Source organism: Gymnoscopelus braueri (genome assembly GCF_963280865.1).
Source record: "Gymnoscopelus braueri genome assembly, chromosome: 8".
In the NCBI taxonomy this organism is placed as follows: Eukaryota; Metazoa; Chordata; class Actinopteri; order Myctophiformes; family Myctophidae; genus Gymnoscopelus; species Gymnoscopelus braueri.
Window position 1 is genome coordinate 50,687,258 of NC_137609.1, and position 144,179 is coordinate 50,831,436.

At 41.6% G+C, this 144,179-nt stretch overlaps 2 protein-coding genes, 1 long non-coding RNA gene and 1 pseudogene across 4 annotated transcripts; 2 read left to right on the forward strand and 2 right to left on the reverse strand.

Annotated features, from left to right (window-relative positions):
* Positions 1–9,780: 9,780 nt before the first annotated feature.
* On the reverse strand, positions 9,781–85,047 carry LOC308091031 (cytoplasmic polyadenylation element-binding protein 4-like; annotated as a pseudogene). The gene is made up of 16 exons (XR_013935098.1): positions 84,612–85,047; positions 81,505–81,770; positions 79,119–79,301; positions 76,827–77,010; positions 75,464–75,567; positions 72,257–72,820; positions 71,038–71,241; positions 44,524–44,614; positions 26,425–26,475; positions 23,729–23,752; positions 19,316–19,480; positions 16,780–16,869; positions 15,480–15,598; positions 13,974–14,088; positions 11,762–11,943; positions 9,781–10,825 (listed from the first exon to the last, which is right to left on the reverse strand). The product of XR_013935098.1 is annotated as a cytoplasmic polyadenylation element-binding protein 4-like (transcript).
* A 26,338-nt stretch (positions 85,048–111,385) lies between these two features.
* Positions 111,386–112,354, forward strand: LOC308090919 (aquaporin-3-like; the record flags this gene model as incomplete). The annotated part of the gene is made up of 1 exon (XM_080436193.1): positions 111,386–112,354. One exon carries the CDS (start codon positions 111,386–111,388, stop codon positions 112,352–112,354), a length of 969 nt encoding a protein of 322 aa, XP_080292319.1.
* Positions 112,355–113,334: 980 nt separating this feature from the next.
* On the forward strand, positions 113,335–114,300 carry LOC308090920 (aquaporin-3-like; the record flags this gene model as incomplete). The annotated part of the gene is made up of 1 exon (XM_080436194.1): positions 113,335–114,300. One exon carries the CDS (start codon positions 113,335–113,337, stop codon positions 114,298–114,300), a length of 966 nt encoding a protein of 321 aa, XP_080292320.1.
* A 10,676-nt stretch (positions 114,301–124,976) lies between these two features.
* Positions 124,977–125,922, reverse strand: LOC308090428. The gene is made up of 3 exons (XR_013933621.1): positions 125,684–125,922; positions 125,405–125,496; positions 124,977–125,283 (listed from the first exon to the last, which is right to left on the reverse strand). It is a non-coding gene; the product is annotated as an uncharacterized lncRNA (long non-coding RNA).
* Between the last annotated feature and the right edge of the window lie 18,257 nt (positions 125,923–144,179).

Genomic DNA, 144,179 nt, shown 5'->3' on the forward strand with positions numbered 1-144,179 from the left:
TCTCTCTCTCTCTCTCAGATGGACAGATGGTGTGATCAAACCCCATCAAACATTTACAACCTCACAGCCCCCGCAAAGCACACGCACGCACACGCACACACACACACACACACACACACACACACACACACACACACACACACACAGTTTAACAATTTATTTATGTCCACACACAGGGAAAGCATACAGGGACACACATATTTTAGGTGCAGTAAAGGTTACATTCACAAACTCATAGATATATGTCCTCATGATACAACACGCATGTCACTCAGCACTCAAGTACCGGCGGCTCCGCCACATATGGGAGCAGAGACAGCACAATACTTTGCCAGCCTTTCTGCCTCGTCTTTGAGCATCCCAAGTTGTCGAAACCCTCCAACAAACAGTCCGTGGGTATAATGTCCTAGGCTGGATCACCAGAGGAAACAAAGTTCTTAGTCTTGCTACTGCTGCTTGGTGTTAAAGGTATCATGACATTCATTTTCACTTTTTTTATTTTCAATGTTTTATTTGGGGTTTTATGACTTCAATTACACCCAAAAAACCTGAACTTAGAACATTCAGTGGATTTTCTGTGGTCTGGGGTTTTGTGAATAATTAGGCTGAAAAGTAATCTGAGCTTGGCCCTTCGACAGTGAGGTCACAGTCAATTAATCCCGCCCACTCTCCTCCTCGCCCCTCCCCTCCCCTATCCTTTCCTTTGGGGGGGGCGGAGCAGAGGCGATGATTGACAGGCAAAATCCCTCACCAGCGACACCCGCAGGCAAAGATTTCTTTTTTCATTGCAGTTGAAAAGGCTTTAGAAATGTGAGAGAAAAACACCTGCCATGGATCACTGGAATGGAATTTTCACTTAAAAATGTTTGTACACTTTTGAAGGACCAGGACAAAGACTTTGAATGTGGTGTAAAAGTGAATGTCATTAAACCTTTAAAGCTCTCTCTAGTTGTTCTCATGGGCCTGGAAGTTCACCCGTTGCTATTCCGACAGCGGACAGACCCACCGTGGGAAGGCCGCCGGGTCTATTGCCTCTCTTCCCGGTAGCTGTTCACAGGAAGGAGGGGCCGTCAGGTAGCGTCGGCTGTTGGTAGATTCCACCGGTGAGAAGAGCTTTCTTGTATGCAAGCTACTTAGTCCACAGAAATTGCAAATGCATCCTCTGCACCTACTACATTGACCATGGTAGTTACAACGGGGCAGTTTAACGTCATGCCCAGGACACGCACGCACGCACGCACACACACGCACGCACACACACACACACACACACACACACACACACACACACACACACACACACACACACACACACACACACACACACACACACACACACACACACACACACACACACACACACACACGCACACACACACACACACACACACACACACACACACACACACACACACACACACACACACACACACACAGAGTGTGTTCAGTGATATGCATTAGACCACAGACCACAATGTATCTGAATCTGATAAATAGATACTGGAATATTACTGGAAGCAGCAATTAACGAGGTCCAAGCATAGAAGATGACTGTGATTTGCGTCCAAATTTACATCACTTTGGGGGGTCCTTGGCACGAAAAAGTTTGGGAAATACTGATTTAAAATGCAATCGTAGAATCGGCCTCAGGTCTTAATGGGTTAAGTGATTTTGAACATGGCCTGAGCTTATTGATAAAAGACATGGATGGATCCGTTCTCTCATGACGCCACATACATTCTGACCCTATACCATCCTAACGTTGCAGCAGACATCGAGACTCACCAGGTCTCTGATTGGCCTACTGAACGCCCCCTTCTGTGACGCACGCGGAAATTTCCAGCTGCCACTTCAGAGCCAGAGGAGGCGTCTACCTTTCTATGTCTATGGGTCACTGCACATACTCCTGCGGGCTGGGGCGGCACCCGTCAGCGGGGAGTGTTGGGCGGGAGGAGTAGGACGAAGGCTCTACGTGCTCCTGGTGGGGGCTCCTCACTGGCAGGTGAGTCAGTAGGAGGATACACAGAAATGTGTGTGGCGAGGAATCAATTGGCCTAATGACTAAAATGGGGAGAAAAAGGGGTAAAAAAATCATTGACTATACTCTAAACTAAATTATAAGATAACAAAGATGCTTCGGGCTCCCAAACTGTGGAAAGAACTCCTCATTGCAGTTAGAACTGCAGACTCACTCCCAATGTTCCGCCGCAGTCTGAAGACTCACCTCTTCAGACTCCACCTTATTCAGCCCGTAGCACTTGACCTTCAGTATAGCCTTGACGACCACGCAGTCTCATGCAAAGGTTAAAATGCCATTTAGATAACAGTTTATTTAGACAGACGCCAGGTTCATTTGTTGACCTGCCATCCTATAGTTTGTATAGTTTCCATGTACAAATAGAATGATTTACTTTTTTAATATTATAATTGTTTGGGTTCGACCGTTGATTCTACCGGAAATTCAAATAAGGGACACTTTGTTATAATAAGGCTTCCCTTCTTTCTAAGATGACTAAGGAGTGCCCCGAAAAACACAATACAATCTCATTGTATATATTATGTAGTTTTTGTTTATCGTTGCTGTCGGGCAGAATACCCTTATCTCTATATTTTAACTTGCCACCTGACAGAGACGATATTATATTAACCACTTGAAGCCCAGCATCCATATAAATGCAATTCATTATACTGGGGAGAACATTAGCCAAACATTGCATAATCTAGAACTCACCACGTAACAAGTGCAAACAGCTCATATACATTGGTTCTCAAACTTTTTCATGTCATGGACCCCCAAAATGATATGTATTTGACCCCCCTCCCCCCTTTTCAAGATATTTTGATCCAGTTACACATGTTCGCTTAAAAAATAAATAAAAAACATATTCAAAGATTTGCACAAACTTTCAAGATTTTTCAAAAATAGCAGATCTACAAGCTCATAGTGCGGCACTCGGTGTCATACCGGTGTATGAGCTTGTATATCTGTTATTTTTGAATAGCTAAAGTATAAAAGGTTGAAGTGGTTAACATTATTGTGATGCTATATTAACACATTTTGCTGGGGACCCCCTCAAGGACCCCACTTTGAGAAAAAATAACATACAGTATACTATTATACAGGTTGCTAAGCACTCAAAACCCTCTAGACTTAGTAAACTGGACCCGAGTTGTCTCTGTACTTGGACCGCTTTTTTTCCGTCAACACAGCTCTGCCTGCAAAAGATAAATAAATACGACGAAAAAGATACCCTGATGAAGGTCTAACAGACCGAAACGTTGTTTTTCCCATTAAAACTTTTCATTTGCTTTTGAAGACGGTGCGCGGGAGTTTTTTTCTTTTTCAGAGCGTTGGGCCCTCGTTTGGTCTTCTCCTACGCACCTGTCGCCTTTGTAGGTGTGCAAGAGACTCGCTTTTTTATTAAGGGTAGGGCAAGTGATTTTCTTTGGCTAAAATAAGTTTTAAATAGCTCTATATTATGATATACTCATTGCTAGAGTGTTTGTTCAGTAACAGGACTCTCCATGTCTCTCTCTTTATTAAACAGAAAATGCATTTTAAGGTCGGGATAACAATTTTATCAGGATAGAGAACTCAAGTCAGGATACAGATTAAACAAGTGAAAGTGATGACACTAAGAAATGAGCAGACAAAATTGGAACTGGATCACTATCAACATGAAGCTGATAAATGGGAACTCTCTCCTGATTGGCTGAAATGTTGTCACCTACCTGAACATGTATTTTCTGTTTATTAAAGAGCTGGAGAGACGGGGAGACTCCTGTTACTTAACATACACTCTATAGCAATGATTCCTATATGAGAATATAGAGCTTTAACCTTTTAACATAAAGCTTTTTGTTTTAACCAAACAATATCACTTATATCTTTAACACATCTTTGCCAAAAAAAAAAATGCCGATCTACAAGCTCACAACACAACACATTGCTGCAAATTGTGAGCTTATCAACTAAAATATTTTCCCTTTAGACATTTTTTTGAATATTTTAACGCAAATATTTTATGGGAATCTCTGCCACAAAATGTTTTCACATAGGGGTACACGACCAAATACATATTAATTTGGGGGTCCTTGATATGAAAACATTTGAGAACCACTGTATTAAAAGGACTGTTGGCTTCAAGTTGACATTCAGTTTACTTATCCAGGGACAATGAGTAACAATTGATGTAAAATAAAGTGCAGTGCACATATTTCATCACAGTTAAGTTTTATTTCATTCAACATTTCACATTACAAATATTTAAAAATTATGCATACTTGTTATAAATAGTTGGCTGCAAACAATTAAATAACATTAGATTTTTCGTTTTCGTTTCACTAGCACTTCTACAGACCAACTCCTAGAAATATGGACATATCTGTATTACATAACTTAATAATTAGAAAGGAAAATACAAAAATAGGAACTTATAAAGTGAAATGACAATAAAAATTAAGGTGATATCTTAAGTAAAAAAATGCTATTAATAAATACAACAACCTTCCCATACACTGTTAAAAACTATTGAAATTTTTGCCATTAAGTAACATTAACAGACAAATATTTAAATATTTATTTTCCTTCAGAAAATGTGAACCATATATTGTGGAGCACAATATAGCAATTAGTAAAAACTAGACACTTTAACATATTAAAAGCTTCACCTCAAAAATATAACAAAAATCTGATCAAAATTATAAAAATCAATTATACATTCCAATTAAAAATATACCAATAAACAGCTAAATACATTGTTGACCTAATAATTACAATGCAATCAATCACAGTAGCTCCAAAATAAACAAAATAAGCAAATGAGCACAAAAAAACTTTTTTTTAATGTTTTAAAAATAACTTCAATTATTTATATTAGTACAAATAGTTTTGATTTCGTTTCTTTTCTTTTTTTTTTACAAACACCAGCATGAAAAGGAGTACAATAACAGTAGAAAATGACTGTGAAAAACATATTAACATCTTTTTTAATTAAATGTCTGCAATTAAAAATGGCATTAAAGAATTACATTGCAAAGATTCTTTTTTTTTTGTCTCTCGTCTGGAAAACAGGTTTCAAAAGAAGTATTGCACATAACAACTTGAAGTTAACTTGCAACATTTACAACATTCAAGTCTTTTTTTTAAGCTCCCCCCTTTCCTCCAGATAGGTCAAAGGTCACCTCGACACGTTCTTGAGGTCACCTCCTCGACGCGACGCCCCGCGGGGCACCGGTTCTCAAGTCTATTCAACAGTGTCGTGAAAAAAAGAAAGATGCTCAAAGTCCTGCGTTTGCTAGAATAAAAAGTTCCTGCCTTGTTTTGTTTTTTTCTTTCCCGTCTTATGTATATATATTTTTTTACTTCGAACTGCTCTATGCATTCTGCAGAGGTCTGAGAATGGGGAAGCCAGGAGATTAAGACACACGGGGACTAGAGACTTATTTACGTTTCGCACGCCAACAATAGGCCCCAATATGCACAGCAGCCGTATTATCACTTCCTTCACAGGTGTTACCGATGATACTAATGAAGGCTCTGTTCCATTTAGTGTAGCACAGTGGTTCTCACATATTTCAATTTCCACGATCCCCACAACTCTGAGAGTGTACAAATGGATGTTCCATTTGTACACTCTCAAGAGTTACACACCCGTAAGGGGCCATTTGGAAACGCCTTAAGGAACCATGAGGGTCCCTGGACACAAATTCGAGACCCACTGGTGTAGCAGAGTGTTTCCAGTGAGTCAACATGCACGATATGCCTTCATTAGTGTCATTGGTAAAACCTGTGGATGTCTTCACAATAGTCGCAATGTACGAGTCACATCGCGACTCATTCTGAGCGTGTACAGCGGCTATTTTTTTTTGTATTATATAAAATACAATTGTTTGGCGAGTGCCAATCGCATGACAGCGAATACATTTAAGCATTAGGGTTGAGTTTGGTGGGGAGAGAGGTGAGAGGGTGTCCTTATAACAATGTAATATTTGAGAAACATTTGGTGCACACCACAACAATTAATTTGTAATAGCTAATTCATGTAACTTGTCATTTTCTTTTTTTTTCTTCTTCTTTTTGTCATGCATGCTAAGGATTACGATATAGGAGCTAGTTGGCAAGTTCAAGAATATATATGTATATATACTTTTTTTTTTCTTCAAATATTAAAATATCTAAACACCAAACATCCATTCGTGTGATACAAGATTCCGCATTTTAAGCATGAATCTAATTTTTGCATTCTCCTTATAATAATAGTAAGTTATATTTCCAACTATGGAGAGGAAACCCAAGACGAAGTTACTATTTCCCCCCAAACCCGACTAGGATAGCCATTTTTATAGAGACATTAACATCAGTTTCAAATTACATATTCAGTTTGTCGCCATGCCGTTTATCAATCATATTTGAAAACGTCTAGTGAACGATTACGAAAGCTAGGACCCAATAGAGAGGTTCGCTTTGGTTGTGTCCTCTGCAGATTTCTTTTTTTAAAGTCGCGTCAACACAAGTGTGCACTCAAGTTTGTAAGATTTTCCTCAGCACTGAAATGTATAAAAAGCATAATTGAAAATAATATATATTGAAATCACTCTTACTTTTTTTCTCTTCAAATGAAAACATTTCCATATAATGCAGATCTCTCAGTAACAAAAGTACAAAAGCTACCTTTTACAATGTGAAAAAATTGAGGTATTGCAAAAAGGAGTCTTCCCATTTTGTGAAAAATGTGCCTAAAATGACTGTTGGGAAAAAAAAGAGGAAAAAGAAAATATTTAGAAAAAGTAGTGCATAATAAATGTTATGTGCATGACAAAATAATTTAGCTAGAAAACACTGTACCAAAAAATCAGCAGGCCATGTATAAAATAATCTTTTTTTTTTTCTTTTTCATCTCATTTTTAACAGCAAATTCTTCACAAAGTGTTTCATTTAGCTTCTAAAGTGTATCACACCCGCACAACTGAAGTCCAGGGTGCAAAGACTGGTGCAACAGCGCCCCTCCCCCAACGCGAGGATAGCTCTCTCACTAGTGTGTTAGAAGAATCAAGTTTATTATTATTATTATTACGTTTTTGCACTACACTCCCTGACACGCTCAAGCGCTAGGCTAAGAGATTCAGGCGCCGCTGAGCGACTTAGAAAACTTCAACCAAAACGGGAGGATTCGTTTTGTGTGTGTGTGTGTGTGTGTGTGTGTGGGTGTGTGTGTTTGTGAGAATTTTCCCCAAACGCGACCAGGTTTATGGACCGATTAGATGTAAGACAAGCGATTGAATCGACCAGCGTCTTGGAAAAAGCGGGGTGTTTTTTCGTTTGTTAGTTATTTCACGGCTAAGGAAGGCCTTCCCTCGTCTGAGACGGGTTGCACCGGCGTTCTCCGGGGGTTTACATCGCTGCGATGGTTCTCAAAGTAAGTCTAACTTTGAGAACCATCGCATTTTACAGCACTGTCACGGATTCAAGGCCCAAATCTTTGGTTTGCTAAGAGTCCGCCTGGTCTTGATAAGTGTGTGAAATCGGGTGGAAATTAAGAATTTTTTTTTACGTAAAATAAAAATGCAATGAAAGAAAAACTAAAAGAATAAATAAAACTCCTTGCAATCAATACAAATAAAAAAGATCAACCTAAAAAAAAAAAAAATCGGAAATGAGCTACGAGTGTGACCCACTAATGCGCGGCCATCTTTGGTTCCCTAAATCCACGGGGGTGCGACCCGTTCTCAACGGCAGCGTCTCAACTGAAGGACAAACTGCATGTGGGGTCATCATCACACTAGAACACGAGGAGCGCTAGAGCACACCGCAGAGAGCAAACTATCTTCATTTATGCTTAGAAAACATGGGTTGCTGAGTGGGGGAGGGGGAAGGGACTAGCTTGGCATGGAGAAGGGATCAGGGTTTATTTTTTTATTTTTTTTGTATAACACCGAGAGGGCAAACTCCTCTGTGACTTTAAAAACGAGGTTTGAAGAGGACTCCAAAAAAAAACAAGACAAAAAGATCTCGACTTTTTAGTGATTGCCTCTGGAGATCTACAGAGGGGTCGACGACTCGGCTGCAACGACAACGTTCATGGACGTCAAAAAGACTCGGGAAGAATTGCACAAACACGTCCGAAGAGTAGTAATACAAAAACTAAAAACGATCAGTACCTACGAGCTTGTAGATCTGCTATTTTTGAAAATTCGTGAAAATTCGTGAACATTTTTAACTCAAATCTTTGCTTCTGGGGGGTCCCTGGAACAAGATATTTTGATGGGGGTCCGCGGCCAAATACATATCATTTTGGGGGTCCTTGACATGAAAAAGTTTGAGAACCACTGATATAGAAACATACGTTTTTCAGAAAACTGTTGAGATTTAGGAGACATGTAGAATCGGCTTCAGGTCTCAATGGGTTAAAAAGAAACAAAGGGAACCCAAGGAATCCAAACTACGGTCCCCCAGGAACTACGAGGAAACTACTTTCTACTAGCGATTTAGCTTAGCTGTGTGTGTGTGGGTCTGCAAACAAACAGACTCCCGACGGGAATTGTTGGGATTGTGGGCGTGTGTCGCGGCTATAGCTATAACGGCGCTAATCTGCAGCTATAGCAGGCGATCACCCCTGCACTGCACCCCCCCCTCCCAATGTTGTGTGTACTGCGTGGTGCTGGGCTGTGTCCCTCGCACGACCTTCGATTACAAAAATAAGGAAGAGACAAAAGCAGTGAGTACAAAAAAAAAAAAACTGTGCCGGTTGATGTCACGTGCCGCCTGCTTGCGTCACTTCCCTTTGATTGTGGGAAGGAGATCAAGAGCGGTGCGCGGAGAGTTTCTCTTTTTCTTTTTCCTTTTTCCCGTCTTCTCTTTCGTTTCTTAACCCATTAAGACCTGAGGCGGCTTCTAAACATTTTCAAAATCCTAAAAAAAAAAAATCGGAAAAAAATATTTTAAAACTAATTTTCACGATTTTTCAAAAATAGCAGATCTACAAGCTCGTAGCGCGGCACTCGGTGCCGCGCTATGAGCTTGTATATCTGCTATTTTTGAATAGCCAAAGACATCTAAAGTGACACAGATGCGTTCCAGGTATCAATGGGTTAAAATTAGGATCGGCACATTTTTTTTTAGCAGCTGAGGCTTGAGGTATTAGTTTTTGCATGTCAAGATGGGAGATCAAAAACCCAAAACACGTTGTTGCTGAAAATCGATCTTGTCAAGTAACATCATAAAGATTAGCGTGGTCTCAGGGGAAAAAACAAAGATACTAAAACAACACAAAACCAAAGATGTTGAAACATTTTCGTCGCATGTTTTTTTTTTTTTCTGGGAGGAAAGAAGCACCCCTTTGCCTCTTTTGCTGTTTTGCCCTCTATTCTTCAAATCAAAATCAAAATAAGCTTTGGTTAACTACAAATGCCTCATTTATACTTCCGTTATGTGCCGGTCTTGCGCTTGAACATAGCCGTTCTGCAAGCTCACAATGCGTCGTGCTGCGACACATCGAGATCTTGTAGGTCGGCTACTTTCGGTGGACAACGTCGGCGCACGAGTTAAGTATAAATCACCCTTAACCCTTTAAGACCTGAGGCGATTCTTTAAAATGTTTTCTAAATCCTAACAGTTTTTTGAAAAAAATCTAAAAAAAAATATTTTCGAGATTTTTCAAAAATAGCAGATCTACAAGCTCGTAGCGCGGCACTCGGTGCCGCGCTATGAGCTTGTATATCTGCTATTTTTGAATAGCCTAAAGAAATCTAAAAGTGACACAGATGCGTTCCAGGTATTAATGGGTTAAGGGTGTCACCCACTTGTTCTGCACTGTGTAGATCATAAATAAGTGCACTCTTCTTCTTTAGCAACAACTTTTTCAAATTCATATATATTTTTACGGAGCTTCTTTTCTCAGAAGGAAAAATCAAATCATACCTCTTTGAAAAAAATAAGATAAACGTCAAATCACTCATTTAAATAGGACTCTCTCTGGAGCATCGTAACGAAAGGAAGAAAAAAAAAAACACAATTTCAGATACAAATATAAATTGTCAATCATTATGCCAACTGAATATTTCTCATTCTGGGTCCTCTGGTATCAAAAATCATAAACTGCTTTTAATTCAACGGCCAATCAAGCTCCAATTGAACAGCAGGGTTAGCATTTCACAGCCCAGTCTTTTCCTATAGAATCTTTTTTTCTTCTGCACCAATAAAAAAATATAAGAACAAATCAAATGCATAAATTAAAATTATATTACACGTTTTTCTTCTATTTCTTGCTGGACATTTTTTCGGGGGATATAATTCCAGTTTCTTCTCTTCTATTTTCAAAATATAGATATATCTATATAGATTTATATTAACTTAAAAAAGAAAAAAAAAAACAGAGAAAGAGAGAGGAAAAAAATAAAACATAATGGATTCTGATGAAATTAGAGGTAAAAAAAAAAAAAAAAAAAAAAAAGGAACCAGCAACAGAAAAGTGCATTTATTTGTACAATGATTTGCGACTCCTAACGCTACCTCCCCCTCCGTTTCAACCTCCTCTCCTATAAACGCGCCGTCTTTCTCACGTTCTCTCCCCCTCTCTCTCTCTCCGTCCGCGGGCGCTCAGTTCCAGCGGAAGGAGATGTGGCGCGGGCGGTCGCCGCCCTCCTTCACCAGGGGCTTGTGGAACTCGCGGCCGGCGCGGGAGTGGATGGCGGCCCAGCAGTACTCGCAGTAGTACTGCAGGCACGTGACGTTGGCGCAGAAGAAGGGCGCGAACTTGCCGCCGCAGCGCGTCCCCTGGCACTCGTCACACAGCTGGTCGTCCAGGACGTATGGCTTTACTTCCACCTGAGAGAGGGGACGAGAGAGGACAGGAAGGGGGGACGAGAGAGGACAGGAAGGGGGGCGAGAGGACAGGAAGAGGAAGTGAGCAATGGTGGAAGTAGTACTTTTTTTGGGTGAACTATCCCTTTAACCCATTAACACATTGGGTGCCAAAACCTAGCCTGGTATCCAGCCTGCTTCGCTACGTTCGGCTGACTTTTTTTTCTCTCTTCGCTTCTCAGTCTGGAAAGCCTCCCATTGGAAGGTTTTGCAGAACTACACTGGAACTACATATGTTACGTTGGGCAACGTCGTATGTTACGTTGGGCAACGTCGTTGCTGATTGGATGTTGTTCAAACGAATGACGAATCACAACGATCACACTGTTTTTTTGGTCCCGCCCCGCACCACAGACCAATCAGAAGCCACGTTAGGTTTCGAAGCTTTGCAGTTTATTTTTTGCGTTTTTATTTCTTTATTGCACAGCTGGTCCCCTTGTAAGCTTGTATTATTTTTGTATTGTTCTTATTGAACTGTTAATGTAATAATAATAATAATAATAATACATTTGTATTTGTAACGCACTTTACATTCTTGCAAATCTCAAAGTGCTACAGGGTTTAAAAACAGCATAGGCAACCAAACAATTGGACCCAACTAGGCTAAACTAAAAGGGTCAAATTAAAACTAGGAAAAACACAGGGCAAAGACAAAAAAAAGGCCCAAGCATAATTAAGAAAACACTTTTTTAAAGTGTCAGTGGATCAGCATCAATGTATGCTATTTAATGACCTCTTCCAGTAAGTCCAAATAAGTCTGTTGGCTTTTTCTTGCACAATAACTTGTTTTCTTACAATATGTATTGTTTCTATTTTGTGTGTGTGTGTGTGTGAGAGAGTGTGTGTGTGAGAGAGTGTGTGTGAGAGTGAGAGAGAGAGACAGAGACAGGCCTCGCTCACCCGTTTATCGATCTCCCCGTGCTGCAGCTGCACAAAGCGAGCGCTGATAGCGGCTATGTAGCTCTGCTGATTAGAGAAGGCCACGCGCCCCGCCCCCTTGGGGTACTTCAGCTCCGGGTCCGTGTCGATGCCCGCGTAGCACACGCCCCCGTACAGGCGGTCCATGATCATGGCCAGCTCCACTGCAGAGCGCACACACACACACACAGTTATTTTATACTTTGGGCTATTCAAAAATAGCAGATCTACAAGCTCGTAGCGCGACACTCTGTGTTTGAAAAGTCGTGAACATTTGTGCAAATCTTTGAATATATATATTTTTAAAGCGAACATGTTTAACTCAAATCTTTGCTTCTAGAGGTTCCTGGAACTAAATGTTTTACAAATGTTCGCTTTAAAAATATATATATATTCAAAATAGCGGATCTGGTATTTTTGAATAGCCAAATAAATCTTGAAATGACACGTTCTCTGTGTTAACTCATTCCCTGCCTAGAACGACTAAAACGACTTTTGTCCTTTAAGCCCCCACTGCCTAGAACGACTAAAACGACTTTTGTCCTTTAAGCCCCCACTGCCAAGAACGACTAAAACGACTTTTAATTTTTTCAATTTTTTTTTTTTTTTCTTATTTAATTTTTAACCTAAAGACCAAGGAGATATGATTTGTTGAAGATCTAGACTCCAATCCACTTCCTTGTTAACTTAAAACTTAAACATTTTGTATCTTGGCTCCTGAGTACTTTCTTTTTCTATGAAAAATCTCTGGCAGTTTGTCAAACGCAAAAATAAAAAAGTTCTGGCAGTGAATGAGTTAATGGGTTTAGACAGCGATTTGTATGCCATTATTTATTTTACGGCATTTTAGCCGTATAAGCCTAATTTGTGAGCTTGTAGATCGGCCATTTTCCGGTGCGTGACACTGGCGCGCAACTAAGTATGAATCATGTTTAACTCTCTAAATCTAACCTCTAAATGTCTCATCCTAAACCTAACTCCAACCTGAATGTTTTTCTAATTGTTTCTAAAGTCACTCTGGATTAAGAGCGTCTGCTAAAAGCCTACATTGTAAATTGTAAATTGTAAATTGTATCAGGAAAATCTGGCAGAAACTTCATAACTCCATATTTATTTTTCCGTAAAATAAAAGCCCTGCTTCTTCATGGAACAGTATTGCTTTAAAGTAGCAGAAATAGCCGCTCTACAGTTCAAGCTCACAAAGTGTCCGGTTGTGAGCTTGTAGATCGGCTATTTTCGCCGCAATGTTGGCCACAGAAACAAGGACACTAGGTGTCATGTGGTTAAACTTTCCCACAAGAGATTTCCGAAAATATTTATGTGATTATTTCAAGCCTGGAACCAAGCTATCATCCAGGCTCCTGGTGAATCACATTTGATGTGTCAAACAAACGATATTTGAAAAATGCACATAAAGGGTATTTATTAGTATATAATATAATTAAACATTAAAATATTTTTTGACACAATATAAAATGATTTATACAATTTTTTTCGGAAAGTTATAAAATAAATATGGTCTTTCCATCTGTGGCACCACAAAATGGACACCACTGCTACGCCATATAGGTGTAAAGTCCCGGTTAACCCATTAAGACCGGGAACGCATCTGTGTGTCATTTTAAGATTTCTTTGGCTATATAAAAATAGCAGATCTACAAGCTCATAGCGCGGCACCGAGTGCCGCGCTATGAGCTTGTAGATCTGCTATTTTTTGGAAAAATCATGAAAATGTGTGCAAATCTTTAGTTTGAATATATATATACTTTTTTAAAACGAAAGTTTTTAACTCAAATCTTTGCTTCTGGGGATTTTACAAATGTCTTCTAAATCGTAACAGTTGTTTTTTTCCTAAAGTTTATTTTTTATTTTAATTTTTTTATGTTGCTATATTATCAATGGTTTTCAAACTTTTTTCACGTCAAGGACCCCCAAAATAATATGTATTTGTCCGCGGACCCCCTCCCATCTAAAAATATTTTGTTCCAGGAACCCCCAGAAGCAAAGATTTGAGTTAAAAATGATTTGCACAAATTTTCAAGATTTTTCTAAAAATAGCAGATCTACAAGCTCAGCTTGTGTATCTGCTATTTTTGAATAGCCAAATAAATCTTAAAATGACACACATGCGTTCCCTTCCCGGCCTTAAAGGGTTAAGGTGTGCGTGTGTGAGGTGGGGGGGGGGGGGGGGTACCTGCGCGGAGCGGACGCGGGACGCCCCCAACGAAGATGGTCTTCCTGGGGTCCAGGGGCTGAGAGCCGTCCATCACAAAGTCACTGTCGTTCAGGTTCCAAGGGCGGATCTGGACCTGTTTCACACACACACACACACACACACACACACACACACACACACATACACACACACACACACACACACACACACACACACACACACACACACACACGTCAGAACCAACCAACAGTCACATCGCTTTCCTGAAAGAACCGATCAACAAGCTTTTCGCCTGACCGTCAAGTGTTTCATAAAATTGCGCTGAAAGGGATCCAAACGATATCGTCCACGACTACAGGCTGTCGTTATAGTTGTGGTGCGGACGCTGCCGTCCATTTGAGTCAGGACGATATTTCTAAACGACATATTTATAGTCATGGTGCTTGGTGTGAATGGCCCTTTAAGACCGTGATGTGACAAATAAAACGGATTCTGTCTGTGAGTATTAACTCATTCACTGCCAGAACTTTTTTATTTTTGCGTTTGACAAACTGCCAGAGATTTTTCATAGAAAAAAAAAAGTACTCAGGAGCCAAGATACAAAATGTTTAAGTTTTAAGTTAACAAGGAAGTGGATGGGAGTTTAGATCTTCAACAAATCATATCTCCTTGGTCTTTAGGTTAAAAATTAAATAAATAAATAAGAAAAAAAATAAAAAATAAAAGTCGTTTTAGTCGTTCTTGGCAGAGGGGGCTTAAAGGACAAAAGTCGTTTTAGTCGTTCTAGGCAGGGAATGAGTTAATAAACTGCAGAGCCTGCCGTGGCTTCTTGCTTCAGTATGATGTGTGTCAGAGTTGAGTTACAGCTGCTCCATGCGTTGAGGACAAACAGACAGCAAGTCAAAGACATAAATGATGCTTGTGTGTGTGTGTGTGTGTGTGTGTCAGTGTTAATTTCGTCGACTAAAAGTATGATCGTCGACTACCTTTTTTCACTGACGAAAACTAAATAAAAGCTAAGCTATGATGACTAAAACTATGACTAAATATATTGACAATTTCGTCAACAAATAAAAACTAGACTAAGATTTTAGTGAGGGATCTAGTGGAGAAGAGATCCAGTAGAACTAAAAGGACAAGTCGTTTTATGTTCGGTTGCGCTCGGGCGTTGCGCTCTGAAAATAGCTCACAACAAGTCGCAGCGTTGTGAGCTTATAGATCTGCTATTTTCAGCATGCAACAAAGTGTAAAATCAGCCATCAAGGCACCGCCAAAATACATATTTGTCGACACAATCAACTGTGGATTTAAAACTAGACTAAAACTTTCAAAAGACTATGACTAAAACTTGATGTCAAAATCAACACTAGTGTGTGTGTGTGTGTGTGTGTGTGTGTGTGTGTGTGTGTGTGTGTGTGTGTGTGTGTGTGTGTGTGTGTGTGTGTGTGTGTGTGCGCGCGCGTGCGTGCGTGCGTGTGTGTGCGTGTGTGCACATGTGTCGTGTGCGTGCGTGTTGGTACTGACCGGCTTGTCTTTGATGGTAGGACTGGACACACACAGGTATAGTTTTCCGTCCTCCTCGATGCAGGCGTCTATCAGCGCCTGAACGGAGCTCTCGTCCTGAAACAGCAGGAAGGCATAGCCTGCAACACAACGACAACATCATAGGTTATTACGCTCGTTTGTATTTCTAGCCTTGAAAGTGTCACAATATGAGCTTGTAGATCTGCTATATCTCTTTTTAAATCTCGAACATTAGTGAACATTTTGAACACAAATCTGTGCTTCTGGGGGTCCCTGGCACAACATATTTTCAGATGGCGGTCCGCGGGCCAAATATTTATCAATTTGGGGGGCTAAGATACAATGTTTTAACAGCAGGAGTCGTGTGGAAGAGGTCAGAAGTCAAAGCAACGTGACTGGATGTTCTGCCTTGTCCCTACACATGAACAACATGTTCCTTCTGCTGACTGCAGTAAACCACACGCTTTATACACAAAGGATATATTTACATTAACCCATTAAGACCCGAGGCCGATTCTACAAATGCCTTCTAAAATCAGTAGTAATTAGGGTAGGGTGCCGAAATTCGGTTCCAAGTAGCAACCGAATAAGAAATGGCGGGTACCGATAAAAGAAGAATTGTTCTGCATATCGCTTCATAGACGCGCTAAAAGCCGTTCACACAAAGGCGTTTAGAAGTCCTACACGAAGAGCACAATCCGATCAGTAAAACACCGTTGTAGGGGGAATTATACATCAGCTGTGCGTCTCTCTCGGTAACACACCGTCGAATGGAGGAGTATTAGAGCTGCTGCTTCTCTCCTGAGCCCAGCAGCATTCCTCGCCACACCCAGCAATGGTACAAATATATATATTTTTAAACATGTATATATTGTAAACCATTGATCATGTTTGGCCATTCGGTATTCGGCCAAGTGTTTCCTATATTCCGTATTCGGTTTTGGGCAAGAATTGTCCATTCGGTTAAATAAACATTTGACCGCTTTTTTTTACCATTTTGGAACCGAAATAGGGGAACCGTTAGGAACCGGAACAGATAAGCAGAACCGGAACCCGGACTCATACATATCCTAACGATACCCATACCTAGTAGTAATCAAAACTTTTTTGTGCCAAGGACCCCCAGAAGAGAATATTTGTGTTAAAAAAACTTTTTTTCAAATATTTTTCAAACACTTTCAAAAATAGCAGATGTACAAGCTCGCAGTGCGGCACGAAGTGAGCTTGTATATCTGCAATTTTCAATAGCCAACGCTACAATCTAAAATGACACGGTTTAAGACTGTGTTTGATGACTTACCTTTGGGAGGAAAGTAGGACTTGCTCTCGGCTTTGTGAGGCCAGTCCACAAACAGGTGACCGAAACGTCGGAAACTGGCCGTGATCTCATCTGGGGGGAAAAAAAGAGTGTGAATTTGCTGAAGTCGGCCAAGCTGATTTAGCATGAAATACTGCCATACAACATCCAAAGGGGGGACGCGGGGAGTTCTACAAAGCCACCGTCAAACGCCGTGCCTGGAGACGGCTGCCAGTGTCCCGCTGTCCCTTTGTGTCCCCTTATCTCTGGAGACACACTCCCCCCACTACTGTCCTGTCCCCTACGGAGCAGAACCCTGCTACGTGTCTCAATAGAGACACAGGGTTAATGCTTTGCTGTGCAGTACAGTGGAGAGAGAATGACTCACACGCACGCACAACATTATTTAAACACCCCCCCCACACACACACACACACGTACCTGACACTGTACTGTATTAAGATGGTATACAAACATAAATGTACACATGCATACTGTACATACATAAGAAAAAGAGGTTGCACATCAACATTGTGTTTTCTCAGTGGAGTGCTAGACCCAGAATCCAGTATACATATAACAAGTAGTAATTGAAAACAATCCTTAAAAGGCAGCACATCCAAATTTTTACTTTCCTTGGAGCCCCTTACATCTTACAAAAGCTGACACACACACACACACACACACACACACACGTTGGCCACTTAAAATCCTATACTTGTACGACAAACTGCAAACATAGCCGATCTACAAGCTAACAACTATGAGCTATTTTAGAAACTATTTGAACCCCCCGCCCTTTTTTTCTTTTAACAATGTTCTTCTTCACAATGATGTCACATTTTGGACTCCATCCAAACAGACAAGGCCTCAAAATATCCATGAATTCAGGGCTTCATGGAGTGTGCAATTGGTAGAAAATAAGATTTTTTTTGGGGTGAACTACTACAGTAGGCGCAAATCTAAGTTCTACCAGATGCACAATGTGTCACCACAAAGAATAATGTCCATAATCCTACACACACTCATTTAAATGTGTGAGACATAATGTGCGCCTTGGTCTTTATTTAATAGTCGGGAGGTTTCAAGGGACGCCTGGCGGCCAATTAATCCATTATCTTTAATTAAGCCCTGAAACAGAAATGCCTTCGAACGGCGTCGAAAACACGGCGCTTTTTATGTGAACCCAATTATCCCGGAAAATGTCACTCAATGTCAGCGCGGACGTGAGGCGATGACATTGAAACATGAGCGCCGCCATAACAGCACGCACCTTACATGAACCACAGCTCTCATTAATAACACTTCCACCAAGAGTAAAGTAAAAGTTATGGGTCCTTGAAATTTAAAAAGTTTGAGAACCTGACTGTGCTACGCTAAACCAGTGGTTCTCAAACTTTTTCATGTCAACACCCCCAATATTATATGTATATGGCCGTGGACCCCCATCTCAAATATGCTGATAGCCAAAGTATAAAATAATGGTTAAAGTGGTTACACAGATGCGTTCCCGGTTGATAACACTTCCACCAAGATTAAAGCAAAGTTTTGGGTCGTTGACATTAAAAAAGTTTGAGAACCTGACTGTGCTACGCTAAACGGAACCGAGCCTTCATTAGTATCATATTGGTAAGACCTGTGAAGGTAAAGTAAGGAAGAGGCCCAGTTTCTTTCCAGTATGGCTGCTGTGCATAGAGCCTGTTGACATGTCTGTCAGAGCTACGTTCTACAGCAAAAGGTGTTAATATAGCATCACAATCAGTTTAACCAATTTAACCTTGAATTAGCTATTTAGATCAGCCAATGGCTATATACATTGGTTATTTGATCTACACGTTCAGCTTGTAGATCTGGTATTTAAAACAAAAAATACATATTTTTTAAACATATTTTAAACATTTTAACAATACAAATCTTGCACGGGGGCATAGAGCATCCTGCAATGAGTTAGAGCAACGCAGAAAGGTAACACTATGTATATTTAGATGTTCTCTTGACACGTGTCAGTGACACTTGCCTCAGTGATGCTTTCAGGGTACCTCCTTCTGATGTATACACACGACATGTATAGTTATACCAGAGCCTTCTATTAGAGAGTTGCGCCAATGAGGGGTCAGAAACAGCGTCGGTCCCGTGGTTCATGTAGCTGGAAATAGTGACCAGGAGCCGTCCACTTCAATGCATTCCATGAACTTCCGGTTTAGGGATTTGTCACTATTCGCCAATGTATGTGTATGTAGAAGACCTGGCCCGAAGAAGTGAACGGAGTTGGCGTAACTCTCTAACAGATGGCACTGAGTTATACTAGAACCTGACCAATCTATGAGTTTGGAAAAACGTTGAAAACGTATTTTTGCATAATGGGTACATATACATTTGGCACAAGCATATTTTAATGCCTATACTTTTGTACTTTACTCAAGTCACGTTTTTAATACAGGACCTTTACTTGTAAAAAGAAAAACTAATAGTACTTATTCCACCACTGCACATATTTATAATACACACTCAATCATTCATCAGCCTCTTCTCTCCGTACCTTCGTCTATGTCGGGGGGCAGGCCTCCCACAAACACCTTGCGTGAGTAGCGCTCGACGCGCTCTCCGTTCTGGTGGGGGAAGCAGTGGGGGGTCCCCAGACCCCCCAGGTCGCCGCGCTCCTCGTCGGCAAAGCCGTCCTCCATGGGGAACAGAGAGGAGTGGCCTGTAAAGACACCCAACACAACAAGAGGAACGCTCACTTAACCGTTTCAATTGTCAACATTTTCAGCTTTTGATTTTCTTCAGTCTAAGACAACCTGTGGGGGGGGGGGTCCCCAAATGATTTTGGAGGGGGGCCCAGATGACAGTGGAGTGACAATCTAAGGACTTTTAAGACAAAAAAAAAGAAAAAGAAAGAAAGAAAGAAAAGAAAAAGAACATTACTGCATCAAAAGTAATCAAACTATACTATAAAACTGGCCAAATTGTCAAATAATATACGACAGTTTCGAGGCGTTGTGTGCTTGTAGATCTGCAATTTTCACAACATTTATTCAAACGGGTCAAACTAAAGGCCTCAACTCAATTATTTTGGGGGATCCCCAGTTCAAATATGATTATTTTAGGGATCCCCAGTTCAAATATGATTATTTTGGGGATCCCCAGTTTGAATATGATTATTTTGGGGGTTCCCCTGTTCAACTATGATTTTGGGGGGTCCCCAGTTTAAATATGATTATTTTGGGGGGTCCCCTGTTCAACTATGATTATTTTGGGGGGTCCCCAGTTTAAATATGATTATTTTGGGCCATTAATTTTATACTTTGGCTATTCAGAAATAGATATGCAAGCTCATAGCGTGGCACCGAGCTCTACATGAGCTTGTAGATCTGCTATTTTTGAAAAAAAATATGAAAACTTGTGCAAACCTTTGGATATATATTTTTTTAAAGCAAACATTTGTAACTCAAATATTTGCTTCTGGGGGGTCCCTGGAACAAAATCTTTTGAGATGGGGGGGTCCGCGACCAAATACATATCATTTTGGGGGTCCTTGAGAACCACTGATATTATAGCAACATACGGTTTTCAGAAAACTGTTAGCATTTAGAAGACGTTAGTAGATGCGTTGAGTGGGTTAATGTGATTGGTTGGAGTTGATTTAGCTCCACTATGTGCTGATCTAACAGTGTGAGGTTGGACACAAACTGAGCACTTCTGTGTCTGACTGCTTTGATACGGGTTCTGCTCTGACAGCATTGTGGGGGGATTCATTTACTTTATATGCCAGTAAAATGTAACGAGCTGCTGAGCTGCGAGCGTGCGCAAGCACGCACACACACACACACACACACACACACACACACACGTTCAGACTGAGCCAAGTACAGTAATCCTTACTCTCCCCAATTCTGCTGTTGCAGAAGGAAGGACGCGCATACACAGACAGACACACGCATTATTTATTATTTATGCTTGCTCAGTACTTGGCAGTGTGTGTGTGTGTGTGTTACTATACTTGGGAGGACCAAGCTGGTCAAAAACTGGTCAAACATTGGCCAAGATATACAAGCTCACAACGCGTCGCAGCACACCGCGTTGTGGGCTTGTTTGTCTGCTACTTTTCGGCTTTGGGTTTACAGTAAAAAATGTCCCAAAAAATGTAATAAAAATTGCATTGTAAAAATCTCAATATGTTTCTTTCCAGGGACCCCCAGACGCAAAGATTTGAGTTACAAACATTCGCTTTAGAAACATATGTTCAAAGATTTGCACACCATTTTCTAAAATAGCAGATCTAATGGGTTTTAATGGGTTAAACCTGTGAAGACTTCTAATCGGTTTCTCTTCCATGATTTGTAGACATTAGCGCAACAGCCTCTACAGACTGTGAGCATTTTTTGTTATATAATTGGTTGTGTAATTTGTCATTTGATATGGACCTTGAGTCTGAAATAAAGATTACATTGAGGCCCAAAATAGGGACGCCACTTTTTTTTAATTTATTTTTTTAAGTGAGTCACTGGGCCCTGATCGCTGGCGTAGCGGTCCGGGCACCTTGGCTCCAAAGTAGCCTGACAGCGCGTTGCGGGTTCGTGTCCCGATCCCAAACGGCCTTTGCTTTTTTGTAACATTATAATTTGTAACATTATAATGTATAAATAGTACAGTAAGAGCATACAGTAAGAGTTTGGGTGCTGAAATCAAATCACCAAGATGTTCATTTATCAGGAAATGACAAAAACAAAAAAGTGGAGTTAGGAGGTTTTGTTCATCGTTGATAAGAACAGCTGAATGGACCTCCAAGCTCACAATGAGGTTAGAGGTCAAAAAAGGGGGTGGAGCCTGGAGTCAGCAAAACCAGCTAACTCCACCCCCCTTTGGTGCAGTTAGCTGGTTTAGCATAAAGTTTGAGGATCCAATGGAGTTAGCTGCTAGCTGGTTATCATTGGTTCAATATTGTTTTAATGGACACACAGACGTAAAGGGTGTTCAATAGCACTGATTTATGGGGGAAAAAATGCAAAAGCGGAAAAATGGAGTCAGCTGGTTTCTGCAACGATACGCTGTAGATTTCCGTTAATTCTTTCCTTATAACCCATGTAGGAGAGAGGATAGAGGAGCTGGGATAGAGCACGACAAGGACCTGAGATGCAGATGATTTCTTGTATAGTAGTGTATGTCTTTAAAAAGGTCTTGATTCATTGAATACATAGGACCATAATGGAAACAAGCCCTCAGGGATGTTTGTGTTATCCTTTTTAGCATTATTGTAACTGTACCTCTGTACTTTTTGCAAACTGTTAAGTATTCAATCAATCAATCAATCAATCAATTAATCAATCAAGCCCAAGAGTACGTCTGCTTCCCAAACAGACATTTACAGGATCATCTAAAGAAATTAGAATATTGTGGAAAACATTTTTTTTAAATGTAATATAATTTAGAAAAGTGACACTTTCATATATTCTAGATCAGTGGTTTTCAACCTTTTTCATGCCAAGGACCCCTTAAATTGATATGCATTTGGCTGTGGACCCCCAGAAGCAAAGACTTTAGTTAAAAATGTTAGCTTTAAAAAATATATATATATTCAAAGATATCCAGACATTTTCAAGAATTTTCAAAAAATAGCAGATCTACAAGGTCGTAGCGCGGCACATGTAGATCTGCTATTTTTGAATAGCCAAAGCTAAGTGGTTAAAATGATTGTGATGCTATATTAACCAATTTAGCTGGGGACCCCCCCCCCCCCCCAAGGACCACTGGTGGTCCCCGGACCACTGGTTGAGAACCACTGTTCTAGATGCATTGCACATGAAGTGAAATAGTTCAAAACATTTTTTGTTTGTTTTTAACTTGATGATTATATATAGGCGTGTATGACATTTTCCCACGATATTCTAATGCTTTTGAGATGATCCTGTACATAAACCATGCAGACACTTCACTGGATGGATGCAACACACCACAACATTCAACAACATCACATTAGCATTTTATTAAAGATGGTGTTAAGTGACATGTCTTCATTTAAAATAAGTGTCAACTAGCTCTATATTCTGATAGTAACGGTTGGTGTTTGTTCAGTAAGAGGGGGGTCTTCCCTGTGTCTTCAAATACATTGTCAGGCCAGGATACCAATTTTATCCAATCAGGGCAGAGAACTCATACAGGATAAATAAGTGAAATTGGAAGTGATGGGAAAAAACAGAAGGAAAAAAAAAAAGACAAAATTGTAACTGCTAAATGGATGCTCTCTTCTGATTGTATGAAATCAATATCTGAACATGGATTGTCTTGTCTGTTTATTAAAGAGCTAGAGTTACTTACTATCACAATATAGAGGTTTAACCTTTTAACAAAAAGTTTATTTCAACAATAAAATATCACTTAACACCATCTTTAACCACAGGAAACCCTATCAACCTGATCCCCGCCCCCCCAAAAAAAGCAGATCTACAATGCTCACAACGTGTCGCGACACAGTAATTGTGAGCTTGTAGATCGGCTATTTTCAAACCAATTTGAAACGTTATTGAAATGTTTTAACCCACTAAGACCTGGGACGCATCTGTGCCACTTTAGATTTCTTTGGGCTATTCAAAAATAGCAGATATACAAGCTCATAGCGCGGCACCGAGTGCCGCGCTATGAGCTTGTAGATCTGCTATTTTAGAAAAATCTTGAAAAAAATATATTTGGATTTTTTTTTCAAAAAACTGTTAGGATTTAGAAAAAAAAATATTCGTCTATAATGACATGCCGAATATAAGAACACCAGGTTGATGGTAGGTAAAAAAAAAAAAACAACAGCAAACAACGCCACAATTAGATTAACCCCATCACCGACAAAAAACTCATGCGTAAAAAAACACTTGGTTTGACATGGTCACCAAAACATGGACGGTGCAGCAGCACACGGTGCGTTGTACTCAGAATGTACCATAATAATAAACAATGTGTTTACCTCGTCTACGGCCATAATTCCTGGCTGCGTGTGGAGTAAGAACACATAAGAGAGCAGAGAATGATTACAACCATTGGAACAAGCCGAGGGTGAACCCCCAGCACCTGAAAACAACCAGAAAAACACTAGTATAGAGCCGTGAGGGACTCCGCTCAACCATAAAAGGGGGGGCAGGGGTCTTCCACGTTTTTCAGGCGAAGGACCCCCCCTAGCCGAGACAGAGATAAAGCAGGGACCCCCCCCTACTACATATTGAATTGGATTGCGTTGCAGATTAAATTTTTAGCCCGTTTAGACCTGGAACGCATCTGTGTCATTTTAGATTTCTTTTGGCTATTCAAAAATAGCAGATATACAAGCTCATAGCGCGGCACCGAGTGCCGCGCTATGAGCTTGTAGATCTGCTATTTTTGAAAAATCGTGAAACTTATTTTTTAATATTTCTTTCCGAAAAACTGTTAGGAGAATGTTAGAAAATGTTTAGAAGTGGCTTCAGGTCTTAATGGGTTAAATAGAGTCCAGAGGGAAGTCCGCACACTTGTAGCTCCAGGTAGAAACGTTTATTACATAATATTGACAACGTTTCGACCGCTAAGGGGTCTTCATCAGGTCTCTGGGATTGTATTATTATTATTTGAAAAAAAGAAAGACATGAAAATAGTGCAAAAAATCATTTCCATGTTACGCCGCACGTCATGCCTTGACGATAAACGATGACGCAGCATGATAGCGTGCGTGGCTACGCTAGCTCTGCACCACTGGGCACAGATGTGACGCATGGAGTGGCAGTAATCCTCCACCCCCCCCCCCCCCCTCCACACACACACACACACGCACGTCAGTATTACTACACTTGTGAGGACGTCAAGATTTTATGACAGCGACTTTATGAATGCTATCGTTAATACATTTAGCAATTTTTAACGATAATCCTAAAGCCGAAAAATTGCAGATCTACAAGCTCGCCGAAAAATAGCTGATCTATAAGCAATTTTTCGGTGCGTGACACTGGAACTTTCTCATATTCTTGTATACTTGTGAGGACCAAATGTTCTCACAAGTATGGTAATACAAACGTGCGCGAACACACACACACACACAGCCAGATGGACACACAAGCTCTGGGGCGGGTCACACACCAGCTGTAGGGAGACATGGGCTGATTTATACGTAGTCGTGCGCGGTCGGAAACAGACGATCTACAAGCTCGCCGACGCGATTGTAGATCGTCTGTTTTCGACCACGAGAGACGTTGCGTGACTAAGTATAAATCAGGCTATGAGCGCGAACATCTGTCTGTCTCTGTCACTCTCTGCGCGTGTGCGTGCGTGCGTGCGTGCGTGCGTGCGTGCGTGCGTGCGTGCGTGCGTGCGTGCGTGCGTGCGTGTGTGTGAGAGAGAGAGAGACGGGTTGAAACGGAGAGGCTATAAAAAGATGTGCGCACGAGAGAGTGACAAATAGACTGGAAGAGAGACGCACAAGCTCATAAAAATGAAGCAAGGTGGGAGAGAACAGACTGGCAGAGAGAGAGAGAGAGAGAGAGAGAGAGAGAGAGAGAGAGAGAGAGAGAGAGGGGAGACAGCGAATGAGAGACAGACGGACAGAGACAGACAGAGAGGGTGGGAGAGAGAGAGGGTGGGAGAGAGTGAATGAGAGAGAGACAGAGAGCGAATGAGAGAGACAGAGAGCAAGAGAACGAGACAGACAGACAAACAGATAGACAGAGAGGGGGGAGACAGACAGACAGAGGGTGAGAGAGACAGTGAAAGAGGAGGAGAGAGAAGAGAGTGAAGACAGACAGGTCAGAGACAGATAGACGGGTAGAGAAGCCTCTGTGTCACATGACAGCTCATCATTGTCACACAGTCATGTCATGTGACCAGTGTTGCCAGATTGGGCGGTTTTCCGCCCAATTGGGCTATTTTAAAACTCATTGGGCTGGGATAAATAGCCTTGGGTGGGCACATCAAATTTGGGCTTGTTTTAAAGTTAAAAACAGCCCAAAACAAGCCCAAAACAAGCCCAACAAGCCCAAAAAATCTGCACTCTCATGAGAGTGCATGTGGGCTGGTTTTTATTGCAATGGGCTGGTTTTAAGGGCTGCTTGGGCTGGAAACTGTCATTCCGATCTGGCAACCCTGCATGTGACACATGAAAGTCTAGGAAAAGATGCTTGTGCATGCATGTACACATGGTCCTATGTCTTGCTTTGAAAGCATAGTTTAACCATGTGACGCACTATTAGCTTGTAAACATCAGCCTGCTAGCTTGTAGCTTGATGTTAGCTTGTAGCTTGACGTTAGCTTGTAGCTTGATGTTAGCTGGTAGCTTGATGTTAGCTTGTAGCTTGAATGTTAGCTTGTAGCTTGAATGTTAGCTGGTAGCTTGAATGTTAGCTGGTAGCTTGAATGTTAGCTGGTAGCTTGAATGTTAGCTGGTAGCTTGAATGTTAGCTGGTAGCTTGATGTTAGCTGGTAGCTTGATGTTAGCTGGTAGCTTGATGTTAGCTGGTAGCTTGATGTTAGCTGGTAGCTTGATGTTAGCTGGTAGCTTGATGTTAGCTGGTAGCTTGACGTTAGCTGGTAGCTTGATGTTAGCTTGTAGATGAGCAGTTTTTTTGTTTTTTTAAGAGCAGTTTCATTTTGTATACCATTGCCCCCGTCTGTGTGTAACAGAGACAGTGTCACCATACGTACCGTTCAGAGCCAGAGGGTTGTCAGCTCCAGGATGAGGGAACCCCAGTCGACCTGCACACAGAGACACAACACAACATGCTTAGCAACACATCCAACAGGCACATCGAGGCAACATGGCAAAGATGTGTAGTTTAAACTAGGTCCAGCTGAACTAGACACACCTGGCCTGGTTTAAATATTGATGTGCTGCTTTTCCCCCCTGAAGGCGAAAGCAGAAATCATCAGACTGGTTCTTGCCAGAGTTCTTTCCTGCACAGGAGGTCAAGATTCTGATCATACATCTTATCCACTTCAGCACTATTATCTTGTTCGATTGTGTTGCAGGATGAAAACGGGTGAAAAAGTGATTTTAACATAGGATTTAGCCTATAATGACATGATTTTAACTCATTCAGTGACATTGACGTCTAATATTTCCAACGCCCAGAGTGTCATTGACGCCTAAGACGTCCAAACCGTGTTTTTAGTGTTTACTGAAATTAAATAAAAAATGGCTGGCACTATTGGCAATTATTTATTTATTTGCTTGGCACTGAATGAGTTTTAACATAGGATTTAGCCTATATTCTTGGCAGAGAGGCAGCACTATACAGGGTTCCCACACATTTTTACCAATGATTTTCCAAAACGTTTCCAGAATATTTAACCAAATTTCCAGGCCTAAATAACAATCATTCAGCGCAATAAAGGAGTCTCTTACTCCTATGTGCAATGCCTAAAGACAGGCAGTGTAGCAAAAATAAAGCATAGAATATAGAATGGTATAATTCCATTCCAAATTTCGTACCAAATTTACTAACTAACTACGCAACACTCTGCAGCATGTTGTAAGCTTGTAGATCCGTTCTTTTTTGTCACGTCCAGTATTAGTATTAGGCTGCAATCACGCAGCCCGTTCGGAGAAAAATGTTACATATTTCGTGTTATATACATGTTTTGGAAAACGTTTTTTATAAACAGAGTCAATAGCCAAAAACAATGCATAGCCAAATATTTTTCCAGGATATTCCAGGACCCTTGATGAATTCCAAACCTTTTCCAGGACTGGAAAAAGTTTTTTATAATTTAAAAATATTTCCAGAAATGTCATGACCGTGGGGACCCTGACTATAAGGCAGCCAATGCGTCGGCCACATGACGGCCCCGGGTTCGATTCCGGACCGAAAAACTGTGTTACAGTACGTGCCGTTCCCCCATTCTGCCCCCCAGCTCCATGTGTCTCTCCACTCTTTCCTGTCTAAATATTGCACAAACAAAGCGTGCCTCCACACACACACACACAGCGAATCAGTTTTTAGGGTCACAGTGACCTACTTTTAGACAACTTTCAAAGAGGCGTCCCCTATTTCGGGCCTTAGTGTCATTATGGGGGAACATGGAAAAAATAGCAGATGTACAAGCTGGGCTTTTTGTCGCCACGCGATACCGTCGTGTGTCTACGCATCGAGGCTTAACCCATTAAGACCTGAAGCCCATTCTACAAATGTCTTCTAAATCCCATACCAACAGTATTCTGGAAAAAACGTATGTTTCTATATCAGTGGTGCTCAATCTTTTTCATGTCATGGACCCCCAAAATGAGTTGTTCCAGGGACCCCCCCAGAAGCAAAGATTTGAGTTAAAAATATTCGCTTTAAAACAATTTATATTCAAAGATTTGCGCACATTTTCAAGAGTTTTTCTAAAATAGCAGATCTACAAGCTCGTAGCGCGGCACTCTGTGCCGCGCTATGAGCTTGTAGATCTGCTATTTTTGAATAGCCAAAGTGTGAAATAATGCTCTTTTTTTTTAGCTCAAATCAAAAAGTGTCACAGATGCGTTCCAGGTCTTAAATGGTTTAAAGCAAAGAATAACATAGCTTTACCAAACAGTGTGAATAGAGGCAGAGAGCCAGGGTTATAAAGAGAGACAGTATATATAACAATGACAGCTGCTAGTGTTCATGTTGATGAACTCATTTTAATGACTTAATTACAGTGAGTTATTAAGCATTCAGAGTCACGGGCAGGTCATTAACAGCCTACAGCACACACACACACACACACACACACACACACACACACACACACACACACACACACACACACACACACACACACACACACACACACACACACACACACACACACACACACACACACACACACACACACACACACACACACACACACACACACACACACACACACACACACACACACACACACACACACACACACACACACACAATCTCTCTCTTTATCTCCTATTTCTCTGTCTCTCTCATTCTCTCCCTCTCTGTCTGTCTCTCTCCATCTCCCTCTCTGTGTCTCTCCGTCTGTCTCTATCACTCCACTTTCAATGTCTGTCTCTCTCTTATTCTCTCTCTGTATCTCTCCCTCTTTCTCTCCCTCTCTGTCTGTCTCTCTCCATCTTCCTCTCTGTGTCTCTGTCTCTCTCTGTATCTCTCTCTGTCTGGCTGTCTCTCTCCCCCTCATTCTCTCTATCTGTATGTCTCTCTCTCTGTCTGTCTCCGTCTCTCTCTGTCCTTCTCTCTCTCCCTCATATCTGGGCATCTCTCTAAACCTTATTAATTTTACATTAAACCACAGTATGTGTCATGGCTAGCTCACACCGCCTCCCCCACTCTCTCTCTCTATTTCACACACACACACACACACACACACACACACGTTACTATGCCCCAACCAGCTTCAAAGTGGTGCTGGTCTAAGCGAGGCGGTGTGGCTGGGTGGTGATGGGGGGGGATCATGGTGGCATGAAGCTCAAATAGAGCATCCATTGTATTGTGCGGGCCGCGGCTTGCGACACGCCCCGTGATTGGTGCATTCCGACCGTCCCGGGTCACTAGGAATTCTACTGGCCCCTCCCCCCCTCCCATCCCCACACCTCGCCCTATTCAGTCCCACAGGACGTACACACACACACACACACACACACACACACACACTAAGTACTTTTACTTGACTACTGTACTAAAATAAATACTTCACCCCGAAAATGACTTTCTCCCTAACAAATACTCTCTCCATGGAGCCTTGAATTCATGGAGATTTGCTTTTGTTTTGGTCACATTCCTGAGTCAATATCTCCCCGGGGGCGAGGAGTGCGATTTTTGTCACCGCACGTACTCCTACGGGCTGGGGGGGGGGGGGGGAGGCGGAGCCTGTCAGCAGGGAGTGTTATAATAGGCTATATGCACAGCAACCATTATTGTAAAGACCTTCACAGGTGTTGCCAATGATACTCATTAAAGGTATCATGACATTCATTTTCACTTTTTTTATTTTCAATGTTTTATTTGGGGTTTTATGACCTCAATTACACCCAAAAAACCTGAACTTAGAACATTCAGTGGATTTTCTGTGGTCTGGGGTTTTCTGAATAATTAGGCTGAAAAGTAATCTGAGCTTGGCCCTTCGACAGTGAGGTCACAGTCGATTAATCCCGCCCACTCTCCTCCTCGCCCCTCCCCTCCCCTATCCTTTCCTTTGGGGGGGGCGGAGCAAAGGCGATGATTGACAGGCAAAATCCCTCACCAGCGACACCCGCAGGCAAAGATTTATTTTTTCATTGCAGTTGAAAAGGCTTTAGAAATGTGAGAGAAAAACACCTGCCATGGATCAATGGAGTGGAATTTTCACTTAAAACTTTTTGTACACTTTTGAAGGACCATGACAAAGACTTTGAATGTGGTGTAAAAGTGAATGTCATGAAAGCTTTAAGGCTCTGTTCCATTCTGGTCTAAACAGAGTCAGGGTGCTGATGTTGTGCATGTCAGCTCACTGGAAACACTCTGCTACACCAGTGGGTCTCAAAGTGTGGTCCTGGGAGCCTCATGGTTCCTTGAGGGGGGGGGTTCCGAATGGCCCCTTTGCAGGAGTGTAACTCTGAGAGTTATGGGGGTCCTTGAAATTAAAAAAAAGGTTTGAGAACCACTGTGCTACACTAAACGGAACAGAGCCTTCATTAGCATCATTGGCAATCTGGGAACCCATCGTCAAATAAAAAGGAAAAACAGCGCCCTCTGCTGTTTTTTACTTATTCATTTGGCTCTGGGTGGAGCTGAACGGACGACCCGTGCTCAGGGAAACCGGGGTTTTGGTCTGCCTTCAGCCTTTCACTTCCGGTGGTGCGACTATGTTTTCGTTCCCACTAACGATATTTGTCCACGGAACACTACCACCAATTCTCCCAAAGAACATGGATCGTTTTGGTTATAAGCCCCACTTGTTTCTATGATGAAAAGAGCAATTTAAAATGTTACTAACTTTCCGTGGTCTTGTCGGCTTCGAGGACGCTATTGTTAACCCAATAAGACCTGAGGCGATTCTTTAAAAATTCTAAATCCTAACATTTTCGGGGAAAAGATCTAAAAAAAATAAAAAATCACGATTTTTCAAAAATAGCAGATCTACAAGCTCGTAGCGCGGCACTCGGTGCCGCGCTACGAGCTTGTATATCTGCTATTTTCAAATAGCCAAAGAAATCTAAAGTGACACAGATGCGTTCCAGGTATTAATGGGTTAAATGAGTTTCGGTTTGTTTCCAGTAGGGAACGAACGGCGCGCACGTAAAATCCCGCCCACTACATTTGATTGGGTAGAGCGCGGCCTGCTTCCTGATCTGATGGCACGCCCCCACTTGTAGCCAATGTGCACGGGTTGTCAACACGGCTACCGTTCTTGAGAGATTAGCATCATTGGGAACACCTGTGAAGGAAGTAAGGGAGAGGCCCAATTTCCTTCCAATATGGCTGCTGTGCAAAGAGCCTATCGGGCGGGAGGAGGCCCTACATCCTCCCGCCCGGGGCTCCTCACCGGCAGGTTGAGTCGGTAGGATACAACAGCGGCGACAAACACACACAAATGTGTGTGGGGAGGAATTAACCCATTAATACCTGGAACGCATCTGTGTCACTTTTAGATTTCTTTAGGCTATTCAAAAATAGCAGATCTACAAGCTCATAGCGCGGCACCGAGTGCCGCGCTATGAGCTTGTAGATCTGCTATTTTTGAAAAATCGTGAAAAAAAAAATTAGGATTTTGAAAATGTTTAGAAGCGGCCTCAGGTCTTAATGGGTTAATTGGCATAACGACTACATTGGGGAGAAAGAGGGGTAAAAAAAGAAAAGAAAAACCTTGTCTACTAGGTCCCGTGCTCTCCTCCGCCACACACACCAAATATCTTCGCCGGGAATAGCTCACAGGGCTTGGAGATCGGCTATTTTGGGCGAACGTTTTGCCCTAGAATAGGGATGCTAGGTTTCACGCGGTTCAGAGAATGCTGAACGCCGTTTGACGAACATATGGCTGCGCACGGTACAGCCATGTGTCAAGGGCATAAATCTAACCCCTAACGTCTACATGTCTAATCCTAACCTCAATCTTTGTCCTAAATGTAAACCTATCCATAATATAACCAGGAACATGGTCCTCACAATGTCTTACTTGCAGGTGGTGGTGTAAAGTAACTAAGTACATTTACTCAAGTACTGTACAATTTTGAGGTACCTTTACTTTACTGGAGTATTTCCAATTGTCTATACTTTTACTTCTACTCCACTACATCTCAGAGGTAAATATTGTACTTTTGCTCCACTACAATTATTTGAAAACTTTAGTTACTTTGCAGATATCAATTATTACATCATAAAACATACATTAAACACTTTAGCCCTATTTTATACATAGGCTATTTGAAAAATAGCAGATCTACAAGCTCACAACGCGCCACGAGCTTGTAGATCTGCGATTTTCAAACATTGTACTGCTGGTACTTTAAGTACATTTTGATACCAATACTTTTGTACTTACACTCAAGTACATTTTGAATGTTTTACTTGTAATAGATTACTTCTACATTGCAGTATTGATACTTTCACTTAAGTAAAACATTTGAGTACTTTTTTTCACCACTGCTTACCGGTACTTGTCAAATCGTACCATACTTGTGGGGAAATGTTGCCCTCACAAGTATAGTAATACAAGTGTACACACACAGGCACACACACACACACACACACACACACAGAGAGAGAGAACAGAGGGATTCTTTCTGTCAGTAGGAACAATGCTGGAAGCCAGTCAGAGTGCTACTGTACTCATTCATTCATTGTGTCTCTGCTATGTCACATCTGTGCTCTGCCATATGTACATGTTTCTACTGTCTGTGGGGTGTGTGTGTGTGTGTGTGTGTGGGTGGGTGTGGGTGTGTGTGTGTGTGTGTGTGTGTGTGTGTGTGTGTGTGTGTGTGTGAGAGAGAGAGAGAGAACAGGAACCATGTCATGTTTTCAGACCCTCAACAGGAAGTTATTAACCCATTAAGGCCTGAGGTTCCGATTCTCCAAATTTCTTCTGAATCCTAAAAGTTTTCTTTAAAAAAAACTTGTGTTTCTATATCAGTGGTTCTCAAACTTTTTTCATGTCAAGGACCTCCAAAATGATATGTATTTGGCCGCGGACCCCCCCATCTGAAAATATTTTGTTCCAGGGACCCCCCAGAAGCAAAGATTTGAGTTTTTAACATGTTAAATTAAAAAATATATACATATTCAAAGATTTGCACAAATCATCTTTTTTTTCTTCAAAAATAGCAGATGATATACAAGCTCATAGCACGGCACTGAGTGCCACGCTATGAGCTTGTATATCTGCTATTTTGAATAGCCCAAAGTATAAAATAATGGTTTAAGTGGTTACACAGATGCGTTCCCAGTTTTAATGGGTTAATATATCGTCGCTGTCCGGCAGAAACCAGCTAACTCCATTTTGACGCTTTTGCATTTTTTTCCCATAAATCAGTGCTATTGAACACCCTTTACGTCTGTGTGTGGGTAAAAATAATATTGAACCAATGAACAGCATTGATAAGTGCTTCTGACAAAAGCAGCTAACTCCATTGGATCCTCAAACTTTCCACCAAAGGGGGGTGGAGTTAGCTGCTTTTGCTGACTCCAGGCTCCGCCCCCTTTTGACCTCCAACCTCATTGTGAGCTTGGAGGTCCATTCAGCTGTTCTTATCAATGATGAACAAAACCTCCTAACTCCACTTTTTAATTTCCTGAAAAATGAAGAATTTGGAGTTTTGGTTTCTGCCGGACAGCAGAGATATATATACAACTTATTTCTTGTACTTATATTTCGGCACTGTGGGGCAGAAACCTCCTATCTCCATATTTCAACTGTTTTTTAGTTTTTTTTGTAATGTCCTACTGCATCATACAAGACTGTCACACTAAAGCAGTGAAAACGAGCTTGTAGATCTGCTGTTTTCACCGTTTTAAACATTTTTTTTAAGATAATAAAAATAAAGGGTTTTGGACATGCAAGGTTTCCACCTGAGACCCGACAGCAACGATATTTAATATTGTATTATAATAATTGCCATGGCGTGGTGTCAACCGTACTGTTATGACACCAGCAGGCTAAATACACAGACACACACACACACACACACACACACACACACAGAGGATATGAGAGGCAACATGGCTGCCAGGGGTAAGAGGAAGGCCAAATGAAAAGACGCAGTAGGCTTATTTTTTTTGTGCGTGCGCAAGGAGTAAAAAATGCCTCAGACAGCTTCCTAAGCTAAACATTGTAACGCCACAACGTCGCCACAGACGCACGGGTCATCTCCTTCCCTTGGCTTCTCCTTCAGTGAAACGCTGGATAGGAGTGTGTGACAGTTATCTAACGAAAAAAGATCGATTCATTAACTCTCTCAGTGCCAAGCCCCGAGTTATCCCGAGTTTTAGGGTTATACCCTCAGTGCCAGAACGAGAAATCCAGAGTTAAATTTTTTTTTTAGTTTTTTTGTTCAGAACCCAAGATATCATTATCTGAAGATTTGCAGCTCCATCCACTCTTTGTTTAACCTATAACTGAAAAAGGCTGTATCTCGCTTCCTAAGCACATTTTTTTTACTTTGAAAAAAAAAAAGAAAAAAGTTGGCACAGTTCGCAATATTTTTTTTTCATTGGCCCTGACACCATACCCTTAAAAAAAATGTGGATCACTGGCTTCTTTCAAAACGGGCCTGAAAATCCATCTATCAGGAGACCACGAGGGGAGATAAACGTTACATTTTGTAATGTAACTATAAAACAGTTAATCAGACTATTCCACCGTTTCCCAAACAATGAGTCGGGACGCAATGTTGGGTCGCAGGCTAATTGGTATAGGTTACGAGTAAATGTTCCCCAAAATAATCCTATTTGAACTGGGGACCCCCCCCCCCCACCCTGATACGCACTTGAGGAATGTAGAGGACGAGGCATTCAATTTCGTTCGACTCGGATCTACAGATAAATATTGTGAAAATAGCAGATCTACAAGCTCTCAATGAGCTTGTAGATCAGCTATTTTCCAAAAAAACTATCGTTTGTTGATTACTTTAAATAATGGTAATGTTATTTTTGTATGTATTAACCCAAGACCTGGAACGCATCTGTGTCACTTTAGATTTCTTTGGCTATTCAAAAATAGCAGATCTACAAGCTCATAGTGCGGCACCGAGTGCCGCGCTATGAGCTTGTAGATCTGCTATTTTTGAAAAATCTTGAACATTTTTTTTTTTGTAATTTCTTTCAAAAAACTGTTAGAATGTAGATTTTTTTTAAAGAATCGCCTCAGGTCTTAATGGGTTAAAAAGGTCTTAAATTGTCACTTCACTGTCATTTGGAGACCCCCCCCCGGGGGTCCCGACCCATAGGTTGAGAAGCACTGATCTAAGGCAAATACCTCGTTAAAAATAACGTTTTTTTAAGTCTTACACGTGACCTTGCCACCCCCCCCCCCCCACACACACACACACACACACACACACAGTGCTCTGATAACGCGGGGCTGAGCACAGATACGAGCCACAAGCACACAGATAAGGTCTCAACAAGCTGAACAACATACTGTACAGTATATCCCACCCATACATAAGCCCCCCCCCCAAAAAAACACCACCACACCCTGACCCCTATACACCCCCTGAGGTCACACACTAGCCCCCTCCATGTGCCCTTCCTCCCTTTCACACAGACCGCATACTTAGCCGAATGAGGACAAACATATAAGTGACGGTACTGACAACGCCTCTGTCTCTATGTATATATGCTGACTGACTCCTTTGCACGTTCAGTTGTGACACTGCTGCTTATTGTTTAGATTCACATTTAGATATGTGATATTATGTGTGAAATATGCTGCCAATTGATAAGCTTTAGTGCAGTGCTTCTCAAACTTTTTAATAATAATAATACATTTCATTTATAACGCACTTAACATTCTCACGAATCTCAAGAGTGCTACAGATTAAAAGGAAGGCATAAAAACAGCATAGGCAACAGAACCAACTAGGCTAAACTAAAAGGGCCAACATTTAGAAATTAAAACCCAGTACGAACAAACAAACAAAATTAGAAAAATGCATTTTTTTTAAAGGTAGGTTTTAAGTAAATTTTTTAACACATTGAGTGCCAAAAACGGTCCGGACCGTTTTTGAGAAGCCATGCGTTGTGTGCCAAAAACGGTTATGACCGTTTTTGGATTTTTTTTTTTTTCCTTCACAGCACCAGGAGATATTATTTTTCTAAGATTTAGACTCCAATCCACTTCCTGGTTAACTTATGACTTCAAAAGCCTGCATCTCGGCTCCCGTGTACTTTTTCTTTTTATTATGTATTTTTGACTATTTTCGACTATTTTCAACTGGCTGCAACTATGGAACGGATTACCGAATGTTTTTAATTTTTTTCCCCCGATTGTACGAGACCTCTATGTGTGTAATGAGGGGATCACCGTGAGGACGGTGATCACTGAAAATATTTTGTGACTACTTGAAAAAGGTTCAAAAATGGTTAAAAATCCAGGCACTGACTGTACCCTGTTTTAAAAAAACCCTGGCACTCAATGTGTTAAAAGCATCAGTGGACTGTGGTGCTCTCAGGTGGTCTGGGAGGGCATTGCACAGACATGGGGCGGTGTAACAGAAGGCCCGGTCGCCCATGGTCCCCCCAAACGATATTATGTATTTGGCCGCGGACCCCCATCTGAGAATATGTCGTGCCAGGGACCCCCAGAAGCAAAGATTTTTGTTAAAATGTTTGCTTACAAAAAAAAAAGAAAAAAAAAATTATATATATATATATATAGATAGAGAGAGAAAATGTTTCACTAATGTTCAAGCTTTTAGAAACATAGCAGATCTACAAGCTCACACAAAGTGACGTGCTGTGAGCTTGTATATCAGCTATTTTTGAATAGCCAAAGTATAAATGGTTAAAATGATTGTGATGCTGATACTAACACATTTAGCTGGGGACCCCCCGGAAACGGCCGTCTCTCCGGTAGGAGACTCAAAGAGTCTCCTTTGAGTCTCCTACCAGATACATTAGCATCTTATTGGCTTAGAAATGCGACAAAAACTAAAAAAAATCACCATGAATTCAATGCTTCATGGGGTGTGTAATTGATAGAATTTTTTTTGGGGGGTGAACTACTCCTTTAAGATTGCGTGAGCAGCGAAACAAAAGTACGTCGCTTCCAGAGTCCCTAAAACAAACTAACAAAACGTTTTAGTGTCAATCCTTGCTGAGGGCGTGTCAGTGTGTGAACTGACTTCAGCAGAAAGGCTGTTTTGAGCCTCAGTCTATGTGACTCTATGCTGCATCAGGCTGATCCTCGTGTCCGTGTTGTGTTCCCTCATGACGTTCAACTGACAGGCCAGTGGTGGAGAAAGTACTCACATGTTTTACTTAAGTAAAAAGTATCAATACTGCAATGCAGAAATGCTCCCGTTACGAGCAGAAGTCCGGAATTCAAAATGTACTCGAGTACAAAGTATGAAAGTATTTGCATCGAAATGTGCTTGAAGTACCAAAAGTAAAAAGTACTCATTATGCAGAATGTCCCATTTCAAGTTTTCAAATGTATACAAAGCTTTTTAAAATAGCCGATCTACAAGCTCACAATGCGTCGCATTGTGAGCTTGTAGATCGGCTATTTTCAAATGGCCGATATAGGGCTGAAGTGGTTACTGTATGTTTTGTAATAATAATCAAAATCTACAAAGTAACTTGTAACTAAAGTTTTCAAAAAAAAATGTGTGGAGTAAAAGTACAATATTTGCCTCTGGGATGTAGTGGAGTAGAGGTAAAAGCATTGGAAATTGGAAATACTCGAGTAAAGTACAAATACCTAAAAACCTTACTCAAGTACAGTACTTGAGCACATGTACTTAGTTACTTTCCACCACTGCTGACAGGGCATACTGACAAGGATGACTCTACGTTCTGCGGCTTATCAGGTCAAGGCTGTGTGTGTGTGTGTGTGTGTGTGTGTGTGGGTGGGGGTGTGTGTGGGGGTGTGGGTGTGGGTGTGGGTGTGTGTGTGTGTGTGTGTGTGTGTGTGTGTGTGTGTGTGTGTGTGTGTGTGTGTGTGTGTGTGTGTGTGGGGCAGAGGGTGGCTGGGAGGCAAATGGTGATAAGTTAAAAAAAGAACCAAACAACGATGGTATTTATGGCAATGTAGCCCATTCTATTGCTATGCTGTATGTACTCTTGCATGGTGTGTGTGTGTGTGGCAGCTGCACGACACTAATGGAGTACAGCAGGCACAGCTGTTCACCACACACACACACACACACACACACACACACAGAGAGAGTGTAGCTCTAGGAACGGTAGGGGAGGTGTGGCATCCATCTATTTCTGTACAGTGTTCAAGCACTACAGATAGCGCTCGTTATCACGTTGATGTAGCATGCTAATGCTGCGCGGTTAGCTTGTTAGTACCAAGGCCATGTAAAGGAGAAAATGGAAACCAGGCCTGTCATTATAATGACATTTTACATGACGATTAATTATCATACTAAAAAAAAAATCGGGGGGGTTCCAGCGGGTTTCCCAGCAAAAATGTGTTAATATAGCATCACAAGCAGTTTAACCACTTTAAACAATATACATTGGCTATTTGAAAATAGCAGATCTACAAGCTCACGACACGTTGTGAGCTTGTAGATCTGTTATTATATAAATCTTAATCAAAAAAAATTAACGCCACAAATCTTGTATGGGGCAAAACATATATGCCCTGGCACAACATATCTTCAGATTAGGGGTCCATGGACAAATACAGCAGCCCCCCCCCCCCCTAGCCTGGTAAACCCCCCTCCCTCCGGAAATCTCATTTGCATTTGGTTTCAGGAAGGAGGGTCTGGGATTGCTCACAGAGTAAAGCTGCCCGAACCACTGCGCATACGAACCAATCAGCGGCTGCTAGGGGCGGGATCATCCAATCACCTGCCTAGTAGCTTGAAAAAATTAAACTCCGTCTGTCATCGATTCTGCGCCCGGAGTCTCAGATGCAAGTACGCTGTGAAACAAAATGTGTGTCGCAAGCTTCTTCCATTTGACGGAGTGAGGTTACCCCCCCCCCCCCCGGAAAATAAGAGGTCTACCCACTGAGGCGTTTGTTCCCCCGGCTGAAAACGCCATTAAAAAGCTTCCAAAACCCGAGTTGAAAGCAGTGGTAATTTTAGATACGTTTTTTTTACGTCTTTTAAATGCAATTGTTTTAGTCATCTGAAAGGTTTTAGTTTTTAGTCTAGCTTCACTTGACCAAAATATCAAAAGATATTAGTTCATTTAGAATTTACAATTTAGGCATTTAGCATGCACTCTTAATCCAGAGCGATTACCAGGGGGTCCCCAGCAAAAATTGGTTAATAAAGCGTCACAAACATTTTAACCACTTTATCCATATTCTATACTTTGGCTATTAAAAAAATAACAGATCTACAAGCTCATAGCGCGGCACCGAGTGCCGCGCTATGAGCTTGTAGATCTGCTATTTTTGAAAGAATCGTGAACATTTGAGCAAATCTTTGAATAATTTTTTTTTTAAAGCGAACATTTGTAACTGAATCTTTGTTTCTGGGGGGTCCTTGAGATGAATAAGTTTGAGAACCACTGGGTTAGTAGGGTCTGTCAGGATAAAACGTCTCGGTGGCCAAGGCGCCCCCAAAGAACGCTGTGCCACCGCACCTCGTCACAAATCCCGTCTTCAATAAGGACAACGCCACGGGCCTTGAGCCACTGTTCCACCCCCCCCCCCCCCCCCTACCCCGCCACGGCCCTCCTGCATCTCCCATAATGCATTATGCATGAATAATACCCAGAATGCACTGCTGCTGCTGCGGCAGCGTGGACACACTGCTGTCTCAGTCGTTTCCTGGACTTCCTTCACCGTCTGAGTTACACACCGTCAGCACTTTGCTGAACCGCCACTACACACTGACACGCACACACACACACACAGTGGTGTAAAGTAGTACATGTACTCAAGTACTGTACTTACGTACAATGTTGAGGTACTTTTACTTCTACTCCACTACATCTCAGAGGCAAATATCATACTTTTACTCCACTACAATTATTGGAAAACTTTAGTTACTAGTTACTTTGTAGAATTTGATTATTATTACAAAACATACATTAACCACTTCAGCCCTATATACAGTATACATTTCAGCCATTTGAAAATAGCCGATCTACAAGCTCACAATGCGTTGCATTGTGAGCTTGTAGATCTGCTATTTTCAAAAGATTTTTATACATTTGAAAACTTGAGAAATTGGACTTGCTGGACAATGAGTTTGTTCTACTTTTAGAATTTAAGTACACTTTGATACCAATACTTTTGTACTTTTACTCAAGTATATTTTGAATTCCAGACCTTTACTTGTATTTCTACATTGCAGTATTGCTACTTTTACTTAAAGGGGAATTTCTGACCATGGTTTTCTTACCTTTTCTATTATGTTATGATATCTTAGGATGAATGGTACAGTAGAAAAAGAGAAAAACTAGAAAAAGTGCTCCTCGGAGCACAGGTCTCCGCCAGGTCAGGTAGGTTATTGTGGCCTCCTGGTGGCGCTATAATAGGCCAATTTGAAAAGGGTGCCATTTCTTCTTAGGCCTAGTGGGGATGTGCGTGCAAGTTTTCACGGAAATATCACGCTGTGTTCATGATTTGAGACATTTTGTTCAAAACGGACCAATCCTGAAAACTTTGGAAGCCAACCTTAGCCAATCAGGATGGAATATGAAATATCAGACAGATCCGTCTTGATAAGATGACTATAGAGATACTGTGTACCGATTTGCGTGACGTTTGGATAAAATCTGTAGGAGTAAATGGGTTTTGCACAAATCAGCCTCCTGGTGGCGCTATAATATGCCCATGTGAAAAAATTGGGGCAGAGGTTCTGAATTGGCACCCAGGGAGTGTGTGTGCACAGTTTCGCAGCGACCGGGCCAACGGTGCCGGAGATTAGCTGGTAACACACGGACAGGACAGGACACACGGACGGACGGACAGGGGGTAAAACATACTCTCTCGCCATGCCTTTCGGCCTGGCGGAGACAAAAAAGAAAAACAGAAGTCTCGCTAGAATCTCGAGATTTCAATCTCGTCTAGCGAGACTTCTGTTTTTGTTTTTTGCATAGTGTTCTGTCACTATGAACGTCAGATCTCACACAAAAAAAACAACTATTAAAATACGCGATCTAACGCAAGGCCTATCGGCGCACGTTTTAAGCTGTGGCGGACCCGGGATGGAGTTATGACATGTTTCTACTGTACCATTCATCCTAAGATATCATAGAAAAGGTAAGAAAACTGTGGTCCAAAATTCCCCTTAACACTTGCATGACTAAGCTATCAATATGACCGATTTTGAGAATTTAAAGTGGATTATCTTCTCTCATGAAGCTCTGAGAAAGTTCCCCTTTCATGACTTTTCCTAAATATTTGTTTCAAATCATCTCCGTTTTTTTTTTCTTCTGAAACGTATTATAAATATGAAATATATACCATATATACCATCCCAACCGTTATATTTCGGCTAAATTGACCGCTCTCCCACTCTCTCCCCCAGGCAAGAGCAGTTCACACCTCTAGACCCCCCGCAGAGCGGCCCGTAGACGAGCTGCAGCAGCGAGTCTATGCGAGTCGATGTTGCCATGTCTGCTTATTATAAGCGACTTTGGGCTTGTTTTTCGCGTCTTTCTATTATTATTAATATTATAATTATATATATAATTACATTATAATGGTAATACTTTTCTACTCCACTACAGCTCAGAGGCAAATCTTGTACTTTTACTTCACTACAATTATTTGAAAACTTTAGTTACTAGTTACTTTGCAGATATAAATATCTTTTCATACTTGTTTAGATTAGAGCTTCATGCATTTTTATTAGGTATATATTTATATAGAAAGGTCTAACCAGGGACTAGTGTTGCAAATTAGCCTCGGCTATTACCCCATTCATGCCTAACTGTTTTCTCAGGGCACAACGACGCATGCAGTAACATTTTCATAGACCTGACTTATTTCTCTCGCAAAATGTGGCGACCCATTTTCAACTTTCCCTTTCACTGCAAAGCGGTGGAAAAAGATAGGATCTACAAGCATACAGCTTGTCACGCAGCAACTGTTTTATGCTTGAAGATCAGATATTTTGCGCAGGATTGAGCACATTTGTGGAACATAGCATTGTGTTCACTTGCACTGAGGGAGGAGGAGAAGAGACGCGTTTGTCAGCGACGTGGACAGCTGATAGAATGAGAGCTTTACGCTCAGACAATAATGTGAATATTATTATTGTGAATAATAATAATATAGGTTTGTCACTGGGTTGTTTACAAGTTACTATAGTTCGCTTGCTGCTACTAAATCGAAAGTAGCATTACATCACGGTCATATTATGACAGTCATGATGAAACTTCAACCTGTTTTTTGCACTTTCTCCATTTACAGCCCGTACATCTACATAAACGTTCGGATTTCAAATATAAAGTTTTTATTCCGTGGCCACGGATGTTACAATTTACTTCGGGTGGGTATAAGTACCCGTAACTTCTGTATTGTTCAATGAAAAGCATTTTAATCCGATTGGCGGTCATTTTCTCATAGAGTTATAGTGTATCAGAGTGCAATTACACCTCCCAACCGATAGGGTCACTTAGTTGAAAGCATGGAAAAAATACGGAGAAAATGGCCACCGATCGGATTTAAATGTTTTTTATTGGACAATACGGAGAATATGGGTACTTATGGGTTACCCGAATAGAATTGTAACATCCCTGGCCATGAGGTAAGCACTTTATATTTGAAATCTGAACGTTTGTGTAGATGTATGGGGTGTAAATGGAGAAAGTGCAAACCTTTTGTTAACTTATAACTCGATCTCTTTGTGGTGAACGCTTGTGTTCAAGCATTGTGTTTTGTTCTCCACATCGATGTAGCGAAAATGTGTCCATATCACCTCTTCTCTTTCTCCAGAGCCCCGTGCAAAGCATTTTACCGTTTTATTTTGTAAAGTTTCGCTCTGAAATCTGAATCCTCCTGCCATTCATTTGACGGTGTGACTCTGTGTGTGTGTGTGTGTGTGTGTGTGTGTGTGTGTGTGTGTGTGTGTGTGTGTGCGTGCGCGGCTGCAACTTTAAAAGGGGGTGTGTGTGTGAGTGAGTGAGGAACAGCATGCCCTGCGCTGCTTATCAAAGGAGACAGGGAGTGACAAAATCATATAATAAATATATGATATAATATTTCGTCTCGTCTTTGTTCGTGAACTAAAATGACCATAGAGTTTAGTCCAGTCTTTATTTAGTGAACTACATTTTCGTCTCGTCTTTATTAGTCAACGAAATTGCATAATGATTTAGTCCCAGTTATTGTTTATTCATGGGTGGTGGTCTCGTCTCGTCCTTTGAAAAATGTGCGTTGACGAACATATTTCGTTTCGTTTTCGTTAACGAAATCAACACTGCATGGAAGTAAAAATGAGATCCCCACATACACAAATCACAAATCATGATGACATATAGGAGACAGATAGAAATACACACTAGCCTACTGCCTACACTTTCATAGACCTGCCTGCTTATTTCTCTCTCAAAATTTGGCAACCCATTTTCAACTCTCATCTTTTTAGAAGACAATGGAACCCCCCACTGTTTGGGGGAGAAAGTGTGAACTAGTCTGGAGAACAGAGGGAGACAGTGGCCAATAGGATAGCCTGATTTGGGGATCAAAATGATCTTTTTTCAGGCTTGGTGGAGGAGTATGAAACCTCAGTCATGCGAGTGTTAAGTAAAACAAATTTTGTACTTTTTCCAGCACTGCACACACACACAATGCTTAGAGAGCAGAGAGAGAGAGAGAGCGAGAGACACAGAGAGAGAGAGAGAGAGAGAGAGAGAGAGAGAGAGAGAGAGAGAGAGAGAGAGAGAGAGAGAGAGAGAGAGAGAGAGAGAGAGAGAGAGAGAGAGAGAGAGAGAGAGAGAGAGAGAGAGAGAGAGAAATAGAGAGCGCGACAGACACAGAGAGAGAGAGACAGAGAGACAGAGAGACAGAGACAGAGACAGAGAGAGAGAGAGAGTAGGAAGCAGAGAGACAAAGACAACAGACAGTAAAGACAGAGCTAGACAGAGAGGAGGACAGACACACACATGCTATACAGACACACCATTAAGCCTGAAGTACAAACAATTCATTCACTGTGGTGAGCTTCTACATCGGGAATTGTGAGCTTGTAGATCAGCTGTTTTTCGCCGAATGCTCTTCCCCAGAATAGGGGGAACGCTTAGGGCTCATGTAATCTCTCCAGATTTCAGCACCAACTGCCTTAAACGGAGAATGTTGTTGGACTGAAAGGGGGAGGAGCCATACCCAAGTTCCTGTTTTAACCTATTGATACCTGGAACGCTTCTGTGTCACTTTAGATGTCTTTGGCTATTCAAAAATAGCAGATATACAAGCTCATAGCGCGGCACCGAGTGCCGCGCTATGAACTTGTAGATCTGCTATTTTTGAAAAATAGAGGAAAAAAAATGTGGGTTTTTCTTTCAAAAAATTGTTAGGATTTAGAAGACATTTCTAGAATCTTCTCAGGTCTTAATGGGTTAAGATCCAAAAATGTACTGCTTCTCGTTCACCAGTTGTTCTCGTTCTGGACATGCAAGGTTTCCACCTGACATCGCGGATATACGCGCGCGCGCGTGCGTGCGTGTGTGTGTGTGCATGTGAGCTTACCTTTCAGGGTGTCCTGCTCAGCTCTCATGATGTCTATCAGAGAGCTCTCCAGGGTGTTCATGTTGAAGCCGTCAAACGACCTGGTGCGCTCCTGGAGACACAAGAAACACCACGAGGGGTTAATGTTAGAGAAAAACAATAGAAACAAGCTACAGCTTTTTTTCTGTATAATCCACGTTGGCGTTTTTAACCCATTCAATCAGGGAACACATCTGTGTCATTTCAAGATTTCTTTGGCTATTCAAAAATAGCAGATATAAAAGCTCATAGCTCTATGACCTTGTAGATTTTTTTATAGTGAGAATTAGGGCTGTCACCAACTAGTCGACTAGTATAACCACTAGTCGACTAGTTGGTACTAGTTTTTTTTTATTTATTTTTTTAATGCCATAGTAATGGCCCATCTTACTATTATTATTATCCTCCTGACTTTATTTTGTATCAAAAGGGGGTCAAAAGTATTCCCAATAAAAGCCTATTATTGCGCAATGGGGATCCTTGGAGACGCTGCTGTGGTGCTGTGCTGCTGTGCCAGAAGCGCTTCCCTTAAAACGCCATAAAAATAAGGGCAGGAGGATAATAATAATAGTAATATAGTAGTAGGATGGCATTAAAGCAATGCCCCCCTAAAACATTTTTAAAAAATGTAAAAATCTCTAGTCGTGAAAGCCCTAGTGAGAATGTGTGCAAATCTTTGAATATATATATACACATTTTTAACTAAAATCTTTGCTTCTGGGGGTCCCTGGAACAAAATATTTTGAGATGGGGGGGGGGGGTCCGCGGACAATACATTTTGGATGGTCCTTGACATGAAACAACTTTGAGAACCACTGATATACGTTTTTTTAAACTGTTCCCCAGAAGCAAAGATTTGAAATAAAAATGTTTGCTTTAAAAAACATTTATTCAAAGATTTGCACAAATGTTCACGATTTTTCTACAATAAATAGCAGATCTACAAGCTCATAGCGCGGCACTCGGTGCCGCGCTATGAGCTTGTATATCTGCTATTTTTTTAATAGCCAAAAAATCTGAAAATGGCATGCGTTTCCGGTCTTAATGGGTTAAAATGGTGACATTGTTGTAATGTTTTTAAACTGCCATGGCTACCTTGGGGGTCTCAAACTTTTTCAAGTCAAGGACCCCAACATTAACATACTTGGGCCATGGAACCCCCATCTGAAAATATATGTTCAGACCCCCCCTCCATAGAAGAATTGTGTTGTTAAAATGTTCCAAATTTTTCAAGATTTATTGAACACAGCCAATAGCCAGGGTTAAAGTGGTTAACCCAGTCAGACCTGAGGTCAATTCTCTCTCACACACACACACACACACACACACACTTCCAATCCATACACTAAAGGAGATTCCCCAGTGTCTATGAATCATGATGAGAAAGTTGATTTCAGATAAATCATTCTAAATCAGGGAGCGTTCAAGTGTGTCCTTAGCTGCCTCTCTCTCTATGGAGAATACAGAGCACAGCCCAATCACTGGTCAAATCACATGCTTTAACCCATTAAGACCGGGAACACATCTACGTAACCACTTCAACCATTATTTTATACTTTGGCTATTCAAAAATAGCAGATCTACAAGCTCATAGTGCGGCACCGAGTGTCACGTTATGAGCTTTTGAAAAAAAAACGTCTGAAAATCCTTGAATATATACACATGTATATATTTTAAAGCGAACATTTTTAACTCAGATCTTTGCTTCTGGGGGGGTCCCTGGAACAACATATTTTTAGATGGGGGTCCGCGGCCAAATACATATCATTTCGGGGGCTCATGACATGAAAAAGTTTGAGAACCACTGATTATAGCAACATGAGTTTTTTCAAAAAACTGTTAGGATTTAGAAGACATTTGTAGAATCCCCCCAGAAGCAAAGATTTGAGTTATAAACGTTTGCTTTAAAAAATATATATATATATATTCAAAGATTTGCACATATTTTCATGATAAAAAAAAAACGTGGCAGATGAGAAATTAAAAAAAGAATAAACAAATAAACCCTGCTTCTCGATTAATCAGTTAACCTACATGAGCTACATTAAGCTGAGTGTTGGTTCAACATTTCGGTTTTGGTATATTTGTGGTTAATTGCCCAGCCCTAGTCAGTCAGTCAGTCAGTAAATCAGTCAGCCAGCCAGAGTATGTGTCTAGTTGTATGAATATGTCATATCAGTCAGTTATGATGGAACATGCTCGCCGTGGTGGGTTTAAAAGCTGTGGTCTCTCTCTCTCCCTCTCACGTCCCTTTAGCCCTTACCCTCTAGTCAAACCCAGAGCAGCCTTACACAACAGGAACGTGCTGCATTAACCCATTAAGACCTGAGGCCGATTAAAAAAAAAAATCTAAATCCTATTTTTTTTTTAAATAAACGTAAAAAAATATGTTTTCACAATTTTTCAAAAATAGCAGATCTACAAGCTCAGCTTGTAGATCTGATATTTTTGAATAGCCAAAGAAATCTAAAGTGACACAGATGCATTCCAGTTCTTAAAGGGTTAAGGCCCTGTGTTCAGTCATTTTGTAATTGCGATTGCCTCACACACTAAACCGTCCATGTGTTAACCAGGGAACACATCTCTGTCATTTTAGATGTCTTTAGCTATTCAAAAATAGCAGATATGCAAGCTCATAGCAGTGCCGTGCAATGAGCTTGTATATTCTGCTATTCTTGAAAAAATATTTTTTTTTGCAAATCTTTACAAATGTCTTCTAAATCCTAACAGTTTTTTTTTCTTTTTTAAACCTTCCGTTGTTATATCAGTGGTTTTAAAACTTTTTCATGTCAAGGACCCCCAAATGTATATGTTTTTGGGCGCCAATCCCCATCAAAATATGTTGTTCCAGGGACCGGCAGAAGCAAAGAGTTCAAAATGTTTCAAAAAAATATATGCATTCAAAGATTTGCAGATATACAAGCTATGAGCTTGTATATCTGCTATTTTTGAATGGCCTAAGTATAAGATAATGGCTAAAGTGGTTGCTTTCCCAGTCTTAAATGGGTGAAACAGTCAACTGATATGTCACGATGGTGACACTGACAGGCCAACAGCGTGTTGAGAGAGAAAGACACACTGACAGGCCTACAGTGTGTTAGAGAGAGAAAGACACACTGACAGACCTACAGCGTGTTAGAGAGAGAAAGACAACAGCATGAACTAACAGATACATTAGCAAAGAGCTTTGACTAGACAGAGAGCATCCGAGGTAACGGCTCACACATGAAACATCGTGCACATGCATGTGATTACAGATATACAGTAATGTATCAGTATACACACAGTGATAAGGGCTTGGTCTTTACCCTAACTAACCCCACACACACACACACACACACAGTGAAGTTTAGGGTCAGTCAAAGAAATATTAAAACCAATTAAACCCTATATTCTTCATTGGCCTGGGGTCCCCCAGGGCTCTATACTAGATCTGCTCCTTTTGTACACCGAATTTCCAAGGGTTTTGTGGTGTTATACTGAATATTGGCCGAATGGTTTCACTGGTTTCACTCCCAACATTGAGGAATCGGAAACGGTTCCATTCAATTTGGAATTTTTTATGAATGTATGAAGATTTTTTTTTTATATTCACCCGTTTCCTAGGCTGTGTGTTTTCCACTTCCTGTCGATTTCATGGGATATCATTGGTCATCTGACCAGTTTCTTTGGATTTCATTGGATCAAATCGACAGGAAGTGGAAAACACACAGCCTAGGAAACTTGTGAATAGGAATTGTTAAAGGGAACCGATAAGGAACCGGAAGCATTTCCTAAAGCATCCCAACCCTATATGTGCTACAGTGAAAAACTGCTTTCAAAAGCTCACTCATTTAGCAACGGGCAGTTTGTTACATCATGGCAAGAGGTAATGACACGAGGCAAACCTCAAAAACTAAATGACACTTAGGTAAAGGACAATAAGAGAGGCTTGCTGTTCATTCCAGGGCCGTCTCTGTGGCTAACTGGAACACGCAGCAGACACATGACCTGACCACTGCCCCCGGCATGACTGATAACATACCACACACACACACACACACACACACACACACAGTCTATCTAGCAGTCTGTGCAGCTATCTGTGGAATCTAACCATCTGTCTGTCTGTCCTTCCGTCCACAAACTACACTATCTATCTGGGCACAGTGGCCTATCTGCCCTGCAACATCTTTACTCGAGTAGAAACACACCCTTTGCTGTGAGGACAACAGCTCAACAGAGAAACAAAGTCAAACTCAAGAACCCAAAGCAGGTCACCAGACCAAAAGCTGACTTTCATTTTTTAAAGTGGCAGTCGGCCAGTCAACTTTGTTTATGGCTTCTAAATCGACTGTACTTGTAGGGACATAAACATGTATTTGCACTGCAGCCTTTTGTCTCTTCTGTTGTTTAACAGCTGATGGTGTGGTGGTTGGTGGTGAGGAAGAAATTATATTGCTTGCTTATATCTAACCTTTATATTTTACCATCACTTATAATATTCTACAATACATTATGATATTTGTCAGCTTGTCAGAGCCTAGATGTCTCCACTAGGCCTAATGGCTATTGTTTTGGTACAGCCTATCATGTTATGGTTCAGTTTGTCCTTCAGGCAGCTACAGTATAACTATGATCTCTGCCCTGTGCTCCAGGCAGAACTACCGTTCCGCTGACATGAGTGTTAACCCATTAGGACCTGGAACGCATCTGTGTCACTTTAGATTTCTTTGGCTATTCAAAAATAGCAGATATACAAGCTCATAGCGCGGCACCGAGTGCCGCGCTATGAGCTTGTAGATCTGCTATTTTTGAAAAATCGTGAAAAAAAATGTTATATATTTTTTTCAAAAAACTGTTAGGATTTAGAAAACATTTTAGAGATTCGCCTCAGGTCTTAATGGGTTAAGGTACTTCTGACCATGATATCATGTACATAAAGCAGAACCACCTCCACCTAGAGTATTGTCTCGACTCCTATGTGCCTTATCGACTGATCGGCTGATTGATCCAGAATTCCACGACGGTGGTAAAGGGTGAGCAAGCTATCCGTGTATGAATGTATCTGTATATCTTGTATTGTATGTATCTATTGTCTGTTGCCCTGAAATCTAAAAAGTAGTCAGTAAGTCAGTCCTCGGAAGACAAACCAAAACAAGGCTACCAGCGCTAAACCAGCTGAGAAGAGGTGTGCTTGTGACAGTGCTAGTATTTGAGATACATGGCATTTGAGATAGCTTCACATAGACAAAGAGAACGTATTAAAATAGCCATGAGTTAACAGCTCACACATGGAACATACTGGTAATGCATGCACGTGATTACAGATATAATATATACCTGTATACAGACAGTCTGTATGTATACACAACCACAGGGATAAGGGCTGTGTCTTAACCCTAATTAACCTACTGCAACACGCACACACACACAGTATATACGGTATGTATTGTATACAGATATATTACAGCTAGAGATGTACCGACACCATTTTTTCCTACTACCAATATTTGTAAGCGACCTGTAAACAGAAAAACAAGCCCAAAGTCGCTTGTAATAAGCAGACATGGCAACACTGGCAGGGACGGACGCACGGCCCTGGATGGCTGACTGTGGAAACACCAAACAACAAGCAGCCAGTGTGACCTTGACAAGAGACAAGCCAATAAACACATGGCCGTGCACCACGTGCACCATGTGCACGTGTCAGGTAGATACTGTAGTGGTGTTATAGCTCCATTATTAACCCTTTAAGACCTGAGACCGATTCTACAAAATGTCTTCTACATTTATGGAGAAAAAAAAAACGTATGTTGCCGTCAGTGGTTCTAAAACGTTTTCATGTCAAGGACCCCCAAAATGATATGTATTTGGCCGTGGACCCCCAATCTCAAAATATTTTGTTCCAGGGACCCCCCAAAAGCAAAGATTTGAGTCACAACTGTTCGTTCATATTATATATATATATATATATATATATATAGCTCATATATAGCTCATATATAGCTCATAGCGCGGCACCGTGTAGATCTGCTATTTTTGAATAGCCAAAGTGTGAAATAATGATTTTTAGCTAAAAATCTAAAAATGCCACAGATGCGTTCCAGGTCTTAATGGTGTGTGTGTGTGTGTGTGTGTGTGTGTGTGTGTGTGTGTGTGTGTGTGTGTGTGTGTGTGTGAGAATGAGTGAGAGAGAGTGTGAGAGTAAAGTGTGTGTGAGAGAGTGAGTGAGTGAGTGAGTGAGTGAGTGAGTGAGTGACTGAGGCCCTGGAAGACAAACTGCTACAATTTAGCAGGTTTGCGAGCATTTAGCGAGCCTTTGCCGAGCCGTGTGACCCATAGGAGCAGGAATCTATCTCCCTGTCTCTGTAGCGTGAGCACAAGTACAGCACAAGTACACACCCCCTGGACATAATGCTAGTATGTCACACAATGTCACATGATGAAAATAATACACGTGTAGCGCACGGCCAAATGCTCACCAAATAAAAATCACCTTAAAACGTGAACAGATGGACATGCAAAACTCTCCCAAGCTTGTCTTCTTCGCACCCACACCAAAAGACCAGTAGTGGATTATTCAAAATACTAGCGAGCAGCAACACACGAGCACATCACAAAGAAATTCACAACTAATGATTTTTACTAGTCGACTCATTTGACCCAGTGGTAGTCGACTAGTCGACTAGTCGAAATTTACATATATATATATATATTTTTTTATATATTTTTTTAGGGGGGGGGCATTGTTTTAATGCCATCCTACTACTATATTACTATTATTATTATCCTCCTGCCCTTATTTTTATGGCGTTTTTAGGGAAGCGCTTCTGGCACAGCAGCACAGCACCACAGCAGCGTCTCCAAGGATCCCCATTGCCCAATAATAGGCTTTTATTGGGCATACTTTTGACCCCCTTTTGCTACAAAATAAAGTCAGGAGGATAATAATAATAGTAAGATGGGCCATTACTATGGCATTAAAAAAGAAAAAAATGCAAACTATTCAACTATTCGACTAGTACCAACAAGGTCGACTAGTGGTTATACTAGTTGACTAGTCGACTAGTTGGTGAAAGCCCTAATGTGTGGCGTTGCCAGTTTAACAGGTTAGCAAAGCTACCCGCCACCATTAAAATTGTGCCCAGTTTTCGGTCATCCCTTTTGGTAAATGAGGCCCAATATCAGGGCCAAACGCAGCAGATACATAGATAGACGGTTCATCGATAAAGATAATGAGTCAAGGCCGGGGTGGGCTGTTAAGAGGTCTGCTTCAATCAATCCCCTTTACATCTGCAAGGCAAAGTACGTTGGTATTTGTATTTTGTTTGCCTGAGACCTGGTGAAACTCTCCTTTAACATGTAAATGGGACAGACGGCAGGAAAATACCAGCGTGGTGGCCAAGAGGAGGTGCAGAAAAATGAAAGCGACAGACAGACAGGGCTACAGTCAGTGTTGCATTGCTGAATTGGAACGTGGTTGCACTCTTATTTTAATGACGTGACGCGCACGTCGCTTACACTACAGGTCACACAATGGACAATTGACATGCATCTAGGCTCAGTCCTATGTTAATACACCTCTGGCAGATATACAAGCTCATAGCGTTGCACCGAGTGCCGCGCTATGAGCTTGTAGATCTGCTATATATTTTTTAAATGTGAAAATTTGTGCAAATCTTTAAATATATACATATATATTTTTTTAATATATATATTTAAAGATTTTCACACATTTTCACGATTTGTCTAAAAATAGCAGATCTACAAGCTCATAGCGCGGCACTCGGTGCCGCGCTATGAGCTTGTATATCTGCTATTTTTGAATAGCCAAACAAATCTAAAATGACAAGAGATGCGTCCCCAGATTGACTGGATTAAGCTATAACTAGGCTAAGTTTGAATTCAGTGTGAGGTGGTGCATCTGGCTCCTGGTGTGAGTCGAGAGCCTTTGTAAACTTTGTGGAGGTTGTGAATTTAAAGTCGTTTTATATCCATGCGTGTGCCTGGCGCCGTGCTCCTGGTCTAATAGGTTCCTGCACGTTCCGGCACATTTTTACATTTTTCTCTGTTGTCGGTGACAACTATAGTGCGTCCCATGGACGCCACGACGGTGTCATGAATGCGTCCTTTCTCAATGTTGTGCGTCAGCGACGCAGAACGCAGGCCTATGAGCATCTGTGTGTGTGTGTGTGTGTGTGTGTGTGTGTGTGTGTGTGTGTGTGTGTGTGTGTGCCAGGGTTGACAGTGTTTACAGTATGTAAACAGTGCAAACAGTACTGTACCTACAGTGTTCCACGTCATAAACGGACGCACCATGTAAACAACTTCACCAGACACCCCTTTTTTCAATGAAAAATCTCTGGCAGTGGGCAAACGCGGCCAGCAATAATTCAGGCAGTGAATGAGTTAAGACCTGAGGCGATTCTTAAACATAAACAAAAAAAAAAAAAAAAAAAAAAAAAAAAAGTTTCAAGATTTTTCAAAAATAGCAGATCTACAAGTTCATAGCGCGGCACTCTGTGCCGCGCTATGAACTTGTTTATCTGCTATTTTTGAATAGCCAAAGAAATCTAAAGTGACACAGATGCGTTCCAGGTCTTAATGGGTTAACCATTGGGTGTCCAAAACCATTCCTTTTTTTAATTATAAAAAAACGTTTAAAATAGTGAAAATCTAAATAAAAGCTCACAACGCGTCGTGCTGTGAGCTTTTAGATCGTCTATTTTCACTATTTTTAAGTGACACTCTTGTATGATTTGCATTAATTTATGGAGAAAAAAATCAAAAACAACATAATTCATAAAATGTCAAATATGGAGTTAAAAGGTACCAATCGAAAAATCATATCTCCTTGGTCTTTGGGTCAAAAAAAAAAAAAAAAAAAAAAAGACAACGTTTACGTCAGTGGCAGTATTGGTAAATTACGTCAATTACGTCAGAGGCAGTGAATGAGTTAACACCCGACAGTGACGATATGTATTAGTTCCATGTCTCTGTGGTCAAACATGACTCACAGATGTAACGTTACTGAAGTGGACAGTGACTGGTTTTAACCCATTTAACACGGGAACACCTCTACACATGTCTTCTAAATCCTAAGTGCTTTCTGAAAAACGTATGTTTCTATAATCAGTGGTTCTTCTCAAACCTTTTCATGTCAAGGACCCCCAAAATGATATGTATTTGGCCACCGACCCCCATCTCAAAATATTTAGTTCCCGGGACCCCCAGAAGCACAGATTTGAGTTACAAATGTTTGCTTAAATAAAATAAAAAATATATATATATATTCAAAAATGTGCACACATGTTCAAGATTTTTCAAAAAAAAATAGCAGATCTACAAGCTCATAGCGCAGCTATGAGCTTGTAGATCTGCTATTTTTAGTGCCGCGCTATGAGCTTGTATGTCTGCTATTTTTGAATAGCCCAAAGTATAAAACAATGGTTATCTCTATAATCTAAAAAGACGCGGATGTGTTCCATTATTGAATGAGCTAAATGGACATTTTGAGTCATCGTTGCTGAAGAGCTCCCAGGAGACGCTGGCATTTGCCTACCGGAGAGAGAGAGACGTTTTCCATGGACACACACACACACACACACACACACACACACACACACGCATGCAAAACCAACATGCAAACACTGCTGCTGCTGCTCTGAGATACCCGGTGAGACACCTGGTGTGGCCCTAGACTCACTCACACACACACACACACACACACAGCCAGCTATAGGGCTGGCTATCCAAATGTGGTTCCCAGTAGGAGCCGAATTGAAATTGCAGGGTACCAGGTACTACAACAGGGTGCCCGGGGTCCTCAGAGCTACTACAGGGGGTCCCGCCAAATCTTTATGTGACGGGGAACATTAGGCAAAAATAGCATATCTGCAAGCGCACGACGCATCGCAGCGCAATGTGTATTTCCAAAACGTCTTGAAAGAAATGTGAAAATGTTGGAATGTTTTTGAAAAAGAATCCAACATAAATCTTGTATGGGCAAACATATATTTTCAGATGGGGGGGGGTCCGTAGCCAAATACATATTAATTTGGGGGTACTTGTTTGAAAACCACTGCACTAAAAACAACATTAGACAATAATACAGTTTGACTGACCCGCCCTAGTCGCTTATTTTGGGCTTGTAGATCGGCTATTTTTGTAGAGGGAAAAAGAAAAAGCCAACGGTCAAGTTGACTAAAATATTGAGGGTTTCAAAGGTTAACCGTCTGAAAAGTCTGTGAACCTACAGTATCTATGAAATCTACAAACATTTTAAATCTGCAACACAATCTAGTTCAATATGTAGTGGGGGGTCCCTGCTTTATCTCTCTCTCTCTCAGCTAGGGGGTCCTTCGCCTGAAAAACGTTGAACACCCCTGATTTAAGGGTCCAATTAGTTTCTAATATTAGCCGACCTACAAACGCCTAACGTCGTAAAACCTCCCGTCACATTGCGAGCCGAAACGCGCCATTTAGCCAGCATGTCGCATTGTGAGCTGCATCGAACGTCCTATACAGCAGCGGTTCTCTAACTTGTTCCATGTCAAAAAGCTGTAAAGGAGTGTAAAACCCTACTCTCCTTCAAAACTGCCCTATAAGAGTACCTACAGGTGGCTTACCTCAAACTTTTTATTGTACATAATGTTTTGTTTTTCTTTCTTTTTTTATGATGTTCTGCATAGTAGTGTATATCTGTCTGTCAATTAATGTCTATGAATTGAGTACAAAGGACCCCAATGGAAACAAGCCATAGGCTTTCTTGGGTTATAATTCCTATTAGCTGACCTGGTATTGAACTGTACTTTCATGAGCTTTTTTTCTGCAAACTTCTGATAAAGTATTCAATCAAACAATCAAACAATGTCAAGGACAGCGATCTGAAAACATGTTGTGGCAGGGACCCACCCAGAAGAGAAGATTTGTGAGCTCTGTCTATCGGCTTATTTTGAATAGCCAAAGTACAAAAACAGGGTTAGGTAGGTACTGTAGGTGATTTTTGCTGGGGACCCCCTGGATCCCCCTTCAAGGACCCCCAGGACCTTCAGAACCACTGCTCTCTAACATGCTGTTTGGGAGGTGCTTCGCATAGAGAACTGCGACACAGCTGCAGCTGTAGGCAGAAGGGGGCTGAGTCACGCCACACCACAGATACAGCATGGCAGTCAGTTTGGCAGCCCTGCAGCTCCGAGTGAGGGTTCTTTAGTCCATTAAGACCAGGAACGCACACTGTGATATAGCAGATATACAAGCATATCTACAAGCTTGTACACAAGTCTGTACTAGATCTCATATTTCTTTGAAAAATGTGTGCAAATCTTTGAATATAGGCCTAAATGTTTGTTTTTAACTCAAATCTTTGAATATAGGCCTAAATGTTAATTTTTTAATTCAAATCTTTGCTTCAGGGGAACAAAGAGATTCTACTTGTTGCGCCTCAGCCTTAAAGGGCCAGTACGGTGCGTCACAAGGGCAGGGACGATAAAGTGCAGAAGAGATGAACGCTGGAGCAACACGGACAAATTTAAGCCTTTTATTGTTTCAGTGCAAGTAAAAGGTTGACTAACGTTGTCGTGGTCTTGCGACCTTCCTCAAGAGTCATGACTCTGAGCAAGGTCGCAAGACCATAACGTTTAGTTACTTTTAAGACCTTTTTAATACCAAATTGTCAAATACCAAGTAAGAAAGAAGCAAACGTTGTGAAAATAGCCGAACTACAAGCTCACAATTGAGCTTGTAGTTCGGCTATTTTCACAATATTTATCTGTGGAACCGAGCCAAACCAAGTCTAATGCCTACAAATGATCGTCAGGGTGTGTGTGTGTGTGTGTGTGTGTGCGTGTGTGCGTGTGTGTGTGTGTGTGGGGGGGGGGGGGCTGAAAAGTTTGGGAACCCTTATGTATCAATGGCATTCCAAAGCACAGTCTATACATTGAGCCTTGTGGCTAAATGGCACATGGTAACTGGCAGGTTGCAAACTAGTGCAAACGGTCACGGCCTCGTTTTCCTTTGACACACATCGTCAAGTTATCTTCTTTTTGACCGGCGTGCACGTAGCCAGACCGTGCACAAACACAGCAGCTTATCATCGGGGACCGCATGCTGCTCTGCTGCTTTCTTTCACAACAATGATGCAATGCTCAGAATCACCATCGACCCACATGCATTATACTGCATGCATTTCAACAAATGCTGCTGGCTCCTTCTGAATGACAAACATATACATTGAGTGAGGTGCACTCATCAAATATAGAGCACGTTCCTGGAGAACACATCCATTCCACACACACACATATATATGTTTGTTTGTTTGACAACAACATTTTAGGACGACACAGAAAAAAGCTTAAGATTGCCCCCGGAAAAATGCCAATCTACAAGCCAACAGTGTGTCATGTTATACATTATAAATTGGGAAAACTCTAATCCCAACCCTTAAACATGCCTAATCATAACCCCATCATCTTGAATCGGTTCCTAATTGTGTCACATTTAACCTTTAAACAATCATTTTTCTGAACCCATTCAATCCGGGAACACATCTGTGCCATTTTAGATTTCTTTGGCTATTCAAAAATAGCAGATCTACAAGCTCATAGCTATAGTTATAAAAAAATAACTTAAATACCGGTATACAAAGAAATTGCTGACATATTTAATACTTCTTTCTTATAGCGGAAATAGCTGAACTACAAGCTTACAACAATTTATAATATTTTTTTTAACGTATTATAGAGATGAATAGAAACGATTATGCAAAAATAACGGTCATTATCTCAATTAAAAAGTGAAAGCATGGTTCATCTCTGACCCAGGCGTGTTCCAAAGATAACCTTCACACACGCACACACACACACACACACGCACACGCACACGCACGCTGCCAGTCAGACTTAGTAATAATTCAACAGTGGTTTCCACGGCAACGGCTACACCGTCGCAATACGATCCATCTATCCTGTAGCATTGTGACTGTAAGTAGATTTACTCAAGTATTGTACTGAAGTACAAGTTTGACGTACTTGGGGTAAGTCCGTTCTCCGATAATTAGAACTTTCACATTACATCTCAGAGGCAAATATTGTACTTTTTTACTCCATTACAATTACTTGAAAACTTAAGTTACTAGTTAAATTGTATTATGTTGATAATTATTACAAAAACACACATTAATCAATTAAGCCCCATTTTAAAGCCACGCTCACAGCATGTTGCATCACAACGCGGTGTGAGCTTGTAGATCAGCTGTTTTCGGTGGAAAAAAAGCTTTTGTACTTTCACTGTAGTCGAATGATACAGGACTTTGTGGTATTGATACTTTTACTTGAGTAAAACAAAATCGGATTACCTCCATGATCACTGCGGATGCACCACTGTAACATGATCTACCACTATCCAACACCGACAGCCATACTGTAGCGCACGAGCGCACACACACACACACACACACACACACACAAGGAATTCAATCACACACACACACTCACAGTGTCAGATTACATTATTCACCCTCAAACAACCCGTCTAGCCTGTGGTGGAAGAAGTCAGCAGTAGCAATACCACCGTGTAGAAATACTCTGTTACAAGTAAAAAATACTGTACTCAGAATAAGATAAATTGGTATAAGTGCAAAAGTATTGTCATCAAAATACACTTAACAGTACCAACATATGTACTCAATTTATTTTTTCATATTTTAATGTCGAACTTCTTTGCAATTAGCCGAGCTCACACATGCAATGCTTGTGAGCTTGTAGGTCTGCTATTTTGAAATGGCCTAAGTCTAACATAGGGCTAAGTGGTTAGTGTATATGGTTTGTAGTAATACAATTAATAGTAACTTGTGTCTAAAAGATGACTACGGTACTTGTATCAGAGCAAAGAAGTACAATATTTGCCTCCGAGATGTACTGGGGTAGGAGTATACAAATAAAAATGAATGAAATACTCAAGTTAAGTAAATGTGCCTCAAAACTGTACTTGAGTACAGTACTTGAGTAAATGTACTTTCCACCAGTCCTCTGGGCTTACATTAGCCATCCTCTGTTACTGCCTCTTGTAAATGGGGTTACAGGCACATACACACACACACACACACACACGCGCACACACACACACACACAGTGTCCTTGCAGTATCTAGAGGGCAGAGAGACAATGGCACTTTGGGCTGATGAGACTCAAACAGGAGCAGAGCTATAGTGTATCAGGCTACGCGGCTAGGCTAACTCTAGCTCAGTGATTCGCAACATTTTCCATTTGAAGGACCCTCAGTTTGACGTGCATCAGGCCTGTAAGAATATATCGATTACACTAGAAAGAATGAAGGCTTCCCTGAATAGCCTGCCACAGAGTAGACTGTTCAGGGCATTATGGCTGTGACGGTTTTTCTAAAATTAGATTTATAATCGCAATATATATCGCCTTACGTACAACGGCGCAATATATCGAATCGTGACCCCTGTATCGTGATACAGGGGTCTGACCGCGGTCTAATTTGCATTAGACGACGGACCCACCTATTTGATATATTTATTATTTCTAGGACCCCCATCTACACTGTAATATCCTCAGCGTAACTCTGAGAGTGTACAAATGGAACCAAATGGACCCGTTAGGGTCCATTTAATCCGAGTTCCCAGAAGTTTTCACCAGCTCTCGCATACAAACGGGAGGGGCGAGGAAACTTCTGGGCCAGAGCCCTGGTATTTGTGGACGGGATATAACTTACGCTCAGAATCTGAGCGGACACGCCTCTTACCGGTCTGAGAGCTGTGCAACTCGTCTAAACAGTCCGACGAGAGGCAAACAGCAGTACACAACAATGGCGGCCGCAATTTCCCAAGGAGAAATTGCTTCCCGTCGCTCCTATTTACGTGCAACACCCACTGCATGTGGATCCCGCCCCCTTTTCTTCATTGGCTGTTGATTTGAATCAGAACGCAGTGGCCGCGCCCCTGCTGTCCAGGCTCTGAGGCGAAGTCTCCCAGACTAGGGTCCATTTGTCCACTCTCAAGAGTTAAAAAAATGTATAATATATATGTTTTGTCTTTAAGGCTTTGTAAACAGAAATTGCACAGGGTAGATATGACAAATAACTGAAATCCTCCTATAATTTCACAAACCTCTGAGAACAAAAATCTCTGAGCAAAAATGTGTGCCCGGTTCTCCTCAGTGGCTGGAGCAATTGATCTGAATTTGCCCACAGCCATTGACCATTACCATCTGAACTCAACTGCAACGCCCTTTTTTCAATTTCATCAAATCTCAGCTTATTATTAGCGTTTACGCGTCAAACAATGGGAGAGCAGGGTTGCCAGCTTTCGCGCGAGAAACAAGCAGCAAGGTCTACGAAAACAAGCCCAAACGAAGCGAGCCCTACAAGCAACAAGGTCTATGAAAAGAAGGCCAAACGAAGCGCCTTCACACATATACATTGCCTCTTGGAAAACAGCCGATCTACAAGCTCACAGACAAAGATAGCTACCGATGATCATAATAAATACTGTACTATGGTCAAAGCAGGCCATATATTTAATAGCGTTGTACTTAAAAAACTGTTAAAAATGTGCCGATCTACAAGCTCACAGCGTGTTGCGATGCGACCTGTTGTGAGCTTGTAGATTGGCTACTTTAAACAATTTTCAACAGATGAATTCATACAGAAACAACTGACGATTATGGAAAATAATTGTGATGATCTCAAACTGTGATTACGCAATAATTGAGACAGATCAGACAGCTGCAGTGCAACAGTAGTGAGTTTTTTTCCCCCACAAGTCAACAGTGGTGTAAAGTAACTAAGTACATTTACTCAAGTACTGTACTCAAACTACAATTTTGAGGTATTTTTTTTACTTGACTGGAGTATTTCCAATGTCCACTACAATTATTTGAAAACTTCAGTTACTAGTTACTTTGCAGATATAATTATTACATTATAAAACATACATTAAACACTTTAGCCCTATTTGATACCTAGGCTATTTGAAAATAGCAGATCTACAAGCTCCCAACGCATCGCGATGCGACGCGTTATGAGCTTGAAGATCTGCTATTTTTAAACATTTTTTTTACTTTTGGTACTTTAAGTATATTTTGATGCCAATACTTTTGTACTTTTACTCGAGTAACATTTTGAACACAGGCATTTTACTCGTAACAGAGTATTTTTTTATATTGTGGTATAGCTACTTTTACTTAAGTAAAAATATCCGAGTACTTCTTCCACCACTGCAAGTCAACAGCAGCACAAAAAAAAAAGTGTTTTGTAACGTTTGCCCTACTTTTTGCTCGTCCCTGGCATAAACATCTCTTTGTTTCCTAAATGACACTGGGCTCATTTGTCCCGTTTTGGAAAGGATTTACTTCAATAAAAGGACCAAAGAATGATCATGTGAAAGTGGAAGGTAAAAATGACAGATGGATTACATTTCAGCCTGAGGGTAGATGCTGGTCAGGGACGGTGTTCGTTTTGTCGACTAAAACAGTGACGAAAAATATTCCGTCGACTGACCACCTTTTTTACACCCCATGAGGACTAAAACTATCACTATAAACCAGTGGTTTTCAAACAGGGGTCCGGGGACCACCAGTGGACGTAGCGTCACAGTCATTTTAACCATTTAGCTTTGGCTATTCAAAAATAGCAGATCTACAAGCTCATAGCGCGGCACCGAGTGCCGCGCTAAGAGCTTGTAGATCTGCTATTTTTGAAAAATCTTGAAAATGTGCGCATATCTTTGAATATATATATATTTTAAAGCAAACATTTCTAACTCAAATCTTTGCTTCTACCCCCATCAGAATTTTTTTTCAGATGGGGGTCCGCGGCCAAATGCATATCAATTTAAGGGTCCTTGGCATGAAAAAGGTTGAAAACCACTGCAATAAACAATAAACATATCGACAATTTTGACAAAAAATTCAAAAAACTAGAATAAAATGTTAGGGAGGGACTAGTAGAGAAGAAATCTAGTAGAACTAAGACATAGTCATTTGATGCTTGGTTGCACACGGGTGTAGTGCTCCGAAAACAGCCGATCTACAAGCGCACAACGTGTTTGTGAGCTTGTAAGATGGCCTGTTTTCGGCACTTAGCCAAGTATGAATCATAAGTCATGACGCCACGCGGCCCGCATTAGCTGTCAAAATAAACAGTGAGTCAGGAGGAACACTCCACAGTGTCTTCATCAGTGCAGACCAAAGCCTATCAGCAGCCTTGTTACACTATTAACAAACAGCTGAAGCTACAGATCGCCCTCCGGCACCGCCCCGGCTTCCCTCCCATCGAACGCGGGCCAATGGTGTTTGTATAGAGGAGTGGTTTTCAGCATCTCTCATATCAAGGTCCATTATTTATTCGGCGTTTGAGCCCACGGAACCACCGTTTGATGAGATTTGGACTCACAGAACCCAAGACTTAGAATGTTTTGTTATCGTCGGATAAGATTTTGTCTGCTGTATTGGTGTGGTGCCAACCACACCAATAGAGAGACAACAGGCAAACCTTGATCAAAATAACAATTATTTAATGTAATGTAATAGGGGTGTGCCGATACACTAATTTCACCAAACGATACGATACGATATTTGGCTCACAACTTCGATACGATTTCGATACGATACGATACGCACTTTTTTTATTATGAAAAATATATGGGGGAGAAAAAAAGCAAATGCAAACAAATAATTCTGTTTTTGCATTATTCAGATATGCGAACTTGTAGCTTTTCAGCTACAATAGCCGTTTTGAATCAAAATAGGGCAATAGTGTGATACCTGACCCGAAAAAAAAACATGTTGTCACCCTTTTCACCTCGGGGCTGTTTGCATGCCTGATTATTATTATTGTAAAAAAAAAAACAAAAAAAAAAAAAGTTTTTTTTTTTTTTTGAAAACGATATTTTTTTTTTCTCAAAACGATACATATCGTCACGAAAACGTATCGCGATATATCGCGGGACGATATATCGGCACACCCCTATAATGTAAGTAATGCCAGATGTTTAACAATAATGTAACTCTTGAGTGCGTGAAATTAAACCAAATGGACCTGTAAGGGTCCATTTGGTTAAATGTTATGCTCTCGAGGGTTAAAGATCTGTAAGGGTCCATTTGGTTAAATGTTATGCTCTCGAGGGTTAAAGATCAGTAAGGGTCCTTTTGGTTACCAACTCTCCATCATTTAGCTGGGGACCACCTGGAACCCCCTCAAGGACCACCGGTGGTCCCCGGACCACTGGTTGAGAACCACTGGTTAATAATCAATAAATTAATGTTTCAAAAACATTTCCACGATTTGTTTTTAAATAGCCGAGGTATAAAAGGTTGTGTTATATAAGTGTTTTAACATATTTAAAGTTTGCCGGGGTCCCAACTGGAGACACTTCTAGGACCCCACTAGGGAAACCTAGCGGTCATTTACAGTCATTTCTTTGTATTGTATGTATTTAAGACATTCATGTAATTACAGTATTGTATCGTTTATAGGTGTTCAATGTCAAAAACTATTAAAAATGTTAATGACAATAATCTGTATGAAAATGTATCATCAAGTAAAATCCATGATCTAGACATCCCTACCCACATTACACACAGGCCCCCTGACCCCCACCCCCCCCCATGCCTTCTCGCCAAGACCCAATCAATCAATCAATCCTTAGCCCTCGATCAATAAAGTGAATTCATCTCCATCAATCCTATCAGCTCTCTGCTGCACAGGAAGACCCCCTTCCCTTTTTTTTTTAATTTGTTTTAATGCCATAGTAATGGCCCATCTTACTATTATTATTATCCTCCTGACTTTATTTTGTATCAAAAGGGGGTCAAAAGTATGCCCAATAAAAGCCTATTATTGGGCAATGGGGATCCTTGGAGACGCTGCTGTGGTGCTGTGCTGCTGTGCCAGAAGCGCTTCCCTTAAAACGCCATAAAAATAAGGGCAGGAGGATAATAATAACAGTAATATAGTAGTAGGATGGCATTAAAACAATGCCCCCCCCTAAAAAATATAGTTTTGTTTTTTTATATGTAAATTTCGACTAATCGACTACTACTTGGTCAAATGAGTCGACTAGTAAAAATCATTAGTTGTGAATGCCCTAGTGTGTGTGTGTGTGTGTGTGTGTGTGTGTGTGTTTGTGTATGTATGTTTATATGTCACAGGGAAATTTACATTCCAGGGAAAATGAAAAAGGAGGGCTCGGTTTTAGGCGTGGGGATTCGGCGCGAGGCGGGGCTTTTCGAGACAGGGTTTTTTACGCGAGGCTCGCGAGGAGGAGGAGGCGGCGCGAGGCGGGGCTTTGATACGAGGCGGCGTGAGGAGGAGGAGGCACGAGGCGGGGCTTCGATGCGAGGCGGACCTGGCTTTTGTTGTTCCCCCCCACATAGCAACCAGGAAGCTACGCTAGGGGAACGCTGAACACGTGATAATAGTTATTGTCCATGACGGAGGCGCGCCGACTCAGCAGAGCTTGAGGCCGAGGAGGCGCTAGTCGAATCAGTGCCGTCCGAGTTGTAAACCGATAGGGAGAGAATAGATCTTTTCATGGGTTACTATCCACGACGACACACATGTGTATCCACGATGACACACATGTGTGCGTGAGCATGTGTGCATGCGCACACATGCGCACATGTGCATGCGTGTGGCTTGCATTGCCCTCTCGTGTTGGTTCTACAGAATTGCCTGGGTGGGTGGTAAAAACGAGCGCTCCTTTTTCAATTTCCCTGGAATGCCAATTTCCCTGTAACATATACATGAACATACACGTATATGTAGGGACCTCCGCCCTTCCATTCATTCATGACTTTGGGTCAGATTCTTTCCATGGTTTACATGTACCAAACATTAATGGAGGTAATGGGATGCCGGTGTCTCACCTTACATCTCACATGTCTCCACCTCCCCTCCGTAACCCCAGCCTCATTATTCTACACATCACCCAGGAAACACTGGTGGAATTAGACTACTTTTTATTTTTTCTTCTTTAAAAAAGGAGTACTTCACTCATATTCAATCTTATCTTCAAATACTTGGTCCTCATTAATGCTCTTCTGCTCATTATAAAGGCAGCTCTCCACCGCACCCATTTTGGGCCGACTCTGCGTCTGAAAGCGTCTGCTGCCGACAAATTGTTGTCGGATAGCGTCGTTCCCGACTCAGAGAAACCGAGCATGTTCAGTCTTTGGGCCGACTGGCAGAGCCGCGGGGTAGAGGAGAGGGGGGAGAGAGGGGGGGGTAAAGGTTTGGTCCGAGCCGGCTTCGGTGTTGCCCGATTCTGTGAGTGAAACAAGCGACCAGGTCTATGAAAACAAGCCCAAAATAAGTGACCAGTTCCACCACTAGAGCACTATTATACGTATCAGCCATTTTCAAAAAGAATCTTGAAAGCAAGGCCAAATAAGCAACTGCACTTCAGATACAAGCCCAAACAAACGCAACCAGCAACTATGAATATTTACAAGAGACTTTAACTGCCAGAGGTATTTTCATATTTTTTTAGCCAGTGCCAGAGTTTTTCATTGGAAAAAAAAAAGTACTCAGGAGCCGAAATATAGACTTTTTAAGTTTTAAGTTAACAAGGAAGTGGATAGGAGTCTAGATCTTCAACTAATCATATCTCCTTGGTCTTTGGGTGAAATTGGAAAAAAAAAAAAAAAATATATATATATATATATATATATATATATATATTTTTTTTTTTTTCACTTCACGTAGATCTACGCGATTGGCACGTGGCGGCTTTAAATCGGTTCGCGTAGATCTACGTGATTGGCAGTCAAATGGTTAAAAAGGAAAACAAGCCCAAAGTCGCTTATAATAAACAGACCTGGCAACACTAACAGGCCAGCCTGCCAGTGTTAACGCATTTGCACAACAACGTGCGCTGCGGCTGACAGTTAACTGAATGCCAACAAGTTACCAGTCTGTTGTAGTCTGAAGTAGTCTGTTTGGTGGAGAGTCACCTAAGATGGTACATTGTATGTCTGCCCTCTCTGTGTCTCAGGGAAGGGATGTGGACCAATCAGAAACCTGCCTACCAGTGACATCATCAAGAGGGCCCCCCCCCCCCCCCCATGTCAAAATATTTGCCAGACCCAAGGGGTCGGCTTACATGAGGCTTTGTACACGTTTCGTCCATACATGGGCATGGTCACTTTGTCCTTAAAAATAAAAGCAGTAAAGTCTGTCCCCCTTTCGTCCATACATGGGCATAGACACAGGCTGACACGTCATGTTGAAGTCTGGGTCTGGCAGAACCAGGTCTCCTGGTCTTGTTTTGTTCCAGGGAACCCCCCCCCCCCCCCCCCGAGCAAAGATTTGAGTTACAAATGTTTGCTTAAAAATATATATATATATTCAAAGATTTGCACACATTTTCAAAAAATAGCAGATCTACAGAGTGCAGATGATTTAAAGTCACCCCCCCCCTCTCCCTCCCACCACCACAAGCACATGTACGTGGCAGTCAGCCCTGCGGTGACACACAGCCAACATTACTCATCATCATCATGAGGGGGGTCCGCAGTCGTGGAGGCGAGGGGGGGGGGCGACCGGCCCACATGACGCCCAACACGCTGCAAAACGTGTGAATCAACGTTTTCCCCTCCAAACAGCAGCTAGGTGACATATTTTAAAGGATGGATAGAGGGGCCTGCACGGCACGATGATGTATGCAGAGACAGTGGGTGGCCATTGATCCAAGATTCCAGGTTTTTTTTTTTTGCCACTCACACATACTGTATGTAAGATACTGTGTGTGTGCAGTGACATCTAGTCCGGTATAACAGTACCATGTAGGGATGGACAATTCATCGGTCATCATATATATATATATTTTTTTTATTTTTTTATCCCACGATTTTTGTAACCCTTTTTCACCCGGTGCCAATAATCTAAGTGATCCTGGGCGCTACACTCCCCCCGCCAGCCTAGGGAGTGAGGGTATTACCTACCCTAGGAGACACGGGGAGAACATGCAAACTCCACACAGAGTAGGCCCTTTTGCCCACAGATATAGAAACCTAGATACCTCATTGGCCTCTGCAGTTCATTGGAGCGACATGCTTGGTATGGTGGCCACCATATTTCCGGGGGGAACGGGCACTGGCCAATCACAGCGTGTTGACTACTGGCCAACCACAGCGCGTCTTTTCCAGGACTTGTCAGAATCTAGTTGTCCCGCCCCCACCTGCGTCTGATTGGCCTACTGAACGCCCCCTTCTGTGACGCACACGGAAATTTCCAGCTGCCCCCCAGAAGCATAGAGGAAGCGGAAGTGCGTCCGAGATGCCGACGCTTCAGAGCCAGAGGAGGCGTCTACCTTTATATGTCTATGCTTTCGCCAACCCCACCTAGGGTATGGGCACTGATGACGCGGAGGAGAAGACACGCCCACAGCGTCCCCGGCGGGAATCAAACCCAGGACCTTCTAGCTGTGAGGCGACAGCTTATTTTTTTAAGCCTGAAAAAGCCTTTTGTGATGATGAAGGCGGCAGATTTTATCAGTGTTTTCTGGGGAAGCTTTCAAAATGGTCGACAAGTTGGAACATTTTCTAATAAAAATACTACATTTAAGCTGTTTATGTTGGGATATGGGCCAACATTTTTTTCAAATTCAATGTTTATACTGTATGCCTTTTTCAGAATGGACAAAATTATCATTCTTTTTTTTAAATACAGAATGAGATCATATCGTCATCGATTTATATCGGATATCGGCCATAACAGCAATAATTATATCGGATATCGATATCGGCCAGAGATCCCTAGTACTATGCATAAGCTGTCCCCACACTAGTGCTGTGTTTCCAAAACAATTAGCAGAATATGTAGAATTATGTTTAGGTATTATCACTCTAAACCTCTGTTCTTGCTGTTCTACAGACAGCCAACCAGTTGAAGAAATTGCAGGTTGAGGCTTTAACCTTTGCTTTTATGAAATATCGGAGATTAGGGTTTATTTATGGAAGATGCTACTGAAGATTAATTTATAATTTAAGCAATAGAACATGAATTCTATTGCCATTTTGAACCATTCTTTAATCTTATAAAAATGACTGAAATGGGTCGTGGCAACAGACAACTAAAATATATGTGTATGTGAATAAATGTGCATGTTATGATAAAAGCATGAGATTTTACACACGGTTGGAGCATAACCTAAGGAACATGTTTGGCTACAGGGCCATCACAGACTTGTCTCGAGATAACCATGGCAGCCACTTTCCAAAATGGCCGCCCGCCACCTGCTCTCATTTTAGCAGTAGCTCAAGTTCTAGACCAGCTACAATCTTGATTCTGCTAGCAGCTACCCCAACTACATCTCTCTATCCAGGGAACCACATAATCAAATAGTAAAAATAGTAAAATAGTAAAAACATGATACACATTTTCCTGAATGACAGAATCAGCTCATGACAGATCTGGCACGTTGGTGTGACATGCTCCACACAATGTGCCACCAATTGCTCCACTCCTGCACAAACAAAGACGCACGCACGTACACTCTCATCAGCCTTACATCAGCCTTACCCCTCATGCCTAAACTGTTTAGGCATTTTCTACTATTTTGAAAAAACAAAATCAACACGTTGATTGAGCTTTTATTAGTAAAAACAAAATCCTAGAAGTTTAGGCATAAGGGGCAAGGCGCAAGATAGGGCCCTAAGTGTTTAAACTATCCCTCATGTTGCCGGGGACCCTCTGGAACCCCCACCCCTGGGCTGAGGGAACATACAAATTGATTTTTAGGGAGGGGATGGAGGGGATGTATCATGATGATTAAACAAGCGTTTGAACGGCCTGTTGGGGTTCTACACAAGGGAACAAATGGCAATATTGGGTATAGGGTTTTAGAGCCTGTAAAATAAAGGAATACAACATTCAGGGAACCAGAAAAGCCTAGGATTTAATGGCCCACTGTGAGCCACCATCCAAAACAGACAAAAAAGGTGAAGATTTCTTCAGTTGTATTACAGTCAAGTCTCTCGGGCTGGACTGTTGACTCACACAACTTTCAAATGCTTCCGCCTACACCGAGCAATAAAAGCACTGGAAACCATACTGTCCTTATTGTAAATAGTCAAAGCATATCCAGCTCGCTGCTTAGCAGAAAATTGATGTATTTTAATCACTTAAAATCAGTGGTTCTCAAACCTTTTCATGTCGAGGGCCCCCAAAATGATATGCATTTGGCCGCGGACCCTCATCTCAAAATACATTGTTCCAGAGACCCCCAGAAGCAAAGATTTCACTTAAAAATGTTCACTTTAAAAATATATATAATCAAAGATTTGCAAGCACTTGAAGCTATATTAACTCATTTTGCTGGGGACCCCCTGGTATCCCCACCAAGGACCCCTGGGGGTCCCCAGACCCCACTTTGAGAAGCAATGACTTAAACCCTCTGTTCTAACTTGACCCGAGTTGGCTCTGTACTTGCCGGTGCCAAAAATAGCCAATCGACAAGCTCACAACGCGTGTCGGTCGGCTATTTTTGGCTAGTGCCCCCCTCCCCCCAGCATAGATGAGTGCCCCCCCCCCCCTCCCCCCCCCAGCATAGAGGCTGGGATTCAAGTGGTTAAAGATATTTTAACCCATTCAATCCAGTAAAGCATACTGCGTCATTTTTGATTATTTAGCCACAACCATTATTTTACACTTTGGCCTATTCAAAAATAACAGACATACAAGCTCATGGTGCTGCGCTACGAGCTTGTAGATCTGCTATTGTTTTTGCAAATTTTGAATACATATATTTCTCTACACATTTTTAACTCAAATCTTTGCTTCGGGGGGGCTGGAACAACATATGTTGGGGGATTAATGGGGATCGGCGGCCAAAAACATATGATTTTAGGGGTCCTTGATATGAAAAAGTTTAAGAACCACTGATATGACACCATAGGTAAAAAAAAAAAAAACTGTTAGGTTAGAAGACATTAGTAAAGATTTGCACGCATGTTCACGATCTTTCAAAAATAGCAGATCCACAAGCTCATAGCGGGGCACTCGGTGCCGCGCTATGAGCTTGTAGATCTGCTATTTGTATATCTGCTACTTGTATATCTGCCATTTAAGCCCAAATAAATAAAAAAATGGCACGGATGCGTTCCCGCCCGGTCTTAAAATATAGTTTTGAATAAAAAAAAAAGAAAGTTACATGAATATTATCTTCTGGGGGTCCCTGGCACCAAACCGTTTTTGGCCAAATACAGATCAATTTGTTTTTTTTTTTACTTTTGAGAAGCACTGCTATGGAAGACAATGCTGGCTTCTACGGCAACCAAATGACGGAAGTCAAGCCGTGCGCGTGGTCGAGTGAGACCTGCTCAGAGAGATCTACTCATTCCAACGGCAGAGTGAAACGTGAACACGGCTTCTAAACCATTCTTTAGCTCCATTGTCACTGAAACTAAATATTGGACCCGATCGTCACACGAAGCCACACAACCATTCCCAACATCCTGACACTAAAACGGCTGTTTTCAGAGAGACGAATCATGAGGAAATCAACTTTATCATCGAACTTTCTCTGTCCCAGCAACACACTCTCTCGCGAGATCTAGCACCGGTAAACATATAGGACGTTCATGAGACCATTTAGGAGACCATTTGTACGTCTACACTACGCAGTGTTGATTTCGTCTAAAACAAAAAAAAACTATGACGAAAAATGTTCGTCGACTAACCTTTTATCACCGACGGAAACTAAAGTAAAAGCTAAGCTATGACGACCAAAACTAATACTAAATATATTGACAATTTCGTCAACAAATAAAAACTAGACTAAAATTGTTAGGGAAGGACTAGTGGAGAAGAGATCCAGTAGAACTAAAAGACAAGTCATTTATATGCTTGGGTGTTGTGCTCTGAAAATAGCCGATCTACAAGCTCACGTTGTGAGCTTATAGATCTGCTATTTTCAGTATGCAACGTGTAAAATCAGCCATTACGACACCATCAAGGCCAAAATACATTTTAGTCGCCTAAATCAACTGTAGATTTAGTCGACTAAAATTAGACAAAAAACTAAAACATTTCAGGTGACTAAAATATGACTAAAACCAAATGAATTTTAAAAGGATATTTTTTTTATACAACTAGATTCTGACAAGTCCCGGAAAAGACGCCCTGTGATTGGCCAGTAGTCAGTAAAGCTTGCCTTCTCCAAAATGGCCAATGAGGTATCTAGGTTTCTATTCACCCGTTTCCAAGGCTGTGTGGTTTTCCACTTCCTGTCGATTTCATTGGATATCATTGGTCATCTGACCAGTTTCATTGGATTTCATTGGATCAAATCGACAGGAAGTGGAAAACACACAGCCTAGGAAACAGGTGAATATCAATGCACATTACAACACCAGACCAAGAGAGGCAGTCCAACTCAGAGAGTGGGCGGGGTCTATGCTCTGGAACCAGGGCCAGCTAAAACTGGGACGCCGAATCTTCCTTAAACATCCACCATCTTTGGACGTGAATCCATTAGAAAACTCCACTGACCTGGAAGGGGAAGATGTTGTCGTTGCGGCCCACGCCGTCGTCCATCCAGGACTTGGGGTTGAAGCCCCCCACGGCGGGGCTGTTGCGGGGGTACTTCTGCGAGCCGGCGCTCATGTGGTTGTTGGGGAAGGTCTTCTTCAGCGGCGAGATGGAGTTGATGGGCGTCACGCCGCCGTTCATCCCCCGCCGGTAGTCCCTGCCGCCCTGCACACACACACACACACACGGGATCATGACCATGTAGTAGAACGCAGTGGTGTTAAGTAACTAAGTGCATTTACTCAATTACTGTACTTAAGTATAGTTTTGAGGTATGTCCAATTTTCAGTACTTTTACTTCTACTTAGGGGTGGGACGATAGGGGGTACCTCACGATACGATATATATCACGATATTAGGCCCACGATAACGATATATATCACGATATTCGACGATGTTCGATATATTGCGATATCACGATATTCGATATATATTGCATGAAAATTCACCAACGATATATCACGATAGTCCTTGTATTCAATTAATAAACACATAAAATAGCACCAAACAGTTCAAAATCATCATTACACAAATACAGAGTAGGAAAAACAATATCGATATTTTTCGGCAGGATATCGATTATTTATCGCGGGAGAAAGTATCGCGATATATCGATATATCGTCCCACCCCTACTTCTACTCCACTACATCTCAGAGGCAAACATTGTACTTTTACTCCACAGCAATCATTTGAAAACTTTAGTTACTAGTTACATTTGTAGATTTGGATTATTACTACAAAACCACTTCAGAGCTATACGTTGGCACTTTGAAAATAGCCAATTTGCAAGCTCACAACGTGTCGCTTTGCGACACGTGAGCTTGTAGATCTGCTAATTTTCAAACGATTTTCATGCATTTGTTTTATCTTCTAGGCTTTGTAAACTAAACAGAATCTAATCAAAATAAATAATGTCCTGTGTCCAAAACAGGCTATATTTAATAATTTTATACTTTTGAATGTTGTTTTAAATACCAGAAATCGGCTATTTTAGAAAATTGAGCATTATCTAAAACAATTCAATATTTAAATAATTTAGCTAAATAAAAAAACAAAAAAATCATAAAAAAAATAAGACATAGAATAGAAATGATGTAATTAAAATAATAAAACTGAATTAAAATGAACAACAATTAAAAACACCTGTGATCAGGTGTAACAGCAGTAGTGGACTCTTACCTGCGAGCCGCCCCAGCCCCCGCCCCCTCCCCCTCCTCCTCCGCCCCCGTAACCCCCGCCTCCCGGGCTCCAGGAGGCGGAGCTGGGCGAGGAGGGGGAGGGGCTCTGGTAGCTGGCCGGCCCCCAGGGGGAGGGGGGGGGCGGCTTGGCGAGCCCTCCTCCGCCGCCGGACAGGTGGTGCTGCGGCAGCTGGCCGACGAAGGACCCCGGCGGCCCCCCGCCCCCCCCCCCCCCCGCCGCCCCCCACGCTGCGGTGCTGCTGCTGCTGCTGCGGGAAGGGGGGCGGCGGGAGCCCGCCACCGGGGGCGCCGGTGTGCGGCGAGGCGGGCGAGCGCCGGTGCTGCTGCTGCTGGGGGGCGTGGCCCGGGTGGGGGGGCGGCGGCGGGGGGTGGGGCTGGTAGTGGGGGTGGGGCGGCGGCGGCGGAGGGGGCGGGGCGTGGTGGTGGGCGTGGCCGCCGGCGTGGTGGGCGTGGCCGCCGATCTGCGGCGAGAAGTTGTTGCCGCCGAAGCCGGGGCTGACGTGGTGAGAGAAGTTCTGGAAGAGCAGCGGCCCGTTGCCCAGGCCTGAGGGAGAGGAAGGACACGTGGTGGTTAGGTGACGGTTAAAAAGATGCAGTAAGTGATGTTTTTCCGTTAAAGGACAACTTTGTTTCTTTACAACCAAGGTTTATATTTTAGCTTGTAATTAAAGGGATATTTCACTTTCAAAAAAACTTTGGGTCATTTTATCATCTACTCAGGCTTTTGTGAGCCCCCCAGTCCGTTTTTAAGTTGCTTGATTCAGTATTTAGATATTTGATATTCATTTTATCAGACACGCCCCCTTCCTATACAAACCCATTATAACTTCAAACTCCATTTCTAACATGTTAGATTCATCAAAAACACCCGTCCTTGGTTCTGGTGACTCACCCTGCCCTCCTAATACGCGAGGGGGCCGTGTTTTTTCGATTACTTTTTTCATTTATTTGTAATATTTTTTTTGGAAAATGAAAAAAATTCAATACATTAAAAAAATTAAATAAAATAAATGAAAAAAGTTATCAAAAAAACACGGCCCCCTCACGTATTAGGAGGGCAGGGTGAGTCACCAGAACCAAGGACGGGTGTTTTTGATGAATCTAACAGGTTAAAAATGGAGTTTGAAGTTATAATGGGTTTGTATAGGAAGGGGGCGTGTCTGATAAAATGATTATCAAATATCTAAATACTAAATCAAGCAACTTAAAAACGGTCTGGGGGTTCACAAAAGCCTGAGTAGACGATAAAATGACCAAACGTTTTTTTGAAAGTGAAATATCCCTTTAAAGTAAATAAAAGATGAGTGTTATTTTTATTTCATTTACTGCTTTCTATAGTTTTAGCAAATTTCGCGATCTTTTTTTTACAGAGGGCGGGGGCATTCTGTCCGGTGGCTAAATATGCCTTTTTTACACAACAAAAAAGGTCCTGTGGTCTTTGATTCGCCAGATGTGAGTTATTGGGGGCTAGAAGAGCTACTGTAAATAATAATAAAGAAAACGCCGGGTTATTGTGTTAGCCACTGGACAGAATGACCCCGCCCACTGTAAAAAAAAGATCGCGAAAATTGCTAAAACTATAGAAAGCAGTACATTTTTTAATTTGAACACTCATCTTTTATTTACTTTAATTACAATCTAAAACATAAACCTTGGTTGTAAAAAAACAAAGTTGTCCTTTAAAAAGGTAAAGTAAGTGATTTTTTGGTTGAAACAAAAAGGTTTTTGTTAAAAGGTTAAAGCACTATATTCTGATAGTAATCATTGCTATAGAGTGTTTGTTCAGTAACAGAAGTCTCCCCGTCTCTCCAGCTCTTTAATAAACAGAAAATACATGTTCAGGTAGGTGACAAAATGTCAGCCAATCAGGAGAGAGTACCCATTCATCAGCTTCATTGTTATAGTGTTCCAGTTCCGATTTGTTCTGCTTTTTTGAAAACGTTCTCATAGATTTCATAGATAGCTGGTCTCATGTTAATGTGTATTGGCAGATAGTTAACCCTTTAGACCCTCAATACTTAGTCAACTTGACCTTTGACTCTGTACTTGGTCTGCTCTTCTTGAATCTGTACTTGGGTCTGCTCTTCTTCCCTCTACACAGACTCTCAGAAAATAGCAGATCTACAAGCTCCGTTGTGAGCTTGTAGATCTTGTAGATCTGTAGATCTGCTATTTTAGGCTAACGTTCCCCACCACATTAACTCATTGACTGCCAGAGTTAAAACCTCGTTCATAGCAGCCCTTGCCAGCGATTTTCGTGTTTTTTTGTTTCGTTATTTTGTTATTTAATTCACATATAGAAAGTGTAGCTGGACAGTTGAATCGTTTTGATCGTTCCACCACTAGAGAGCAGCACACACCAAGCTTGATTGGCTCGCTGACACACTCGCCCCCTCCCAGACCCACTCACACAGTGAAACACATGAACCGGAAGTGAAATGTCTCAGATTCTGTGATCGGCGAAAATTACGATGTAATACACAACGGGGATGACTGTTCGTCACCCAGACCATAGATTATAGGAGGGGAGGTCTCCGATCGTTTTTCATAGCGTGTGAAAACCCGTTTGTTTCCCTATTATGGTCGAAAATGACTGGGGGGAAAAATGTAAAACCGGAAACGGAACCCAAGTCATGAAACCGGATGCAGTGGTGGTTGAAGTAAGTGGAACCTGAAACTTAGCCTGATTCATAACAGAATAGCGTGATCAGAGCATAAAGATCAATAAAGACCATAGATCGCATTAATGCGATCCTGGCGGCCAGGCGCGCTATTTATTAGATCGCATTAATGCGATAATGGCGGCCAATGAGTTAAGATTTGGGGGACCCCCTGTAAGGAACTCTGATGACCCCCTAGGGGTCCCGGACCCCCTGTTGAAGACCCCTGCTATATAGAGTGTTTGTTCAGTAACGGGTCTCCCTGTCTCTGCAGCTCTTCAATAAACAGAAAATAAACGTTCCGGTCCGGACACCAAACTCGTTGCATTGAATTTGTGACACGTTCTGAGTTCATAGATCGGATATTTCCACTATACATTTCTTTATGTTTGAAAACGTATGAAGATGTTTCTACACATACATTGTGTACACATCAATGGGAACGATAATGCAGAGATAATTGCGATCATCTCAAATAATCAGTGATCAGTGGATGATGTAATAGTCGTGGACAGGCTTATTATTACCGTTGCCCGCCGAGGCGGCCGGGTTGAAGAAGCTGACGTCCTCGTTGATGATGGCGGAGCCCGCCGGGGCGGGAGCGATGGCCGCCGACCAGTTGTTGAACCCACTGAGGGACCAGGAACACAGTTAGTATTATAGTTAAAACTGAAACTAACCAAAACTACAACTGACCAAAAAAATAATCAGCCATTTTCAGCCTTATCTTCATATAATTGGTCCTCTCTAATGCTCTTTATAAGATGACACCATTTCTGTCTACTCACTCTGAGGGTCCTATTTTGCGCGTCTTAAGTACCAGGTCTTATGACTTAACTTAAGACATGGAGGCGTGGCAAATGCCGTTTGGCCACTCAGAATAGTGAAACCGCATTGGCCACGCCTCCGCGTCTTAAGTTAAGTCATAAGGAACAGCGTGATCTAGTATGAGAGTGACCACACTAGCATAGACTCCCATTGTTAAGAACGGAATGCGGAAATGCTCTGTCTATCTCAATGAGGAAGTTCCAATGTTTGGAACTAACAGCCAAGATAGCAGCCCGCTTTGCGGCGAAGCGGGCAAAGCATGACGGAACTTTCTCTCTCTATGGCACTGGTACCTAAGACGCGTAAAATAGGGCCCCATGTCTCAGAGGAGGGCCGTGGACAGTTCAGAAACCTTTCTACTGACAATATCACTGGTAGAGTGACATAGTCGGTAGAAAAAGGTTTGGACATTTCAAACGAGACCTTTTTATTTTATGCTGTATCAGAACAATGGCTTCTATTTCAGCATGCTAACTTTCCAGGAATAGAACGGCTGTAGTTTCTACGAGCTTGGATTCCCCATCGATGATGTGAACTGTCCACAGCCCTCCTCTGAGACACAGAGTGAGTAGACAGAAATGGTGTCATCTTATCATGAGCATTAGTGAGGACCCATTATATGAAGATAAGGCTGAAAATAGGTGATGTGCTCCTTTAACTGGAATAAAAAGAAAGAGGCTTTACGAAAACTCTATAACCAACTGAAACTGTTTACAAAACTAACTAATCTAAAATGATAGAGAAAAATGTCCTTAAGTTATATTATATGTGTCAATATTTCATACACAAGCCTAGTATTTTGTATATGAAGGAGTATACTTTAAGTTCCTATGTATTAGTATGGCAATGAAAACTCATTTATTAACCCATTAAGGCCTGAGGCCGATTCAAAAATGTTTTTCTAAATCCTAACAGTTTTTTGAAGAAATGTTTTGACGATTTTTCAAAAATAGCAGATCTACAAGCTCGTAGCGCGGCACTCGGTGCCGCGCTACGAGCTTGTAGATCTGCTATTTTTGAATAGCCGAAGAAACCTAAAATGACAGATAAAACCATAATAACCTTGTGGAGGAGCCGTTGCCTGATTGGACGCCGGGGCCCGACGGCTCCTGGTAGTCGAAGCCCGTCAGAACGGGTGACTCCAGACGCAGCTGTTTGTCCTTGATACCCGTGTCGGCGGCGCCGTTGTCCGCCTTGCCTTCCTCCGAGCGGGCCTTCTCCAGCTCACACATGATCCCGCCCACACCTAGGGGTGTCACCGTCATGAAGGTATTAGTTAACCACTAAAAAGGTGTTGTTAATTATATATTTTGGTTGAAACAAACGTTTCTGGGGACCCCCCCCAAAATCATGTGGGGGGACCCCCCTCGGGGTCCCGACCCACAGGTTGAGAACCACTGCACTATGAAAACAGACGTCGCCAAGGACTGAGAGATAGGGGTGTGCCGATACACTAATTTCACGATACGATACTGGGCTCACAACTCCGATACGATTTCGATACGATACGCACTTTTTTATTATGAAAATATATGGGGGAGAAAAAAAGCAAATGCAAACAAATAATTCTGTTTTTGCATTATTCAGACATGCAAACTGGTAGCTTTTCAGCTACAATAGCCGTTTTGAATCCAAATAGGGCAATAGTGTGAGACCTGACCCGAAAAAAAACAACATGTTGTCACCCTTTTCACCTCGGGGCTGTTTGCATGCCTGATTATTATTATTGTAAAAAATAAACTTTTTTTTTTTTTCGATATTTTTTTTCCCCAAAACGATACATATCGTCACGAAAACGTATCGCGATATATCGCGGGACGATATATCGGCACACCCCTACTGAGAGATAGAGAGATATACAGAGATATACATATATATGGGCGTGCCCATATTATTATGTGCATAATACTGATGACATCACGGATCTCCATATATGGGGTATATGGGTCAGTTCGGCCGGGCGACGTACTGCGGGCCCAGAACCTCTAGTTCTCAAAAAATGCATGGAGGTGGAAACCTCATATGTCCTAAACCAGGGGTCTTCAACAGGGGGTGCGGGACCCCTAGGGGGTCCTCAGAGTTACTACAGGGGGGGCCGCCAAATCTCTGTGTGATATGATTTATTTTTTATATTAAACCACTTGAACCCTAGCAGAATCCCTATTCTGAGGAGAACTTTTAGCCAAAAATAGCCGATCTACAAGCTCATAACGCCTCGCGCTGCGAGGCGTTATGAGCTTGTAGATCAGCAATTTTTTGGGGGCAAAGAGGTGTAGGTGTAGAGGGAAAAAAGAGCAGACCAAGTAAAAAAATAAATAAAGTTAAATCTGAAACACAATTTTATACAATATAGTAGGGGGTCCCTGCTTCATCTCTCTCTCAGCTAGGGGGTCCCTGGATGTCCTAAACTGCTACTTTTCAGGATTCAAAACAGAGTTCTCCAACGGGCCTGAAAATCAAGGCCCGGCCCGACATACTTTTAGGCCCGAAAACCCAAAACACCCAAAAAAGGTTCATCTTGTGCTTAATGTCCTCAAAGTCACGCATCCAACAACCTTTGAACTGAACAGAGATAATGGCCAAAACATCTTGAAAACGTCCACTTCCGATTTTCGATCGCCGATTTTCGATTGAGTTTTGGCCATTGTCGCTCCGTTTTTCTTTAATAACACGGGCTGGGAAGGTCGGATACCTGAGTAAAGTTCACTTTGAGTTGCATCCAACACATCCACTGCCATTTCCGTCGGCCTTAAGGTCATTACACACCGGCGAATATGCGAATATACGCAAAATTCGGACTCGTTCCGAATAATTAAAAGACGCTTTTTCGCTTCGCTTTTTCGCTCCATGTAAGCTTGCATTGACTTTATACGTTTTTTTTTTTTTTTAATATTATTCGCATGAAAAAAATCGCCCCGGTGTGTAAGGACCTTTACCGTTAGGGCAATAGGGGCGGTTGAAAAGTCTTTTTTGGGGGTACGATTTTTTCTTCTCTTTTTTTGTTTTCTTCGCGGAACCCGAGACTCGAACGACGGGCCCGACTAATTAGCATAGATTTTGGGCCCGGCCCGAAAACGTGGGGTCGGGGCAGAATTTGAAAACTCTTAATTCAAATTCAAGAACAGCGAAAGTAGCAGATCGACAAGCTCAAAACGCGCCGCTTTTCGAGCTGCGTTTCGAGCTTGATACTCGAGCTTGATACTCTTGATGCTTTTGTGACGCTGTAGTATGTAGGGCGACAACGATATTCGCAAAACAATTGCGATTATCGCAAACAAATCCCGATCACGCGATTGTTATATCATAATTGTGACGGGGGGGGGGGGGCCACGTTGTGAGAGGGGGGGGGCCTACCGTTTCCGCCCTCGTGGTGGCTCCCGGGGGACAACTGCTGCTGCTGCTTCTCTTGTGTTTCTTGCATTTCCTGTGTCTGCTGCTGCTGTGCTTTGGGCTTCTCCGGGACCCCCAGGATGTCGTCCCCCCCCATGCTGCCGTGGGTGGCGGAGGCAGGAAACAGCCAGGGAGAGCCCCCTCCTCCTAGAGCCATGGGATTATGGATTTTTTTTTGGATGGAATAGAATACTTTAACAGGGTGTCTTCAACCTTTTTTTCAGTCCCAGGACCCCCCTAGCTGAGAGAGAGCTGAAGCAGGGACCCCCCCACTGCATAACCACAAACCTGAAATACTTCGTACTTGATTTCTCTCCTACACCAAACCTCTTTGCCCGCAAATAGCCGATCTACAAGCTCACAACGCCTCGCAGCGCGAGGCGTTGTGAGCTTGTAGATCTGCTATTTTCGGCTAATGTTCCTCAGAATAGAGATGCTAGGGTTCAAGTGGTTAATGTAAAAAAAAAAAAACGCCCCGTAGCAACTCTGAGGACCCCCCAGGGGTCCCGGACGCCCTGTTGAAGACCCCCTGCTTTATTGCACTGGCCTGAAAACAGCATGTACTGTACCAGAAAGCTACAAGTGGAGTTAGATATGAATTCCCATTGAAATGTGGTCATAACACTGTTTTTCCCCTTTTCTCCACTGTAAATATAGCTACTGTATCTGTATCAGCTCCTGGTCGAACATATCAGCGGCAGCTTAAGGGCGGGATCTTGGCAAGACCGGATGTGACGCCATGGAGAAGCTCCTACTGCGTTGTAGTTCTTTCTCGATTCATAATGGTTGAATAGTATACAAAATAACTACTACTGGCGCTGCTACTATACGTCATGTAGACGCGTCAATGTGATCGGTTGGAGTTAGCACGCCCAGGCGGTGATAGACAGACGGTCCCGTCCAATCACCTGCCAAGTAGCTTGAAAAAAACGGACCGCCGTCTTGCGGTGGTTTGGGCTACCGAGGTCCTAGATGGAAGTAGGATGCCAAACAAATGTGTGAAGCAAGCTTCTTACAGCGACACGTTGTGAGCTTGTAGATCGGCTATTTGAACTATTTGAAAATGTTTTCAAAAATAGTAAAAAATGGCAAAGAGGTTTAGGGATAATGGGTAAGGCACCGACGAAAATAGGGCCCTTACTGTTTTACTGTACCTCCTTGCGGTTTATTTTTTTACTAATAAAAGTATTCGATCGATAAAAAAAGTGAAATTAGTTAACATAGCGTCACAAATCATTGTAACCACTTAGCTTTGGCTATTCAAAAATAGCAGATCTACAAGCTCATAGCGCGGCACCGAGTGCCGCGCTATGAGCTTGTAGATCTGCTATTTTTGAAAAAAAATCTTGAAAATGTGTGCATCTCTTTGAATACACATATTTTTTTGAGTAAATACCTCCAAAAGGTTAGCGACACCCACAGTCACAATACCAGAGGGAGCGTTAACAACAATTTGGTACCACCCACCCATAAATCAAACATGGGCAAATTCTCCTTCTACAGCACTGCCACCCAGGATTGGAATAGTCTAACTCCATCCCTCAAAAAATGCAGTTCGCTGGGCTCATTTAAAAGAGCCTTAAAAAATCACCTTTCAGGAGGCCAAAGGTGGAGGTAGTACCATTTTCCCGTTAGACAGCAGACCCCCCCCCCCCTGTTCTTGTACATATTATTTTTTTCCCCTCTTTTTTATTTTTTTTGTTGTACATAGTGTTATATATTGTTTTTGGCTGTTTATTTTGTAATGATATTTGAACTGTGGTGCCACTATATATGCCTATGAATTAAATACCAAGGCCCTCATTGGAAACAAGTCCGCAAGGACTTTTATGAACGGACCTGTTAGACAAAGTATTTTAAATGTAACTGTGCTGTTTTACATTTTTTGCCTAATAAAATATTCAATCAAAAAAAAAAATTTAAAGCAGTGGCGTACCCCACTGTAGAGGCAAATCCTGGGGACGCCACTGTTTTAAAGCGAACATTTTTAACTCAAATCTTTCTTCTGGGGGGTCCTTGGGCACAAAACACAAGCTCAAGCACAAAACTACAAGCTCATAGTGCGGCACCGCGCTATGAGCTTGTAGATCTGCTATTTCTGAATAGCCAAAGCTAAGTGGTTAAAATGATTTGTGACGCTATGTAAACTAATTACACTTTTTTTTATCGATTGAATACTTTATTAGTAAAAAAAATAATGGTCCGCGGCCAAATGTATATCAGTTTAGGGGTCCTTGGCATGAAAAAGGTTGAAAACCACTGAACTAGTGGGCCTTGATCCAGAAAAAGGTTGAGAGCCAGTTCTTTATTTTTTTTAACCAAGAATATGGGTTTCTAACTAAGCGCTTACCTCCTGCCGTGGTGCCATTGCCCTGGGCGGCCGGGGAGCTGTTTATGAAGGCCTGCGGGCCGGCGGGCTGCGCCGACACATTCTGCTGGTGGTGGTGTGGGGGGGGTTGCAGGTGGGGGTGGATTCGGACCGGGAATGCGGACTTGTTGCCAGTGTTGTTTTGAACTAGGACTCCGAACCCGTAATCCCCCATTTGTTTGCTGCTCCCGGCTCCGCTCCCCCCACACACGCGCGCACACAAATAGCTATCCCGTGATCGCTAGGCCCTGTCGAGAGAGAGAGAGGGGGGGGGGGGGGAGCACGCACACACACACACACACACACACACACACACACACAGACAGAGGGAGAGTGTCATGCACCGAGTCAGCAGTGCATCCGACTGATGCCAGTTTAAATGAAGCCATTCCCCACTGACAGCCGAAACAGCAGTGGTGGGGGAAAAAGTACTCAAATGTTTTACTTGAGTAAAAGTATCAATACTGCAATGTAGAAAATACTCTGTTACAAGTAACAAGTCCGGAATTCAAAATGTACTCGAGTAAAAGTACAAAAGTATTTGTATCAAAATGTACTTAAAAGTATCAAAAGTAAAAGCACTAAAATGTTTGAAAATAGCAGAACTGCAAGCTCACAACGTGCTGCATCGCGACGTGTTTTGAGCTTGTAGATCGGCTATTTTCAAACAGCCTAGGTATAAAATAGGGCTAAACGGGTTAATGTAAGTTTTATAATGTAATAATTTATATCTGCAAAGTAACTAGTAACTGAAGTTTTCAAATAACTGTAGTGGAGTAAAAGTACAATATTTGGATTCTGAGATGTAGTGGAGTAGAAGTAAAAGTATTGAAAATTGGAAACGCTCAAGTAAAGCACAAACACCTCAAAATTGTACTGAAGTACAGTACTTGAGTAAATGTACTTAGTTACTTTCCACCACTGCAAAACAGACAGCGTCAACGTTCTTCATCAAACAAAAGCGCCATTATTTTATAAGTCATTTTATCATAACCATTATACACGCACACACACACACAGTAGCCTGCTTCACTCCCTGGAATCCTTGACATACATAATGATTATTATGCCACAACATCATGCAGCCATGAATAAGCTCTTTTTTCTTACAATGGACTCACTGAGAGAGGCTAGCGGCGCAACGGCTAATCGAGCTAATCAATTTGAACCGATTATTAAAAAGAAATGATTGATCATCGAAATACCCCCCAAAAAATATGGCAGATCTACAAGCTCCCAACATCGCCATGCATTGGGAGCTTGTAGATCGTTCGGCTGTTTTGGGGGTATTCCTGCGCAATACCACTGTAATCATGTGTGGTTAAAAAACATCTTATTTCATGTTGATCCGTCTATATATTTAACAAAATATGCAAATAGCAATCTTCTCGATTAACCAAACAAAGTAGTCATCAACGTACAGAATAATCCCTTCAAGGAAAATAGTCGCTTTCAGTCAATTTCATGTTGATTCGTTGATATAGATACTTAACAAATATCCAAATAGCACTCTTCTGAATTACTCGATTACTTGCTTAACCGAACAAAGTAATCATACGTACACAATAATCCCCTTAAAAGGAGTAGTTCACCCAAAAAACTACTTATGTTCTCTCAATTACACACCCCCATGAAGCCTTGAATTCATGGAGATTTTTTAAGTTTTTGTCCCAATAATTTGATGACTATGAGACTCAAAATGTCTCCTTTGGAGAAAATAAGTAATTTTTGGGGTGAACTACTCCTTTAAAAGCAAAAAAAACAGTGGCTATAGTGTCACGGCCCCTACAGAAAAGCCACATCCATCCCAGGTTTCTATTTTAAACCCCCAGTGACGTTGTCAGGGTGCTTTGCCTTGCTGGCCACAGCAGATCTGTGGTGTGTGTGCTGGCTGCTGGCTTTCTGGTTAGCATGTCACTGTCACATTCTCTCTCTAAAAAATAAACTCACCGACCACCACGATCTGTGTGTGACAGGCAAGTCACACAGCATGCTGAATCACCACACAGCATCATAACACACCGCAGTCATAATAATATTCATTGTGTCATGTAATATATCTGTTTTGTGGTGTGTAAAAAAAAAAAAAAACATTGACATTATATGCAATGACCTTTGGCCAGATGCTATTTAAAGGCCCTCAATAAAAAAAAAGTATTAAAATATGTCATAATAATAGTCATTATGGCATGTGATATATTTGTTGTGTGATGTATTTTTAAAAAAAAAAGGATGGCACTACATGACCTTTGGCCATATGCTATTTAAAGGCCCCCAATAAAAAAGTATTTTTAAAAATTGTTAATGATAATAATATTGATACAGGATTATATATATATATATATATATATATATATATATATATATATATATATATATATATATATATATTTATTTATTTTTTGTTTCACCTTCGACCTTGTTTTGACTGACAGCTGTCACAGGGGACATTGTTGGACCTTTATAAACGTCACACACATGAAAAAACACCCTTAAATCTGGATAGTGGATCAAAAAAACGTTGTCACGTTAATTATGATGATTACGATTATGATTACTGTACATAAATGCAGTCCATGCACCCCCCCCCCACCGTTAGCCAAACCCCAGCTATAATAACCCACCGTTAGCCCAACCTTACAGTGCTATCTCTACGAAACGCCGTGTTTTAAGTATAATATAATAAATGACCTCCGGAAAAAAAAGAGCAGATCTGCAAGCTCACAAGGCGTCACGTCCGCGACGCCTTGTGAGCTTGCAGATCTGCTCTTTTATTTTTTTAAAAATCGGACAGCTCCAAGCTAGTAAGTACTATCTATCTATCTATGGGGGAGAAAATAGAGGAAAAAAAATACAAAATAATAATAATAGTAATAACAAAAAATAATAATAAAATACAATAAAATAAATAAATAAATGTAATAATAAAAAAGTAATAAAATAAAAATAGAGGAAAAAAATTCAATTAAAAAAATACAAAATAATAATAATAGTAATAACAAAAAATAATAAAATACAATAAAATACAATAAAAAAATAAATGAATGTAATAATAAAAAAGTAATAAAAAAAATAGATCCATATTTCACCTTGATTTGGTTCGATTCCCCCCTCTCCCCGGCGATTCGATGGCTATCGTTGGTTAGGATCGTGTGTGTGAATCCGCGTCGGGGTGGTTCTACAGATCTAGAGGTTCTGTTGGATCTATAAATCGGGGGTTCTGGTGGGGTGGTGGGGGGGGGGGGGGTTCAGTTTCTTCTGACGTGTCCTGCTTGCTCTGTGGCTCAATGACACAGCTCTCTCTCTCTCTCTCTCCTGGTGGATCCTCTACGTCTCTCTACCCTTTTTTTTTCTTTCCCCTGAAGATTACGGTTTAAATCGACGTTGGCAGCGCGTTCAAAGCGTCGGGATCCTCTGGGTCGAGCCTCATTCGACGGGTTTCATCGCGGATGCGGTTCGGATCGGTGTATTTACGTGTTTAAATGGCTATTTCTCTCTCTCTATATGTATATACGTGCTGCTCTGTGTCTCTCGGCCGAATGACAAGAAGAACTGACTGATCAGCCGCTGGGAGCTTCCGGTGGAGGCCCCGCCCCCCGGGCGTTGCCAGGTTTTTGAGAGAGACGAGCAACCCAGGTCTGGGAAAACAAGCCCCCAAAAAAAGCGACTATCAGGCTAAATTGTTGGCCTATTTGTTATTAAATAAATAGATTTTATTTGTATATATTTTTTTTTTGTACCGTTTCTTTTTATGTATTATTAAATAAATTAGCATTATTATTATATTTGTATGTATTAATGTATTAAATTATTATCAAATTAATTAATTACGTTATTAGCCAATATAATAAGTATACTGTGTATAGAGTACAGTAGTCCTGACGTCACTCGTTCATCCCCTGGTTCGTAAGGTAATTTCTCTATGGAGAATAACATTGGGTCATCTTAGAATCGTCTCATATAAGAATTGTGGTCCAAAAATAAACAAACTGTCTCGGCGATATTGTCAGGGAGGAGGTTCTGTATCGTTTATGATAGTCAGTCACTTATATTTGATACAGTCTGTTTCTGGCGAAAATGTAGCTAATTCGGCGGAAGTAACATTAGTGTTTTCTCACCGTCAGTTGATGCTTCATATCCATAAGAGTCAAACCGCCGGGATCATTAGTTTATTTTTGGAACACAGTTCTTATTTGACGCGATATTAAACACGTCTATGGGGATTCAGAACGGGGGTGGAAAACCACGAACCAGGTAGGATGTGTAAATTACGTCAGACTTCGGTGCTCTATTACGCCAGCTATTTGAAAATAGCAGATCTACAAGCTCACAACACGATGATGTGACATCTCCCCCCCCCCTCCTTTTTTGGGGATTTTTTGGAATATTATGGCATTATGAAACAAGCCTGAATAAGCAACTACACTTTAGAAACAAGCCCAAATAAACAACTACACTTTAGAAACAAGCCCAAATAAACAACTACACTTTAGAAACAAGCCCAAATAAACAACTACACTTTAGTAAACACGCCCAAGTAAACAACTACACTTTAGAAACAAGCCCAAATAAACAACTAGGCCTACACTTTAGAAACAAGCCCCAGAAAACCACAAACCACAACTGGCAATATTTACAAGCAACTTTACAGAAAAACAAGCCCAACGTCGCTTATAATAAGCGGACATGGCAACACTGCCCCTCGGCCCGTTAACTACGCGTGATTGGACGAGCTGCTGCCTTGGCTCGTGCTGGTCGTCACCGCCCACTGAGGCGGTGGCAGCTAAGCCCCGCCCAGTGAGGTCCAATGATCCTAATAGAGGAGAGGTCGTGAGAAAACCCACACTCACGCGCACACAAACTCACACGCCACGCACGCACACCAAAGATAGATAGATAGATACCGTTACCGTAGATAGATAGATAGATAGAGAGAGAGAGAGAGAGAGAGAGAGAGAGAGAGAGAGAGAGAGAGAGAGAGGGGGGGGTGGATGGATGATAGACAGACAGACAGACAGACAGACAGACAGACAGACAGACAGACAGACAGACAGACAGACAGACAGACAGACAGATAGATAGATAGATAGATAGATAGATAGATAGATAGATAGATAGATAGATAGATAGATAGATATAAAATAATATAATATAAAATGTGTATAATTCTTCACCACATTCCATGGACCCTCACCCTCCAACATCCATGAAACAATCAAATCAATCAACCAACCATGTGACATCTCTCTCTCTGATAGACCCTGTCAGTCCAGCTTACTGGATGTCACTTTACTGTATAGCTGCCCAACAACCCCCCCCCCCCCCCCCCTCTCTCTCTCTCTCTCTCTCTCTCTCTCTCTCTCTCTCTCTCTCTCTCTCTCTCTCTCTCTCTCTCTCTCTGGCTTTATGACGGCCATTAGTCTCAGGTTTCACAGATGACAGTGTGTCAGTCACTGATAGACAGTGGACCATGCAGCCACAAATGGCCGCCTAATAAATCTGTCAGATAGAGTCCAGCTGGAGATGGTGGTGGGGGGGGGGGGGGGGGGGGATTCGCAGCATTTTGCATCAGCAGTAAATGTGTGTTAAACAGATGAGCAGGCAAAGGAAGCAGGTATCTGTTTTTTTTAAATGATTCTTTAAAAGGCTATATATGGTTCCACGAAGAACCATCACCTAAAGATGCACTTTATTTAGTGAATGGTTCTTCATGTTCCTCATAATGGTTCCACATAACCTTTGTGATGGTTCTTTGTGGCACCTTTAACCGCTTAAGACCTATAGCGTCCTGATTTGCATGCGATTTTTGTAACCCTTTTTTTTTTCACCCAGTGCCAAGGTAGATCTGCTATTTCTGATATAGAGATTTGGTGTAGAGGGGAAAAAGGAGCAGACCTGCAAGTATAGATCCCTGGGAGACACTGGTTGATGAAGTATATAGGGTTTAAAGTGGTTAGGGGTTCTTTCTAGAACCAAAAATGGTTATTTAGTGGGGCGGCAAAGCACGACATATCAGCCTATAATCTATAATCGTTAATTTTTTGCGATGAAAGCGCCACATCTGGCAGAAGTGTTGATTGATCTATTGGGAACAAATCTGGATATTGGGACATCAGAAATTCGCACCCTGGTGGTCGTGGCAGACATTTTTCAAAATGGCCACCAGCGGTTGGTCCAATCTTCCTAGTTTTATGAATATGGGGGCGTACGCTGGCCTAGCGGTCCAGGCACATACCACATAAGCTGGTAATCCAGCATGACAGCGTGTCGCAGGTTCGACTCCCGGCCCCGACGACCTTTGCTGTATGTCTCCCCCCCCCATCTCTCTCCCCATTTCCTGTCAGCCAACTGTCCTGTCCAAATAAAGGCATAAAAGCCCCCAAAAATATATATTAAAAAAAAAAAGGTATGTGAATATGAAGGTGTGTGGGTGTGTTCATGCTAATTACCTAAAAGGGGGCGTTGCAATGGGAGTGGCCTAGTTAACAGCAACGTTGCAATGGGAGTGGCCTAGTTAACAGCAATATGTGGGGGGAATTGTTCAAATGGTGAAACAAGCGGGAAAGTTTGGTTTTTTATTTAACTGCTGTTTTAACCGACCCATATCATCTCTGTCAGGTGGAAACCTCATTATGTCCAAAACTGTCTCTTTTCAGGATTCAAATTTAAAAGTATGAAAAGTAGCAGATCTGGCAAGCTCAAAACATGTCGCTTCGCGCCGCGTTTCGAGCTGCGTTTCGAGCTTGTAGATCTGCTACTTGTGACGGCTGTAGTATGATCAAGTAGGGTATTCATTTAAGAAAAAAACACAAAAAGTTAAAATAAGGAGATAAGAGGTTTCTGCCCGACAGCAACGATATGCAACGATATGTATATATATGTATATAGGTATATAGGTATTTCACTCATATCAGGAATATCTTGTTCTTAAACTTGTGATGAGACAATAAAGCAATAAAGCAGGATAAAGACAGTGGTCAAGATCAGTGGATTACTGATACCATGAGAGACCAAAATGTTTCATTGTGAAAAGATAGACAGATATAAACAATACTCAATGGTGTGATATATCATGATTATAGCATGGCTACGGATGTTGCAGGCACGACAGTTGCAAAAAAAATGCTTGAACCCTAGCATCCCTATTCTGGGTCAAACATTCACAAAACAAATTGCTGATCTACAAGCTGACAACATGCCCCATTGCGAAGTGTCGTTGTGAGCTTAGACGTTAGCTATTTTCAGGATGTATCTCGGACAGTAGGCTAACGGGAGAGATTAAGGCCCAAGGTTTGATCTCAAAAGTTAATCAGAGAGTGAGATTCCTTGCCAGGATTCCTACTTTTATAAATAGGACAGCGTTAGAGTTTTGTCAGGGGCCCTAGGCCTAGTACTGTGTCATTTTGACTATGCTTGTTCATTATGCAGTGCCAAAGTATTTGGCATGGTCACGTCACAAGAGGGAGCTCCCTGAGGTTCCTTCCAAGTTCAAGACTAATAGTGTGCAAAACTCATTCCTGTACTCAGGGGCTGTGTCCTGGAATACTTAACCTGTCGATAGTTCTTTTGTTGTCTCCGCCATGCCGAAGGCGTGTGTGTGTGTGTGTGTGTGTGTGTGTGTGTGTGTGTGTGTGTGTGTGTGTGTGTGTGTGTGTGTGTGTGTGTGTGTGTGTGTGTGTGTGTGTGTGTGTGTGTTTGTGTGTGTGTGTCCGGCACAGTTGGACAGATCGGTATGAAACTGTGCACACACTTCCTGTTATATAGCGCCACCAGGAGGCGTTTTTTACAAGACACATTTTTTGTGATATTACTCCCACAGGTTTTGTCCAAAGATCACGCAAATCGGTACACATTATCTCTATAGTCAAGTGATCAAGACGGATCTGTCCGATGTTTCATAATTATGCTATACTGATTGGTTAAGATGGCTTCCAAAGAGTGGCCCGTTTTGAACGAAATACCTTAAATCATGAACGCAGCGTCCGATTACCATGAAACTTGGCATGCTCATTCCCACTAGGCCAAGGAAGAAAAAGAAGAAAAAAAAGACGGTACACATTATCTCTGGGGTAATGTGATCAAGATGTATGAGTTTGATTTTTCAGATCCTGGGTAGGTAACCCGGCCTGGCGGAGACCTGTGCTCCGAGGAGCACACTTTTCTGGTTTCATTAAAATTCTGGGCGAAGAGCTGGATCAGAAGGAGTCGAAGCTGGGTTCAACTACGTTTTTGTTCAGTTGGCTTGCTCCTGGTGCATCTCTGATGCTTTTTTTATGTTGATTTAAATGTGATGTATTGTATTGTGGTCTTTTTCCTCGTCTTCCCTCTCCCCTGGCGTGGTGAGGCACACCCACGCAGCTCCCACTGAGACTTCTCTATGTGCACCCCGGCACACTCACTTGCACTTGATCACACACACACACACACACACACACACACACACACACACACACACACACACACACACACACACACACACACACACACACACACACACACACGCACACACGCACACACGTTCAAGCTTGTGACTGTGGTTGTCCTCACATACATCTTTTAAAGAGATAGTTCACCCCCCAAAATACTTTTTTTCTATTGATTAGTCACCCCATGGAGACTTGAATTCATGGATTTTTTTTCCCCTTTTTGTTTAATTCCTAAGCCAATAATTTCATGACCGGCAGCGGTTTCGGTAGGGGACACAAAGAGTCTCCTTTTTGTCTCCTACCGGAACCGCTGCCTACCGGTCCGCTGGTCAACAAATTATTGGCTTAGGAATGAGACAAAAACAATAAAAATATAATAAGTCTCCATGGGGTGACTAATCGATAGATTACTATCCCTATCCCTTTAAGGAACAAAATGGAAATAAGCATGAGCGTTATTGAGGTTTTTTGTATCCTTTTGATAATGGTGGAGCTTATTAGCCTGGTATCCAGCCTGCTTCGCTACGTTCGGCGGACTTTTTTTTCTCTCTTCGCTTCTCAGTCTGGAAAGCCTCCTATCTCCAAGGGAGGCGGGACATGGCATAAGGTAGGAATCGAACCGTGGCTTCTGATTGGTCTGTGGTGCGGGGCGGGACAAAAAAAACAGTGTGATCGTTGTGATTTGTCATTCGTTTGAACAACATCCAATCAGCAACGACGTTGCCCAACGTAACATAATGTAGTTCCAGTGTAGTTCTGCAAAACGAGTCAATAGCTAGGGTGCTCTCCAGACTGAGAAGCGAAGAGAGAAAAAAAAGTCCGCCGAACGTAGCGAAGCAGGCTGGATACCAGGCTAGGAGCTTATGTGTGGACGGTATGTTTGTATATAATAGAGATGTCAAAGTCAACTGAACAGTTTGTGCAACAAGGTTAAAAACCACACCATTCAAAAATAAATCACACAAGGTCATGAGATGTGAATAATTACCCAATTCTTGACATTCATTGCATATTGCTCTTGATATTACCCCATACCCATTAAGCAATATCTTATAACATGTTTGCCAGCATTTAGCAACAAGATTCACCCGCAATCTTAACCGAAATCGTTATGGTTGCTAAAATATTGGTGTCATGCATAGCATAGATTGTAAGCACTTCAGTGACTTGTGGCGCACCAATTTGCCTCTGTGATAATAACATGCTTGTTATGATTATGTTTAGCAAATGATAATGACACAAACGGATTTAACCACTTGAACCCCAGCATCCATATTCAGGGGGAACATTAACCAAAAAATAGGCGATCTACAAGCTCACAACGTGAGCGTTGTGAGCTTGTAGATCGGTTATTTTTGGTGAAGAGTTTATGTGTAGTAGACGGCCAAGTATTATACAGAGACAACTCATGTCCAGTCTGGAGGGTTTAAGAGGTTAATTCACTGCAGAAGGTCCCATTTCACAACTTTTCAAATGTATAAAAATCTTTTGAAAATAGCAGATCTACAAGCTCACAATGTGTCGCATCGCCACACATTGTGCGCTTGTAGATCGTCTATTTACAAACGGCAAAACGTATGTAGGGCTGAAGTAGTTACTGTATGTTTTGTAATAATAATCTAAATCAAAAGTATATAACTAAAATTTTCGAATAATTGTGGTTGCAAGTAAAATTGCAGTAAAAATACAATGTTTGGAAGTAAAAGTTTTGGAAATTGGAAATAGTCAAGTAAAGTACAAATACCTCAAACTTATACTTAAGTACAGTACTTGAGTAAATGTACTTAGTTACTTTACACCACTGTCTGCAAGACTACAGAACACATTCCAAAACATGTGCATTTCTGTTCTGTGTCTTTGCTCCTCAGCGAGGCCAACCAAGGCAGGCAAACAAAAAGCAAGTTCATTTCTATAGCACATTTCAACAACAAGGCAATTCAATGTCAATAAGCAAAGGAACACATTATAAAAGTACATTTGAATTCAGTAAACATGAATAATGAATAAATCAAAGTTAAATATCTATCTCCTTAAAATAATCTCATCGTAAAAGAACTGAGAGTTGCAGCAGGGCCTGCAGTTTTCTGAGAGTTTGTCCCACAACGCGTTGCTTCGCACTGTGTTGTGAGCTTGCAGATCTGCTATTTTCACTACTTCTTAAACTTGTTTTTCTTTTTTTTTTCTTTTTATTCATGAAATATTCTTTAAATAATTATGTTGGAATTGTTTTTAATTGATGACAGTACTTTTTGTTTAAACTTCTTAAAATTATTTTTAAATAATAAACTGTATATTTTTTAGGAAACAAAAAAAAGGGCATAGGCTATTTACTCGCGACCCAAACATGGGCCCAGAGACTCCTGACCCACTGTTTGGGTAGCCTGAGGCTACGAGCTCAATCCATGGTCTTGAAGGGCGGACCCAAACACAGCCGCCTGGATTTGTGCGTGGCTTCCTATTGCTTCACCAATCTATGTCCCCGCCTCCCCTCCCCTCCCCCCCTCGGCCTGTGCACGGAGCACGCTGACGTCACCAAATTTAGAGCGACGCCCCTCTGCACTCTGATTGGTTAGGAGATAACAAGGTCCAAGACCATCGTTCTTGCATCGCTCCCCCAGGCTTTTTTTCTTTTGTAACAAAAAAAAAAGCCTGGGTTTCCGAGGCTACTGTTTGGGAAACCTAGTATGGCCCTAGTATAGACCATACAAAGCTCAACAGTATATTTTGAAATCAATTCTTTGACACACAGGGAGCCAGTGTATAAGAACTGGAGGGATACTGCTTCACTTTCTTGGTATATAGTAAGGACCAGAGCAGCAGAGTCAAATGCAGTCGTCTGATCAATTTTTTAGGGAGAAAACCTGTAAAGACCAAATGGATAACAGCTGTGGCACAAATGTGTATGCACGTGTGCGTGGCTGCGTGCGTATGTGCGTGTGTGTGTGTGTGTGCTGGCCCTGGAACTCCGGGCACAAACACAAACAGAGCCACGAGATAGAAAACCCATTGGACTAAACCAAATTATAAAACAGCAAAAGGAAAACTACCTGACACACTGGAAAGAAGCAACACAAAAGCAGAGTAAACTAGAATGCTATCTGGCCCTAAACAGAGAATACGCAGTGGCAGAATACCTGAGCACCGTGACTGACCGAAAACAAAGAAAAATCTTAACCAGGTACAGACTCAGTGAGCACAGTCTTGCGATCGAGAAAGGTTGTCACAGGCAGACCTGTATCCCGAGAGAAGACAGACTATGCACCCACTGCACACAAAATGAAGTGGAAACCGAGCTACACTTCCTAACCGTCTGTCCATTGTACCAAGACATCAGAGACACATACTTCCCACAGATTACAACCACACACGGAGATTTTGAAAACATGACCAATGACAAAAAACTCCCATATCTGCTGGGCGAAGTACAACAATGTGCAAACACAGCAGCAAGATTCGTGAGTTGCTGTGATAGGAAAAGGATATCAAACGGAACACAACCACCCTAAAGACTAATCATTGTGTATATTCCGGCACTATACCTGCACCCAGTGATCTTGGTACATAGAAATTGATCTATTGAAGATTCTGACTTTCAAATGTACATATTTTTTGTTTTGATTGTATTGCTGTATTGTTGTATTGTGCTTTCTGCTTTGGCAATGTAAACGTATGTTTTCTCATGCCAATAAAGCCCTTTGTATTGAATTGAAATTGAATTGAATTGTGTGCATGCGAGACTGAGCGTGTGCTGAATTGTGACAGTGTGCAAGTCTGACTGCATGGATGCGTGCGTGCATGCGCGCGTGTGCGTGAGCATATGCAATGCGTGTGTGAGTGTACTTATTTTTTGCCAACACTTCAATTCGGTTGTTCAGACGTGACGTTGTGCCCCGCTAGAATAACTTCCGGGTCCCAGTGTGTATTTTCCCAATATGTGTCCCTCGCTGTTTTAACAGATCTGAGACTAAAATAACGACTAAAGTGTCATTCTACCGCTTTCCTGGCAACGACAAAAAGAAGAGGAAATCGTTTTTTTAATTTACATCTATATATAAATATAAATAAATATAAAAAATATATATTATAATGTTAATGTAGCAGTATGGGCGTGGGTTCCCACGCTGCCATCCTCCGCCCACTCATCAGTGGGCTGATTGACAACAGTATTAAGGCAACGCACCCTCAAACTCAGTTAGCTGTCTGTCTGTCTCCACACCGGTCCACTATTTGTTCAGGCTGGCCTGTTGGGCTCGCCTGTCTGTATCTGCATCGCGCACCAGCGCAGGTATGTCTCTCCGTCTTGCTGTTTATGCAACTGTCTTATACTGTGTGGCGCATGGTCGTGAACTTGACCATGACCGTTTGTCATTTGTAGCCTCGGTGTGTTTATCCACCTCGTCGGCGTTTTACGCCCAGTCCGGTGTTGGCTTCACGCTGCACAACGGGTACGTTGGTGGTCCTTCCTCTCCACATTATAACCAATTAATTCTATGTCATAGCGGCACTATAATAATCATGGCCTTTACTATTGCTACAGTTATCCCTACCGGTGTCCGCCGCTGCAAGCGGGCCATCATGGCTTCCGCCTTTGCTGCATAGCGGTATGTCACTGTGTGTCTCTCTGCTCCTGTCTTAATGAACATTAGTATTATAAATTGGTAGAATGACACGGCCACTTATCGTTTCAGGCACTGTGATACCACCTGCTGCTCTGCTGCTTTTGACTCACCCACGTCTGTATTACAAACCCTTCATATTGACGCTCCTCGCTGAGGTTCTCCTCTCCCCGTTCCTAAACGGCGTGGACCAACTGGCTCAGCTGAGCGTACACCCTCATATGGGTTTAGAGCATTATTTCCTGACGCAAATGTCCCCACTCAGGCTCTCAGCCAGCCTTATTGTTTAGTTGTTTATTATTTAGCGTCATTGCTCATTCTGTTTATTTGCTTATTATTGCTTTTGTCTTGTTATTTAGTGTTGTCTATTTTGTTGTTTATTGTTTATTTCTTATTTGGTTATTTGTTTATTTAGTATTGTTTATTTTGTGGTTTACTTTGTTTATTCCCTACAAATACGGCCTACAGACGGCACTCTAGTATAACTATACCTATCTATATATACATATATATCCTCTATAATAGATATATATATACTACCAATTGTAATAGATAGATATATATATCTGGTACTAATTGATTAATTCTTATGTTCTTGGCACCACTTAAAGCTTGATCTCCTATCTTGCAGGCCTGTGGCTGGGGACCCTTTGGCGTGAGGGAGCAGGTGGAGGCTGCCCAGTGGGTTGTGGTAATCCTCCTTCCCCCTTTTGCTTTGCTGTGTTTATAGTTTGAAGTTGTTTTGCTGTGCCATATCGGGGAACCCTTCCTCTGGGTCAGCCGGCCTGCTCTGCCTCCCCCTTATCCCCCAGCACTGGTCCTATAGGTTTTATTACTATTATTATTATGTGCATTGCCCCACTGGATTTTAGCATATTAAACGTTTCTGCTATTTTATTATTGATGAGTTTACTCTGTACTATATTTACAAATAAAGCTTTTTGTACATTGATCTAAAACACTGTTTCTGCCTTTTATCATTTATGTACCACGAACTTGTGTGAGGAGTAATAGATGTTCAGGTGTTTGGTTTATATTATAAATATTTCCTGGGGTGCAACTCCCCAGGTGGCGTAGTTGGCTATATTATATAATTATCCATACCGCCCTGCTACATTAATAATAATAATAAATAAATACAAATATAAATATATATATTAGTCTACTTTTTACTGTCTATGATATTAGCATTAAGACCCTTATTAACCCTCAATGGTTCATTTCTGAAAAAGGAGGTTATTGTAAAAAGATTTATGGGTTCCAACATGTTTGTTTACAATGAAGAGTGGACGGCGCTGGTGCCTATTGGACCCGGACGTGACGTCGGACTACAAAATGACGTCAGACTTAAGAACCGAATATCGTCCCAACGCCCACTAGTGGGCCGCGCCCCACAGGTTGGGAATCGCTGCAGCAGGAACAAAGTTTCCAATGAGCGTCAGCTCTAACATCACGACGCCAGCGCCTGTCAGTATGGAGGACCGTGTGAAGGAAAAATGTGTGCGTAAAATGCATTTCAAGGACATTATCCACAAGTTTCCAGCGGAGGGTGGGCGTCAGTTCCGGTTGTAGGCTATACATATGTGGTGCCTCCGCCGGATATGTCCCCCACCAGGCCTGTGCATAGGGCCTGTGCCCCAGTAAATTCCCGCAGAAACAGGTCCATGTCTGTCTGTCTGTCTGTCTGTCTGTCTGTCTGTCTGTCTGTCTGTCTGTCTGTCTGTCTGTCTGTCTGTCTGTCTCTCTCTCTGTCTGTCTCTCTCTCTCTCTCTCTCTCTCTCTCTCTCTCTCTCTCTCTCTCTCTCTCTCTCTCTCTCTCTGTCTATCTCTCTCTCTCTCTCTCTCTCTCTCTCTCTCTCCCTCTCATTTCATTTTTTTCATTTAAGCAAAACAAATGGGAGTACAAAAAAACATAACAAGGTTGTGTCTGTTGTTATTGGACATAACAGAAGACATTTGGATATGGATCATAATACAGCAGCATTCTTTTATTATTAGCCTATAGACCAATTATTTGTTTACTAACATTGAGACTGGATGCACAGGTGATTGTTTCACGCAATCAATTCTCAACCTGTTGTTTCGGGGTGCTGCTGGTTTCAACCCCCTCTTGTGTGTTGGCTAGTGAGGCGCGTCCTAGCGAGACCTGACAGAATGGGTTTCATTGAGCGCATACTGGTTGCGCGCATACTGTTTTTTATCAGTGTGACGTTGTCTGTTAAGGGGTCTATAAGTACAAAAAGGTGTAGAAGCCATCAGATATGCACTGCCAAGCTCGGTTAACAACACAGACAAACTACAGAGAGACTAACTGTTTATTTACTGACATCAAACTTGGAAAGTGTCTCTCTCTCTCTCTCTCTCTCTCTCTTTCTCTCTCTCTCAACCATCTAACAATCTAACAGCGAGTAATAAAGTGTTTAAATTGTGGCGATTTATGAACTTAACTCGGTTTCATTTCATCCACGTTCCTTTTCCATTGCAGGAAGGGACATTGAGTGAGGGGAAAATGTCTGTGAAAGTTGAATTCATAATAAATAGGCTAAAATAAAAATGTATTGTATTGTGTGTGCATTTGAGGTGACGGAGCACCTTCTAGAATGTTCTGTTGCCCAGCAGGCAGGTTAAGCCCTGAGAGATGCTATTAGTTATGTCTGTCGTTCACAAAGAATCACCACTAAGGGCCTGAATGCAAACAAAAGAACCCACCAGAGGCCCACTCTACAAATACCTTCTAAATCAGCGGTTCTCAAACTGTTTCGTGCCAAGGACCCCCAAAATTGATATGTGTTTGACCGCGGACCCCCCCATCTGAAAACGTTTTGTGCCAGGGACCCCCAGAAGAGACGATTTGTGTAAAAAAAAAAGAACCAAAATTATTCAACAAAAAAAACCTTCAAAGACTATAATTTTTTTTCCCCAAAAAATATCAGATGTACAAGCGTGGCACCAAGTGACGCGCTGTGAGCTTGTAGATCTACTAGAACCACTAGTTCTAAATCCTAAGAGTTTTCTGAAAAACTTGCTATAAGCTATTAGGCTATATATAGTAGATAGCTCAAATCTAAAATGACACAGATGCTTTCCTGGTTTTAATGGATTAACCCATTAAGTATCAAAAATAGCAGATATACAAGCTCATAGCGCGGCACCGCACCCGCACCAAAATATATATTCAAAGATTTGCACAAATGTTCAAGATTTTTCAAAAAAAATAGCAGATCTACAAGCTCATAGCGCGGCACTCGGTGCCGCGCTATGAGCTTGTAGATCTGCTATTTTTTTTGAATAGCCAAAGAGATCTAAAAATGACACAGTCTCCCGGTCTCAATGGGTTAATTTATCAAAATGAACTAGTGTGATAACATAGTATATAATAGTACTTAATGTTTGGTGTAACACTACCCGGGGGGAAAAGGCACCAGACACATACTGTATCACCACTGGCTAGCAGCTATAGCTTCAGTTTGGTATTCTGTGGCGCTGGCCTTGTGTCTGCTCCTCTATATATATCTAGACTGGAGCATGAATAAAACATTGAATCCATTAAAAAATTAATCACCTCTATACCTTAGGCATAATTATGGTGCAATTCCTCCCTATAACTGCAAGCTCGACTCACTGTGTGCGTGTGTGTGTGTGTGTGTGTGTGTGTGAGTGTGAGTGTGAGTGTGAGTGTGCGCGTGTGCGCGAGTGTAAGTGTGTTTTTTGCATCAATAGTTTGAGCAATGTTCTCATGTGTAACTATGTGCGGTGAAATGTAACTAAGTACATTAAAGGTACACTCACTACACTTGCTTGATTTCTTCCATTTCTTTGATACTTAAGAGCCCATTTCTCCACTACATCTCAGAGGCAAATATTGTACTTTTTTCTCCACTATAATTATTTGAAAACTTTATTTACTAGTTACTTTGTTACAAAACCACATTTTTAACCCTATTTTATACTTGGGCTACTTACTATGATTTAGATTTTTAGTTTTGATACTTTAAGTATGCTTTGATGCCAATACTTTTTGCCTCAAGTACAATTTTAGAATTATAGAATACCACACTTGTACACAGAGTATTTTTACGTTGTGGTATTGACTTTAGTTACTAGTTACTAGTTACTAGTCACTTTTTTACGTACGGTGTGGAGTAAAAGTACAATATTTGCCTCTGAGATGTAGCGGAGTAGAAGTAAAAGTATTGGAAATCGGAAATACTTGAGTAAAGTACAAATACCTCAAAATGTTATTTAAGTACAGTGCTTAAGTAAATGTACTTAGTTACTTTCCACCACTGGCGTGGATATTCGTATAGTACTTTGCCAGAGGCACCGCAGGACGTTCCAGCGAGACGTCGGATTGGCGAGACCCTTGATGACACTTCGGCCTTCACTTAGATGTTCTAGAGGAAGAGGGCACCATCTAGATGGGGGGCTCCAGAGGGGAGCCCCCCATCTAGATTCTTACATCTGACAAGATGAGACTCCTCAGACCTACACGTATATCCCCCAACGTTATAGTCGGGCTGCAGACCCCCCCCCCCCCCCCTCCCCGTCCTCCATTCAGTGAATCATTTGCAGATCTGTTCTCTTCACTAATTAGAGGTTTGATTAACGGCACCTTCTGCCCCCCCCCCATGCCTCCTCAGGGGTTCTCTTGCATGTGCTCTCTTGCAGTGGTGGAAAGTAACTAAGTACATCTACTTAAATACTGTACTTAAGTACAATTTTGAGGTAATTGTACTTTACTTGAGTATTTCCAATTTCCAATACTTTTACTTCTACTCCACTACATCTCAGAGGCAAATGTTGTACTTTTACTCCACTACAATTATTTGAAAACTTTAGTTTCTAGTTACTTTGCAGATAAATGATTACGTTATAAAATATCAACATAACCACTTTAGCCGTATTTTATTCCTAGGATATTTGAAAATAGCAGATCTACAAGCTCACAACGCGTCGCATCGCAATGTGTTGTGAGCTTGTAGATCTGCTATTTTCAAACATTTTTCGTACTTTTGTACTTTTACTCAAGTCAATTTTGAATTCTCTCTCTCTCTCTCTCTCTCTCTCTCTCTCTCTCTCTCTCTCTCTCTCTCTCTCTCTCTCTCTCTCTCTCTTAGCGATGTAATGGCCTACGTACTTCATTGTATGACAAATAGTAAAAAACTAAACGGCTTGTGATCTCACGACACCTATGGTGGCATGCCAGTGTTGATTTTGACAGCAAATTTTTATCAAGTTTCAGTCATAGTCTTTTGAATCAAATTCCATTTAATTCTTGTCATATTTCAGTCACCTGAAATGTTTTACTGTTTGTCTAGTTTTAGTCGATTACAGTTGATTTAGTCGACTACAATGTATGTTGGCGGTGCCTTGATGGCGTCGCAATGGCTGATTTTACACTTGGTTGCATGCTGAAAATAGCCGATCTACAAGCTCACAACGCGTCGCAGCGCGTCGCGTTGTGAGCTTGTAGATCTGCTATTTTCAGAGCGCAACACCCGAGCGCAACCAAACATAAAATGACTTGACTTTTAGTTCTACTGGATCTCTTCTCCACTAGTCCCTCACTAACATTTCAGTCTAGTTTTTATTTGTTGACGAAATAACGATTATTATTAGCTTTAGTCACCAGAGCTTAGTTTTTATTTAGCTTTTATTTCGTTTTTGTCAGTGAACAAAAGGTAGTCGACGAACATTTTCCGTCATAGTTTTAGTCGACGAAATCAACACTGCCCTGTGCTGAGAAACACACTCAGAAACGTACTCAGAATGTCTTTGGCCCTGAGCGGGCAGATCGTGGCTCTGAGGAGGATGCTGGAAGGAGTCGGAACTTGTCAGCGGTGATCACCTTCATCGACTTCCAAAAACACCTTTGACACCATCCACCGGGGGGGAAACTCATGAACGTTCTCCGGGCCTACGGAGTTCCTGAGAAGATGGTTCAGATATATATATAATTTTATATATATATATATATATATCTTCTATCGTGATAGAGCCAAGCTATAGCCGGACTCGAGCCAAAGTTCAGACCCACGATGGTGACACTAAAGACTTTGAGATCCTTGCGGGTGTCCTATTGTAGTGATGGACTATGCCCTGACACTTGCAGTCAATGGCAAGGAGGAGTTACTGGGGTTCACGCTGGTACCAAGGAAGTCTAGGCAAAGAGTAGGCCTACACCCCATCATGATTACCAACCTCAGCCTTACAGATGACTCTGCCCTGGTCTCGGATACAGCAGAGAAAGGAAGAGAACTACCACTGAGAGTAGAAAAGGAGTGCAGTAAGATCTGCCTCAAGCTCAATGCCAAGAGAACAAGAGTATTGACAGTTAACACATTGACTGCCAGAGTTTTTCTAGAGCAGTCTGTAGCCTCTGCCAGGGTTTTTAACGATTGTGTTACCTTTTCAAGTAGCCACAGAATATTTTTCTCCAGTATGATTGATCCCCTGATGGTTGCTAATCACTGAGGAGATTAAAAAAACGGACACTGTGGGAGCCAACCCAAGGATCGGCTAGGAAGGGAAAGAGGTGCACCACCTAGGTAGACACACTGCGGTACGACAGCGGAGCTGACAACACTGCAGAGCTCAAGACCCTGACGCATGGATAGGAGGGTGTGGAGGGCAGCGATTCAGGAGTCCCGTGAGTTGATGCCGGCTAAAAGTCAGCTCTCTGATATCGCATCGCTAGAGGTGGTTGTGGAGGCCTGTGTGCACCTAAATATAATAATATAATAGTCAGAGAAGGTGGTCTATCCTCTTCCTTTTGCTGAACTCACCGACTCCTGTGTCTCTGCGTGTGTCAGTGAATATATGAGAGGATTTAATGTGTGCACGCACGCACGCACACACACACAAACAAACACTACAGTGTGTTATTAATAGCTTTAATGCTACTACTATCAGAGGCCAGCAATACATTAAGTGTGTGTGTGTGGTGTGTGTGTGTGTGTGTGTGTGTGTGTGTGTGTGTGTGTGTGTGTGTGTGTGTGTGTGTGTGTGTGTGTGTGTGTGTGTGTGTGTGTGTGTGTGTGTCTGTGTGTGTGTGTGTGTGTGTGCGTGCGTGCGTGCGTGCGTGCGTGCGTGCGTGCGTGCGTGCGTGTGAGACAGACAGACAGACAGACAGACAGACAGACAGACAGACAGACAGACAGACAGACAGACAGACAGACAAAGAGGCAGAGAGGCATAACCCAGATAGGAACACACGTTTATCACTCTCTCCCGCTGTGAGTGCGTGTGTGTTTTTTCCTCTCCGTCTCTCTCTCTACGTCCTCGCCGTTGTGAGGTATTCCCTGAATCCTGCCCCTCCCCCACACGCCACGCACTGCGTGAATCTCATCAGCATCCTTTTCCGCTCACAGGCATCCTCCGCACCAGCATCTGCTTGTCCTTCTGTTAAGCGCCCCCCCCCCTCTTCTCTCTCCATACTTGCGTGCATGCATGCATGCGGGAGCATACGCACGCACGCTTACCTACGCTTACCTACACTTCAGTGGTGGAAAAAGTACTAAAATGTTTTACTTAAGTAAAAGTATCAATACTGCAATGTAAAAGTACTCTGTTACAGGTAAAAGTGCGGAATTCAAAATTTACTTGAGTAAAAGTACAAAAGTATTGGTATCAAAATGTACTTAAAGTACCAAAAGTAAAAGTACCAAAATGTTTGAAAATAGCAGATCTACAAGCTCACAACGCGTCGACACGTTGTGAGCTTGTAGAACGGCCCTAGGTATAAAATAGGGCTAAAGGGGTTAATGTATGTTTTATAATGTAATAATTTATATCTGTAAAGTAACTAGTAACTAAAGTTTTCAAATAATTGTAGTGGAGTAAAAGTACAATATTTGCCTCTGAGATGTAGTGGAGTAGAAGTAAAAGTATAGACAATTGGAAATACTCCAGTAAAGTAACAGTACCTCAAAATTGTACTTAAGTACAGTACTTGAGTAAATGTAGTTAGTTACTTTACACCACTGACAAGCATACACACGCCCCTGATAGGTAAAGAAGAAAGAATAGTAGCAAACAATGAAACAAACAGCATACTTGTTGCTGTCTAGCAGAAACCAACTAACTCCATTCTCTCTAGCTACCATTCAGATCCATAGAGCGTCGCAGTTCCCGCCCACTTCCTGTTTTTTTTGGTGCCGGAAGAAAAAACTCAATGCATTTTTCCATTGACATTTCCAAAAATATTTATATCTATTAATTTAAGCCTTGAATCAAGCCATCATGACATGACATGAATCATGACCATAAAACGTTTTTTTCTGTGATTTTTTTTTTGTTGAAAACGGCAAAACAAAGGGTATTTATTAAATATAGTATATCATATAATTAAATATAAAATAAAAAAAAATCACAGAAAAAAACGTTTTATGGTCATGATTCATGTCATGTCATGATGGCTTGATTCGAGGCTTAAATTAATAGATATAAATATTTTTGGAAATGTCAATGGAAAAATGCATTGAGTTTTTTCTTCCGGCACCAAAAAAAACAGGAAGTGGGCGGGAACTGCGACGCTCTATTCAGCTGTTCTTATCAGTGATGGACAAAACCTCCTAACTCCACTTTTTGCTTTGTTTTTTAATTTCCTGATTTTTTTTTTAGAGTTAGCTGGTTTCTGCCGGACAGCAGAGATATAAGGAAGACACAAGTTGATGTTTTTATGTTCTCTTTGACGTGCTTCTTTAGTGTTAGATTTGTTCTCCCTGCGGCTGCTCTCCCTGTCCGCCCTCCTTTTTCCTTCTTCTCTCTTTCTAAACCCCAAAATAATCATATTTGAACTGGGGACCCCCCACCCGGAGAAGCTCTTGGAATTATAGGAGTTGAGGCGGCATTACATTTAGTTTGACTCGTTCCACAGATTGTGAAAATAGCCGTTCCCCTTTCTCAGGTAATATTGGACAATTTAGGTTTAGCCAATGTTTGACAATTGTTTTAATAATACAATTTGTTTATTACCTTTGACGCAGTAATGTTTGTTTTTTTATCATTAGTACTAAAAAGGTCTTTTAAATTGTCCTTAAATTGTCACTTTAGAAATGTGCAGATACCCTGTATACACTTATACTGTGTGTTGGTTGTGTCTACTGCTTAGTGAGAGAAAAATGTTGCACATGAAGCAAATCATCTGGGGACGCCTCCAAAGTTGGGGACCCCCAAAGTTTGAGAACCTCTGCTCTAGAGCTCATGGTTTGCTTGTCACGTGTTGCTGCTGACCAGGGAGCATGGCAGGGACTAGGTCTCCCTCTAGTGGGAGGATGGGGAATTGCCTTATACTCATCACCAGTGGAGGACCAAGTAGTCAAACTCCAGTACTTTTAAATGTCACCTTTATTATCTCTTGTATCGAACATGGGAGTATTTGTTATAAATGCCCCTTTATCTTTAGCATTTTCTTTATTTGTATCTATTTTAATTGTATCCATTTCATTCTCTATCTCTTTTTAAAGTGCACTGTTGCACTCTGATTGTATTTGTTTTTATTCTGTAAAGCACTTTGAGTTGCTTATAGGAGTTATAGGAATTATAGCCCACCACAAATCCGGTGCCATGCCCATTAGTCCGACGGCCCATTGGTCCGAAGGCCGATTTTTCTGAAATCACGATAGTTCGAAAAATGTACCATTAGACCGACGGCCCATAGTTCTGATGGCCCGTTGTCTCGAAAACAAATACCCATTCTTCCGGGGGTTCATTGATCCGAAAATGAGTGTAGACTATCAGCAGGCTATATGTATTGTATTCTGGCGTGCAAATGTATTTTTGCTTACCCACTGCACCTGAGAGGATGTTATATCTAGCCCACTTAAAGGAGAATTTTGGACTAAAGTTTTCTTACCTTTTCTATGACGTTATGATATCTTAGGATGAATGGTACAGTAGAAAAATTTCATAACTCCACCCCTGAGCCGCCACAGCTTAAAAGGTGCGCGGATAGGCCTTAGGTTAGATCACATATTTTAATAGCTTTTTTTCTTTTTTTTTTCTGGTGAGATCTGACGTTCATAGTGACAGAACACTGTCCCAAAAAAAAAACAAAAAAAAAAAAACAGAAGTCTCGCTAGACGAGATTGAAATCTCGAGATTTCAATCTCGTCTAGCGAGACTTCTGTTTTTTTTTAAAAATATGTGATCTAACCTAAGGCCTATCCGCGCACCTTTTAAGCTGTGGCGGCTCAGGGGTGGAGTTATGAAATCTTTCTACTGTACCATTCATCTTAAGATACCATAACGTCATAGAAAAGGTAAGAAAACTTTAGTCCAAAATTCCCCTTTAACCAGAAAGATCAACTTTCTTTTATTTCTCTCTGCTGTATTTGTATCTGTGAGTGCATGCTCTCAACTCAACACGAGTACTATAGGCTATACTGTACATTTACTTAAGTACAATTTTGAGGTATTTTGACTTTACTGGAGTATTTCAAATTGTCAGTACTTTTACTTCTACTCCACTACATCTCAGAGGAAAATGTTGTACTTTTACTCCACTACAATTATTTGAAAACTTTAGTTACTAGTTACTTTGTAGATTTTGATTATTATTACAAAACATATTAAACATATATAACACATTACCCACTTTAGCCCTATATACATTTTTGCCATTTGAAAATAGCAGATCTACAAGCTCACAATGCGTCGCAATGCGACGCATTGTGAGCTTGTAGATCTGCTATGTTCAAAAGATTTTTATACATTTTATACATTTGAAATATTGTGAAATGGGACATTCTGCATAATGAATACTTTTACTTCTGTACTTTAAGTATATTTTGATACCAATACTTTTGTACTTTTACTCAAGTAAGTTTTGTATTCCAGACTTTTACTTGTAACAGAGTATTTCTACATTGCAGTATTTATACTTTTACTTAAGTAAAACATTTGAGTACTTTTTCCACCACTGCTGATTTCACGTCTAGGACTAAGCAGGAATGTGTATATCCTACTATATATTTTATTAACATTTCACACGTTTGTGTATCAACGAGCTTTCCACCTGCTGTGCCCAAGCAGACACCTTTCTGTTGCGCAGTGTCTATTGATAATATAGACACACTTGCTCTGCACAGCAGACGCACTGAACGGCTTAAGTATATTATGATTATAATCTAAAGCCTGATCTAAGAAACGCAGTAAAACATTTTGTTAATATGTGGTTTGGCAATTGGTGTCACTGTCACTACACCATGATCATTCAATAAACAGCTTCACCCGAGGCTATTGGTTAAACAGTAATAGATGATTGATGAAACTGGAAAAAAAAGAAAATAATATTGTATTGTACATAAGTACAAACTGTGTATACACATGAATACAAACCAGCAAATAGTATGTATGTGTGTGCTTATTCATGTTGCTTTAAAGGATCACTTCACCCATTTTCATATAATATATTATATATCATGTATCATATTATATATCATATAATTGGTCCTCATTAATGGCCGTTATAAGATGGCACCATGTCTGCAAGAACAATAGCTTCTATATCAGCATGGTAACTTTCCAGATAGAGAAAGACTGTAGTTTCTACTAGCTTGGAATTGCCATCAATGATGACAGACGGACGGACGGACGGACAGACAGACAGAGATAGACGCAAGGTTGATTATAAATTCTCCAAAGTAAGAACCTCCCACGATGCGCTTGTCCGTCCGCATGCACCTCCGCTGTAGGGTTCATTTGGACAGACATGTAAGGGTCTGTAACTCCATAATATACACTCTCAGCATTACAGTCATGTAAGGGTTCGTTTGGTTCCATTTCTACACTATGTTACAGACTTGCAAGGGTCCGTTTGGACCCCCTGGTGTTTCCCCGGCCCCAACGTTGAGAACCAGTGGTCTAGAGACTGCTGGTCCCTGAAGCCCAGTACATGCTCCTTCTGATGTCCGAACGTATCATCGGAAAGGGAGGTGATATAATAAAGCAATAAGCCACTAGAGGTCACAGTTTACTGTGTATTTTATAATGGGGGCGTAGGTAGACACAAGTCGCAGCTGACCCTCTCAGCCATTATAAAATAGAGGTAAACTGATACCTCGCGTGGCTTATATGTATCTTTTTTTAAACGGTTCCAAATATGGCAACATGAAAATCATAATAATTCACTACAAGAACAAGCTTCTACGAGTAAGTAGTTCCCGGCTTCCTGGAGACTGATAGATAGTGTTACATAATTTGTGTTGATATGAAAAGGGTTCTATTTATTGTATTCTTTAATGTTACATTGCTTGGTACACTGACCTTCATCTCAGCTCAGGTCCTGCGTGGGAGGAGACCTACCTGTTTGGTTACGCCTTCCATCAAGCTGGACCAATCATATTAGAAGGCCTCCTACTACTAAAGAGCTGTCAGCAGCTGGGTGCGTCGGCAGTGTGTGACAAGCTTTCTGTGATGTTACACGCTGTCCAAGAGGTCTGAGCTATACTTTACCCCCTCTTTTGAGTTTGTGAACCCACTAACTGACCATATTGACTGTGTAAATCTTCGTGTTTTCGCTTATTTGATTTCATATAGGGCATAGCAGTGGTGGCCATTTTCTGGTTCCACTCCAAAATAGTCAATGCATTTTCCCATTGACATTTCCAAAAATATTTATATTCAATTCATTTAAGCCTAGAATCAAGCCATCCGGGGTCCTGGTGAATCATGACCATAAAACATTTATTTCTGTGATTTTGTTTTATTTTATATTTAATTATATGATATACTATACTATGTTTAATAAATACCCTTTGTTTTGCCGTTTTCAAAAAAGCCTGGATGGCTTGATTCTAGGCTTAAAATAATTGATATAAATATTTTTGGAAATGTCAATGGGGAAAATGCATTGACTATTTTGGAGTGGAACCATAAAATGGCCGCCACTGCTATGCCCTATTGATTGATTCCAATGACAACCCTGTTGTGGACTTTGTTTGTAACTACCAGTGCCAGCTTTGTGTAAACAAAACCTTTTTGATATAGATAAGAACAGTTAGATTAGATTAGGATTGTAATTTGTATTTGACATAGGTTAGGATAGTTAGAGGTTTAACAGTAAGTATAGGTTTAGCTTGTTTTATTTATTTATTGCTTCTGTTTGTTAAAGACCAATCCATTCTGTGTAAAGCTCTGTTTGAAATTCACTAATTGTAAAACGAAAAAAAAATCACACCCAGTGTGAAGTGGGCGGTGTGGTCACAGTGGTCATCACAGTGATGGAAGTTCACTTAAAGAAAAGTAATATTGTGGACCAACCATTGTACAACCTAGCCTGGTAAACACCCCCTCCCTCCGGAAATCTCATGCATTGCATTGCATTTGGTTTCAGGAAGGAGGGTCTGGGATTGCTCACAGAGTAAAGCTGCCCGAACCGCTGCGCATACGAACCAATCAGCGGCTGCTAGGGGCGGGATCATCCAATCACCTGCCTAGTAACTTGAAAAAATGAAACTCCGTCTGTCATCGATTCTGCGCCCGAAGTCTCAGATGCAAGTACGCTGTGAAACAAAATGTGTGTCGCAAGCTTCTTCCATTTGACGGAGTGAGGTTATGTACAACCAGTCCTGAACTTAAAAAAACCCATAAATGTGTTTTTTTTTAAAGTGCATAGTCCTATCTATAGGGCTATGCACATGTGTCATGTTTCACTAGCCAATCACAGTCCTGAATAGACTGTGATTGGCCAATCACGGTGCAGGGTTAGGGGGGTACACTGGTGGCCAATCACAGCGCAGGGTTGGGGGGGTGCAAATGTCCAAACCTCACATATAGGGGCGGTTTCACCGCCCAAAAAAATAATAATAAAAAAGGTCAATAATAAAGACAAAACTTCACTTGCCAACTTTAAAGATGGGGTGCCATGATATTTTTCAACCCCAAAACCTGATCATAAGGTATTATTATTATGTAAGGATTTTTTTCAAAAATAAAAAAGTGTACAGTAAGTGTTAAAATGTTGTTTTTATGTGGACACGCCTCCAGTTCATTAAGTATACCTGGTTCTCACCTTAGCACCTCTTCCACCACCTTAGCACCACCCACCTGTCCTAGTCCCTCCTCCTCCTCATGCCCACACCTGTTGTGTTATGATAATGAGGGGGAGGGTATGGCTTTGTGATGTCACTAAAGCGCTGTTTCTCTATTGGCACGTTTGACCCTCAAGGTTTCAGACTCCAGGAAGAAACTCCAAATAGTCAGAGAAGACATAAAACACCATAAAAACACCACCGGGGGGCTTAATGAAGTTCTATCAACCTCATAGACACATGAAAAACAGAAAAAGTGCAAAAATATGGCACCACCTCTTTAAGTGACAATTCCCCTAGACGGGATTGTAGCAGATAGGTAGATAGATAGATACCTTTATTGTTCCCAGCACAGCCGTTAAGAGTTACAGAGTTACAGGTAAAGAGGTAAAGAGTAAGGAATGAAAGTACTGTCGTATGCATAGTATACAATAGTATATACCTATACAACTGTCATGCACTATGCAGGAAAAACAAACACTAGACTATGCAGAAAAACAAACACAAGGTTACAGTGTCTCACCGTATCCCATCCTAAAACAAATAAAGTGTCCATTACAGTCAGTGCAATGCCAATCAGAAAAAGTGTCCATTTCAATCAGTGCGATGCGGGGGGGGGGGGTGAGAACGGAGAACGGAGAACAAAAGGTACATAATATTCCAAATGATGTTACGGTAGACCTGGCAGAGCGACCATTGTGTGTCTCGTTGTAAATCCTCAAAGCAACTGGCAGGAGGGACCTGCCAAGTCTCATACAGTTCCACCCCGGGGAGGTGAATCTGTTATATTTCCTCTCTTGCTCAGGTGCCCCACTATATGTGACCCACCGTGTCAAAGTGACTGTCATTTGGGTTTTTTTCATTTTCGTTTTCTCATGTCTTATAGAGTGATGCCTTGCAAAGAGATGCCTTGCAGAGATACAACGAGCTGAGAAAACTGGACTGAAAGGGCACTTTCTGACATTTTATCACCTATCCCATCATGCATTGCTGAAAGGGAAACACCTCGTTTGTCTGAAAAAAACGCTTCGTGGTGTTGCCATGTCTGCTTAATATAAGCAAACTTGTTTTTCTGTAAAGTTGCTTATAAATATTGGTAGCTTTTTATTTGTTGTGAGCTTGTAGATCGGCTATTTTCAAATAGCCGATGTATGTTAGTTTAAAGTGGTCATGTGGCCTATAATAGTCACTTAATTATTTTGGTCTTGTTTTCATAGACCTGGTTGCTTATTTCTGCAAAATCTGGCAACACGCTCAACGTTTGATTACAAGACTGTCTTTGTTCCCTGTATGCTCTCTGAGACCAAGCATTCACCACTGCCCCCTGCTGGAACTAGTGCCCCAGGAGGATTAACATAGATACCTGTACATGACAGCGTTAACAAAATATCATTGTTAATACATCTTTCTTTGAGATTTACATTAGACACAAGCCAACAGACTAGTGATACCTTTCAAAATGTTCGGGTAGAAATGGCGGTTATTACCGTGATTTTGCTATGCTTGAGCGGAAACTGAGTAATTGTTAGCAATGCTAGCGGTTGCTAGTTCTAACTTATATCTTAGCTACATGTTTAAGCATTTATTTCATATTAACATGTTGATTTATGCTTTGACATTTATGTCAAACATACTCTAGCCTAGCATGTGAAGAGTCTATTTTGTTTAGTTTTTCTGCTTTCCTGAAGAATGGGCACCCGCGAGAAGACTGTCCCTCAGTCAAAAATTGTCACAAATCTAGGTGGAGGGGGTCCAGCTTCCTCGCTGTACGCACCTTAGCCACCTCCTCCACCCCCTCCGTGTCAGAACTCAAACGCCGCTGTCTACGATGGCTGGGACATGTGCTCCGAATGGCCCAGGATCGAATCCCAAAGGTTGCACTGAGATGGACCCCAGTAGGGAAAAAGGAGTCAAGGTCGACCCCAAACCACCTGGCGACGAACCGTGACAGCTGAGCTTCAGGAGATGAACCTTACGTGGGGCGAGGCACAACATGCAGCACAAGACAGGTCCCGATGGAGGCAGACCCCCCCCCAGTGAGGTCCCCACGACGGAGCCCGCCTTCCTCACCAGCCTGTTTAGGTTGTTGGTGTTGCCTGCTCTGTTGCCCCCCCCCCCCCCCTCTTCCAGAACCTGGCAACTCGTGTTGCCAAATTCTGGAAACAAGCAACCAGTGTTAAATCGTTCGCCATTGACGGCAGCCTCGCAGATAGTTTCAACGCATGTTTGACTATCATGGGACTCTACTATGAATACTAGTAGAGAAAAAAACAACTTTGCGTCGGTTATAATAGACGAATTTCCCTTACCCACGCGCTCCCATTATGACAACGGAGGGGGTTCAAAAAATGACGACAGGGGAATATATGGAAAAAAAGAACGCCACTTTTCAAGTCGTTAGGTGAGTAACGAGACATCAAAGATAACACTTAATTTGTCCGGAATTCTCCTTTAAAATGAAAAACATTATGGGGTAAGCATTCTGATACCGATAAATAGTGGCTTTAAAGGGATAGTTCCCTTTTTTTCTATTGATTAGTCACCCCATAGAGACTTGAAATTCATTCATGTTTTGTTTTTGTCGCATTCCTAAGCCAATTATCTGATGACCAGCGGACCGGTAGGCAGCGGTTCCGGTAGGAGACACAAAGGAGACTCTTTGCGTGGTCAGCCAGGCAGACCACAGCCAATGGCAGGGATTTGCGGCAGGGTGACGTCATCAAAGATAACTTAGGTGGAGTATAAAAGTACAGTAAATGCAACCGCATGTTCAGACCGAAGAAGTAAGATGTCAATCAGTAAGCAGTTTTCTGAGTTCAGGAGGAAGTATCCTCTCAAGCCTGTTCGCGGCGTGTACAGAGAGGGCCTGGCCGAGTTTGCGGGGACGTTCATGTTGATATTCTTCGGATGTTGCTCCGTGGCCCAGTCGGTGCTGAGCAAGAGTGCCGGCACGGACATCCTGAGCATCAACCTGGGCTTCGCCCTGGGAACCATGATGGCCATGTTCCTCTCGCGTGAAACGTCGGGAGCCCATTTGAACCCCGCCATCACTCTTCCCATGGTGGTCATGCGCAGGCTACCTCTGTGGAAGTTTCCATTCTATTGCGCTGCACAATTCTTGGGCGCCTTTTTCGGAGCGGTGGGCGTCTACACGGTGTATTATGATGCTATTATGGATTTTACCAAGGGGAACGTTAATGGAAATATAACAACAGCAGCCATATTTGCAACGTATCCTATTAATACACATCTCAGAACCCTAAATGGATTCGTAGACCAGATGTGCGCAACCGGTGCTCTGGTCATGCTGGTCCTGGCCATCACCGACAGGAAAAACATGGGTGTTCCAAAGGACTTTGACGACGCAGCGCAGCCGGCGTACATGATCTCTAAAAGGTTCCTGGAGGCCCTGAGCGTTGCCTTGCTCGTCATGGCCATCGGAGTGTCCCAGCACTACAACTCCGGCTACGCCATCAACCCCGCACGAGACCTGGGGCCGCGGCTGTTCACGCTCTGCGCGGGATGGGGGACGGAAGTCTTCACGGCTGGAAATTACTGGTTTTGGGTCCCCGTGTTGGGACCCATGACTGGTGGACTTGTGGGGGCAGCTATGTATCATCTCTTCATTGGGCTACACCTCTTGGAACCCGGGCAGAGTGACAGGGATCCCTCGGTGATTGAAGATATCAGTGACGATCAGGCCCAGCCCGGAGAAGCGGCAGCCGTCTCGAACCCTGACGGTGCTCAAATTCCGTAGGGAACTTTAACTTCCCGTCACCAGTAGGCGGTGCTATGACTGTGATTTAAGAGTTGTCCTTTGATGTCTTCAGGCCATGACTCATCAAACCTGTGAAGTTTGGGAAAGATTTGGTGACCATGTAGTACAACTGTTCTGTTGCCAGTAGGGGGACTCAAGGGTTGCAAACCCTCCCCTTCCCTCGTTCAGCTACAGATACGCTGGATCACTGCAGAAAAGAATAACGCACCTGTGATTGATATAATCTGATCTAAGGAGAAGATTATAGTGTGTTTTATCACGTCTACTAAACGGAAACCAGCCAATCAGAATCCAGGATTGGGACTATCCGTTTCAGAACTACACATTGACGTCATTCAGAGCTTCTGATGGGCGGTCTCAACCAGTGGGCCCCCTAATATTTGGCAAAACGTTAATATTTTAATGATAATATGACATTAAAATTAAAAACATTCCTTCACAGTTTCATGTTGGTATTTTTTTCTGATAAAGCTACCAATAAATAGTAGCTTTAAGTACCAGAACACGATTGATTGATCATTGAATTAAACATGCTTTGAAAATGGACGCAGCTCACCCATCTGATGGGTGGGCCATGAACACTTTCAAGTGGGCCCTGAGCCAGAAAAGCTTGAGAACCACTGCAATAGAAGATCCTTGCTACTCCAGTTTACTATGTATTAGGCACTTCTGAGTGTGTACAAATGGAACCAAATTGGTTCCATTTGTTCACACCCAAAGTTACCAATCATTTAGCCGTGGACCCCCAGGAAACGCCCATCAAGGACCCCCGGGGGACCTCGGACCCCACTTTGAGGACCGCTGCTCTACACGTTGCAAGCTCATTGGCTCGGAGGCCAAATCAACTCCTGCTGACCACAGCCAATGGCAGGCATTTGCGGCAGGTGACGTCATCAAAGATAACTTAAGTGGAGTATAAATGTACGGTAAATGCAACCGCATGTTCAGACCGAAGTAAGATGTCAATCAGTAGGAAGTTTTCTGAGTTCAGGAGGAAGTTTGCTCCCCAGCCTGTTCACGGCGTGTGGAGAGAGGTCCTGGCCGAGTTTGCGGGGACGTTAATGTTGATCTACTTCGGATGTGGCTCCGTGGCCCAGTCGGTGCTGAGCAAGAAGGCCGGCACGGACACCCTGGGCACCAACCTGGGCTTCGCCCTGGGAACCATGATGGGCATGTTCCTCGCGCGCGAAACGTCGGGAGGCCATTTGAACCCCGCCATCACTCTTCCCATGGTGGTTATGCGCAGGCTACCTCTGTGGAAGTTTCCATTCTATGCGGCTGCACAAGTCTCGGGCGCCTTTTTCGGAGCATTGGGCGTCTACACGGTGTATAATGATGCTATTATGGGTCCTCTCAAGTCGAACATTCACGGAGATATGAAAACGGCAGCTATATTTGCAGCGTATCCTAATACACATCTCAGCACTTTAAATGGATTCATCGAGCAGATGTGCGCAACCAGTGCCCTGGTCATGCTGTTCCTGGCCATCACCGACAGGAAGAACATGGGTATTCCGAAGGACTTTAAACACTCGGCGCCGCCGGCGTACATGATCTCTAAAAGGTTCCTGGAGGTCCTGAGCATTAGCTTGCTCGTCCTGGTCATTGGAGTGTCCCTGCACCACAACTCCGGCTACCCCATCAACCCCGCACGAGACCTGGGGCCGCGGCTGTTCACCCTCTGCGCAGGATGGGGGACGGATGTCTTCACGGCTGGAAATTACTGGTTTTGGGTCCCCGTGTTGGGACCCATGACTGGTGGACTTTTGGGGGCAGCTATGTATCATCTCTTCATTGGGCTACACCTCTCGGAACCCAGGCAGAGTGACAGGGATGTCTCTGTGATTGAAGATATCAGTGACGATCAGGCCCAGCCCGGAGAAGCGGCAGCCGTCTCGAATCCTAACGGTGCTCAAATTCCGTAGGGAACTTTAACTTCCTGTCACCAGTAGGCGGTGCTATGACTGTCCAGGTCTGTTGTGATTTTTGGGCCAGATATGACCACTGTGTACAGTCAAGTTAAATGATTTTTTAAAAAACCTATTTTTAGTTTTCTCCCAAATGTTGTTATGCCAATTCATCCCTCCCACTGCTTGCCAATGCTGTTGTAGCCTACTGGCTCACTTGCCAGTGAGGCGCCCCCCACTGGGAGGACGTAGCGCTTCCATCCTACTCCGTTCAACACTCTCTGCTGACAGGCCAGTGTGGAGATACAATCCCCTCCACCTGGTGGTTTCCCGAATATTTGCTTGTACAACACAACATGGTAAATAGCATGACGACCGCATCTGCTCTTGTGTCACAAAACAATTTAAGATTAAACATTTTTATTTAGAGTAGCCAAATCATTTTTTAAAGCCGTTTTCTCCCAATTTAGTCATAATGCCCATTCATTCCTTCGCACACATTTCTGTATTGCCAGTGCTGTTGTACCCTGCTGACCCACCTGCCAGTGAGGAGTCCCCACCGGGAGGACATAGCACCTACGTCCTACTCCTCCCGTTCAACATTACCAGCTGACAGGCTCCGCCCCAGAAGAGTACGTGCAGCGACACCCTGTGTTTTGAAATTAAGTAATATAAGTAAGTAAGTAAGTAAGTACTTTTTAAATTAACTGGGCAAAGAGTCCTAACCGCTCGTTTCATTTTTCTTTATAATGATTATGATATATATTTTTTTCATTTAATTGTTTCCATTTTATTTTTTATAGAGACCTTTTGACACCTGGCTACATTTGGCTACAATACCATTTGAACAAAAGACAATTGATTGGACTGTAAATATAATAGCAATACAGTGCATGAATGTGAAGAAAGGCTGACACAAGGCTGAATTGTTATTATTTTGTTCACAGCACAGATGATGAATGGCTTACATCTGGCTTACACTGACAGCAAAAGAGTATTGATAATGCACTCTAATTAAATAGAATGATTGCAATGCAAAGTATTTGTATGAGTATGTGACTTGTTATGGTACAGAATGACTGGAGATGCAGTCGGCTCTAAGGTATTATCAAATACGCGCCCCCTTGAAAACAGTTTGGACAGCCCTTGATACGGGACACTCGGCCAAACCAGATGCACCGCAGTCGATTCGAACCGCTACACATCGCAGTGCCCGGCAGGTACTTTACTGCCACCACTTGAGCACACACTAAAACAGATTTTTGACCATGCTTACGTAGCTCTCGGTAAAGTAACCTCTCAGCGGAATGCACGTCACTGATATGGAGGAGGCTAAAATCCACACCGAGGTCTGCTCATAATTCCGGCATCCCATGGCTAGTTAGAATGGGGCCAGTCGGACCACCAAGACGTCGGAATAATGGGTGGTCGAAATAATGAAGTTGCACTCACTGCAGCCCTCTGCTGCAGTTGCACTCCCTGCAGAGAGCATGAGACAAGCCCGGATTGAAGACACAATGCCACTTGGTCACAACACGCAAACCCTGAACTGGCCTGACACTCTTCACTATCATCCATCACAACACAGATGTACTGGCACCTCATAGCACTTCATACACTGTTTTCTTTTTTATATTGAAATTAATATAGCATATAAAATATTGTTCAAGCATCTAATGTCCGACTTTTTTATTTTTATTTCCGTATTTAACTTTTCTGAGTACCCCCAAAATACCCCTAAAGAGCACCCCAAAAGTATCAGTACCCGCATTTGAGAGACTATGATGGATATGACCAGTCACTATGGAGAGGCATGAGAGAGATGATGGAGATAGCGCAGGCTGCAGCAACCAAGCAGTTTGAAGAAGCATGCTGGCCTACAATCAGAGCCCTTGTTGGTATACTGTAGGTGAAGGGTGTGACATTTTCAAATGCTTCCGCCTAACAGTTCTTTTGCAAGAAAAATTGCTGATCTACAAACTCAAAACGCATCTCATTGCGTTTTAAAATCAGCTATTTCCGTAATTTTTGGGGGAAACTTGGAATATATTTTTTTACTATGTCATTAGATGTGCTTTACGAATTAATGAATGAATGAATGAACCAATGAATGAATACATTTTGTATTTTCGTGTCATGCCAACATTTTGGCCCATCCCATATGGGATTATTATATGACATATATTACACAAAAAGAAAACAACCGACGTTATGTGGGCGTTATTTACGCGTTTAAATGTTTTCATGTTTAAAATGTTAGACTACTCCCAACAGACAGGGCCTCACACCCAAGGGGTTTCTGGACCACAGGTCTGGTGTTACAAGTTGTGCACACCTGGTCTCAGTTTTTTTTGTTCTTGTTTTTTAGCAGTGCTAGCCACTTTGACGAGTGAATGTGTACGACTGTCTGTCCGTATGTCTGCATGCCTCCATGTAGCATGAACACCTGCAACTGATTACAACAAAACAGAATGGCTCACACGCGTGCGTCACTTACAAAGGCACACACACACATGAAGGCAAAGTGCCATCGCACGTGCACGTGCACGCACACGCGCGGGCACACACAAACACACACAGAGACCCAGCACGCGCGCACACACACTCATGACGCACGCACGACACATGAAAACATGACACGGCACACACTATAGCAGCAGTCTTCCGTTTTGATCTTGAATAAGCGGTATTTGCCATGTAATACTAAGAAATAGATAAACCAACTGCTTACCGTGAAGCCAAGGATCACACTGAGAGACACGCAGCTTCAAGACGCACGTACGCACACGCATGTGACTCAATGAAAGCCACAGCTTCACACTGGGTGGATTTTTAAAATGTTTCTAGTGTGAGGATCTGGAAAACCGTGTAACCGGTCACCTAGATTTGAAATAACTGCTGGCTAGTAACCTGGTCTTTTTTTCCCTCTTTTTTTGTTTTTGTGAGATTTCTACAGCGTAGATTGAGGTTCCAGTGAAGAGATTCTAGACCTTTTTAATATCAAGGACCCCCAGTTTGGTTACGCATTAGATCATGCACCCCCATTTCATATAATATATTTTTTAATCTGGATTGAAAGAAAATTACACTGTAAAATCCTCAGAGTTAGAGACCCGTAAGGGTCCATTCAAGGACCCCTGGTGGAACCCAGACTAGACCTTGAGAACCAGCGGTCTAGAGGATCTGTGAGTTTGTTCGGGGCAAACTGAACAAACCTCTTCGGTGCCTAATTTCTCCTGCTGCCAGTAAGCCAAATAGATGCCACTACCCTTTTTTCACTATATGTTTATTTTGTGGTCATACATCGCCTTTTTTTTCATGCCGTTCTTTATTTATTCCGTACACTTTTGTGTGACTAACTACTTCCACATACTTTGAACTAGAAACTCAGTTCAAACTTTAAAATGTACAGCTTTTAGCAGTGGGATGTGTGTGTGTGTGTGTGTGTGTGTGTGTGTGTGTGTGTGTGTGTGTGTGTGTGTGTGTGTGTGTGTGTGTGTGTGTGTGTGTGTGTGTGTGTGTGTGTGTGTGTGTGTGTGTGTGTTTACTACACTTTTTGAAATATTTAACATATTCTTTTGTAAACATTCATTTCATTATAATGGGAGTATATGGGTAAAAGAGCCCACTTCTTTTTTACCCTGGATCTTGTGCTACAACTCTTTATTATAACAAATAATATAACAAGTGTTAACATGCGTCTGTAAAGTATACAAGAGTAAACAATGCTCTCAAACCTTTCCTTGCCTTTTCTTACACTTAACTATTTAAACCAGATTAACTATTAAATACATGAAATGGAAAAGAAAGAAGGCTAAAGGTTAGCTAGTATGTTTGTGCGTGCGTTCATCCGTGCGTGTGTGTGTTACCTGTGTGTCTGTTGGTTCCATCCATGTTGGCAAACTCAATGTATTTCCTCACGTTGGTCCAGTAGATGTGATCATTGATGTAGTCTAACGTCAGGCCGTAGGGCTTGGAGATCTTATCCTTCACGATGACTCTCCTTTTGGTGCCGTCCATCCCCATCCTCTCTATGTGGGGGTTGTTATCACTTATGTCTGACCAGAACAAGTATCTGTCAGGGAGACACTGTGTCAGGGTCACTATTCACAACTAATCACACTTAGTGGACAATATGAAAACTATCGAAATAAGTTAACTATAACAAATAAATTAAACTAAATAAAAATAAAACAAGGCTGTCATAGAGAAAATGTCCTTAGTTTTTGTCAATAGCCAATATCTTTCTTAAAAAATAATGAACAATGTTGTTTCACTATTATCCTGCGCTTTTTGAATCTTGCCCCTGACCACCTCATTTTACAATAACAAAAAATAAATAAAAAAAAAAAAATACTACTAAAGATAAGTTTTTAGTCCATTTTTAAAAGCATGAGTGGACTGTGGTTCTCTCAGGTGTTCTCAGGTGTTATTTAAATTGCTCTTGTAGGCTACTGCAATGTTTTTTAGACAATGTGCAGTATAAGAATATTTTTAATGACACCTATTGTCGCAGGTGTTTTAGTTTTTATCTCTTTAACCTGGATGTTCCCATTATTAATAGTCAGCGTATCCATGCTTAGTAACACTACTCTCTCCATAACACGTCTTCCAGTGATTACTACATCCCCACCACTTCTTCCAGTGATTAATACAATCTTTAAGCATATAATAAGCATTACCACGCTTTATAATTATTTTGTTCCTCCATCGTTTTTTTGTTTATTTAACTTTGACTGTCTTTAAGTATTTTTATTCTTCTAGAGACTAGAGTAAAACTAGTAGAGTATTTCTACTCTTTCCTCTCAGAGTCAAACTCTCTGTTTTTTGGCTCCTCGCCCAGCTTTTGTGGTTTCCTGTCCTTTAAGAGCAGTTCCTATTTCTAGTCGTTTCTTATCCTCTTTCGTCACACTCACTGACACACTGCAGCATTTATGAAGTCTTAATTTTAACCCCTTGCGTTCCAGCATGAAACAGACAAAGACTTTTAAGTATATTCCTACTACTTAGTTCATCATCACTTATTCTAGATGTGGAAAATAACACAGTTCAAGCACAAAAGCATCAATACAAAAGCATATATGCAACAATATGGTGGAAGAAGGCTCTGATCTCCCTCATCGCCAACTGACTCTCTTAGGGGCTGTCTGGAGAGGATGGAGGGGTAGTGGAAGGCGAATTCCCCCATTCCGGTGTGGTAGGCACGCAGACCAGGGAATGATGCAGCCTAGCGATAACGCGGCCTGGTGATTGTGGTCGTTGCGACATCAACCTTATCAGCTGCTCCTGTTGGGGTGTTGGGCCATCCGCCTCTGGACCCTGCTCTAACTCCCCCTCCCTTTCCCCCTCATCTGAACCTTGCTGCTTTTCTGACCCTACCCTTCCTGTTGCATGTCACCCTCTGTGTCCTCAATCTCTTCTTCATCACTATCAATAATTATCACCGCATCTCTGATCCTAGCATCTAATTCCATCCTGTCTTCCCTCTCTCGTTCTTGTTCTCTCGTTGTGACATCATGAGCTACTCCCCTCCTGTCCTCCAATCTATCATTATCAAGGGCAGCTATCGCCAGGTCTAATATTTCTTCCTCTGTTGGAGCTGTATTGCTAACAGAGCTGGGCCCTGCTTGAGCCGCCTCCTGACTGTAGTGGGGCCTAGCGCCATCTGAAGGCCCCTGAAGTGTCGGTACATAAGCTATCTTTTTGGCTCTTGCCAGGCGAGGATCTCGATTCATGCAAACAACTGCACTCCGGCAACAGTGTGTGTGTGTGTGTGTGTGTGTGTGTGTGTGTGTGTGTGTGTGTGTGTGTGTGTGTGTGTGTGTGTGTGTGTGTGTGTGTGTGTGTGTGTGTGTGTGTGTGTATACAGCAGCTAAGTGTACAGCTAAGCATATTAAGCATAATGATGTACTGTATGTGACAACATACCATACAAAAATGTGAAATGCTGCGCAATCAGTGACCGTTTCTCCAGCCACGGAGAAAACATGCAGCTCACATAACTGCATAAATAATAAGTAGCCTATCCATGTGTTATGGATTGACTGACGTCAACATAACAAGATCATATAAAAGTTTGTGAGAACCTGGTGTAGAGAGACAGGAAACCAAGGAGAGACGGAGGAGAAAGATGTGAGACAAGACCAGGAGTCAGATTCAAACTCACATCCTCACGGATCATGGAGCACATGTACACTAACTCAGTGGTTCTCAAACTTTTCAGACCACGACCCCCCAAAATAATCAAATTTGAACTGGTGACCCCCACAAACTAATCATTTTGTTTTCTTGCCTCTATAATAATGGTCGTATTTTTCTTGTTTTCCTCTTTTAAAGATAGATATTAAAAAAAAATTAAAGTCCTAAAATTGTTACATATGTATGTATGTATTTATGTATGTATATACATATATATACATACATACATACATACATACATACATACATACATACATACATACATACATACATACATACATACATACATACATACATACATACATACATACACATATATGCAAAACTTGCAAGTCTTAATGAGCATGTTTAGGAGTACATCGACCGTCTATTGAAACATAAATTATGCTGTTTTATTGGTTATTTGTAATCAAAACAACCTCCAACACAGTGACTCTATGTATTATTTAGAACGGTGTCCTGTTCTGTGAAACTAACCAGCACATATCTATGTACTTTAGATAGAGGCCAACACTATGCTATTGAATACAAATTAATATAAATGCTTATTATTGCTACATTTAACATGAATGTAGTAGTCGTCAATAGAAGATCCATCAGATTATCACAATTTTACTTTATTTTTTACTAGTCCTGACATAGACAATCATGTACTGAAAGCTTTTATGTTTTTTTTATTTATGAACATAAGTCATGACCCTTGGTTCCATTTATGGTGTAAATGTTATGTTTCATAGTAGGCTAGCCCATTTTCTAAACATGGTATTTTGTGAAAATCATGTGCTATAACAGTGGGAAATATTTGAATTGTGTTGCTTCATGTTTCAATAGTTTCTATTTTTCTATTTAAAAGTATGGTACGTGATTTCCTTTTTTTTTTTAAATAAGTGTTAAATATCTCCATATTCTCATACTCATTGCTATAGTGTTTGTTCAGTAACAGGAGTCTCCATATCTCTCCAGCTCTTTATTAAACAGAAAACACATTTTCAGGTCGGGATACCATCTTCTTTTCTCCAATCGGGCGAGAGAACTCACAAAGGATACAGTATAAACCAAGTGCAATTGGAAGTGGTGACACAAAGAAATGAGCAGACACAATGTGAACTGTAACACTGTAAAATTTAAGCTGATAAATAGGTACTCTCTCCCGATTGGTGACAAAGGTCATGACCCCTCAAATAACCCACCAGGTATGTTTAGCAGTGCTGGATGCTGAGTCCATAGGCATATTGGGTCACTGAGCCCCTGAGCCTGAGGCCCTTTCCACACGACACAGACGTTTTTACAGCTGTACATTCATGTTTGGTACTCCCACTGTGTGTGCGAGTGGGAGTACAGTAGCCTACATCATTGATCTAATATTCCTCGCTGTCATTGCATCGCTGACTCCATAGCCTACAGCAGGGCTACTCAACTTAAGATGGCTCAGGGGCCACTCAGCAAACTACCAAAAGTCCAAGGGGCCGCCAGCTAAAAATGTCGGTCCTATTTTGGATTTTTCGATTTTGTAACACACACTACACATTGTTATTGTTATAAGAAAACGTACATTTTGACATCATATTCTTTTCACTGTACCTGTTTATTTTGTGTGTATCTCCAGTGGCATCAGTTACAGCAAAAGCTAAGGTATGGCAAGGTTAGGGTTGCCAACTCCCAGAGATTGAAATAAGGGACTTTGCCGCGCGGCCAGGATAGGTGTCCCTTATTTCGGCAAAGCCGCGCGGCCCCAAAAAAAACGAAATGCATAGAAAACTATGCATTATACCTGTAACAATTGACGCACCTGTATGTATGTCTGTCTGTTTGTTTTTGAAAAAAAATGAAGCAACCCATATATTTGAACGGAAATGTATATTTTTTATCCTGTGCTTAAAAAGGTTTGGTTTGACCATGAGGGGCCGCAGAGACGCTGCGTTGGGGCCGCATGCGGCCCGCGGGCCGTGGGTTGAGTAGCGCTGGCCCACAGTATACATTTAGGATGTTCTGTTACGATCAAATTGCATTCTGTATGAAATATAGGTGGTTGTTTAAATGTGTATGTGACCAAAACACAACTTGCCAATTTTCAAAGTTTTAAATTCATCACCACAGATAAAACCCACCACCTGAACTTTACCCACTTTTTACAATGGTAGAGAAAGTTTACACAGTCTTATATTTTATGTCATATTTCCATTACTGAGATACAGTATTTTAGGGTGTATCAGCCAAAGGCTTAACATGGTGATAGACATTGGTGAGGGAAAAAAAGGCTAAAGTACTGGTTCTCAATGTCAGGTCTGTGGACCACCAGGGGTCCAAATGGACCACCAGGGGTCCAAATGGACCCGTGCAGACCCATGGATATCAAACTGGGGGTCATTGAGATGAAAAAGGTTGAGAGTCACAGGGCTAAAGGACCTTTTCATCTACAGTGTAAAGGGGACATGCAGGGTCTTCAACAACCAGTCAGTAGCACGTCTGTAACAGTCAGATAATAACATAAAGTGATTTAACAGTACGTACATCAGGCCTTAGGTAGGGTTCACACAAAAAAAAGGACCTGCTGTAACCATGACAACTAGATTTGTTGGTGTTCAGGGTAACCAATGACATCTTCCTGTACTACACACAATAAATGTAGGAGATGGAAACACTTCATTTTACTCAATAGTTTATTCTTTATTGAGGTTTTTCACTTCATAAGATAACAACGATTAAAAATCTAACATAACATAACATAATTAAACTATGAATGTAAGTGGCTACCACTGCTGTCAAATGTCAAATCAAAAGCGAACATTACAGTTGTTGATTTGATGGATCCTATAGGCTCATCCATAATGGTTTGATGGATCTTATAGGCTCATCCATAATGGTTTGAATGGTTGGATGGATCCTATGGGCTCATCCATAATGGTTTGAATGGTTGGATGGATCCTATAGGCTCATCCTTAATGGTTTGAATGGTTGGATGGATCCTATAGACTCATCCATAGTGGACCAATACCAACTTTCACTTCTACTTCAATACAAGATCAATAAACTTAAATCAAGTTACATAGTACACAAAACAACAGAGATAGTAATAACATGGACATGAGAAAAAAAGTTATAAACTAAGAGATAATAATAAAAAAAAAATCTATATTGCTATATACACTAAGGTTTACTGCTAATAACAAGCTTGTTTAAAATAACATGGACCAAAAAAAAAAAGATCACTTTTTATATATCACGTCACTGATATATAAAAAGTCAGGCAAAATGATGAATGTAGTTGACAATAAAACGATAATGCTACCTTATTATTAACAGATCCTCAGACTTGGTGCTCAACAAAATTACCATAAGCATATACAAGTAAGCAGTGTATAGTAAAAATCTATATTCATCATATTTTAACAAAACTCCAAATTCTATTTTGCCAAGAGAAACAAGCGTTACAACCCAACCAGATCCATACAGAGATCAATAGTTCTCTATCTCAGACTCTAATGATTCACTGTGACAATCTATGACATGAATGACTCATTAAATATGACACATGTGCTGCATAGGCCTGGATTGTTTACAATAGGATTGATACATCCATCTATTGATCACTAATTACTGATAGTTATAATTGACTAGTCCATACCCGGTCAACGCATCTGTGGAGTGATATGCGCACATGATCTGGCAACACGGGAGGCAGTTTGTCCCATAGCTGGGCAGCCCCGTAACCATGGCGACATTCTTTTACACAAAAACGCTAATAAACAGCTGAGATTTGGTGAAATCGCAGTTGCATGCACATGGTAATGGTCAATGGCTGTGAGCAATTTCAGATCAATTGCTCCAGCCACTGAGGAGAACCGGGCAGAACCAATTTTGGCCTCACCACGCATTACAGGGGTTTGTCATATTATAGGAGGATTGATAAACATAATGAGGGTGGACACACTAGGATCAATAGCTCTATTTATTGCAGTGATTCCCAACATGTGGATCTGGGCCCACTGGTGGGCCGTGAGGATATTATAAGTGGGCCCCCAAATAATTGGCAAAACACTGAGATTGTATTGATAATATAACATTAAAGCGGCACTAAGTCACTTGTTTAATACAATATAACTTATACAAGTGGGGTGGTTGATGTTTCTAGTACATTGTACTTTCAGTGAAATGTTTAGACCTTTAGACTGAGGTGATGGACAGTTATGTGATGGATGTGACATGAACTCCTTAAGGCCAGTTTGTGCATTGAGTGAAGGTCGACGTGTCGTGCTACGAAAGTTATGTCAAAACAACAAAGAATGTGTGGTAAATGACGTGTACCTCTGAAAAAAAAGAAGAAGAAATGTTTCAGATGCTTAATAAAATGTTGCACACTCTGATTGGTTGGGAAGAAGCAGACTACATCCAATTCCTTTTTCACGTTCTGTGGCAACGCAGACAGTCTGAATGCTCAACACTCACAAACGTTGAGAGACAAGTAGTGTGACGCGTCTTTTGACACTTGTCACACTGAGCTTAAATTGTCCTTTAGAGATCCACCTCATACACAGTGGGTCTCCTGTCTCTTCCAGCCGCTTCAGCACCTCCTTGTTGATCCACCTCCTCATACAGGTGATATTCTGTCTCTTCACTGGGTCCAGCTTCAGCACCTCCTTGTTGATCCACCTCCTCATACTGGTGGTATTCTGTCTCTTCACTGGGTCCAGCTTCAGCATCAGAACGAGCAACATTATAATAAACTATCTCAACGTTCTCTCGTATTACATCATAGTAAACCAGGTCAATGTTCTGCGCTCCTGCACAACGCCTTCTGATGACCTGGAGAAACACAACAGTGACCAGTTTTAATTAACTGGCTCAGACGTGGCTCTTTTCAATTAAAAATGTCTGACTGCTTTATTTACAGTGCAGTCTCATGTTGAATAAAAAAAATAATTACCGTCCAGAGACGATAGAGGCCACCAGTTATCAGGATCAAAAGCACCAGCACTGTGACGGTACATTTCAGGATGTTAGATGTCAGATGAGAAGCTGTGAGAGAAATATGTTAAACATGTGAGCATAAGATGTGAGCAACATCAAACATAATGTAAAGAACAACTCTAATTAAAAGGATCTATTTAATGGAATTTGCTTAATATTTCTAAATGTATGTCATATTCAAGTTTGCTTGATTGAGTTTCATATTGTGACTTGAAAAGACCATAATTCATGTTACCTGTGACAGTCAGAGAGAGGACCTCGCTCTTAGAGGAGAAGTGATGGGAAAAAACGTAGATGTGATAAACACAGCTGTAATTTCCATGGTGGGTGTGGTTTGCTGCAGTAAACAGGAAGGTGGCAGAGTGATTGACAGCTGTCTGTGTATGGTTTTGAGTTGTGTTGTATCCAGTGATGTTGTGTGTTGTGTTGGATACACTGATGTTGTGTGTTGTGTTAGATACACTGATGTTGTGTGTTGTGTTGGATACACTGATGTTCTGTTGTGTTGGATCCAGTGAGGTTGTGTGTTGTGTTGGATCCAGTGAGGTTGTGTGTTGTGTTGGATCCAGTGAGGTTGTGTGTTGCGTTGCATACACTGATGTTGTGTGTTGTGTTGTAACCAGTGAGGTTGTGTGTTGTGTTGGATCCAGTGAGGTTGTGTGTTGTGTTGTGTTGTAACCAGTGGTGTTGTGTGTTGTGTTGTAACCAGTGATGTTGTGTGTTGTGTTGGATCCAGTGAGGTTGTGTGTTGCGTTGGATACACTGATGTTGTGTGTTGTGTTGTAACCAGTGAGGTTGTGTGTTGTGTTGGATCCAGTGATGTTGTGTGTTGTGTTGTGTGAGTGATTGACAGCTGGCTGGGTGTAGGTGTGTGTTGTGTTGGATCCAGTGAAGGTGAGGTTGAAGAAGCCTCCTGGGTACTGTGGCTGGATGGAACAGATGATGGTGAAGCTGGAACCATTGAACACCTGCAGCCCCTGTTGCTGGCCCTTAGAAACCCCGTTCATGTCGGGTACAAAGGTGATGATTGGCTTAAACAGCAGATCTGTAACAAGACAGAGGTGATTGGCTGAAAAAACAGATAGATAGATAGATAGATAGATAGATAGATAGATAGATAGATAGATAGATAGATAGATAGATAGATAGATAGATAGATAGATAGATAGATAGATAGATACAGATACAGATAATGTAAATATGTCATTGTTGAAGTCCTTGTTTTACCTGAACAGATAACCTCCAGTCTGGCAGTAGAATTACCAGACATCTTTGTTCCACACTCCCTCAGTGAAGACTCAGACCCAACACAGGAAGACGAAATCCACCACACAGGTTCATGTGTAGGACCAGAACTCCTTTCTCTTGAAACAGCAGAGCCACAGTCCAGCTGTCTACACACCACAGATGATGACTTCAGGTTCCAGTCAGACCAACCATCCACTGGTCTCCACTCTCCCTGGTGTTTCATCTCCAGTATACCAATACACTTACTGGCTCCTCCCACCAACCTGACATCAACAGTCTCTGTACAGTGAGAAGACAGTAAAAAGTAAAAAAAAAATGATTATGAAAAAACTATCCAAACCAAATGTTTAACTTGTCTTTTACCTGAGCAAGTGAGTTCAACAGTCTTGTCAGGTGAGCTTATGTTTCTAGTTGAGTTTGAGGTTCCACAGTCCAGGAGAACAGACTCGTTGCCTTCACACTGGAACTCCTTGGTCCACATTGGAGTGTTCACTTCTCCATAGAGCGCCCCCTGGAGGACTGAAGGAGTCCCACAGCCAAGCTGCCTACAGACCACCTCTGCATCCCGCTGGTCAAAGTCACCTTCACACACTGAGACCCACGACTCATTAGACTTCATCTCCATTTTACCTGAACACATACTGGTCCCATTCACCAACCTCACAGACTCTGGGGGGAGAGAGAGAAGAGAGAGAGAGAGAGAGAGAGAGAGAGAGAGAGAGAGAGAGAGAGAGAGAGAGAGAGAGAGAGAGAGAGAGAGAGAGATGTACATTTTAAGTCATACACTTTTGCTGATGACAAAGAGAATCAAGACCAGTGATATCATGTGTTGTGTGCATGATGAACGTTACAATGTATTACACTTAAACATAATAGTAGGGCATAGTGCCCAATCAGAACATAAAATGTAGCTTAATAATAAACCAGAAGTGTTATTTAGACACACAGCAAGTAATGGCTCCCATGGCTCCTTAGATCAGGGCCAGTGTTTCCTGTGGTTTTGCCAGACACTGTAAATATTACTGTTGTTGAAGTAGTAGTTTGTTACCTGAACAAATCACCTCCAGTATGTACAAGGAAGTAGCAGACATCTTTCTTCCACAGTCCCTCAGTGAAGACTCAGACCCAACACAGGCAGATATAATCCTCCACACAGGTTTATGTGTAACACCAGAACTCCTTTCTGTTGAAACGGCAGAGCCACAGTCCAGCTGTCTACACACTACAGATGATGACTGCAGGTTCCAGTCAGACCAACCATCCACTGGTCTCCACTCTCCCTGGTGTTTCATCTCCAGTAAACCAGTACAGTGACTGGCTCCTCCCACCAACCTGACATCATCAGACTCTGTAGAGACAAGAAAGTAGACGTAAATAAAAAAAACTATTACTGTCATTATAAAATGACGATCCAAATTTAAAAGTATAGTTTGTCTTTTACCTGAGCAGGTTAGTCCAACAGTCTTGTCAGGTGAGCAGGTGTTTCTAGTTGAGTTTGAGGTATCACAGTCCAGGAGAGCAGACTCATTACCTTCACACCTGAACTCTTCGGTCCACATTGGAGCCTTCACTTCTCCATAGAGCGCCCTCTGGATGACTGAAGGAGCCCCACAACCAAGCTCCCTACAGACCACCTCTGCATCCTGCTGGTCAAAGTCACCTTCACACACTGAGACCCACGACTCATTAGACTTCACTTCCACTCTGCCTGAACACACACTAGTCCCATTCAGCAACCTCACAGACAAAGACGCTGAAGCGAGAGAGAGAGAGAGAGAGAGAGAGAGAGAGAGAGAGAGAGAGAGAGAGAGAGAGAGAGAGAGATTTTATAAGATTATTGTATCAAGCCACAAGAGAAAATGCATTATGGATGCAAATTAAATCTTAACACATCAGAGGCAATTTTAGGACCACAATGGAAACAAGCCCCTTAGGGCTTTTTGTGTTGTCCTTTTAACATTATTGTATAACTTTCCCTTTGTACTCTTTGCAAACTCTTAATAAAGTATTGAATCAATTAATCAAAAGTAATTTACTGAAACCCTAAACGCATAGATAGAAAGAAAAATAACAATATACCATTTCTAAAATAAATACACAATGGAAATATATAATCAATAAATCAAAACACAGCATAAATAAATGAAGAATAGAGGAACAAAGAAACAACTATTCATACAGCTATTCATCATCAACATAATCATCATCATCAGATTTTCCCCAATAGCCAATAACACATGAAATGAGAGACTGTAAAGACTGCTATCATTGTGTTACCTGAACAGATCACTGTGGGTTTGCCTGTAATCAAACCTTTCCGTGTGGTATGAGAAGTCTCCATTATGACACAGTCACTCAGTGAAGACTCAGACCCAACACAGTAAGGTGTAATTCTCCATATAGGTTCATGTGTAAAACCAGAACTCCTTTCTGTTGAAACAGCAGAGCCACAGGCCAGCTGTCTACACACTACAGATGATGACTTCAGGTTCCAGTGAAACCCACCATCCACTGGTCTCCACTCTCCCTGGTGTTTCATCTGCAGTATACCAGTACAGTTACTGGTTCCTCCTACTAACCTGACATCATCAACCACTGTAAAGAGTCAAGAGAGTAAACATTCAATTTAAAGGGTAATAGTACTTTTATTAAAATAAAAATGATTCCAAGAGTAGCTTCTCCTTACCTGACCACAAGCAGGTGAGTCCAACGGTCTTGTTAGGTGAATAGCTGTTTCTAGTTGAGTTTGAGGTTCCACAGTCCAGGAGAACAGACTCGTTGCCTTCACACTGGAACTCTTTGGTCCACATTGTGTTTGGACCAAAGGTGTTCACTTCCCCATATAGCGCCCCCTGGAGGACTGAAGTAGCCCCACAGCCAAGCTCCCTACAGACCACCTCTGCATCCTGCAGGTCAAAGTCACCTTCACACACTGAGACCCACGACTCATTAGACTTCACCTCCACTCTGCCTGAGCATAAACCAGTCCCATTCACCAACCTCACAGACTCTGAGAGAGAGAGAGAGAGAGAGAGAGAGAGAGAGAGAGAGAGAGAGATTATGAAGAAGCCATTTTAATTATTAGTGTCCAATCTTGTGCTATTATATCGTGAGAGAGGAGTGATTATAATTTAAAAGATTATTTTAAACAACCAAAAGTAATAATTCATTAATAAAAAATAGGGGTCTGTACTTGGCCCTCTCCTTTTCTCTCTCTACACCAAATATCTTGGCTCTGTTATCTCTGCTCACAAAGCTCTCCTATCACTGTTATGCTGATGACACTCAACTGCCCCCCCCCCCACCCTTTTTCCCAACACCTCAAGCTCAATGCAGAAAAGACTGAGCTTTTCTTTCTTCCCAGGTAAGTCCTGCCCTGGCCTCTATTCCAGCTACCAAGCGCCTGGCTGTTGTCCAGGACAGTCTGCAGTCCTTCACGGCACACATTGCTGTGGTCACTCGCTCCTGTATGTTTACACTTTATAACTAAGGATCAGACCCTTCCTCACCCAGGAGTCTGGCCAGATCCTTATCCAGGCCTCAGTCATCCTAAAGCTTGACTAGTGTAACTCCCTCCATATTGACCTCCCAGCATGCTCACTGAAGCCCCTCCTTGTGATCCAGAATGTCACCTGGTCACGCCTGGTCTTCAACCAGCCACAACGTTCACGTCTATGTTAAGGTATCGATTGACCAAGATACAGTGTCTACTATATAACACATTGTTATTGTTATAAGAAAATGTACATTTTGACATCATATTCTTTTCACTGTACCTGTTTATTTTGTGTGTATGTTCAGTGGCATCAGTTCAGCAAAAGCTAAGGTATGGCAAGGTTAGGGTTGCCAACTCCCAGAGATTGAATTAAGGGACAAATTAAGGGACAAAACCCCCCAAAAAACCCGAAATGCATAGAAAACTATGCATTATACCTGTAACAATTGACGCACCTGTATGTATGTCTGTTTGTTTTTGAAAAAAAAATTAGCAACCCATATATTTGAACGGAAATGTATATTTTTATCCTGTGCTTAAAAATTATTATTCTTATAATTTTTTTTGGTTTGACCATGAGGGGCCGCAGAGACGCTGTGTTGGGGCCGCGGGTTGAGTAGCACTGCACTACACTGTTCCTCCTACATTTCTTTCTGCATTTGTGTGATTATTTACCTTGTTTATTGACTACAGTTCATGCTTAACTGCTCATTCCGATCTCACACTAAGTAAATTGCCCTGGATAGTGTAATTGTGGACTTCACAATGGAATGGAATGGTACATTTTAAATAGCATGTTGATGCTATCTACTTACAAAATAAGTTTAATAAAGGAAGGGAATACCCGAGTGGGTTATTAGATCATAGGCAGCCATAATATTGTCACGTTATGGGTATTCTAAAACCTTTTTTAGTTTTTTTTTATTTCACACAGGTAGTAGCATTATGTCTTTGCTATGTACTTTTTTTTGTCTTTGTCTTTGTCTGTTCTGCTCAGTATGTACTTTTATATTTTTGTTGTCCTATTTTCTTATACTTTATGATCTGTTTTTATTTCCATGTACTGATTTCAGAAAGGCAGAGGAGTTCATTCATCTGATGAGAGTGTTATACATCTCCACACTCTGTGTGTCATCCGAAAAGAGCCCTACATGCGGTCAGATCTTACCAATTCTTAAGAAGCTTGAGACGCATTACACTGTTAAAGAGGGAGACACAGTGTTTGAAATCAACCTTAAGCAGGCTGTCTGGGGAAACCTGTCAAAGCGGTACAAGAGTGTTGAAGATTCTGATGTCAACACTGTTGCTGACATCAGAAGCTTTCTTGAAGAGGCCACTGCATTAGACCCACGTTTCAAACACACTGTGGAGGACAGCACTGTATGGGATCGGGTCAAGGAGAAGATGATGGAAGGAAAGCCGACTGAGTCTGAGCGGCCAACAGATGACGGTGGAGAAGATGGTGTGTCAGAGCCAGAGGAGGAGGAAGAAAGAGAGAATGAAGAGGAAGGAGAGCAGAGTGAGGAAGAGGAGAATCAGCCACCTCCTTGGAAGAGGTCTGCAATGTCTCCACTGGAGGAGCTTTTTGCTTAAGAAGACAACTTGAAAATGAAACTCGTATCAATCAGAACCACGTCCATCAAGCACCAAATTGAGACGGAGCTTAAGAGATGTCACCAATGCTGATGTGTGATGACCCTGCTGCCTGGTGGTGGAACAACAGAACCACGTATCCTTCACTATCAGAGGTGTCCTTTTCGGGGTTTTTTGTGCGTTCAGGCCTCCTCAACCCCTAGTGAGAGGGTTTTCTCCACGGCAGGAGACACTATTTGCGCAGAAAGATCAAGTATACTACCAGAAAAGGCTGATATGCTCATCTTCCTCAACAAGAACTGTTGAATTGGATACTTGAGTATTTCCTCTCCTTTATATTTGTGTGATTTAGTTTTTTGTTGTAGCAGTTGCAGACAGCTGTTACAATATGCTTTGAATGCAAAAGATGCATTTTACACTTATTGCTGCTCGGACATGAACATGACATGAAGTTGTGCAGAATGTGCACAACGGGATGCACTTTATTTTAACAGCTATTATATATATCAGTATATAACAGCTGTTATACACTGAATGCACTTTATTGTATTCCTTGAATAATTTATTTAAGGGAAGATTATTCTTTGTTTTGCACTGAATTCAGTTTACAGTAGATAAAATATTTGGCCCCAATGCTGCTCAGGGTCTCAGACAGGCTTTTATATTTGTTTTGTCATTGTCAGTAGTAAGACAAAAAGGAGAAAAAATGGGGGGAAATGCAGCTGTGTATTATCCACATATAGGTGGATCAAGTGTTGGAATAAAGGAGAGGATGTTACTCTATTCATTAAATGTATTTCAATTGACTAAGGCTTAAAATAATAAAGTAACTTTTGTTAAATATTTGACCTCTTATTTTTTTTTACCATTTTGGAACCGAAATAGGGAAGGGTTAGGAACCGGAATTGATAACCAGAACCGGAATCGGACTCGTACGAATCCTAACGATACCCAGCCCTACTTATAAGCCCTTATAGGTAGCAACTGTCTGTCATCTTTCCCAGGAAAGAACTAATATGTTATGCATATGTATATATATATATATATATTTGTTTTACCTGAACAGTTGACCTTCAGTGTGAGAGTGGAATCATAAGACTTTACTGGTCCACACTCCACCAGTGAAGACTCAGACCCAACACAGGAAGATGGAATCATCCATCCAGGTTTGCGTGTAGAACTAGAAGTAAATTCTGTTGAAACAGCAGAGCCACACTCCAGCTGTCTACACACTACAGATGATGACATCCTGTTCCAGTCAAACCAAGCCAACACTGGTCTCCACTCTCCCTGGTATTTCATCTCCAGTATACCAGAACACTTACTGGTTCCTCCAACCAACCCGACATCTTCAGACTCTGTACAGAGAGTAATAAGCAGTAACAATGTATTACTTTCATTATAATACCTTGAAGAATGCAATACATAATCAGGTTTAATTTGTTTACCTGTTGAGTTGTGAGTTGGTTTAATTTGGAAAGCTGAGGAGAAAAATCATAAATAAATAAGTCTCACTGTAACATATATGTCTGTCTGTCTGTCTGTCTGTCTGTCTGTCTGTCTGTCTGTCTGTCTGTCTGTCTGTCTGTCTGTCTGTCTGTCTGTCTGTCTGTCTGTCTGTCTTGAGCAAGACACTGAACCCCTAACTGCTCCCAATTGACAAGTTTCCTCCCCATCGGTGTGTGAATGTGTGTGAATGGGTGAATGTATAACATTGTTAAGCACTTTTGATAAATGCGCTATATAAATGCACCATTTACCATTATAATACTTTATAATCATTATAACATTATTTCTGTTATGATTATTGTTATTAGTGCTTATAGCTATAATTATACTGTATTATAATGCATTCATACTCAACTCATTATGAAATGCTTCATACTGTGTTGTTATTATTGTGATAAAGCATTTGTCAGTGTTTTTAGAATACGTAGAAGGATTCATTGTAATCACTGTAAACAGGAATAATAAAGCAGGACTACTGAGGTAATGTTTCAGTCTCTACTCACGACAGTCAGCGTGTTCGTCCCCACAGTCATCTACTGTGTCACATTTCCATGAGAATGGAATGCACGTGTCATTCTGACAAACAAACTGAAGGGGGAGACAGAGGATTATGTTCATAATCAGTAATGTATCAAAACCAGACATGAGACATAAAGTCATACAGAGTAACACAAGTGAAGCTGAGGTGAATCACCTGGCTGGCAGTGCAGCTGGACATGCACTGCTTGTTGTCTGCTGTCACGTAGAAGTCTGTGGGACAGGAACACTTGTAGCCCCCTCCAGGTGAGAGCAGACACAGGTTACTGCAGCCTCCATTGTTGGTCTGACATGGATGACCAGACACTGCAGGGTGGAGAAAACATGCACACATGTAATGACTATGAGAACACACACCTATATGTTACTACAGTGCTTTATAAACCTTTTGTGCTCATGAATGTGTCAAAGTAAAAAATAATAACACCTGTATAGTAAATATAGCTGATGTACAAGCTCACAACTCATCCCATCGCAATGCATTGTGAGCTTTTACATCTACTGTTGTCACTATTTATTTATATTATTGGGGGGGGGGGTAAATAGAATAAATATTTCCGCCTATAATGAAGTAAAAGCAACTAAGCTTGCCTATAATAACATGGTCAGAATAGGGACACCAGGTTGTCTATATACAATAGCACTATTCAAAACAGATCAAATTATACAATAATACACAATTAATAAAAGTCATAAAACAGCATGAATAGTAATAATGGGAGTGTTGTAGGTGGTACAGACCCTCAGGTTGTCTATAGGGGTGGTAGATGTGGATGTCTAATGGATCGATCAGGTTGCTGATGAGACTGATCTTGTTGGTTCCCTGAGTCTTGTTGGCTCTGTAGATGGATCTGTTCCTCCAGTCTGTCCAGTAGATGTGATCCTCAAACAGAGTAATAGCCCTGATGTTGTCCTGACTCACAACTACAGACACACAAAACCAAATAGACTATAATAAAATGAACAAACAAAGTATTATAACAAATATTATAACAAGTTAAAATGTTTCCGTAAAATATACAAGAGTAAAAAATGCTCAAACCTCTCCTTGCCTTTTCTTACACTTAACTATTTAAACCAGATTAACTATTAAATACATGAAAGGGAAAAAATGGAAAAAAGAAGGCTAAAAGTTAGTTAGTTAGTGCGTGCGTGCGTGCGTGCGTGCGTGCGTGCGTGCGTGCGTGCGTGCGTGCGTGCGTGCGTGCGTGCGTGCGTGCGTGCGTGCGTGCGTGCGTGTGTCCGTGCGTGCGTGCGTGCGTGCGTGTGTGTATGTGTGTGTAGACTGGGCCAGGCCGTTGTGGGGGGGGGTGCCACATGTGCGCGCTTTTTTTTGTATTAATTCATTAATGAATGAATGAATTAAGCAACTATAAAACAACGGTAACAACACACTCTACCAGCCTTCAGTGGTGGAAAAAGTACTCAAATGTTTTACTTAAGTAAAAGTATCAATAGTATCAATAGTGTAGAAATACTCTGTTACAAGTAAAAGTCCGGAATTCAAAATGTACTTGAGTAAAATTATAAAAGTATTTGCATCAAAATTTGCATCAAAAAGTACCAAAAGTAAGAGTACTCATTATACAAAATGTCCCATTTAAAGTTTTATACAAATCTTTTATAAATAGCAGATAGCAGATACAAAGTAACTAGTAACTAAAGTTTTCAAATAATTGTAGTGAAGTAAAAGTACAATATTTGACTCTGAGATGAAGTGGAGTAGAAGTAAAAGTATTGGAAATTGGAAATACTCGAGTAAAGTACGAATACCTCATAATTGTACTTGTACATGTACTTAGTTACTTTCCACCACTGCCAGCCTTTTTACTAGCACCATAATACTGTGTTGATAATCTACATTATCAACATAATCTACACAATCTACACAATCTACACAATCTACACATTCAACAAAATCTACAAATACACCGCGCGTGTGTGTGTGGGTCTGGTGTGTGTGTGTGTGTGTGTGTGTGTGTGTGTGTGTGTGTGTGTGTGTGTGTGTGTGTGTGTGTGTGTGTGTGTGTGTGTGTGTGTGTGTGTGTGTGTGTGTGTGTGTGTTACCTGTGTGTCTGTTGGTTCCATCCAGGTTGGCAAACTCAATATATTTCTCCTCGTTAGTCCAGTAGATGTGATCATTGATGTAGTCTAACGTCAGGCCGTAGGGCTTGGAGATCTTATCCTTCACGATGACTGTCCTGTTGGTGCCGTCCATCCCCATCCTCTCTATGTGGGGGTTGTTGTCACTTACGTCTGACCAGTACAAGTATCTGTCAGGGAGACACTGTGTCAGGGTCACTATTCACAACTAATCACACATACAGTAACAGTACTGTACAGTACTAGTGGACCTACAATATGATGAAGAGTTCATACCAGGGTTATTATAGTTCAATACTAACTACATGATTAAAACTACAATAAAACAATTTAAAAACATTTTACTTGACTGGAAATTAAATAAAGAAATTGTCCTTAGTCTTTGTCAATAGCCAATATATTTCTATGCATTATGCATTTTCACAAATTAAAAACTAAACTAAACTTGCAAACCTGGTTTAAAAGCAAATGAAATTGAAAATTGAAAACAAAAAGTGAAAACTAAATAAAAATAGAAACCAATCTCTATGTATCATACAGTATTATGATGGCATTAGACTGCTGCTTAAAGTGCCTCGATGCAGCAGTGCACGTCACATGTTTGTCAGTGTTGGTGAACCACCTGCTCTGCTGTGCTGCAGAACCTCATGTACAAATAGAGTCATTTTAACTCTGACAAACACTGTACTGAGTTCTTTCAGGTTTTACTCTAAACTGTGGAACCATACATTGTCATGTAAGACTGTATGTAGCAGTAGTGGCTCAGAGCCTCTGCCTGATGAGACAAAACCATAATATCTCCCCCAGGATATAAGGATTTACCTTTAAGGCAGGTACAGACTGTAGGATTTTAAAGTGGTCGGGGAGTCATCTGATCGTTAAGCATTACACACTGCAGGAGTTTATTTCTTGAAATCGGCTGTCATAATATCGTTGTGGTCTTCACAACAGGATTGATCCCCGACAAGGGCTGACACACTGTAGGATAGTTCACTAGGATGCTATCTCCAGAGTCAGACCCAATACATACATTTGAGTTTATTCCAATTCATTTTAATCGACGTATCCCGTGATATGCCTCTCTCCCTCTCCCCCCTCTCTCGCTCTTTCTCTCTCTCTCTCTCTCTCTCTCGCACGTCAAGTGCGCAGAAGCGGTCAGTGACAGCGTTGCCATGTCCGCTTATTATAAGCGACTTTGGGCTTGTTTTTCTGTAGAGTTGCTTGTAAATATTGGTTGTTGCGGGGTGCATTTTTTGGGCTTATTTGTATAGTTGCTTATTTGGCCTTGTTTCCTAATGTTGTTTAAACCAGTGGTTTAAACAACACATAATATGTATTTGTCCGCAGACCCCCCTTCTGTAAATATGTTGTGCCATCATAGACCCCCATACAAGATTTGTGTGGATTTGGAAAATATTCCACAATTTTCTCAAGATTTTTCTTTGAAAATAGCTGCGACGCGTTGTGAGCTTGTAGATCGGCTATTTTCAAATATCCAATGTATTTGTAAATAGGTTTAAAGTGCTCAAGTGGCCTTTTCTTGGGCTTGTTTTCATAGACCTGGTTGCTTATTTCTCTCGCAACATCTGGCAACGCTGTTCTGACACAACGTGCACATGCTGCACACACACACACACACACACACACACAGTCACACACAGAGCTCGCTCTCGCTCTCACTCTCTGTCTGTCTCTCTCTCTCTGTACAATTCCTCTAAAATAAACAGCCCACCAGGCTCGCTCACTCTCTCATTTTGTTTTATAATGTTAACTTAATACAGGACTGGACGGTAATATTGCGGTAGGGACTGTTTGTTGTGGTCAGATCCAGCGACGCCCCCCTAGCCACGGTGGCTGTAATGTGCTCTCATTGGCTGTAGCGTGCATCTCCTCGCAAGGTGGTCCCAGCCCCGTTCATAGTGTATGATATTGTCTGCTGTCCTGTCCCAGACAGAGCTGAATATCTAACATGGTAGTTATCTGAAAACGGTCGGAAAGCCGCCGCAGAGCGGATAATCGTGGCCATATCGTCTCGCGGTGCCTTTCACACACAGCAAGCATTATCTCGCAGATCAAAGGCCGATCTGCGTCAGATCGGGAGGTTTTGTCGGCGAGCGCCAAAAAATGTCGGCGACAGCAATATCGGACCCAATCTCCTGCAGTCTGTACGGGCCCTTAGTCTAGCGGTTAAGATCTTGGCTTTCCACGCCGGAGACCCAGGTTTGAATCCCGGGTGTTATGATTTGATATGGACTCTGTCTGCCTTTGATTGTTTTTGTATTTGTCTGTTATGTGTTATTGTTGCTATGGACCATGTGTCCTTAATACAGTTGTGATTGATTGATTAAGTAAAAATACAAAACTATGGTATTTACAAAAAAAGCTTTTTTGTAACTTAGATCTGCAACAGAATATGATACAATCTCATCAGTTTTATTGTTAGATGTGATTCAGTCTTCTTGTATCCGTGGTGTTTCACAGGATGGTTGATAAATGTAATGTGAGGTTCATGATGTCACCACAGTGCTCTTACCCGTAGCGTACATCCACAGCTATGGCGTATGGCTGGTCCAGGTCAGTGTTGAGCAGGACTGTTGGGTACGACCCGTTTAGTTTGGACACCTCTATGGTGTGATGCTCATAGTCACAACAGTAGAGGTTTCCTCCCACCCAATCAACAGCCAGACCCCGTGTTGTGATGGTCGACTTGTTGTGAAGGACCTGTCAATGAACCATACATGCACTCTGAATATACTCACCATGCCTTCATTCATAGATATTATAGTGTAGAGCAACTTGTCAAAATCTTGACTGTATGGGGTAGGGGCGGGGGTGGCATAATTGGGGGGGGGGGGGGGAGGACAAATATACACTGTTTATGTGTCTGTGCATGTGTGTGTGCGTGCGTGCGTGTGTGCGTGCGTGTGTGCGTGTGTGCGTGTGTATGTATGTAAAGTATATATACTGTATATATGTACGTATTCATTCATTCATTCATTCTTTTATTTATGTATTTTACATTTAGAAATCAGGGGTCCCAGTCAGAGGCTCTGTCTATTTTAGGGGTCCTGATCATGTAAAGGTTTGTGAACCAAGGACAGAAAGAGGAGAAAGATGTGAGACAAGACCAGGAGTCAGATTCAAACTCGCATCCTCACTGATCATGGAGCACATACACTAACTAAGTGGTTCTCAAACTTTTCAGACCAGGACCCCCCAAAATAATCATATTTGAACTGAGGACCCCCCAAAATAATCATATTTGAACTGAGGAACCCCCAAAATAATCATATTTGTACTGAGGACCCCCCAAAATAAACCATATTTGAACAGGGGAACCCCCAAGATAATCATATTGGAACTGGAGACCCCCAAAAAGTAACTGATGACCCCCCAAAATAAATCACTTTTGAACTGGGGACCCCCCACCCTACGTTTTATTGAGTTGAGGTGTTGCATTTTGTTTGACTCCGTTCTACAGATAAATGTTGTGAAAATAGCCATAAAATGTTTGCCTCTTTCTTGACAATTTGGCCAATGTTTTTGTTGGAATAGTCTTTTTGTATTTTCCTTAAAAAAAAAAAAAGGATTTTCATTGATTGAATACTTTATTCAGAAATGTAAACAGCAGGTGGTATAGTAGACATTAAAGCTAAGAGGATAACACAACAAAGTCCTGGGGACTTGTTTCCATTGTGGTCCTATGTATTTAATTAATCAACATAGCATACAAATATAACACAATAATACATGTAATCAACAAATACAAACACTTTAATACAAAAGAGATGGAAAATTACATTAACCTCCCTTTATGTCTCCTGATAGATGTGTTTTCAGGACAGATTAGAAATAAACCAGTGTTAAACATCCTTTAATGGATGCTATCAGGGCATTCCACATTTTGCAGTAGAATGACAACTTCCCCATGTTTGTCCCCCCCCCCACACACACACACACACACACACACACACACACACACACACACACACACACACACACACACACACACACACACACACACACACACACACACACACACACACACACACACACACACACACACACACGCACACACGCAGTTTGAGAACCACTGAACTAACTGACTGAAACATCGATCACCTTGTTTTCTTGTTTAACACTGATATCACAAAGTATTAAAAGTATTTTAAATACTAGTATAAGTACTCTGTATTAAAGCCATAAGCATTTTGAAAACAAGTATCCGTCATTCATCCTCATAGTTGTCATTGTCACACTGACCTGGACGTCACTGCCGTTGATGTGCATACGGCTGATCATGGTGTGTGGGGGGTCCTCACTTATCATCTCTATCCAGTAGATCATCTGCTGCTGATAGTCAAAGTCCAGAGCCTCTGCGTTCTTCAAGTCCTGTCACACCACAGCAGTTGTGTTAGTCTCAGACTGGAATACATTCCAGCATGTCAAAAGCAGTGTGTGTAGAATATTGTATAGGATTACATAGGATGTGTTGTTATGTCTAATGGTTTTCACCTGTTTGAGCTCTGAGGAGCTGGAGCCGTTCAAGTTGATCTTCATCAGGTTCTTTCTGTTGGCTAAGATGAGGAAGGGCTCCACCTCTGGAGAAAGTAAGACATTACATTTGAGTTGGTTTACCTTTAAAAATACACAAACCCCAGAGCAAGACTCTCTCTCTCCCTCCCTTTGTCAAACACACCACTGACACAGTGAAGCTGTTGTATCTACTGACTCACCTTTTCCATTCACTTTACGTACATATTTACGTACATATTTACGATCAGTGACCAGCGTTGTAGTGGGTCGCTGTTTTAGTGGGGCTGTTATTTAATGGTGTCATCCCACATTTTTGAAAAGGATATCAGTTAGTCGGACGGACAGACGGACGGATGGACGGACAGACTTACCTGTTTTGTTGTGTGTTGGTTTAGCCTGGAGAGCTGATGATAAACATATAAAACTAAATGAGCTTTGTTTCTCCTCTTTGCCACTATTTATTTGACATTCACAGGGTGGGAATGAGGAACTGTTATTTCTATCAGAGCACACATAAAATAAAAATAGCTGACAACAAGCAATAGTATGTTGTAAATGAACATGTTTGTTGTCATTTTGTGATTTAGTCACACACGTTCACCACTAACAAAAAACTAACAAACAATATAATTATCCTTCAACCTCAATTGGCTGTGAAACATGCCTGATAAGTTGTCCAATAACATGAGAGAGGTTTTCAGGGGTCAAGTGGCCCTTAGAAAAGGACATTTGGGCTGCAGAGCTCCCTGTGAGAGCTAAGAGTGACTACAAAGTTAACATTTATTTGATGTCATCCTAGATGGAACAACACTCACTGATGAAGACAATGAGAAAGAGGAAGATTTCATCAAGAGGGAATCACTGGCAGACATTTCACCCTAATAGATGTATGACCTCTGACCCCAGTCCGGGGCAGACCCTGTGTGTCCTGTTGACTGTCTCACCCACAGCCATGCACCCAAAACAACACTTACACCTTGCAATCACATGCACTGTTTTATTACAAACATGATCCTCTCTAGTTGTGTATGTCATTCATTTAGTCACCTTCTGTTTAATTAAATCTATTAAATGACTTCATCATGGCAAATGACAACCCACTGAACTGAACTGAATTTAGTGATAGAGATATCTTCACTGTCTTCATGTTATAAATTAAAGCCACTTCAACTGGTCCATATTTTTCATTAGAAATGTGTCAAATGTTAAAACATGAATACGACCTCACGTTGTATCAATCATGTTTACACGCCTCCAAAATGTTTGTCCGTATCTTTTTTTTACGGGCCAGGTTTGATTTCTTCAGATTTTTGCATCATCTTGTCTGTATGTTGCATTTTGATGTTTTGATGTTTTGATACCCTGAAGTTAAGTATGTGGATTCAGGCTCATGGCCTAGTGTACATTTTTCCGATGGGATGATACAACTTGGAATGCCAGTTAAACTCTTCAAGTGTGTGTGGACACAGGTCATTTTTCAGTCTTTACTCACAGCAATCTGCAGGTTCGTCTGATCGGTCCCCACAGTCATCTACTGTGTCACATTTCCATGAGAATGAAATGCACTTGTAGTTCTTACAAACAAACTGATGAGGGAGACAGAGGATTCTGTTTAGAATCAGTTAACAGTTCAAAATCAGTTAACAGTTCAAATAATGTACAACGCAAAAAAAATATTATTAACAGACAATATGCAACGTTTTTCCAAATGAGAGAGAGTCACAATTTGAGAGGAATCTGTATGTTCAAACAACAGTTATTGAAGACCAATGCAAAATATCATTGTATTTCTGTTAAAGGAGTTACTGTACTCTGTGGAACAAATGTGAAGAGGAATTGAAACAACGTACGACATGGAATGAGTTTAAACCAAATTAATGTTTAAAATGGACGTATTAAAGGTTCTATGACATTCATTTTCACTCTTTTTATTTTGTATGTTTTTTGGGGGGTTTTATGACCTCAATTACACCCAAAAAATCTAAACTTTGAACATTCAGTGGATTATCTGTGGTCTGGGGTTTTCTGAATAATTAGGCTGAAAAGTAATCTGAGCTTGGCCCTTCGGCAGTGAGGTCACAGTCGATTAATCCCGCCCACTCTCCTCCTCGCCCCTCCCCTCCCCTATCCTTTCCTTTGGGGGGGGGGCGGAGCAGAGGCGATGATTGACACCCGCAGGCAAAGATTTCTTTTTTCATTGCAGTTGAAAAGGCTTTAGAAATGTGAGAGAAAAACACCTGCCATGGATCAATGGAGTGGAATTTTGTGTTAAAACTTTTTATACACGTTTGAAGGACCATGACAAAGACTTTTAATGTGTGGTAAAACTGAACGTCATGAAAATAGAATAGCTAGTCTAGCTAGGTACGGGAGGTGTAGGTTTTGTTTTGGTGCATCATTCAGACTGTATTGTCTTGTTTGTTTTGCTTTCAATGAGAGTGTATAAACACTGGGGCAGAAAGCCTAAATATGTATTTATTTGCTGGTATTTTGAGAAACACAAAGAAGGGGTAGGACGTTTTTATACATCTTTGTCCTACTCTTTTATCCAACATGGAACATCATTTACTGATGATGTTATAATAACTTTGGCACTGATCTTATTTATTCTCATCAATTCTTTAGTCTTTTCTTGCTTATTGAAAACAAATAAATTACATTAAAATGAAGTAATGTATCAAGACCAGACATGAGACATACAGTCATACAGAGTAACACAAGTGAAGCTGAGGTGAATCACCTGGCTGGCAGTGCAGCTGGACATGCACTGCTTGTTGTCAGCTGTCAAGTGGTGGTAGGTGGGACAGGCACACTTGTAGGCCCCTCCAGGTGAGAGCAGACACAGGTTACTGCAGCCTCCATTGTTGGTCTGACATGGATGACCAGACACTGCAGGGTGGAGAAAACATGCACACATGTAATGACTATGAGAACACACACCTACAGTAGGTGGCCAGTGACTTTGACCAGTTTCACTTTCAAAACTTCTGCATCATGCATGTCACACAAACAGAATGCGGCACACAACACCAATGGTTTTGATAAAGTGGATTGTGGATAGGACTCTATATGAAAAAACTTGTTATATCAACAAAACGCATCGCATTCTGTTTGTGTGACATGCATGATGCAAAGGTTTTGAAAGTGAAAGTGGTCAAAGTCCCTGGCCACCTACTGTATTATGTTACAACAGTGCTTTATAAACCTTTTGTACCCAAGACACACAGATGTGTCAGAGTTAAAATCATAAGGCACACCTCTCTTTCTTCCTTCCTTCATCCATTTATATTTTGGTGTGGAGGGGGGGGGTAAAAACAACTACAGTAATAGACAATCTAAAAGTTCACAACACGTTACATTGTGACATTCTGTGCACTTGTAGATCTGCTATTTTGTGGGGGGAAATAAAATAAATGCAAGTAAAGTAGGTAATCTTGCCTATAATTAAATGATCAGAGTAGGGACACCAGGTTGTTTATACATCAATTTTCTAAACAGATCAAATAATACAATAATACACAATACATAAAAGTAATAAAACAGCATGAAGAGTAATAATGAGAGTGTTGTATACAGTAGGTGGTACAGACCCTCAGGTTGTCTATAGGGGTGGTAGATGTGGATGTCTAATGGATTGATCAGGTTGCTGATGAGACTGGTCTTGTTGGTTCCCTGAGTCTTGTTGGCTCTGTAGATGGAGCTGGTCTCT